Here is a 133,671-nt window from a genome sequence, read left to right as displayed (position 1 = left end):
ATAGCCCTCCTGGCATTTTCTTAGTTACTTTGCCAAGACATTTACATTGCACATTTGCCAAGGCTCACATGTACCCTTGTAAGATGCACCACAGGTCTCTTCAGAGCCCTCACTGTCTGCAACATTGCTCCTCTCCAGCCCGTGTTCCACAGTGTAATCCAAGTGATTTCCCAAAAATGCAAAGCTGAGTTCTTTGTAGATTCTGGTGATGAGTCCAATGGCCAACTAACACATGAAAAGATGCTTAACTTTTCTAATCATTGGGGAAATGCAAATCTAAACCACACTGAGATAGCACCTAACCCCAGTGAGAATGACTCAGGTCACAGCGCCCCATGTGCAGGTGTAGACTCAGAGAAAGGCGTGCTCATGCAGTGTCGTGGGACTGCAACCTGGTGCCGCCTCTATGGACAGTCATGGGAAGACTCCTCAATGAACTCAAAGTACAAGTACCTTTTGATCCAGGAATCCCACTGCTGGGTCTTTACCCAAAGGAAAAAAAAAAAAGACATTTTACAAAAAAGACACCTGCATTCAAATGTTTATAGCAGCACAATTCACAATTTCAGGGACATGGAAACAACCCAAGTGCCCATTAATACATGGATGGATCAGTAAAATGTGGCATACATGTACCATCAAGAACTATACAGCCATTAAAAAAATACTAATTTTGTATCTTTTGTAACAACTTGGTGGAAATGGACACCCTTCTCCTAAATGAAGTGTGGCGAGAATGGAAAAACAGACAGCACATACATGTCTCAATACTAAATGGAAGCTAATCAGTCAACACTTGTGTACACTTATGGAAGTAAACTCAACAGGAATCAGGTAGGTGGGGCCGAGGGGCTGGGCAAATTTAGACGCAACTAGTGCAATGCAGCAGTGCATGTGTTCTGGGTGAAGGGCACACTTACAACTTTGACTTAAAATGTACAAAAGCAAATTATGTAACCAAATTGTATGTGCTTTGTAGTATTCTGAAATTTAAAAAAAAGTAGAGCTGATAGTGCTGTTTTCTTAAAGCGTGTTTCCCCATTGGCCTCCCATTGCTGTGGGCAATACTAAGACACCTGACTCGCTGTACAGCCCTGGTGGTGGGAGTCTCCTCACTGCCTCAGCCTCACCTCTCACTGCCCACCGCACCTGACCCTGCTCAAGGACTCAATTACAAGGGATGTCTTCAGTTTGAAGACTCCCAGAGGGTCTTTCTCTGGAGCCCTGTAGACAAACCATTCCCTTCTCTTGGAATGATCCTGTTTACTCTTCCTCCAGCTGTCCCAGTGGGGCCTGCCCTGGTCCTTTCTCACTGCCCCCCTTTTTTCGTGTTCAGTGACCCTTTTCTGAGATCCCTTGGGAGGCATTTAACTTCCACAAGTATCAGTGTTGTATTTATCAACGTTGTATTTTAATTGCCTATTTACATACTTTCTCTTTCTTTATAAAAGCTTTGAGGGCAAGTAGAAGTATCACGGCGTCATCAGAAACTTGTGGTACTTGAAACATACTTGGCCACAAATTAATAATTCTTAACTGAATCGAAATTGAACTAGATATTCATCCCTAACCTAATACCTGTGACACAAATTCAAAGAATATGATTGTAGGTAACAAGTTTCTCTATGAATCTCGATAACCAGTATCTGATGAGTTTAAATGTCTAGGACATGATTCAATGACAACAGAAATGTGTAGGCAAATGAAATTAGCAACATTTCCTTTCCAATAAGCATAAAATAATTCAAATGCTAAAGTCATATTTTTAACTGTAGAATTTGCAACTGAAAGATTTATTATGATTTTAGCAATTGGTAAGTTATGGTTCAGGAAACTCCATTTAAAAAACTACATGATATTATTTTATTCCGATATAGAGTCTTTGTTGTCTAATTAATAAAAGATGATTTATTGCAGGACCTATTTAGTTTTTCTTTTTTACTTTGCATTTATTCATTTGAGTTTATGTTGCTCTTTGATGCCACCTAATGATGAAAGCTGATAATCCTTCCCGAAAAGACAGGGATCAACATGAAGAATTGTCTCTTTCCTCTAAAAATCTCTTATATTGCCACTTCTGTGGTTATGTAACTCCCTTTGTTCATCTTGTTTCTTGATATTCTTTTTCTTTCTTTTTTTTTAGAGACAGAGTCTTACTTTGTTGCCCTGGGGAGAGTGCCATGGAGGCACAGCTCACAGCAACTTCCAGCTCTTGGGTTTAGGCAATTTTCTTGCTTCAAGTAGCTGGGACTACAGGCGCCCATCACAATGCCTGGATATTTCGGGGGCCACGTTCAAACCTGCCACTCATGGTATATGGGGCCAGTGCCCTACTTACTAAGCCATAGGCACCACCCTTGTTTCTTAATATTCTAAATAGCAACTCATTTTACATTTCTTAAAAATAGGGACAGTGGATATTCCATTTAGCTTCCTTGGGAAATGTTTCAATGGACCTAAATGTAGTGTTTTATTTTTAATATATTGGCAAAGAGACAACCTTCAGAATGGAAGAAGATATCTGTCTCTGCTATGAATCTGAAACAAGGGCTAATAGGCAGAATCTACAAAAATGCAAACAAATTAGCAAGAAAAGAGCAAATAACCTCATTAAAACCTGGGCAAGACGCATGAACAGACTGTTTTCCCTTGAGGACAGGCAAATGGCCAACGAACAATTGAAAAAATGCCCATTGTCTCTAATTATCAGACAAATGCAAATCAAAACCACTTTGAGATAACATCTTAACCCTTTCCCCCCAACATCCCTGTGAGAATGGCCCACATCACAAGGTCCCAAAGCAAGAGACATTGGTGAGTGTGTGGAGAAAAAGGAACACTTTCCCATTGTTGGTGCGACTGCAAACTAGTACAGCCGTTTTGGAAGGAAGTGGAGAGTTCTCAACTAAAAATAGACCTTCCACTTGATCCTAAAGTCCCATTACTAGGCATCTACCCAGGAGAAAACAAATCATTTTATCATAGGACGTATGCACGTGTATGTTTATAGCAGCTTAATTCACAATCACAAAGATATGGGAACAACCCAACTACCCTCAACACGTGAATAAATTAATAAACTGTGGTGTATGCACTACATGGAATACTATTCAGCCATAAAAGATGGAGATTTTGCATCTTTTGTAACAACTTGGATGGATTTGGAGAACACTCTCTTAAGTAAAGTATCGTAAGAATAGAAAAATGATCATCACATGTGCTTAGTACTAAACTGAAACTAGTACATTAACAATGATGTGAAGTTTCAGTTTAGTACCAAGAAGTGGGGAGGGAAAGAGGCGCTTTGGTAAGTTCCTGCCCAACTAGAACAATGCACAGATATGGGGTGCATCCCCGGTGAAGGTAACACTGTGACTCAGACTTGACTTTACAACTGCAAACAACGTAACTGTAACCTAGTCGTAGATACCCTCATATTAATGTGAAATTGAAAAAAAAAAATAAAAAGTATGTCTATTACCCAGCAAACCTTCTCAGTCAAGAGGATCTCTTGAGCCCAGGAGTTTGAGGTTGCTGTGAGCTATGATGATGCCACTGCACGCTACCCAAGGTGATAGAGCAAGACCTGTCTCAAAAAACAAAACAAAACAAAAAAACCCCAAAAAACAAAACTCTCGGTACAAAGGAGATTATTAACTCCCCCCCTGGTTTCATGTGTTGGGGTGTGTGTGTGTGTGTGTGTCTGAGAGAGAGAGAGAAGGTGGGAGCTGGATGTCACTCACAGCTTCCCTCAGCCAATCACTGACATTGTCTGACCACTACAACTCTTCTCCAAATACAAAATCTCAAAGATTTCCATTAGAAATGGCCAGAAAACATCTAGTCCAGACAGCAAACTTGCATTCCTTAAAACTCGAAGTGTGCCTCACAAGGGTATGTGGAGTTGAAACACATTCTGAAGTCTGGGTTTCCTCTTTGCCTTTAAGTGGGAGCTGCTTCCTTTGGAACTGTTGGGTTTTGCTTCCTCCTGCTGGAGGTAAATGGAATGTCACTTTCAAAACTGTCAAATTTAAATTGATTTTTCTTTGAATATTTACTAGCTATCATCTGCAACACCATCTTGATCTAATCCTCATTTTCTATAAAATAGTAAATTGTTTATTTAATATCTTTAGAGGCTCTAGTGTTACTTAATCACTTATTAAATTATTGAATTACTTAACAGTAGAACATTATGGCATTAAAAAATCACTAAAGAAATGTAATCAAACATAATATTTGCTCTTTTGTACCTATTTATTATTTTATTTATTTATTTATTTTTGCGATAAGTTCTCATTCTGCTGCCTGGGCAGGCAGTAGCATCATCATAGCTCACTACAACCTCAAACTCCTGGGCCCAAGTAATTCTGCCTCAGCCTCCTGAGTACTTTGGGCTACAGTCACCTGTCCCCAAGCCTGGCTAATTTTGGTATTTTTTCATAGAGACAGGGTCTGGCCACTTTTCTCAGGCTGGTGTTGAACTTCTATCTCAGGTAATCCTACTGCCTTGGTCTCCCAAAGAACTAGGATCATAGGCATGCGCCACCTCACTTGACTTGTGTATTCTGTTGATTTGAGTTATATTTTTTTGTTGCTGTGATTGCCAGTGAAGTCTTCATAAATTTCTGCCTAGGAAAATATCTATCATAGAAGAGCCTTTCCTACACATTTCTCTAGAATTTGTATGCTATTATGCCTTACATTTAAATGATTTACTCATCTTGAATTGATTTTTGTGTGTGGTGAGAGCTATGGATCTTGTTTCACTCTTCTGTATGTGGATGTATGATTTTCCCAGCACCGTTAATTGAATAAGGTTTATTTTCCTCAGTTTATTGTATATGGACTGTTTTATATCAGGGTTTTCTGTTCTGTTCCATTGTTTTATGTCTCTGTTTTTGTGCCAATATCATGCTGTTTTGGCTACTATAGCTTTGTGGTGTAGTTTGAATTCTGATAATACGAAGCCTGTAGATTTGTTCTTACTTGATTAAGTTTAAAAACTTCTGCACAGCAAAGGAAATAATCAGTACGGTAAACAGCCCACAGAAATGGACTATATATCTGATAAAGGGCTAAAACCAGAACCTACAAAGATCTCAAGGAAATCAGCAAAAGAAAAACCAACAACCCCATTAAAAAAAAAGGACAAAAAACATTAATAGAAGCTTTTCAAAAGAAGAGAGACAAATGACCAAGAAATATGTGAAAAATGCTTAATGTCATCAATTATCAGGGACATGGGTGGTGCCTATGGCTCAAGGAGTAGGGCGCTGGTCCCATATGCCAGAGGTGGCAGGTTCAAACCTAGCCCCGGCCAAAAACCAAAAAAAAAAAAACCCCAAAAAAACCACAGTGAGACTCTGGCTTGGCACCCGTAGCACAGTGGTTACAGCGCCAGCCATATACACCAAGGGTGGTGGGTTCAAACCTGTCCCAGGCCAGCTAAACAACAATGACAACTGCAACCAAAAAATAGTTGGGTGTTGTGGCAGTGTCTGTAGTCCCAGCCACTTGGGAGGCTGAGGCAAGAGAATTGTTAAGCACAAGAGTTTGAGGTTGCTGTGAGCTGTGATGGCACAGCACTCTACCAAGAGAAACATAGTGAGAGTCTGTCTCCAAAAAAGAAAAAACAAAAACAAAAAACACAGTGAGACTCAACTTGGACTTTGGATTTTCCCTTACAAATGTAAGTGATGTAACCTAATTGTATGTATCCTCGTATTAACTCCCCCAATAAAACCCACAATGAGATATTATTACCTTATCCCAGTTAGAATGCCTTTTATTAAAATGTCCAAAAGGATGCAGAGAGAAAGGAGTGCTCATACACTGTTGGTGGCACTGTGAATTAGCACAACTTGTGTGGAGAACAATGTGGTGATTCCTCAAGGAAATAGAAGTAGACCTACTATTCAATCCAGCAGTCTACCAAAAGGAAAAGAAGCCTTCTGTCAAAAAGTCACTTGCACTAGCACAATACACAATTGCAAAGATGTGGAATCAACTCAAGTGCTCATCCCATGAATGGATTAACAATACTACTTGGCCATAAAAAAATGTTTAATTAATGCCTTTTGCACCAATTTTGATGGAACCAGAGACCATTCTCCTGAGTGCAGTATCTCAAGAATAGAAAAGCAAACACCACATGTAATCACTATTAAATTAGCACTTTCTGATGAGCATACATGTGCACAGAGGGAAAGAAAACTCAGTGGAAATCAACAGGGGGAAGGGTGTGGAGGACAGGAGGGAGGGGCAAAATTCTCCTTAACGGTTACAATGAACATTATTTGGATGATGAACACACCTATAGCTGTGACTCAGGCATTACAGAAGTGATCCATGTAACCAAAAACAATTGTATTCCTTTAATATTTTGAAATAAAAAACCTCTGCTTTCCAAATTATGAACCTTATTTTATTTTAATTTTTTTAGCTAACAACTTTAGGAGGGGCTTTGTAAGAAAAGCTACAGACTTCTGTAGACACCTGCAGACACCACGTGGCCTGGCCCCACTGACTCTCCGTCCAGATATCCTTCCACTCCCCTCTTCCTCTCCTCCACTCAGATTAACCTCCCTGTTCTTCCCAAACACCCTGGGGACATCTTCAACTTGGGCCATTCACTACTCCTGTGCCCTCTTTTCTCAAATGCTCTTCCTCAAAATATTGCTATGGTTCACTCATGGATCTTACTAAGATTTCTGTTCACATTGCCCCCCCGCCCCCCAGGAATGGCTTCCTGAACACAGTACTTAAAACAAACCCCTCCACACCCTTTTAAAGAAATTAGCACTGATATTATTTGAAGTTTTTAAACATTATACTTGTTAAGTTTATTAATTGTCTGTCTCCTCCCAACAGATTGTGAAGATTTGGGCCTGGTTTGGTTCACTGCTGTACTTGGGTGCCCTCAGGCCCTCAATAAATATGTGTGAAATAAATAAAGTAAAACCAATGTCATTCAATTCTGGAAATAATGATGTTAAAAAAATATTGGTGGCTCGGTGTCCCTAGCTCAGTGGTTAGGGTGCCAGCCACATGCACTGAGGCTGTTGGGTTCAAACTCAGCCAGGGCCTGCTAAACAACAATGACAACAGTAACAAAAAAAATAGCTGGGTGCTGTGGCAGGCACCTGTAGTCCCAGCTACTTGGGAGGCTGAGGCAAGAGAATCACTTGAGCCCATGAGTTTGAGGTTGCTGTGAGCTGTGACACCACAGTACTCTACCAAGGGAGACATAGTAAATCAATCTCTCTCTTTCTCTCTAGAGAGAGGTTGGGGTTGTGGTACATTTTTAACATCCATATTTCTTTGCCAATGTATGGCCTGTCCCGTTGAGATTTTAGTGCCCTAGCAGATTTAATGACTGAAATAATGTAAAATTGGATGAAGCCTGTAGTTGTTTGCACATGGTAATTGCTTGCTTCCCGACAAGCACCCCTTGTTCTCACAACAGTTATTAAATCCTGATTCATTATCTTCATCTGGCAGGGAAATAACTCCAGGGTCACAAGGAGAACCTACAAGCTTGTTGGGCAGAAGAAATAAATTTCCCTGAAATAGTTGCAACTAGCTGTGGACTTCTAGAAGTCTGGTCACTGAGGGTGTTTATCAGAGAGTGAGAACCATGCAGACATCCCAGTCTTTCCCTCATTCTCATAAAATTCATTGCCTCATCTTTGTAACAAGGCAGATTGGAGAAACTTGCTCTCAGTCCCCTTGCTTTAGCCAAAGCCAATTAATCTTTATCTCTAAGCACTGATGTCACAGTGTCTAGCTTTAGAAGCACACTGGGTGCATGAGCCCAAATTTAGAGACTTACCACATTATCCCAAAGTAAACAGGAGACTCCTCCTGCAGAGATCAGAGACATTCCTACTTAGAATGATAACCGCACCAGTCACCTTTGCCCTGACTCTTCTTCTGAAGCAACATGACAAGAACCAAATGGGCAGCCCCTCAAGGACAAAGTTAATTATAGCAGAGGAATTTAAGAAAAAAGTAATTTGAGAGTTTATAGATGAATATCTCTGATTCTGAGAGAGAGAAACCTGATTGATCTCTCTAATCTAAACAAATCATAACAGGAAAGAGAATAAGAGGGTCCTGGGTGCTTATCTTTTAAAATGTACATGAACATCTCCAGTTGAGTGATTCCAGACCTGCAAGCCCAGGAGTTCCTGGGGTTCCAGATTTTATTACTCTTTGAGATGTAAATGCCTGGTTCCGGGGGAGCAAATCTCTGTTCTCACAATTGATTCACCATTTAACTGCCCAGTCCTGTTTGTTAACCTAGGTCACAGGTTTTTTGCTTAGAAAGCCACAGCCATGCATAATACAGAACTTTTTCTGTATAGTTCTACCATTAGGCTATCTTTTACCTATGCCCTTTTCTTCTATCTGATATTTTTAGTCTTTCTTTTTACAAGCTGTTTTAATTCCCCAAGAAATACAACACAAATGCTGAGACACACACAGAGCAGTCACCTAATGGTGCCGCCTAATTTTACATCCTTGTTCTGAAATCTTTCTAGCCTAAATTGTAAGCATTTGCCTATGTGTATATATACACATATATTAAGAAATAAAAATAATAATGTTTTTATATACTGATAGAAAATTATTTCTAAGTGATAAAAAATTATCTCTCAAGTGATAAAAACTGGGGGGAAACAATTTAAGAGTGTGGACTACTTCATGTAAAATACACAAAATAAAGTTATATGAGATCTGACAATAAACTTGCCATAGTTTGACAGCACCATACAAACAACTCAGTAAGGTTTCATAACCTTGGTGTATATCAGTGTCCCATAGCTGTGTTCATGTGAATGTTTGGCAGTGTGTCTTGCTGAGCGCTGTTCATTACTGTTATTGTTTGTTTTTGTGTGCCATCCATCTTGAGAATGCTGGAGTTGAATTCGAGCAATGAACAAACATTAAATTTCTTGATAAACTTGGCAAAAATGGCAGTGAAATCCAGAACATGTTAGTCCAAGTTTATGGGGGTAATGTCATGAAGAAAACAGCAGTGCACAAATGAATTAAATGTTTTTCTGAGGATACAGAAAGCATCACTGATGAAGAGAGGTCAGGACAGCTGGTAATGAACAGAACTTAAAAAATTGCACACTTTAGATCCCTACATCCGAAAAACAGAAAGATGGTGCATCAACTCACTTATGGAATTGGGAAAAGAAGAACAAACTAAGCCTAAACCCAGTAGAAGAAAAGAAATATCCAAAATTAAATCCGAGATTAATGAAATTGAAAACAAAAGAATCATTCAGAAAATTAACAAAATGGGAGTTGGTTTTTTGAAAATAAATAAATAAATAAAGTAGATGAAACTTTGGCCAGACTAACTAGAAATAGAAAAGTAAAATCTCTAGTAACCGTGATCAGAAATGATAAAGGGGAAATAATAACAGATGCCACAGGGACACAAGAGATTATCTCTGAATACTACAAGAAGTTCTATGCCCAGAAATTTGACAATGTGAAGGAAATGGATCAATATTTAGAATCACACCCTCTCCCTAGACTTAGACAGGAAGAAATTGATCTCCTGAACAGACCAATTTTAAGCACTAAGATCAAAGAAACAATAAAAAAATCTCCCAACAAAAAAATGCCCTGGTTCGGATGGCTTCACACCAGAATGCTATCAAACCTTCAAAGAGGAGCTTATTCCCGTACTGCAGAAATTATTCCAAAAAATTGAGGAGGAGGGAATCTTCCCCAAAATGTTCTACAACACAAACATCACCCTGATACCAAAACCAGGAGAAGTCCCAACTAAAAAGAAGAACTTGAGACCAATTTTACTAATGAATATAGATGCAAAAATTCTCAACAAAATCCTAGGCAAAAGATTAAAGCTATGCATTAAAAAAAAATCATCCATCACAATCACATAGGTTTCATCCCAGGGATGCAAGGCTTGTTTAACATACACAAACCCATAAACCTGTAATCCACCATATCAACAGATGCAAAACCAAAGATCAGATGATCCTCTCAATAGAGGCAGAAAAAAGCATTTGATAAAAATCCAGCATCCTTTTCTAATTAGAACACTGAAGAGTATAGGCATAGGTGACACATTCCTTAAACTGATCAAAGCTATCTGTGACAAATTCACAGCCAATATTATACTGAATGGAGTACAATATTTGCTGTAGGTTTATTCATTTATTCTACCAGGAAAAAGGAAAGCTTCTACTCTTAGAACTGGAACCAGACAAGGTTGTCCTCTGTCACCTTTACTATTCAACATAGTGTGGGATGTTCTAGCCAATACCATCAGGCAAGACAAGGAAATAAAGGGCATCCAAATGGGAGCAGAGGAGGTCAAACTCTCCCTCTTTGCTGACAATATGATCTTATACTTACAGAACCTCAAAGACTCAACCATAAGACTCCTGGAAGTCATCAAAAAATACAGTAATGTCTCAGGATATAAAATCAATGTCCATAAGTCAGTACCCTTTGTATACACCAACAACAGCCAAAATGAGAGGCTAATTAAGGACACAACCCCTTCACCATAGTCTCAAAGACAATAAAATACCTAGGAATATACCTAGCAAAAGAGGTGAAGGGCCTCTATAAAGAAAATTATGAAACCCTAAGAAAAGAAATAGTAGAGGTTATTAATAAGTGGAAGATTATACCATGCTCATGGCTGGGAATAATCAACATTGTTAAAATGTCTATCCTTCCCAAAGCAATCTACAGATTCAATACCATCCCTATTAAAATACCAACATCACACTTTCCACACTTGGCAAAAATAATTCTTCATTTTGTATGGAATCAGAAAAAACCTGGTATAGCTAAGGCAGTTCTTAGTAATAAAAACAAAGCTGGGAGCATCAGCATACCAGACTTCAGGCTGTACTACAAGGCCATAATGGTCAAAATAGCATAGTACTGGCACAAAAATAGTGACATAGACATTTGGAATTGAACAGAAACCAGGAAATGAAATTAACATGTTACAGCCACCTAATCTTCAATAAACCAAATAAGAACATACACTGGGGGAAAAAAAGTCCCTATTCAATAAACAATGATGAGAATCCACATGTAAAAGACTGAAACTGGACCTGCACCTTTCACCACTCACAAAAATTGATTCAAGATGGATAAAAGACCTAAATTTAAGACATGATATTATAAAAATCCTCAAAGAAAGCATAGGAATAACAATTTAAGACATCAGCCAGGGGAGAGACTTCATGAAGAAGACTGCCATGGCAATTGCAACAACAAAATAAACAAATGGGACTTCATTAAACTGAAAAGCTTCTGTACAGCTAAGCAGACAACAACCAAAGCAAATGGCCAACCTACACAATGGGAAAGGATATTTGCATATTTTCAATCAGACAAAAGCTTGATAAGTAGGATCTATAGAGAATTCAAATTAATCCACATGAAAAAGCCAACAATCCCATATATCAATGGGCAAGAGAGATGAAGAGAAATGCAAATCAAAACCACCCTGAGATCTCATTTAACCCCAATGAGAATGACCTACATCACAAAATCTCAAATCTGCAGATGCTGGTGTGGATGTGGAGAGAAGGGAACACTTTTACACTGCTGGTGGGACTGCAAACTAATACAACTTTCTTGGAAGGAAATATGGAGAACCCTCAAAGAACTCAAGCTAGACCTCCCATTTAATCCTGCGATCCGATTACTGGGCATCTACCCAGAAGGAAAAAAAAATCCTTTTACCATAAGGACACTTGCACTAGACTGTTTATCACAGCTCAATTTACAATTGCCAAAATGTGGAAACAGCTTAAATGCCCACCAACTCAGGAATGGATTAACAAGCTATGGTGTATGTATACCATGGAATACTATTTGGCCATTAAAAAGATGGAGACTTTACAAGCTTTGGATTAATCTGGATGGAAGTGGAACACATTATTCTTAGTAAAGCATCACGATAATGGAGATGCAAGAATTCTGTGTACTCAATTCTGATATGAAGACAATTAATGACCTAGTACATGGCGGGGGGTGGGGGAAGGGGACAGCAGAGAAAGGGAAGGAGGGAGGGAGAGGGTGGGGAAGGGATGAGCAGAGAGAGGGAAGGAGGGAGGTGGGTGGAGGATCGCAGTGTGTGACCCACCTTTTGGGGATGGGACACAATTATAAGAAGGACTTTATCTAATAAATGCAATCAATGTAACCTGGTTCTTTGTACCCTCAATGAATCCCCAGCAATAAAAATAAATAAATAAAATAATTTTGAAAGAAAACAAACAAACAAAAACATTGCAAAAATTCATTGAAATGTGTGGAAAAATTGTTGGCTGACTGTGAGAAGCATAGCAGACCAAGAAACACTGATAGAAAATAGTAAAAGCTCAACTCTCGACTGAAACTCTTGGCCAACAACCCATGGCTTGCATCACAGCAATGCCCCAGCTCACATAGTAGCACTGTCTGTGAGGGAGTTTTTAGCCAGGGAGTAAGTGTATTGGAACAACACCCTTACTCACCTGATCTGACCCCCCTCCCCCCCATGGCTTTTCTTTATCTGAAGACAAATCTGAAGAAAATATTGAATGGAGGACATTTTGATGACATCCAGGACATCAAGGGTAATATGATGACAGTTTGATGGCCATTCCAGGAAAAACAGTTCCGAAGTTGCTTTAAATGGTGGACTGGGGCTGTTTTTGCTGCATAGCCTCCTGAGGGAAGCACGTCAGTGAGGTGTGTAGCACTTTTTCTAGGAAGAGTTTGTGAATTTAATTGTCAGACCTCATGTAACTTTAAAACTCAGCTCAAATGCTGTCTTTTACAGAGCCATCCCTCCACTCAACACAGGTCAACTTCCTGCAGTAATGGCCTGGGAGGCCAGAGAGGCAAAGAAGTGAGGACAGAGACTGAACCATTTGCTGCGTTTGTCCCTGCAGGAGTGTTTGTGAACCACAGCACGAAGTCCAGTGGAGCATAACAATCCCGAGGGAGGTGGTGGGTGACATCCATGCCCAGGAAAGGCTGTGAGTGGGGTCTGCTGCAGGGGTGATCGTTGTTAACTGACAGAGAGGAGGGCCAAGCTCTGTGGGCTCCTTTTTGAATCATATTTCTTCTAGTAATTGCAATGACCAGGAGAAGCATCTGACCTAAAGGAGATGAAATCAGAGTAGGTATCAAGACCTCTTCCAGTTAGGGTGAAGGCCAGCACAGAATTCCAGCCCAGGACAGGCCGGTGGGAGAAGTTGCTCCTCAGGGGGTAGCATACTTTTGAGGCTAATGGAAAAGGCTAGAGCACCGTGGATAGTGTGAGTTTCCTAAGGGATGGTTTTAAAATGAGAAAACTAGTTTAAAAATCTCTTCCCTCTACCACTCTCTGTCAAACACTGGAAAAAATAACACCATTGCAGATGAAAATCTTCCCTCTGACATTGATCCAGGGTGGGGAATGCAGAAACACCTGCTGTCCCCATGTGCAGCCTGTGCACGTCTCTCTCCCAGGCCCCACAAGGCAGGGCCCACCGCGAACGCAGGGGCTCAGTTACCAGCACAGTGTCTGGAGGTTGGCTGAAAATATATTTTGAATTAATTTTAAGTAATCTTAAATTTAAAGTCTTAAAATTTTAAATAGTCTTAAAGTTAAACTTAAAAATTAATTATTTGAATTGAATCAAAAAATGAAACTTTGAGGCATTCAGTCTCTTATAACTTAAGACAACACCAGGAAATGAACAGAATTTACTCTCTCTAAACTTGTAACCATCCTTGAGCTCAACTGTGGGGAGGCTGCCAGCCCCACCTGCTCGCTAGGAAGCTGGTGTCTCTGCCAGAAAGCAGCAGGGGGGCAGCAGGGAGGAGCAAGGGAGGGCAGCAGAGGGCAGCAGGAGGGAAGTCGGGGGCAGCAGGGTGGCAGGGGAGGGCAGCAGAGGGCGGCAGGAGGGAAGTCGGGGGCAGCAGGGGGCAGGGGAGGGCAGCAGAGGGCGGCAGGAGGGAAGTCGGGGGCAGCAGGGGGGCAGGGGAGGGCAGCAGAGGGCGGCAGGAGGGAAGTCGGGGGCAGCAGGGGGGCAGGGGAGGGCAGCAGAGGGCGGCAGGAGGGAAGTCGGGGGCAGCAGGGGGGCAGGGGAGGGCAGCAGAGGGCGGCAGGAGGGAAGTCGGGGGCAGCAGGGGGGCAGGGGAGGGCAGCAGAGGGCGGCAGGAGGGAAGTCGGGGGCAGCAGGGGGGCAGGGGAGGGCAGCAGAGGGCGGCAGGAGGGAAGTCGGGGGCAGCAGGGGGGCAGGGGAGGGCAGCAGAGGGCGGCAGGAGGGAAGTCGGGGGCAGCAGGGGGGCAGGGGAGGGCAGCAGAGGGCGGCAGGAGGGAAGTCGGGGGCAGCAGGGGGGCAGGGGAGGGCAGCAGAGGGCGGCAGGAGGGAAGTCGGGGGCAGCAGGGGGGCAGGGGAGGGCAGCAGGAGGGCATTAGAGGGCAGCAGGGGGGAAATGGGAGCAGCAGGGTGGCAGGGGAGGGCAGCAGACGGCCACAGGAGAGAAGTGGAGGGAGGCAGCAAGGGGAAGCGGGGGTGAGGGAGGGCGTCAAACAGCAGCAAGAAGGAAATATGGGAGTAGCAGGGGGCAGCCGCCAGGGGAGGGCAGCAGGGGGCAGCAGAGGGACAAAGGAGGGCAGCAGGGGGCAGCAGGGGAGGGCAGAGAGGGTAGCAGGAAGCAGCAAGGGGCATGGGAAGGCAACAGGGAGCAGCAGGGGTCAGGAGAGGGCAGCAGGGGACAGCAATTCTAAGGGCAATTCTGGTTCTACCAGGAGGCTCCAGTGTGTCAGCAGAGTTGTTCTGTTGGTTTATGTAGATTGTGCCCTGTAAAAAAACAAATAATTAAAATAAATAAAAAATACAGTTTTTGTCTTCAAGGAGCTGAAATTTACATAATAAATAAGTAGGGTTTTTAAAATTGTCATAGCATCTATTTTGTTCAAATTCTTCTCAGATAGTGAGTAGAGCCTCAATATGCAAAAATTATTAATTTATTCATGGCTTCTTTTTATACAATAAGCTGGAGGATTTAAAATGATACCTAAGCCATGAGAGCATAGAAATTAAGTAAGCAATTATCTATGATGTGGAAAAGATGTTTACTTTTCATTTCACACATTGTAGTAATAGTTTTGGTTTTTCCATGTTTTTTTAACTATGACTAAATAAAATAGAATGTGAATATTGAGCAAAAGAATTAAGAGCTTTAGATGTCATCTTGCTTGCATTAATTGAGATTGGCCCAATGTGGTAACAAGAAAGGGAAGAGAAGGGCAGAAATACTGCCCTGAGCTGCAGGTGGAGGTCTGCCCTGTTAGTACAGGTGCAAGAGAAATCCAACCATCTGTAAAAGCAGTACAATTATAATAACAGCATCAGGAAAAAAAACAACAAAACACCCTTTCCCGTATTATTGGAATCATGTGAGACTTAACCTGAAAACTAATCATGAAACAGACAGAAGGATGAAAACTGAGACTCCAGCCACGGGAAGATCTGACATTTACGCAGCAGGACACAAACTCACACAGCTGATGACCCTTCCTAAGTCAGTTAATAAAACAGAAGCTATAAAAATAGGAGCTTTGTTGTATATTTTAATTAGACCTGCTGATTCTAAGATCAGACAGAAAAGTGAACAAGAAGAGCCACACTTCAGCTCCTTCGAAGCAGCCCGTTCCCTCTCCCTGGATTGCTGTGGTACCTTTTCCCCTTTCCCTTCAGGCCAAGAGTGGAGATGGCTTTCTACCAAGGTCAATCCCTGGATGATTCAGTGCTTCTCATCAGTTTCCTTATTCTTGTCTTTATCTCAGTAAATAGTTCCTTCTTTAAATTATCTTCATGGTATACATATACCCCATTTATATTACTCTATTCCTGGGTTGGTGGGCATTTAGGCTATTTCCACATTTTGGCACTTATAAATTGAGCTGCAATAAACAATCTTGGACGGAGGACTCTACCTAACAAATACAAACATCGTAACCTAATTCTTTGCATCCTCAAATTAACTAGAAACAATTAAAAAAATTATTTTCAGTGAAACATTGTTGAGTGAAATTATATTCCTGCTTGGAGTCAGATATTGCTGCTCAAACCTGTAACCCCAGAACTTTGGGAGGCCATGGGAGGAGGATTGTTTGAGCCCAGGAGTTTGAGACCAACCTGGGGAACATACCTAGATCCCATCCCTAAAAACAGAACAGCAACAAAAAACAGGCCAGGCATGGTGGCTCATGCCTGTAATCCCAGCACTCTGGCAGGCTGAGCTGGATGAATGCCTTGACTTCACAAGTTCAAGACAAGCATGAGAAAAAAGTGAGACCCTGTCTCTGTTGTTCATAATCTTTACGACCGGGGTCTGGAGGGTTTGGAGAAAGAGACTGATACCCATAGGTATCATTGGCACAAATTATATAGATACTATATTCTTATTTTATGGCTATTCCCACTAGAAGGAATGCACTCCCAATAACTCTCTCAATGAGAAGGTAGACTCACCACTATCTTTAAGAGATGCTCCCGAGGGGGCTGTAGCAAAGGCTACTTCTTGCCACTGTGACAGGCAATACTTATGCATATGTGAAATTTTTCTGGGAGTATTTCATCTTTCCATTGGGAAAACCCCATGAATCTCTAGGCAGGGTTTAGTGACATTGGTTTAAAAGCATTGGTAGGTCCCATGGTAGCCTAACTCACCTGCTAAAATTATTTAATTGTTTTTCTGAAACTGCTCAGTCCTGTCTCATATATTATTTACAACTTTCATAGAGGCTTTTGTTTCTTTTTCCATGAGTTGTAAGTTCAAAGCCTTAAGCTACTCTTTCTTCTTGATTTATGAGTTTTCCAACCAAAAAGTGCTCATTTCCTTTCAAAACTTCCATTACTATCATATTGAAGAAGTACTAAAATTTATCTCACAATAATAAATACTTCATAACACATCACAATCAATTATAATTTGAAGAATCATAACTGTTGCAAGAAACACATTGCCAGTGTTTCATTTACTTCTGCCAAGAAAAGTATGCATATATGTTGGGGTTCCCATGGATCCCAACCTGGGACAGTGGTTGACAAGGGAGACAGTGCTGGAAAAATCTAGGAACTTCACATCAAACTTACAGCAAAAAGCCTGGAATCCTAAAGAGGCAGGCACTGTCTCACATGCCATGTGGCCACCTGAATCAATGCAGCCACAGTCCTGCTTCTCAGGGGTCTTTTATTGAGTACAGCAAAAGAATAAACATGCAAGAATGCACAGCAGCTAAGGTTAAAAAATGACAAAGGGGAGATTATGGGTCCCAGGAATGTTGGGTAAATGGTAATGGTTAGATAAACAGGGAAATAGGGTAATGGAACATCTGAAGTGGCCAGATAAAGCATGCAAGGAAGAGACGGGGGAGTAAAGCAAGTTTCTTATCTTCAAGCAGACATCTTAGCTTCCCTAATCTAAACTGATAATTGAAGGTTTCAGCCCACTGGAACTGCTGATTCTTTCATGCAAGAATAGTCATGAAGACATTCTCCTGACTGGGCAGCCTCCAGACTCCTTTCTTCTTGATAAGGAGTACAGGGATGGCCCGCCTTCAAGCTTTACCCTAAGTTAGAGGTCCCTTGGGGACTCAGCCTATCTAGCTACCACACATACATGAACCAAATATGATACCAGCCAGACTTAGAAAGGGCCTGAGCCATTTGAAACCTGTGACTTACAGATGCAGAACAAGATGTCAGACTAGAGACATCTCTTTAGCAGCCCCTCCTGGTGAGAATAGGAAGAGAGGACTCTAGCTACCTCTGGCTGGGATGTCCTGCCAAGAAACATTACTCCAGGGCCACAGAGAAGCAGTGGGGGACTTCAGGAGCCAATGAGGAGGTCAGGAGCAGTGCAAGACTAGCACAGAAAGAAAGTGCCGGGGGGCAGGCAGAGGCCATCCAGCCCTCGGATTGAGGGCTAGGGTCAGGGATGGCCTGTCCTGTAGTTTTTTTGTTTGTTTGTTTTAAAATTTGGGTGCTCACTTAAATTGTCTTGTAAGGGCTTAAGTGAGGAAGTGAACTTGAATGCTGCCTGACATCCAGGAATGAGCCACCAGAACGGGTGGAGCTCTCATCAGTTCTGCTACTAGCGGGGTGACGCCACTGTGGGAGGACTTCCTGGGAGGAATACTTGCAGGGTCCAAGTGTGCGGCCAGCTCTGGCATACCTGCTGAGATTGGGCAACTGCCTTGGGGGAAATTGAATGGCCCCAGCACTCCCAGTAAAGCCAATTTGTTGTCAGGGGTCACTGTTGGGGGGTTCATGGAATACCTCCTAAGAAATCTGGCAAAAGCTTCTGGATCCCAACATTGAAGGAATTGAAGGCTAGCGAAGTGACCAAGCTTTGACTGAGGGCAAATAAATCAGGAAGATGAGACTAGGTCTCTTTGGCAACTAGACAGTGGTTTCCAGCCCCCATCTTATACAGCAAAACCAGTGAGTGTTCCCCATCTTCAAACAACATAGTGCCAACTGGTTTCCAGGCAATATATTACATTATAGACCTTTTTTTCTCTTTTGTCCTGTCTTCTTGCAGCACCAACAGATGTCTAGGAAATGTATTGCTATATATCTATATGAATTGAAAAAATTATACATATATATAAATTTTTGTTTTGTTTTGTTGTATTTTTATTTTTTTAGTTTTACTTTTCTCAATACCAAGGGCTCCATTTCTGCTATGTTTTTTCTGCTCCTTTTATTATTTTTCTTTCTTTTCTTTTCTATTTCTCTCCTTTTTTATCTCCTCTGGCAAAGATTTTTTTTACTTTTCTCAAATTTCCATATAAATTTCTCAAAAAAACCAAATAAGGTATCCCCTTTTTATATCTTATACAATTTTCTTTTTAATTTTAAATTTCTTTTTATTATTATATTTTGTTTTTTCTGATCTATTTTATTCTATTTCACTCTATATTATATTTATGGGACAGAACCTCACTCTGAGGCTTGGGCTTGGATGCCATGACATTGGCTTGGCTCAAGGAGGCCTTGAGTTGCTGTTCTAGGTATCATTTCAGCTTTGGCTTTGGAAAGATTGTACTGGTAGATCCCCACTGTGACATATTGCTATTTTTTTCTATATTTGGTGAAGGTGAGGTCTTGCTTTTGCTCAGACAGGTAAGGAGCTCCTGACTTCAAAGACCTAACCAGCCCAATCCACCATAGTCCTGAAATTTTGGGTATGGGTCAAAGCACCTTGTAAAAGACCACTATTACTCCTGTATCTGTCTTTCTCTCTTCTTCTCTCTCTTTTTTATTTTTTTAACTCTTTTTTTCTCTATTTTTTTTCTTTATTTTCTCCCAATTCACTCTGTACCCATCTCTCCCTTTCGGCCTTATCCAAAAAGGACACTTTAAACCTAAGCACAGAGAAAAGCTAATTTAAGGTGAAGTAGAAAGTGAAAGAAAAAACTAGGGGAAGGAAGTGAACAAGAAGAAAACATTCATGAGGAGGCACCAACAGAAAACTCTGGCAACATGAAAAACCAGAACAGATTAGCCACCCCCATGCCCCCAAGGGATCATAAGGTAGTTACCACAGAGAATTCCACCTATAAAGACATTATAGAATAGACAGAAAGAAAATTTAAAATAAAGATGGCAAAAACTGCAGGCAGAATGGGAACCGAAGACCCCATTATTGGCAAGGAAAAACACCCCCAGAAAAAGGAAAATAAACAGAGGAATAAACTAAGCAAAGTGGAATAAAAGCAATTTAGCTAGTTTACTTTTAAACCAGCAGCTAAATTACTTATCTGAGCAGTTCTTGCTTGTACCAGACCTCTAGTAAGGGATACAGCCCACAAACACCCCTGTTGGGTCTGTAAATAATCTGAAGAAAAGAACGGCCATAGAGGAGGCTACATGCTAGTCCTGACAAGAAACATCAACCAGGCCAGCCCCTGCCCAGTCCACAGTCAAAGCAAATATCCATTGTACGGATTTGTATCATGGCCAGTGTAGATATCAAGGGAATAGCTCAAGCTCTGAAATACGGGCAGGAGGGCTTGTACCTTAATCAACAGAGGAAGATGCCTCCGGGATGATCAGAGGAAAATTCTTCTGTTCCACTGATTCTTCAGAGGAGCCTGATGCCATCGTGTCTGCTTCACAGTGAACCAGTGGGGATTAATCTCCCCCAAGGAATCTTTGTTTGTGACCACAGACAGGAGGCTGCCCCTACACAAAGCTCATATTTTGATTTCTCAAGGCTGCTCAGACCCTTAAAGTTAATAATTATAGATAGAATAAGAACTAACATGGTTATTCAGAGAAACTGCTGATATTTTTGTTCCCTTCCTCAGTTTACCCTCTGGACTAAATGAGATAATACCCTTCAATGAAAGCTGAGTGAAAGAAACGCTCAGGGCTATGTGGTGGAACTCCACAAACTAGCAGTGGTCCCCTGTGTTCCCAGCTTTGAAAACTCTGTTCTGTGTGTCCTGTCGTTTTATCTCTCAATACTTTTTTTTTTTTTTTTTTGAGACAGAGTATCACTACATCACCCTTGTTAGAGTGCTGTGGTGTCACATCAACCTCAAACTCCTGGGCTTAAGTGATTCTCTTACATCAGCTTCCCAAGTAGCTGGGACTACAGGTGCCTGCCACAATGCCCAGCTATTTTTTGTTGGACTTGTCATTGTTGTTTAGCTGGCCTGGGCTGGATTTAAACCTGCCAGCCTTGGTGTATGTGGCTGGCACCGTAACCACTGTGCCACGGGCACCAAGCCACTTACAACACTTTTAATTTTATTTTTCTTAAGTTGATCACCATTAAACACTTTTAATTTTATTTTTCTTCAGTTCCACAGGTCTTAAAGGACTCTGCCTCTGGGAGGGGGAGGGGAGGGACCTGGAAAAAGATAATGAAGGGAATCAAAGGCAAAGTGGAAAACAACCAAAAGGAAATCCAAAAACCAAGCCAAATAATGAATGAAATACATCAAGAAATTAGAAGGGATATACCAGAGCTTAAGAAATTGAAGCTCCAGGAGGCGGAGCAAGATGGCAGCCGAGTAACAGCTTCCTTGCATCTGGGCACCGTGAGTCTGGGGATATAGGACTCCAGGCATCTCTGGCTGGTGGGATATGCCTATCATCACCCCTGAGAGGATACAGGGAGTCAGCGAGAGACTTCTGGACCCCAAGAGGAGGACTAAAACAGTGGAAAACTGGCAAGGGATCAAGTGTGTTCAATCCATCTAAACCCGCCTGCAACTGTAAGTTCGGTAGCAGCGAGACTGCAAACCAAGAAAGGCCTTACCTGTAAACTGTTTTGGTGTCTTTGGACTTGGCACTCAGCTGAACTGCCATGGGGAGAGCCTGAGCGGGAGTGCGGAGAACTTTGGCCTTTGTCTAGGGCCCCAGTCTGAGCCGCTGAGCCAGATGGAGCTAATAGTATTTGGCTCTGGGTCACAGGCAGACATTGTGAGTGATCTGCCCCGGCAAGCTCTGCCCTCAGGGTCGCAGAGCTGGAACTGGGTGGGAGCTGGTAACCCAGCGACCAAGTAGCCTAAGGGTCTGAGCCACCTTGCAGCCCTAACCCTCGGGGGCAGAGGGAGACCAGTTTTGATACACAGGGTAAGTGGATAGCTACTTCAGCAGTGATTCTAGCGACAAGCACTTCCCTGAGAAAACTTCTGCTCAGTAAATGAACAAGTTCAAAGTGCCTTTTAAGTGGGCTGAAGAGAGATTTAGGGTGTCTACCTGCTGGGGTTTGAGAAACTAGCAGCCACCAGTTGTATCAGAACTGTGATTAACATCTCATACCCCAGAAGACCACGTGTTGCCCAGACAATATTCAAAAACATATACATACTGCTTTGTTTTTGGTTGTGTTTTTTTTTTTGTTTTTTTGGTTTGGTTGTTTTTTTTTTTGTTTATTTTGATGTTGTGGATTGTGGTTTTGTCTTTTAAGTTCAACCTTTTCCATACAGATCCTTTTTCTTTCTCAATTTTTCTAGTTTAATTATAATTTCCCATTGCTGCCTATTTCAATAATTAGAATTTCATTTTTGTTAGTGTTTCTACCGCTATTATTTGGTTTGTCCAGCCAATTTTATCCCATAAAGTTTTCTGTTTGCTTGTTTTGGTTTGATTTATAGCATTTTTGTCTTTCCTCTCTACTTGGTGGAAGTGGGGTACTGTGTCTGCTCAGGTTAGCAAAGAGCTGCTGACCTCAAGGGAACCACCAAACTGGGGACCCCCAGAAGGTGGTTTTTTTTTAAGGTTGTATTAAAGTACCCTACTGTACACCTATATTGCTCTGTCTCCCTCTTTCTGTGCCTCTCTTCTTTTTGTCAATATTCTTTTTACACACCCCCTCTCCTTTCTCTATTTTTCTTTTGTTTTCCTTATCACTCGGTCCTCTTTTCTTTCATCCCTTTTTTGCTCTTCAACCTTCTCACACTTCTGGTCCTGTAACCCTTAGTCCACAGGCACAAGAACTTAAAGAGCAAGAGGAAGTGAAAGGAAAATTAGGGCAAGGAAACAGATAAAAAAAATCACCCATGAGGAAGAATCAGCAGAAAACTCCAGGCAACATGAAGAACCAGTCCAGAACAACCCTGCCAAGGGACCATGAGGTAGCTACTGCAGAGGATTCCACCTATACAGAAATGTTAGGAATGACAGAAAGGGAATTTAGAATACACATGTTGAAAACAATGAAAGAAATGATGGAAACAATGAAGGAAACTGCTAATAAAGTGGAAAATAACAAAAAGGAAATCAAAAACAGAATCAAATAAGAGATGAACGATATGAAGAATATAAAAAGGATATAGCAGAGCTGAAGGAAATGAAACAGTCAATCAGGGAACTTAAGGATGCAATGGAAAGTATCAGCAATAGGTTAGACCATGCAGAAGAAAGAATTTCAGAGGTAGAGGACAAAGTTTTTGAGATAACTCAGATAGTAAAAGAGGCAGAAAAGAAGAGAGAGAAAGCAGAACGTTCACTGTCAGAATTATGGGACTTTATGAAGCGTTCCAACATACGAGTTATAGGAATTCCAGAAGGGGAAGAAGAATGCCCCAGAGGAATGGAAGCCATACTAGAGAATATTATAAAAGAAAATTTCCCAAATATCACCAAAGATTCTGACACACTGCTTTCAGAGGGATATCGGACCCCAGGTCGCCTCAACTCTAACCGAGCTTCTCCAAGACACATTGTGATGAACCTGTCCAAAGTCAAGACAAAAGAAAAGATTCTGCAAGCTGCCAGGAGTAAGCGCCAGTTGACCTACAGGGGCAAATCCATCAGATTGACCGCAGACTTCTCTAATGAAACTTTTCAAGCAAGAAGACAATGGTCATCTACCTTTAATCTACTTAAACAGAACAATTTCCAGCCCAGAATTCTGTACCCTGCTAAGCTAAGCTTCAAAATTGATGGAGAAATCAAATCATTTATGGATATACAAACATTGAGGAAATTCGCCACAACAAGACCAGCTCTACAGGAAATACTTCAACCTGTTCTGCACACTGACCACCACAATGGATCAGCAGCAAAGTAAGAACTCAGAAATTAAAGGACAGAACCAAACCTCCACACCGACGCAAAAGATAAAACTAAGCAATGGACTCTCAACAAATAAGACGAATAGAATACTACCACACTTATCACTTATCTCAATAAATGTTAATGGCTTGAATTCCCCACTGAAGAGACATAGATTGGTTGACTGGATTAAAAAACACAAGCCATCCATTTGCTGTCTGCAAGAAACACACCTGGCTTCAAAAGACAAATTAAAGCTCCGAGTCAAGGGTTGGAAGACAATTTTCAGGCAAATGGAATTCAGAAGAAAAGAGGAGTTGCAATCTTATTTTCAGATACATGTGGATTGAAAGCAACTAAAGACAAAAAAGACAAAGATGGTCACTTTATATTGGTCAAGGGAAAAATACAACAAGAAGACATTTCAATTCTAAATATCTATGCACCCAATTTAAATGCTCCCAGATTCTTGAAACAGACCTTACTCAGTCTGAGCAATATGATATCTGATAATACCATAATAACAGGGGACCTTAACACTCCTCTTACAGAGCTGGACAGATCCTCTAAACAGAAATTAAACAAGGATATAAGAGACTTAAATGAGACCCTAGAACAACTGTGCTTGATAGACGCATATAGAACACTCCATCCCAAAGATAAAGAATATACATTCTTCTCATCACCCCATGGAACATTCTCCAAAATTGATCATATCCTGGGACACAAAACAAATATCAACAGAATCAAAAGAATTGAAATTTTACCTTGTATCTTCGCAGACCATAAGGCACTAAAGGTGGAACTCAACTCTAACAAAAATGCTCGGCCCCACCCAAAGGCATGGAAACTAAACAAAATTCTGTTGAATAACAGATGGGTGAAGGAAGAAATAAAACAGTAATTCATTAACTTCCTTGAGCATAACAACAATGAAGACACAAGCTACCAAAACCTGTGGGATACTGCAAAAGCAGTTTTGAGAGGAAAATTCATTGCTTTAGATGCCTACATTCGAAAAACAGAAAGAGAGCACATCAACAATCTCACAAGAGATTTTATGGAACTGGAAAAAGAAGAACAATCTAAGCCTAAACTCAGTAGAAGAAAAGAAATATCCAAAATCAAATCAGAAATCAATGAAATTGAAAACAAAAGAATCATTCAGAAAATTAATGAAACAAGGAGTTGGTTTTTTGAATAAATAAATAAAATAGATAAACCATTGGCCAGACTAACGAGGAATAGAAAAGTAAAATCTCTAGTAACCTCAATCAGAAATGATAAAGGGGAAATAACAACTGATCCCACAGAGATACAAGAGATCATCTCTCAATACTACCAGAAACTCTATGCCCAGAAATTTGACAATGTGAAAGAAATGGATCAATATTTGGAATCACACCCTCTCCCTAGACTCAGCCAGGAAGAAATAGAGCTCCTGAACAGACCATTTTCAAGCACTGAGATCAAAGAAACAATAAAAAATCTTCCAACCAAAAAATGCCCTGGTCCAGACGGCTTCACTCCAGAATTCTATCAAACCTTCAAGGAAGAGCTTATTCCTGTATTGCAGAAATTATTCCAAAAATTTGAGGAAGAAGGAATCTTCGCCAACACATTCTATGAAGCAAAAATCACCCTGATACCAAAACCAGGAAAAGACCCAAACAAAAAGGAGAATTTCAGACCAATCTCACTCATGAACATAGACGCAAAAATTCTCAACAAAATCCTAGCCAATAGATTACAGCTTATCATCAAAAAAGTCATTCATCATGATCAATCCCAGGGATGCAAGGCTGGTTTAACATACGCAAGTCCATAAACGTTATCCACCATATTAACAGATGCAAAAATAAAGATCACATGATCCTCTCAATAGATGCAGAAAAAGCATTTGATAAAATCCAGCATCCTTTTCTAATTAGAACACTGAAGAGTATAGGCATAGGTGGCACATTTCTAAAACTGATTGAAGCTATCTATGACAAACCCACAGCCAATATTTTACTGAATGGAGTAAAACTGAAAGCTTTTCCTCTTAGAACTGGAACCAGACAAGGTTGTCCTCTGTCACCTTTACTATTCAACATAGTGCTGGAAGTTCTAGCCAATACAATTAGGCAAGACAAGGAAATAAAGGGAATCCAAATGGGAGCAGAGGAGGTCAAACTCTCCCTCTTTGCTGACGACATGATCTTATACTTAGAGAACCCCAAAGACTCAACCACAAGACTCCTAGAAGTCATCAAAAAATACAGTAATGTTTCAGGATATAAAATCAATGTCCACAAGTCAGTAGCCTTTGTGTACACCAATAACAGTCAAGATACCTAACGAAGGAGGTGAAGGACCTCTATAAAGAAAACTATGAAATCCTCAGAAAGGAAATAGCAGAGGATATTAACAAATGGAAGAACATACCATGCTCATGGATGGGAAGAATCAACATTGTTAAAATGTCTATACTTCCCAAAGCAATCTACCTATTCAATGCCATTCCTATCAAAATACCAACATTGTACTTTCTTTTTTTTTTTTTTTTGTAGACACAGAGTCTCATTGTACCGCCCTCGGTAGAGTGCCGTGGCGTCACACGGCTCACAGCAACCTTTAACTCTTGGGCTTACGTGATTCTCTTGTCTCAGCCTCCCGAGTAGCTGGGACTACAGGCACCCGCCACAGCGCCCGGCTATTTTTTTGTTGCAGTTTGGCCAGGGCTGGGTTTGAACCCGCCACCCTCGGCATATGGGGCCGGTGCCCTACTCACTGAGCCACAGGCGCCACTCAACATTGTACTTTCAAGATTTGGAAAAAATGATTCTGCGTTTTGTATGGAACCGGAAAAAACCCCGTATAGCTAAGACAGTTCTCTGTAACAAAAATAAAGCTGGGGGCATCAGCATACCAGATTTTAGTCTGTACTACAAAGCTATAGTGCTCAAGACAGCATGGTACTGGCACAAAAACAGAGACATAGACACTTGGAATCGAATTGAAAACCAAGAAATGAAACTAACATTTTACAACCACCTAATCTTTGATAAACCAAACAAGAACATACCTTGGGGGAAAGACTCCCTATTCAATAAATGGTGTTGGGAGAACTGGATATCCACATGTAAAAGACTGAAACTGGGCCCACACCTTTCCCCACTCACAAAAATTGATTCAAGATGGATAAAGGACTTAAATTGAAGGCATGAAACAATAAAAATCCTCCAAGAAAGCATAGGAAAAACACTGGAAGATATTGGCCTGGGGAAAGACTTCATGAAGAAGACTGCCATGGCAATTGCAACAACAACAAAAATGAACAAATGGGACTTCATTAAACTGAAAAGCTTCTGTACAGCTCAGGAGACAATAACCAAAGCAAAGAGACAACCTACACAATGGGAAAGGATATTTGCATATTTTCAATCAGACAAAAGCTTGATAACTAGGATCTATAGAGAACTCAAATTAATCCACATGAGAAAAGCCAACAATCCCTTATATCAATGGGCAAGAGACATGAATAGAACTTTCTCTAAAGACGACAGACGAATGGCTAACAAACACATGAAAAAATGTTCATCATCTCTATACATTAGAGAAATGCAAATCAAAACAACCCTGAGATATCATCTAACCCCAGTGAGAATGGCCCACATCACAAAATCTCAAAACTGCAGTTGCTGGCGTGGATGTGGAGAGAAGGGAACACTTTCACACTGCTGGTGGGACTGCAAACTAGTACAACCTTTCTGGAAGGAAGTATGGAGAATCCTCAAAGTACTCAAGATAGACCTCCCATTTGATCCTGCAATCCCATTACTGGGCATCTACCCAGAAGGAAAGAAATCCTTTTATCATAAGGACACTTGTACTAGACTGTTTATTGCAGCTCAATTTACAATCACCAAAATGTGGAAACAGCTTAAATGCCCACCAACCCAGGAATGGATTAACAAGCTGTGGTATATGTATACCATGGAATACTATTCAGCCATTAAAAAAAATGGAGACTTTACATCCTTCGTATTAACCTAGATGGATGTGGAAGACATTATTCTTAGTAAAGCATCACAAGAATGGAGAAGCATGAATCCTATGTACTCAATTTTGATATGAGGACAATTAATGACAATTATGGTTATGGGGGGGGAAACAGAAAGAGGGAAGGAGGGAGGTGGGTGGGGCTTTGGTGTGTGTCACAGTTTATGGGGGCAAGACATGATTGCAAGAGGGACTTTACCTAACAATTGCAATCAGTGTAACCTGGCTTATTGTACCCTCAATGAATCCCCAACAATAAAAAAAAAAAAAGAGAGAAAAAAAAAAAGAAATTGAAGCTCCAATGTATCAGAAGGAAATAAATCAGGGAACTTAGAGATGCAATAGAAGGTATCAATAACAGGTTAGACCATGAAGAAGAATGAATCTCAAAGCTAGAGGATAAGGTTTTTGAGGTAACCCAAGCATTTAAAGAGGCAGAAATAAGACAGAAACAGCAGAGTGATTACTTTGAGAATGATGGACTACACAAAGCATTCAAACATACAAATTACAGGAATCCATTAAGAGGAAGAATAACTCCCCAGAAGAATGAAGCCCTACTGGAGGATACCACAAATGAAAAATTTTTAAGCCCCACCAAAGATTCTCACATGCTCCTTTTAGAGGGATATTGAATCCTGGGTTATCTCAACAAAAACAGAACATCTCCAGGACACATTGTAATGAATCTATTCAAAGTCAAGACAAAAGAGAAAATTCTGCAAACAGCCAGGAGGAAGTGCCAATTGACTGACAGGGGAAGATTCATCAGAATGACAGCAGACTTTTCAGTTGACACTTTTCAAGACAAAAAAAAAGTTTAACTTTCTTAAAGAAAACAATTTGTTAGCCTAGAATTCTGTATTCTGCTAAACTAAACTTCAATTTCAGAGGAGAAATTAAATATTCTACTGGTATTGAAACATTAAGTAAATTCACCAGAATAAGACCACCTCTCAAGGAAATATTCTGACTTGGTCTCTACATTGATGATCACAAAACACCACCAGCAAAGTGGTCAGAAACTAAAGGACAAAATACAGTTTCCACAAGAGCACATAGGATAAAACTAAGCAATGGACTTTGACAAAGTAAGTTGAATGGAATCTGCACCATACTTATCAGTTCTCCCAATAAATGTAAATTGCTTGAATTCCCCACTGAAGACGCATAGACTGGTGGATTGTATAAAAAAAAGCACAAGTCATCCATATGTTGTTTCCAGGAAATGCACCGGCCTTGAAGGACAAATCAAGACTCAGGGTTAAGGGATGGAAAACGGTAGTGTTAACTCAAGATGGATAAAAGATTTAAATCTAAGACATGAAATAATAAGAATCCCAGAAAAAAAACATGGTGAAAACTCTGAAGAATGTAGACCTGAGGAAAGATTTTTATGAAGAAAACTTCTGTGGCAATTGCAGCAACAACAAAAATAAACAAATGGGACTTAATTAAGCTGAAAATCCTCTTCATGGCTAAGGACACAACAATTAAAGCAAGTAGACAACCTTCAGAATAGGAACAGATATTTGGATGTTATGAATCTGACAAAGGGTTGATAACTAGAATCTACAGAAATATCAAAGTAATCAAGAAAAAAGAGTAAATAATCCCATCTATCACTGGGCAAGAGACATGAACAGAACCTTCTCTGAGGAAGACAGATGAATGGCAAACAAATATAAGAAAACATGCTCATTGTTTTTAATCATAAGAGAAATTCAAACCAAAACCACCCTGAGAAATCGCCTGACCACAGGGAGGATATCCCACATAATTAAGTTGCAAAGTGGCAGATACTGGCATGGATGTGGAGAGAAGGGAACACTTTTACCCTGTTGATGAGACTGCAAACTAATTCAGCATCTTTGGAAAGAAGTATGAAGAATCCTCAAATAACTTAAAATAGACCTTCCTTTTGATCCCACAATCCCATTACCAGGCATCTACCCTGAAGAAAAAATAATTATTTTATCTTAAGTATATTCATAGTAAATTGTTTATTGCAGCTTAATTTATAATCACCAAGATGTGGAAGCAACCAAATGCCCATTAATCCAGGAATGGGCTAATAAACTGTGGCATATATATACCATGGAATACTATTCACTTATAAAAAGATGGAGAGTTTACATCCTTTGTATTATCCTCGATAGTGTTAAAATACATTCTGGTAAAATATCACAAGAATGGAAAAGCAACTATCCAACGTACTCAATACTAATATGAAACCTGTAGGCGATCTAGTCACACCCTCATAAGAGAAAAATTCCATTCAATTGAAGTTGGGGGGAAAGAAAGGTGGAGGGAGGGGGAGGGAGGGAACTGGTGTGCTCCCAGCTAATGGGCACAATGTGGGGGTGTATGGCACACACCTTCTGGGTGAGGAGCACAATTAGAAAAAGGACTCCATATAATAAATGCAAAAATTGTAACCTAATTGTTTATACCCGCATATTAATCTGAAATTTAAAAAAACAGAAAAAGAAAATGCTGTATGATATATTTACAAATGTAATACATTTTGGCTAAGCATTGATTAAATCTATTGCTTACAATATAAAAAAAGAAACCCTGTAACTTTTACCATTGTGACAGCCAGCAGTTAAATATTAATCTTTGTTTTCCCCAGTCCAGGTAGCCCAATATCAGGTGATCACTCTGTGACTCTTCTCATTTCCATGGTAAATAAACACTTTCTTTTATTAATCTGTCTTAACTGTGATTCGATCTCACAACTAACTTTTGTGGGACAAGGCAAGTTTCCCCTCCCCATAAGGTGTCCAGTGTGTTATCATTAAGGCAGCAGGTGGTCCATGTGGGTGTGGGGTAGGGAATGAGTATTCTCCTAACCCTTATGGCACTTTGCACTTAGTGTAGACTGGATATATGTTTCTGTGTGTGAAATATTAACTATAATTTTTAAAATTCTTTCATTGCCTATCTAGATAATAAATTTGACTCAACTCTGTGTGTTTTGTTACTAAGTTCTAGAATGCTGAAGCAACACTTTACTGAGACATTATATTTGTTTGATTCCATTCAATGAATATTTAACTAGAGAAAAATCTATGTTAATCTTAAAAATTAATTTTTTCTTTTTAAATTTTATTTTTTAATTAAATCATAGCTGTGTACATTAATGCAATCATGGGGTACCATGTACTGGTTTTATATACAATTTGAAATATTTTCATCACACCGGTTAACATAGCCTTTCTGGCTTTTTCTTAGTTATTGTGTTAAGACATTATATTCTACATTTAGTAAGTTTCACATGCACCCTTGTAAGATGCACAGTAGGTGTGGTCCCACCAATTACCCTCTCCTAGATAATTAATCCAGGAATGGGCTAATAAACTGTGGCATATATGTATACCATGGAATACTATTCAGTTATAAACAGATGGAGAGTTTCTGGATCCAGGATTATGATTTTCAGTTTGGAAACAGTTTCACAGTGAGGTATGAGGTAAGTGACTCTTCCTTTCATTTAATCTAAGTTTGAAAAGAAATATTGAAAAAAATCATAACATATAGGACATTGCATATGAGTCCACTACAATCAGATCTCATGATAGAAAATGTTGTAGCTCCTCTTGCTTAAGAGAGTAAAATACTTGCTGTAAGAATAATACAACCTACTTTCCTAATGCCAGTAATATCTGAAATATGATTAGCACCAGTAAAGATTAGTTCAAATCTGTAGTACAAATTTTAGGGAATCACTGATTGTTAGTCTCATTTTTATAAAATTTCTATTGGAAAAGGTATCAATTATTTTATCTCTCTCAGATACTTTAGAGAATCTTCAGAAATCCTCTGTAGACCATCTCAGCATGGCTGCTGACATCGAAACATTTCCTGAGATGTTTTGTCTTTTTGCAGGATTACTATGAAATCCTGACATAACTTCAAACACTAGAGTAACTCTGAAAGGAGGCTTTCCACCCAGGGTATATAGCACCACCAGCTTTTACTAGAAATCTAAAGAGAAAAGAATTCTCATTTGATACTTTCCTTTTCTATCGTTCGCCTAGTAAGTTTTGGGGTTTTTTGTAAATAGAAATAATTGACTTGGTATTTGCAATTAGTTCTTCTTAGATTAAAAAACTAAGATCAATACTTAGGATGTGTTTTGAAGGAAAACACTGATGTATGTGTGTAATATTCCTAATATGCTCATGTGATAGCCACAACCTAAACAGGGCTCTTTATGGGTAAAAATTAGTCATGACTTTGTTACTAATAAATGTGGCCCATTGGTTTCAGTGACAAAACAAAATACAGGAGGCTTTATTTACAGAAGAGGGCAGATCTTGGCGGTAACTTTCAAAGACCCCTGACTGGAAATTAGGGACCACAGAGTTGTGATGTGCTGAAGATGCTATGGAGCTAATCTATCATCTGCAATTAATGTGAAAAAATATGAGTAATAAATTTCTTTGTAGTTTAGAGTTGTGGTCAATTTGCTTTTTACCTTGTGAAAATACAGTTACCTATAATTGTCTTTCTTTACCTTCCTTTCTTCTTCCTTTCATCCTTATCTTCTTTTTTCTCTTTATTCTTATATTCTTTTATCCCTTCTTGTTGCATTAATTCTACTTTCTATGTGTCATCTAAGAGTCATATTGTTCCATAAGACATAAACTTGTTTTTCCCTTGATAGTTTTTTGATAATTAGTGGGGCAATTTTATTCATTTGAATTACATGCTAACTCTACTTACCAACTCTAATGTGTGGTGGCCTTGCCAATCATCCTAGATGCTCAGAAGACTCCAGCGGGGGATCATTTGAACACAGGAGTTTGAGGTTGCAGTGAACCATGATGATACCTCTGCACACTTGCCTCAGCATCAGAGCAAGACTCTGCCTCCTCAAAAGGGGAAAAAAGATATGCTAATTCCTCCCACCCAACTGTTATTTATCGCCTTTAGGAAGATCTACTACATTTTCTGAGACCCTGGGAAAAGCTGAAATGTGGCTAATACGAACATACTAGGATTTTGAATTTTCTCAACGGTACTTACCTAATTTTGAGTTTGTTGGAGGACTGCACTGCAAACCCATCAGACCACTCCCGAAGGTGGGCACACACGTGTTTTGTATTTTATGATAACAATAACTGCTTTTCCTTTGAAGATTATGGTCTTTAATTCTGAAGCATGAGCTGAATGTTGTTTTTTACTCTATACTCACTTTCCATGTCAGGGCTTCTTGTTGGTACTAAGGAGGCCTTTTGAGCATTATCCTGAGGAATTAGGCAGAAGAACGACAAGAAAACAAGTTCGTCCTAAAACGTCAGTGTTACTATACTGTGGGTACTGACTCTAACAGGAAGTTAGAACCACCACAGAGGTTGTTAAGCTACTACACTAGCCTTCCTTTCAATTATTTTATGATAAATGCCCTCATTCATAACAAACATACTTTAATGAGACCCTTTGTAATGTATTTCACAGCACTTAGTGAATGAGAAGAAGTCAGTGCTGAGGGAAGAGAAGGCATTGAGGATAACTCCTAGATTTTCCTTTTCAGTATTTTACAGTAGTTATGGCTTCTACTGCGATGGGACACACTTAAACTGTGTCTGTAATCATATAATGAGTTGTGATTTGTGACTAACCCTTGAGAAGAGCCAGTGGGAATTTTAGCTGAAATTTTATAGAAATCACTTGAGTAAAACAAGATCTCAACCTCTGCAGACAGCTACAGAAATGCCAAACCATCAGCATGAAGTAGTAATGCTCATGGAAATGAGAAATCAAGGTTTGCGTTAGTGTTTCTCCATCCTGATGGCATGTTCTTTTGTAGTAAAAAAGAAAATTGTGTGAGTCTTCAGAGAAAAAAGAATGTGTGGTTATAACGATGTTGGAGGAACCATAGTGAGGAGCAAGATGAGTGATGGGTAATTATTGTATTTTTTTTAATGATTTAGTGTTCAGCTTTCTGTCCTAAAAGTGACCAACTCTAGTCCTGCCCTGACAGGAATCCTGGGTGCCTGGTTCTGAGTTCTTAAAATACGCCTTCCAGAGGATACTTTTCTGTGCTGTTGGAAGGCTAAGTGTCCAACCTGTGACCAGGTGTCCCTCTCACAGGACACTTGTCTGTACTGGCAGACACCCTGTGGCTCTTGTATGATCTGTCTCTTTTTTCTCCTACCAAGATATTAAGTGTCTGTGAGAACTTGAAAAGAACAGATGTTATGTTTGTGTGTTGGTCAAATGCGATGTGAAGTACAGGAAATACCAGATGCGGTGCTTTACTCACAGCCTCCAGAGAAGGGTGTTTCACGCTCACTAGGGATCAGGGGAAGGGGGAGGCTCTCTGGGGGATACACAATGAACCACTGAGAGGCACCAAGGAGAAGAGTGAGGAGCCTGTGGACCAAAGTCTCTGCTGGGTCCGTGGTGTTACCTTGTTGGGCTTGAGGGGGGCATTCATGGCCTGGAGATTGACAATTGGTGGGATCACAACCAGCAGGTCCAAGTTCATGGGGTCACGCTGTGGGTAGGAGGTGGTCACTGTGTGTATCTGCACAGCCCTGGTGAGGCACGGGGACTCAGTGGTGGGAGTCCTGTAGGTTACACCTACTTGTCCCACAGGAGCAGGGTCACCAGGTGGTGTGGAAAGCAGGGACTCGCATGCACCACCTGCTTAAGAGGAATGAGGTGGAGGACTTTAAACTGTGTACTGGTGCTGATCCTCCTTCCAGCGTGAGAAAGTCTATCTTATGTTTAAAACTGATAGCAAGACATCATAAAACTATGTACATTTACAGAAATAGCAATAGTAAGAACACTGTTTAATTATCATAAGGAATGAAGAGAACACTCTAATCTCTTGTATTGAGTAAAATTCATTTAGAAAGTTTGAAGGGTCAATGGTACTAGAAGTATTGATTTATTTTTTATATACGATGTATACTGAAGAACGAAATTTCATTTCTGAATGTGAATATCATTTTATTACACGACAAATTATAGCTGAAAAGCATGCTCTATTGAGCCCTGATATAATGAAATTCTATTTAATTAGGGGTTCAGAAAGAGACAGGGCAATTTCCCTGGCTCTCTAGGTGATCATCTATGTAAAATTACAGATATAAAGATATCCTCACACAACAATGGTTACACACACAAACACACAAATGAAAGAAAATTATTATAGAATCCATATCAAAAAGGTCAGTGGATCTACACATTGATAATTCATGAGACAGGAAGTTGTGTGCTAGTAATTACAGAGGTCTATTCCAGATAACATTTTGTGGCTTCCTTTCAAGGAATAGTTATTTTAACTTTGTTTATAAATGGCATATAATAATATATGTAATATATATAATAAGTCTGTGACATTTTGTCCCATCTTGCAGGCTGCCCCTTCACTTTGTTGATTTTTTATTGCTCTGCAGATGGTTAATACTTTAATGTAATTCCGTGTGTCTATTTTTCTTTCCTTGGCTGTGCTTTTGACATCCTATTCACAAAATCCTTGTCCAGACCAATGTCTGAGTTAGCAAATTCTGTTTTCAGAATTTGATGTCAACCAAACATGAGAATAACTGTACTCTTATCACGTTTAGTACAAGGACTCTACTGTGTGCATTTCTGAGTAATTAATTAATGTGTATGTAAGCCTACATTTCACACACAGACTTCTTCTTAAAGAGACTAGGTGGTGATATATGTCGGAATGTACGAACAATGTAACTCCCCAGAACTTTATTTTACAAGTGTAAGTAAACTCTTTTTTACTCTTCGTGATATTGTACCTCTGTAATACCAATTTTTTTTTTTTTCTCTGCAGGAAATGGAAGAATTGGTCCAGAGCTCAAGTGAAGATGGCATTGTGGTGTTTTCTCTGGGATCGATTGTCCAAAATCTTAAAGAAGAAAAAGTAATCTCATTGCTTCAGCCTTGGCCCAGGATTCCACAGAAGGTCAGTATAACCTCCACTCCTGACAGGTGGCTATTCAAACTCTGGAAGAAGTGTGAATTCTATCTGAACTTGAATCTCCTTTTCCACTTAGCATGACAGGCATTAATTTGTATTATGTAAAAATTTTACAAAACATTATAACAGGGTATTTGGGTGCAATTTATCATTAGCCTACTGAGCCTTGCTGTTGCTATGAAAACAAACTTACCTTTTCCCCTTTTGTCTGTAATAGAAATGAAACACAGAATTTTTACCTCATATTTTAGGATTTGAAATTTTATAGCCTGTGCTGACTACTCCAGAAATAGTCCTGAACTGTCTTAGCTCCAAGATCCCCCCATCCCCCTAAAACGGGGAAACTGATACAGCAAAATAGAGAGGAATTGTGTTCAAGAACATTCTCCACATGTTCATTTGTATCAGAAATTTATCCAGTAGGGTTTGGTATAGGAGTAGAAGCTTAGATTGATGTACTCTTTCTAATCAATTACAGTTTTCCAGAGTTAAAAGCCTATTACAATTTTAATATTTTCATGTAACAATCTGCATGTTATAATTTATAATACTCAATTAATTTCAACTTTGTTTTTACTACAACTATATGTTTCCACTCCTCAGATAGTTGTATTATGAAATATCTAAAGGATATTTCTAATTTTTATTTGATTACATTACTCAAAATTTACTAATGCTATTATTCTGTTGTTTAAGTTGTGAAATACATAATTTTCTTCCACAGGTTTTGTGGTGACACAAAGGGAAGAAGCCAGCCACAGTGGGAGCCAATACTCAGCTCTATGATTGGGTATCCCCAGAAAATGACCTTCTTGATAACACTATAAGAAAGTGACAACAATTATTTGGAAGAGGGACAAACCGAATCACTGTCTGACATGTAGTGTATTCAATAAACATTTAAATATTATAGACATATTTCCTTTTACTTCCAATTTCATACTAGATACAATTAAAGAACTGGTCACTTATTTTATAGATTTCACATTTTCTATTGTTAAGGCAAAATTTTCAGACAATTCAGTGAGGACTGAGTCTTTGGTAGCAGTGACCTATGTGCTCATCTTTACAGAGAATGCTGAATGCTGCCACCTTGCCTGACTCATCTCAGTGTCTTCCCCTTAGGTCTTGAATTTCTTTTAACACTTTATAATAAGAATCTCCAATTTCTCATCCAATTCTCAACTAGGTCATCCAAAAACCAAAGCTTTTATCACCATGGTGGAATGAACGGGGTCTATGAAGCTATTTATCACAGAGTTCCCATGGTCAGAATTCCACTATGTGCTGATGAGCCTGATAACATTGCTCACATGAAGGCCAAAGGCATAGCCGTGGAGGTGAACTTGAACACACTGACAAGTACCGATTTGCTCAGGGCTTTGCGAACAGTCATTAATGACCCTTCGTAATCCAGCAATTATATTCATGGGAATTATCTTATGGATATTCCTCGAATCATGTAAAACAATACATTTACAAGATTATTCATATCAGCAGTGTTTGTTAATAAAAGATAGAAAATAATCTAAAATCAGTTAGTAAAGTCCAATAAATGCTTCATAGTACAAATATTTTTAAAAATGAAGAAGCTTAAATGTATAGCCATAGAAACCCTGAAACACTGTCAGACATAAAGAGTAATGTACAAAAAAGGCATTATTGTATTATTTGTATAAAACGCACTAACAAGAGCAGTTATTTAACAGGGATGAAAAATGGGAATTACTTGGATAGATGGAGGGTAGAAATGGGAGAGAGACATTTCAGTACCTACTTCTATGTGTTTTTTGTTTTGTTTTCCTGTTTTAGGAGGCAGATCCTTCCGTTGCCCAGCTGCAGGGCAGTGTCTGTCCCCAGGAGTGACAGTGATCACTACAGCCTGGAGCTCCCAAGTGGGGGCTGTGGGCACCTGCAACCTTGCTTGCTTCCCTTCTATGTTTAATCTTATTCTGATGCAACTAGCCACTGTTCCATAAAAATTTAAAAATAATAAATGATGTTTATGTCATCAAAACATACATCTCTAAAACGAGACATACGGTTGTCCAATGAGGGCAGTCAGGAATCTAAGTGTGCAGCAGAAAAGAACTAAAGTCCCAAGTAAAAAGCTGTGAGGAACTTGTGTTCTCCCCACACTGCTCTTTCCCTCTCTCCCTGTCTGCCTCCCTCCAGTCCCTAGTTCACAGGGCCAGTGGAGTTGGGTGACTCTACCTCCATTGACTTGCATGTCCAATAGACCAACCCCAATAGTCTCACACCTCTGGGTACAGATTCCTGTCCATTTCTGAGAGCCCTCATTGGGGCAATGTCAACTTGCTTTTTGATCCTCCATGGCCAAAGGAAAAGATTACTTTTACAGACTTGGCTGTGGAGGTTCTAAGGCTATAGAGTTCAGAACGTATTTTTTAGCTGGAAACAAACCCTAAAAGAGGTTTATTGCCTCCAGAAGTTGTGATAAACATTTCAATTTATAATTTTATATAATCTTCCAGGAACTCTATGAGAAAGTGCCCAAGTGAAACCCTTTTATAGATAGTGCCTAAGGAGGTGAAATAAATTGTTCAAGGTCACAGGGATTAAGAGCTAGCACAGGGTTCAAAGGCAGGTTTGCCCTAGGTCTTGGGCCAGAGCTCTGACTCACTCCATTTTCCTCCGGCATGAGGCTCATCTTGCTGGAGGTTAGTCACTTCATGAGAGACAAGTGGTTCACAGCTCTTTGACAGACTGGCTGATCCAAAGGCAGCAACTTAAATATCCAGAGGGACAGATTGAATTTACTCCTTTCGAACACTTCTCCATAAATATTGCTTACCACAATCAGGCTTTTGGTAAGTAATTAGACGAGGGGTGGTAACTTTCTGTCTCTGGCAAGTTAAGCCTGCCTTGTTCTTTCCTACTTGGGCAAGATGCGTAGGTCAGGGTGGGCCAGAGGACAGCTGTGCGCTCTGACCAGGAGCAAGGAGAGAGCAGGGAGCGCCCTGTCCCCTCCTTGTCTGCCTCACTCACTGTTCAGCCAACATTTATTTCACACAAATAACAGCAATCCTGTGTGCTGTTTTGCAATACACAAAGTGTGCTTACAGGCATTTTAATGCTTGGCCTGTGCCACTCAGTGAGAGAGAGAAGCGTTGTTATCTTTTATAGTAAAAATGATATTTAAAATAATTGCCCTTTACTAGGATTCACATGGAATGTAAAGGGCTTAGCAAAATAACTAAGAAAATACTACAAAAGCTATGTTAACTAATGTGATGAAAATGTGTCAAACGATCTATGAACCAAGTGTATGGTACTCCACGATCATACTAATGTACACAGCTATGGTTTAATAAAAAATAAATAAATAAAAATGTTAGCATAAAATAATTGCCCTGTATTGCTCAATTTGTGATTAGCAGACAAGACAGGCCCACTGCCTGGTCTGCACTCATGCTGTGTGGCTCAGCATGCTGTGGAGGTCACCTTGAACTTTAAGGAGGACAGATGATTGACATCTGACTTTTCATCGTTACTGATAATACGAGTTTCACTTGAACCTTGTGCTCTGGAAAGGTTGAAGAAACCTCTTTATGCTTTCCTGTTGCAGAAGATGACTCAGTGCAGATATGCCCTTCCCATGTGACTGAGACAAGGCTTCCTCACCTACAGGAGCAGTCACAGACCCTGCGAGGCCTGTCCTTTGCCCCATAAATGATTAGCTGAACTGTTTATCCCCAGGGAACAATAGGAAAGAAATGTTTGTTATCTATACTTTGGTTAAAATTCTCTCTTTCTGCAGGATCATGACCTTGGATTCACCTTCAGCTTGAACCTGCAATCACTCTTCCTATGTGTTTGCCTCCTGCGGACAGTCAGCCTCAGGTAAAATGTCCTCTGATCTACTCTTCTGTCAGAGCCCCCCCTCCCCCACTTCATCCTGCTTCTTTCTAGTTTAGGTGGCACTTATGGGTGGAAGAAAAGCCCTTTGTGCCTGACTCTGAACGCACGTGCTGATCTCTTGGTCAGAACCTTCCCCTGCGGTAGCCCACCTTCTGCTATTACAGTGGTGCATGTCCACCCCAGCCTCAGCCCCTTGAGATAATCCTTTCAAAGAAGTCCTTCTTAAATCCAGATTTGTTTTATATTTGATATTATAATACCACAATCTAGAAAGGATATCCTCCATATCAGTGCTGGAGTAAAGTGCCCTTTTGAAAAACTAATCTGAATTATGTCCATGTTATAAGCTCTAAGTATGGAAGTAATTGGCTTGGTCAGTTCCGACTCATGAGACCAGCCCTAAACCTTTCCAGACTTGTTTTTCACATATAATTATGGATAGCTTATGTCCTAGACAAGCAAAGGAATTTTTGTTGTCATATAGAACCATTTGTCTTTCTTAAATATGTTCAAAAGCACAGCCCTCCTAAATTACTTTAGTGTTCCATGTAATATGCCTTTAAAGTGCAGCGTTCTTTCCTTTAACAAGAATCCATATGACATATATCATAACACTGAGGGGCTCAGGGACAGAGTGAACTGAGGATCTGTAGGAAGATGAGGAGGCCAGCCCAGCAATGTGGGGAGGCTTTTACTGAGAAAAGAGCAGAGTGAAATCTGCCAGGAGCAGCTGGGCTCCCACAGTCTGAGGAAGCTTTTATCAACCCCTGACCCCATCAGTGTAGCTGGAATGTGGGGTGGGGGTAGGGGGTCAGTCTCTTCTGCAGAAAGTTTGCTGATCTTCCCACCAGGGGTTATCTCCAATACTGGCAGGGACAGGGGTAGGAAGTTTCCCAGGAACGCTGGCCTAGAAGACTCCAGCAGTCTGGGGAGGGGGGGTTGCCCTTTTGCTTTCTGATCTGGTTTCTTTCACTAACTGTCTTCTGGAGATGGCTGGAATCTTATCAGGTGGTGAGAATTCCTTCCCCAAAAGCACAAGTCACTGGGACCATGATTTATTTAACGCCACTCTGCACCACAGTTCAGAGACTCTCTAAGGCCCACCTCTGTGTATCTTATTTGCTGTTGATAGGCCGGCAACTTGGAACACATTTATCGGGGTCGATACTGAATAAGTGTTTATTCCACTTTCTAAGTGACTATATACAAGTAATACTATGCAATGTAGATACATTCCATGCGATAACTGTACAATGTATGTGAGGGGTTTTTTTGTTTGTTTTGGGGGTTTTTTGCAGTTTTTGGCCGGGGCTGGGTTTGAACCCGCCATCTCCGGCATATGGGGCTGGTGCCTTACTCCTTTGAGCCACAGGTGCCATCCCATGTCTGTGAGCTTTAAAAGGAAGAAATTATTTCCTAACAAAGTTTGGAGTAGAATGTACCTAGAAGATGACCTTGAATGACAGATAGGATTTGGAAATACAGGATTTGATATTACAGATGGAAAGAACAGTAGAAAAGTGGAGATAAGAAATGGTTTAGAAAAGCCATTTTTTTGCAAAAGTGTGAGATACATGTATTAGAATAATAGAAGACAAATTGGTAATTGTGTTATAGAGCAAGATTTTAAAGAGACTTGAAAGCTTATGTAAGCAGCTTGAATGTAATTTGAAGACTTAAAAAAAATGCTTGGAGTGTTTGGGAAGTGAAGTGAATTAACAACGTTCTGTAGGAAAGCGGGAGCTAGGGAGTGAGTGACAGAGATGTGTGCTCTGAGTGTAGTTTAGAGGTTATTATAGAGACTTGGTGGAGCAGAAGAAGAGAGTGAGCTGTGATGTTAACACAGACAAAACGAATTGGAGTTCAGGCCAAAAGTTACTTTGATAAAACTTTTCAATGATTAAACATGCAGGATGCTTGTTGAAATAGCGACCTTGATTAGACCTTGAATAGCAGTTATGCTTGATTAGAAATAGTGACCTTAAGCCAGATAAGCTGGCATTGCCTATAGTTCCAGCAGCTCAGGAGGCTGTGGAGGGAGGATCCCTTGAGTCTGAGAGTTTCAGACCAGCATAGACAACATAGTGAGACCCTCATCTCAATTAAAAAGAAATAGTTCATTAAAATTAGGGAACTTGAACATCTCATTAGAATGTGGGTATAGATTTTCCCCTTGCTTCCACTTGTAGAAATTGTTAGAAAAGGTTACCATATTTTTTCACTGGTGGAACCTGCTATAATTACTCTTTTTGTCCACTGTGGACTGTGAGCCAGAAATTCTGTCCACTGTAGACTGTGAGCCAGAAAGGAAGGAAAGGTCACAGCCAGTGAGGCAGCAGGCCCCAGCCTATGCTCATGTTGATGACCATTTCTAGTCTGTTCATAAAATGCTTTCATAACAAAAGGTCCCACCTCTCTGACTGCCTTCTAGCTACTGCTTCTGCCCCTGTGTGGCTTAAACACTCAAAAAACCTGGCTGGGTGAAAGAGCTCCCTGGTTCTGGGAAGTCTGTCTTGAGTTTTGAAATAAAAAAGCAAAGGAGCAGCCTGTAAAGCAATAAAGTCCACAAAGCTCAAAACAAAGGCTCAGCCTCTTTATCTACAGTGAAAGGAAAAGTTACTTTTTCCCTCCTTCTGACAAGAAGATTTTATGCCGTAATAAAGCAGTAAACTTCATTGTGAGTAGCTGGCAATTTTCTTACAAAAGGAAGTATACACTAACCAGTGTTTCCCGAGCCCAGAAAAAGAAGACACAAGAGGATCCTTGGTGGGGTCTCTGGGCCGAGGCCTGTTATAGCCAGTTGCTCTGGGGTCACCCCTGCTGCTGCAGCAGGCCCTGGAGGTCCCTCTGCTTCTCTGGGGAGCTCTGATGTCAGATGCTATTGTGACATGAGAACTAAACTTGCTCTCTGTTGGGTGACTCAGTAACATTGGTTTGATTATTTGCTTCTTTGCGTCTGGTGTTAAAAAGGAGTGTCATTTTTAACACTCCATGGACCCACTGGCTCATGCCTATAATCCCAACACTTGGGAGGCTGAGGCAGGCAGATCACCTGAGCTCACGAGTTGGATATCAGCTTGAGACAGAGAAAGACCTTGTCTCTAAAAATAGTCGGGCATTGTGGTGGGCACCTATAATCCCAGCTACTTGGGAGGTGGAGGCAAGAGGATCGCTTGAGCCCAAGAGTTTGAGGTTGCTGTGAGCTGTGACACCATAGCACTCAACCCAGGTGACAAAAGTGAGACTCTGTCTCAAAAAAAGTGGGGGGGAGGTAATTGCTTGAATTATCATCACTTGAATCATCTACTTGCAGGTCCTAGAGAGTTGTCTCCTCCCTTATCAGCTTTCTACAAATGTGCTGGAAAAGAAAGGAGAGGATGTAAAATGTGGAGTCAGACTGACTTTAACATTTGCTTGTTTTAGTAGTTTATTACCACAAGAATGGAAAAGCAAGTCTCCAAAGTACTCAATACTAATACAAAGTCAGTACACCATCTGATACACACCCACTCAAGAGAAAAACTCAATTCAATTTCAGTTGGGGGGAGGTGGAGGAGGGGGAGGGAGAGACACTGGAGTGCTGCCACCCAATGGGCACAATGAGAAGACGCACGGCACACCTCCTGGGGGGACACAACTGCACAGGGACTCTACTTTTTGTACCCTGAAATTAAAAAAAAAAACATAAAATAAAATAGTGTATTATCAGAAAATTAGAGGTATAGACAGGCCAATAGATCTAAACATGACCGCCATTGAAGAGATAATTCTATTGCTCACAATTCCCAAGAGCAGGAAGTGAAAGAACTCAGGAAACTAAACCCTAAAATACCACTCCCCGGTGTAAAGAATGTTTTGAATTAGAGGTTCTTCTGATCAAAACACACTGGACCATCAAGATGAACAATTTCTGTCTCGCTTCCCCTTCCTGTTTTCTCAATATATTGCAGGAAAGAGGATCCAGAATGCAAGAAGCTCTGGCCCAACTATGTGAAACACAATACCTGTCTCTCGGGTTACTTTACAAGTCGATCTGTTCCCCCTCCCTGGAAACCCTCTCTGGCCCCCAAACATAATCGCCTGTGCCTCCCCAAGGTGTGGAAAGTGTCTGAACTCCAGAGAGAGGAGCTGACCACTGATTCTATCATGTGCATGGTATTGGCCAGTGAACAGTTCTCTTACCAATCTGCTTTAACTATGAGTTGATCTTTCAGCCAACTTTTGGGGGAAAGGGCACAATTTCCCTCCCTCCTACAGTTTGGGGCATCAGTGTGGTCTCAAAGCCATGGTGAGGATCATCTGAACTCTGACTAGTCAGCCATGTGGTATGATAATTTATGATAACTTCTGATGTGGTGTGATAATTTATGATAACTTTCTTGCCAGTCTGACTCTTGGTTTTCCTCCTCTCTGTGGGGTCCAGTTGAGCAGATGGTAAAAGACCATTGTCCTTTCCAAATTTAAGATTAATGAGAGAAAAATTTTTGTGGGTGATTAGTCTTGTGAATGACTCTTGTATTGCTTTTTCTTTCTTTTTGATACTTTGTGGTAGGAATATTCCTAATTTTGTTGTTGTTGTTGTTGTTGTTGAGACAGACTTTCACTCTGTTATCTAGGCTAGAGTGCCCTGGTGTCATCCTGGTTCTCAGCAACCTCAAACTCTGGGGCTCAAGTGACCCTCCTGCCTCAGCCTCCAAAGTATGACAGTTCCAAGATTGATTCCATGTCCTCGGATTTAGCCTTTATTGGGGTTTGAGGATCCTCGTTCCCCAAACCCAGTTGACCTGGTTTGATTACTTTTCTGAACAAGAAAGTTCAACTGAGGCACAGCAGTACTCAAAAGCAAATAAAACTGGAGTGGTTGAATAGAAAGCAAAAGTAAACTGCACAAGTTTCAATGTAACAAAGAGAAATTTAAGAACAAATAGAAAGCTTAGAGTACTCCCAAAGTTGGAAGAGGTCCCTCTCATGAAGAATTGGTGAGAGAGATGGAGACACAAGGGTGGTGCAGAGAAACAAACACCCTCTTTCCCTCTGTTTGAAATTGGCTGCAACTCTTTCACTGGCCTGTGCCTCCTGGCATTATTGCCTTTTTCTATTGGTCATTGATTATTGGCTCTTTCTCTTGGTGATTGGTTACCCAGGTTACCTCACACCCACGTTCTTCTCCCTTTTTTGGTGAGTATCGTCGAGTGGGGATGTCCCATGGGCCCTGCACACTTCCCTGTCCTGCAGCCCAGGCTTGCTTCCACCCCTCACCTCAAGCCCCTTTCTTTACATCCCTTCTCAGCCTTTATTGTTGTTATTGTTTGTTGTTGCTCTTTTGCCAGTTGTCTTTCTGGGTGGTTTTTGACCACAGAGTAGAACTCAAACCTAGCACCCCATGAGCCTGCACCCCAGGTGGCCCTGCAGATCAGCCAGTGACACATTCTGGCCTGACTGGCATCTATGAAGGTAAAAGTTACTGTAGGTCCCCAAAACAAAACCCGTCTACAGTGTCCCTCTCATCCTGTGACTGAGTGGGAATGCTCCTTAGTCTCTGCCATTCAGGGTGTGTTTTTTCAGGAAAAGACTGCAGGTCTGACACATGTAAGTTCTGAGCAGTGCAGTTTGTACTGAACATGACCAGATTTTGGGGAGTCTTTGTCCTACATCTTGTTTATTTCTCAAAGTGAATTTTGGGGAATCTTGGAACTGTCTTCCCTGTGCCCTCTCTAGGATAACCCTGGAAAATTTCCACTTGGGCTTTCTATAAAGAGGCACTGGATTGAGTCACTTTTGAAATGCATACTGCATTGAGATTAATGGTCAAAAGATGGGTCCTTTAAATTAAAATACTTCTAAATTTTCTTAAACAGACAAAAAAATTTAGAGTTCTCTTATTCAAAACAGCTTGCCTAATTTGAAGAAATTAGATTAGAAGGAAGATACATAGCATTGTGGCTAGCCTTAAAAATTACCATGACAAAATTCAAGAACAAATATCTTATCTAAAACAAATATCTAGTCTACGTATTTGAAGAACAAATATCTAATCTAAAATATCTGAACATTGGCCCTGTGGAAATAATGGCGAGGCCAATCTCTCTCGTATCTTGTCATGCTTGAGGTCCAGATATCAGGTCGCCATGTTTTCTGATTCTTGGTTCCCAATGCCAAAGAATGGTTCCCGGTACCAAGATGATGGAGTGGGTAATCAAAGCAAGTAGGTGCAAACAGGTAAAGTGCCAAAGTTTGTCACGGTGTAGAATGTCCTGAAGGTAGGACTGGTCCACCCCATGAGTGGAGGAGTCTCTGCCTTTGATAAGATTTCTATCCTTGATGCTGTTTCCCTAATTATGTGTGAAGTTGGGGGGGGGCAAAATAGTCATGGTTTCTCTTGGGAAAAGGAGAATTCTTGGAATGACAAACCCTCCCCCTTTCTATCCTTGTAAGTCAATTTCTGCGGGTTGCCTTGGTATTTATAAACTGTCAAGGTGCCAGTGGGTATGATTTTTACTATGCTATTAAGGGGTGTTCAGCTGTGCTTCAAATACTCACCTCCAGTCCTTCTTCATATCTCTACCTCTTTCTGATTGGTCAACCCCTGGAGACCGCCATCTTGGACTAAATACCTGCTCTGCCTTTGGGGACCCCCTTCACGTGTCGTCTGTTTTTTCTTGGGAGCCCTGTCTTGTTCCTGCTAGTAGACAAAGCATCTTCTGGCACCATCTGTTTCTCAGGGGACACCCCCTACACGAAACATTTGTTCCCTTTCCTCCTTGTCCCAACCTAATGTGTCCTACTGGCTAAAGTTCTGTGCTTTCACTCAGTAGACTAAGTTTGGTTCCTGAGCAGGGATGAACCTGTTCTGGTTTGATATGTGTATATTTTGCCATTCGCTGATTCTTTTCCCTTCTGGCTCAGCTGTTACTTTCCTGTCTTCTGTTGAGACATGAGAGGCTTTTAGATATTCATGTATGAATAGTTCGCTGAAAAGCTGGGACTCTAGGAAATACGGCTGGATAAGATTATAGGTTAAATCTTTTTTATAACTAGTAAAAACTTTTCTTTCTCTGAGTTGCTTTTGTGACGTTTGTAGAGCTTATAAAAACTGTTCTACACTTCTTTAAAAACACCTCTTGCTTCCTCAATTAAGTTATAGCCATGGTTAAGGCTTATTGGTTTCACTTAAAGGGATATCTTTGGGTTTAAAGTTCAAAAGCAAAATGCTGGCTGGCTGTCCTTTCTACAGTCTGCTCCGTCATCTTCTCTCCTGCTACCCTGTTATTTTCACTAATCATAGAGTTTTTGCCAATCAGAGGGAATCAACTGTTCAAACTGTATTTAAGTAAGATAAACACTGTATTAAGTTCAAGGGGTCTCCAGGAGCTGACCAGCTGTTTCTTGCCTCACTTCCTTTCTCTGTATGTCACTTTCTCATTTCTGTCCCTGAATCTTCTCAGCACTAGAGTCTCTGAATCTTTTCCAGTTCAACTGCCCAATTTGTGAATTGCTCAATTAAACTCTGCTACATTTGATTTGTATCAAAAGTGAGTTCCAAGATAGAGTCCTGAGGTCCAAGTGGACGGTCTCGCTGGGCCAGCTGCCCTCTGCTCTCTCACAGCCGCTGAGGCTTGTGGTTAAGTTCTCGCTCAGATTCCAAAGTACCTCACATTTGTGTGTTGAGCTCTTTGGGATTGTTTGAGCTCATTTTTAACCCTAACCACGTTCAGAAGTTCCTACAGAAACTGAACCAAGTTTGAGATCAGATTGAACCTGATCAAATGACTGATTGGATGAGGCAGAAACTTTACAGTAAACGGAAGCACTGGAGGAGGTGCGGACTCCAGCTTTTGGAAATTTGCAGAAATTTCTGTGTTCTAGCCATTTGTTCCTTCTTGTGTTCTGAGATAAGAACAAATACTGCCTGAGCTAATCATGGAGATCTGAGAAACAAAGCCAACATTTAAGGTAAAAGCTGGATCCCTAATTTCTGAAAAACTGAGCACTCTACTTTCCAGCTCTGCGCACCTGTATGTTTGTAAATATTGGCCCCTGAACACTTCCAGAAATGACAAAATCTTACTAATGGCAAATTGTTGCCTAGCTAGTAATTACTTAGAACAATAAAATCAGAAATTAAAGGATTGATAGTCTGAATAAAAGAATAGTGATATTTAAGATCCTGCAAATAAAAATTCTTTCCATAAGAGCTATTAAAAGCTCTGTGTCTCTACGTGATTGGTATATGATATTTTATAACCTATTTATATAAATTAGCTCTAATTATTTAGTTTAAAATAATAAGCACTGAAATCAAATATTTTATCAAGAAGACGGAAACTAACTTAAATGATGTCTACTTCCTGTGACTTTAAGAACAGAGTAATTGATCTCCACTTTCTTTTCAATTCTGTTACACTCTGATTCACATTTTGTTTTTGTTTACCTTCAGAGGAGATAGTTAACATGGATCTGAATACCATAGAGATAACGATCAGTCCCCTTAAAACTTCTCTTAAATTCTTGAAGCTGTTTTGGACTTCATACCCTTTACCCAGGGGTCCACTCTTGCTCAGCGTGTAGATGATCTTTCACTGTATAAACAGAGTGCTCTCTTAGACTCACTCATTCTTTTGACGTCTTTGGCCAAATGAGGCCATGAAGCTTCTAGGTCTGAACTCCAGTGAGTATAGGCAAATGTTGGTTAAGACAAAATATCTAGAAGTATGCTAAGGCTTACTCCCAAATACTTTGAATCAAACTTGTTACAGCTCTCAGTAGAACCCATACATTGGCAAAAGGAAAAACTGCCACTATTTATGCAGACTTCAAATAGGCCTTTGGAGTCTGCCACACAGTTGGCACAATTAAAAAAATCTCAATTTTAAATTTTTGTTGACACTTTTATTGCCAATAGAGCTATAATATCATTGTGCTGTATGTTGATTCCCTGTGGCCCCTTTTCACTTTTTGTCTTGCACTTATCTCCCATCATATGGGACATGTGGGCAAATGGAGGCTAATTAAGAAAAATAGATATAGTTGGTTCTGCCCCAGCTGTACAGTATCTCTGACCAAATTGTTTTCCAGTGTACTGTTTGTAAATGTCAACAAATCTCTGGAGAAAACTGATCCCCAAAGGCCCAGACTTTCCCTTTTTGACACTCCATATTTGCTTTTCTTAATTTACCTCCAGCCATAGTCTCTTCTCACTGTTTGGTTATTATTCACATAATTAGTGAATAGACTGAATGATATCCAGCTAAGCATGCAGATGCCACAACAGTGGTAAAGAAATGAGTAACTGAGATTACTCCTCACTTTGGTATTCCTTTATAGATTGAGTCAAATAAATGCACTCATTTTAAGCCACTTGCTTGCAAAGATTCTAGGATACTTATTTAAATTTTATACCTCATGTCATCCTCAATCCTCAGTGCAAGTTGAATGTAAAACTCTAGAAATAGAAAGGAGATAAGGAAAAGACTGTCAAGACACTAGACTTAAATGGCCAGAAGTATTACCTTTGGCCTCCGTAAAAATTCAGACTCCTTCAATTAGGAGCCATGGTTCAACCCTTTTTGCAATAGTGTAGTCACCACATGCCTACTGGCCCTATCAACCTTCTATCCTTGGACTGACTGAATTCTGTAAGGATTTATGTGAACAATTTGATGCCATGACTAACTACACACAGAAGCTGACTGTGCTTGGCGCATGCCATCAGCAGTAAAAGGGGCCTAGCCTCTGCCAACTGACAGGCCTTGCCGTGTTTGACCAAGGAACTGTGTGTACGTCAAAGTTTTAGAGACATGTACTATCACTCACTGGGAAGGCCCTTATAAAGGCCTATCAACTACCAGTGCTGCCATAAAAATAAAAGAAAAATCCTCCTCAATTCATGTGAGCCACACCAGATGACACCAAGACAATCGCAGGATGACCCTGACAGGGAATCTGAAAGTAAGGATTTCCAGGGTCAGTTCAAAGGCCCGAGCAAAGGTCTGGACTGACTTGGTCAAGTGACAAAACCAAGCTTATAACTGAACTAAAGGCATTTTGTACCCTGTTCTGTTCCTGTAGACTGACAAGGACACATGGACACTGGGGATGTGGACTTGCTAAGGAGGAAGAAGAGGCGCAGGAAACTCCAGACTGGGAGGTCACAACTTCCAACTTGACCCCATCTATAAATTATGCTGGTCTTTTTCTTATGTGTGGCAATCAAGTATACAAGTGTTTTCCACCTAGATGGTCAGAATGCTGTGGACTTGGTTATCTGACACCCTTTGTTACCAGGTACTCTACTTAATGCTAGCCAAATTACAAACTTTGGCTCTTTCCTTCATGAAGTCATACCAAACAATATACTGTTATTGTTATGATATGATATTATAAAAATGCACTTGTATATCACAATTCTAGGTTCTTTTGGGTGGTCACCACTTTTTGCCTGGCATTTGGAACTCATGAGATTTGCAAGATTTGTATCACCATGAACTGTTGGGAACACTAGCCCAGCCTCTGTTGTATTTGAAAACTGCTGCCCCCTGATGCCCTGACAGCCCATTAAGGAGGAGCTTGTGTGATTGATGAAAATGCCACTCAGGGTGAGTAACTGTGATCTACATTTCTTAAAAGACAAAGTAAACATTCTCCATGAGTTTAAGAAAGACCTACTCCCAAGAATAGGAAACTGGTTTAATGGAGTATAGGGAAATATGCCTAGCTCTGTTCTTTTCTACTTATTTATGTTCATTCTTATCTGTATTTTTGTCTCTCTCTTTATATCTCTTGTTACTTGACTACTAACCTGATCTCTCTCCACAGCTACCAGCTCAAATTTTCCTGTGTGAAACTTCTGGGAAGTTTCAGAATGGGGAATGAAGGAGGTCAGGAAACTTTACCCCAAAATATAACTCCCTGGTAGAAAGAATGTTTGGAATTACATTGATTGGAATGTTTGGCCATTCCAATCAAGGAACATTGGAGGGGCTCTCCCTCTATCTGCATAAAACTAGATGGACCCATAAAAAGGAACAGTTGTATTTCCACTTTCTTTCTTTCCCCTTCCTGTTTTCTCAATATATTGCAGGAAAGAAGATTAAGGATGCAAGCACACCTGGCCCAGTCTATTTGAAACATAACATATATCTCTGGTTAATTTACAGGTTGATCTGTTCTCCCCATTCATTCATCCTCCCTAGCAACCCTCTATGGCCCCTAAAGAGAATCACCTCTGCCTTTTCTCCTCCCTTCTGAAAGGTGTATATAAACTGTCTGAACTCCAGTGACATGCAATAATCACTCCGTGATTCTCCCCATGTGCATGGTATTGGCAAATAAACAGTTCTTTTGATAATCTGCCTTAATTGAGAATTGATCTTTCAACCAACTTTTGTGGAAAAGGACATGATTTACATCCCATCTTCTGAGGTACACCATAGCAGAGGGTACCATGCAAAGAATTATTTGGGTCCATCAGAAGATAAAGGAGGAGGGGTAATGGAGGAAAAGGGTCTTTACTGTCACTTTCCCAGGAAAAATAGGTGAAGCAGTGAAAGCAGACCTTTGTGAATATAATGAATAATTTCAGTGGGCTCTGGAGTACAGGAGCTATCTCTGGTTGCCTGGCATCTAGCCTTAGGGTGATTAGAGCAGGTATGTAATGAACCTGGAGCTTAAGAACAAGAGTCAGATAAGAAGGCTAGGATTGGCTGGTTCACGTTTGAAAAGCCTATCACCAAGTGGAGGACTCTTCCTTAGGAGGTGGGGACTCTGCTTGAGTCAAGGTGAGGTGGCTCAGGTGTATTAGCAAGGATATTCAAAGCAAAGTACATTTGGACCAGTGCCCTTCAGGCAGAAGCCAAAACATCACATATGCACAAGATAGAAACATTGTTACTGTACTGGGTCTTTAGAACTGTTTGCCTCCAAGGCTCAAATTCTTTGCTCAAACCTCAAATTCAAGGAATTAATGTTATCATGAAAGGAGACACTGCCAGACCTTATATTGTGTTGTCTGAGATTCTTTGCAAAAAATACTTCTCATATTCCAAAAACTCCACATTTCTTTTAGCTCTTAAACTAGAGTTACCTGATATAACAAACAAAAACATAGAATGTCTAGTTAAATTTGAATTTCAGGTGAACAACAAATAAATTTTTAAATATGAGTATGCCCTGTGCAATGTTTGGAAAATATTTATACTTAATTTTTTATTGTGTATATGAAATTCAAATGTAATTGGGTGTCCTCTGTTTTACTCAAAAGCATTAGTTTGGACCCCTTTTCTTATTTCTCCCCATAAATCAGATGACTGATTACTGTCCAACAAGGACAAATATTAATTTAAATTGTCTAAATTTTTTGATCTAGCGAGAAGAGCTAGACATGAGTTAGTGAAACTACACAAAGCCAAGCCCAGCACTGATACACAGGACACCTGTGTGCAATGTGAGAAAGGCACTCTGGGGGCGAGGGATGAAAGATTACCTATGAAATACAGAATGTACACTACTTGGGTGATGGCTACACTAAAAACCCCAAGTCTACTACTATATGATATACATGCATATGTAATTGAATTCAACTTGTTCTCTCTAAATCTATTAAAATGAAAAAGTATTTAAAATGGTAACCCTTAAAACAATTTACTTCTATCTCTTGGAACATTGCAGTAATATACTGATTTTTTTAAAAAATAACAAGGCATTTTACTTATCCACAAAGTTGGTGCAGTAAATTGTATAGTCAATGTACAAACCTGGGATATGTGTGGTAGGAATGATGCCCTATTAAATTCTTGTACTCAACATGCACAGCAGTACTAAGAACCCCAAGGGATCACAAAATATTTGGTCTGTAAATATTCGAGGAAGTCCTCTAGTTTAACGTTTTGCCTAAGGGGGTGTGGTAGCTAATCTCCAAAGGTGGCTTCCCCATGAAATCCACCTCTGGGTAGCTGTGCTGGCCTGTGATTCACTCTTGACAAATAAATAAAGAAATGACACTGTATGTCTTCAGAGGTTGGTCCTAAGTGTGACCTTCTGTGTGGGACTCTTTTATTCTGGGAGAAGTCAATATTTCTTTTTTTTTTTATTTTTATTTTTTTGTAGAGACAGAGTCTCACTTTATGGCCCTCAGTAGAGTGCCGTGGCCTCACACAGCTCATAGCAACCTCTAACTCTTGAGCTTAAGCGATTCTCCTGCCTCAGCCTCCCGAGTAGCTGGGACTACAGGCACCCGCCACAATGCCCGGCTATTTTTTTGTTGTTGCAAACTTGGCCGGGGCTGGGCCTGAACCCGCCACCCTCGGCATATGGGGCCGGCGCCCTACTCACTGAGCCACAGGCGCCGCCCAGAGAAGTCAATATTTCTTATATTTAGGTCTGGCTACTTGAGGCCACCATGCTCTGAGAAACTCAGGCAAGCCAGCCACACAGAGAGGCTGAATAGGCAGAGAGTGACACTGGAATCTCTCCGCTGTCTCAACAATGAGAGGTTTTTTTTCCAGTTCTAGGAGAACTAAGGTCCCTGCTACATGGCACCTGTCAAGTGCTGGCATTGCCAGCCACTTAGCAGTAGCCTCAAATGCCTTGTTCCTATTCTACCCTGAACACACTAGTAACTCTCAACATTTGTGAGCATAATGAAATACTTCTTTTATTCTAATAAATTTTAGAGTTGTTTAATAAAGGTTGACAGCCGGGCACTGCTATTATATCCTAATAATCACATCACATTAAATCTTCGCTTTTAGAAAGTATTAAGATGTAATTAGCATGCTTCTAAATTTTGTATTTTTCTCCTCATTATATCCTCTGAATAATATGGAATAATTCTGTGTACTCATCACCTGAGACAAAAACAGGTGATGGGGCTAAGGACCCGGGGCAAGGTTGATGGGGTCAAGAACCCAAGGCAAGCTCGACTGGCCTGAGGAGAGCAGTCCAATTGGTCACCAGGTGCTGCACGGCACAGCAGTCAGCTATCTAGATAAGCTGAGTCATGATTCGGGGAATCAGGAGATCTATGTGGCTTCTTGGAACTCTGCAAGGGATTCTGAGCTAGTTTCAATTTGGAAATTGGGTAGATTAGTTTAAGAGCTATAAGCATATCCCTTTCTGCTGTAGTCAGCATTTGCTGAAAGCAGACAACTGCAAAACATTAGAGGCTTACAACAGGAGACTTTTATCTCGCTCACACCACTAGGCTTAGCTAGGCTCTGCTCAATTGCATGTGCCTTCTTATTTGGGGATCAAACGGGAAGTAGTAGCTACTATCTGGGGAATTTTGTTCTCATGGTGGAGGGCAGAAACGGGAGTGACAGAACCAAACCATACAGAAGCCTTCCAGACTTCTGCTCAGATGTGGCCTGTGTTGAGTCTGCTCACATTCCATCAGACAAAGCAAGTTACAATTGGGGAGTAGAGAATTATACTCTATTTACAGGTAGCGAAGTCAATATGTTAGTTTCCTAAGATTGTTATGTTTTTGTCACTTGGCTTCTCCAATCTCCCCACCTTGACGGTGGTGGGTAGACTTGACCACATTCCACAAAGGCACGGAAAGAAGGCTCCTACCTTCTAGCTGCTTTGGAGCTGAAGCTGTCTCTCAGCAGTGCGAATAGCCAAAGTACCTACTGGCTTCTGTGCAGTAGCCTGTGATTGACTTGCCTAGTATAATTCTCAGAATAAAGGAGTATTTGAAAATGCAAATGTGTTTGTAATTTAAAAGTAGAGAAGAAAGGGCAGATAATTCAGAGACTGCATCTGTTGAAATTCTGAGCCAGACAAGTCGGATGGCTACTTGTACACCACAGCAGCCAAGCAGCCCTCAGGGCAGCCATGTGTGCCCACGTGTTTACGTCTGCCTCTCTCTCTCTTCTTCACTCCCAGGTGTTGTTGCCGCTTATGTGCTCATTCTCACCTTCAGCGTGAGGGTTCTTGAGGGCTGGTCCCAGTAATCAGAAGCAGATTGTTGTTGCAGTGCAGTTGCTGTGTGCTCTTTATTTGCAGCAGAGCAAGGGTGGGTTTTGTGCATCTTACTATTTGAGCATACACAGCTGCTTGTCCTGTTCTCTTTGGGAGGCTGTGATGGCAGTTAGCTTTGTCAGAGAGCTCCTGAGTAATCCAGATCCCATGTCACACCCGTGATGTGTCAAGTGGCCTCATCTTCTCTCTAGCCCCAGAGCTGGTTTGCCTCGAGCACAGTTTATACTGTAGTTCTTTTTGATATGGCAACAATTCAAAAATGAACCAGATGGATGTAAAGCATTTTAATCCTCACCATTTGATTTTAAACTCTTTTTAAGGAGCTACAATAGAAAAGATCAGGGCTTTTCTCAGGAATATCCCAAATTTTGGGAAACAAGTTATTTTCTTCACTCCCAATAACCAATGCTAAGAAATGTTAAAAAATCAGAGTGAAAAATAAAAGCTCATGACACCAGAAACTCCTTTTGCTGTCTTTCTCTAAATATGGTTATAAAAAATTAGTCTACGCCTCTATGGAAAGTTCATTTTTTTAATTTAATTTTTTTATTAATATTAAATCATAGCTGTGTACATTAATGCGATCGTGGGGCACCATATACTGGTTTTATAAACAGTTTGACACATTTTCATCACACTGGTTAAAATAGCCTTCCTGGCATTTTCTTAGTTATTGCGTTAAGACATTTATATTCTACATTTAGTAAGTTTCACATGTATCCTTGTAAGATGCACCGCAGGTGTAATCCCACCAATCACCCTCCCTCCGCCCATCCTCTCCCCTCCCTCCCCTTCCTCTCCCCCTTCCCCATATTGTTAGGTTATAACTGGGTTATAGCTTTCATATGAAAGCCATAAATTAGTTTCATAGTAGGACTCAGTAGATTGGATACTTTTTCTTCCATTCTTGAGATACTTTACTAAGAAGAATATGTTCCAGCTCCATCCATGTAAACATGAAAGAGGTAAAGTCTCTATCTTTCTTTAAGGCTGCATAATATTCCATGGTGTACATATACCACGATTTATTAATCCATTCATGGATCGATGGGCACTTGGGCTTTTTCCATGACTTAGCAATTGTGAATTGGGCTGCAATAAACATTCTGGTACAAATATCTTTGTTATAAGGTGATTTTTGGTCTTCTGGGTATATACCTAGTAGAGGAGTTATAGGATTGAATGGCAGATCTATTTTTAGATCTCTGGGTGTTCTCCAAACATCTTTCCAAAAGGAATGTATTAATTTGCATTCCCACCAGCAGTGTAGAAGTGTTCCCTATTCTCCACATCAACGCCAAAATCTCTGGTCTTGGGATTTTGTGATATGGGCTAATCTTACTGAAGTTAGATGGTATATCAAGGTAGTTTTGATTTGCATTTCTCTGATGATTAAAGATGATGAGCATTTTTTCATATGTCTGTAGGCTGTGCGCCTGTCTTCTTCACAGAAGTTTCTCTTCACGTCCCTTGCCCAGCCTGCGATGGGATCACTTGTTCTTTTCTTGCTTATACATTTGAGTTCTCTGTGGATTCTGGTTATTAAACCTTTGTCAGAGACATAATCTGCAAATATATTCTCCCATTCTGAGGGCTGTCTGCTTGCTTTACTTACTGTGTTCTTGGCTGTGCAGAAGCTTTTTAGTTTGATCAGGTCCCAGTAGTCTATTTTTGAAGCTTCTTCAATTGCCCGGGGAGTCCTCCTCATAAAGTACTCACCCAGACGGATTTCTTCAAGGGTTTTCCATGCACTCTCTTCTAGTATTTTTATAGTTTCCTGTCTTAAGTTTAAATCTTTAATCCAGTGAGAGTCTATCTTAGTTAATGGTGAAAGATGTGGGTCCAGTTTTAGTCTTCTACAGGTTGCCAGCCAGTTCACCCAGCACCATTTGTTAAATAGGGAATCTTTTCCCCACTGAATGTTTTTAATTGGCTTGTCAAAGATCAAATAACGGTAAGTAGCTGGATTCATCTCTTGGTTCTCTATTCTGTTCCAGACATCTACTTCTTTGTTTTTGTGTCAGTACCATGCTGTTTTGATCACTATCGATTTATAGCGTTGTCTGAGGTCTGCTAGCATGATTCCTCCTGCTTTGTTTTTATTTCTGAGTAATGTCTTGGCTATTTGAGGCTTTTTCTGATTCCATATAAAATGAAGTATTTTTTCAAGATCTTTAAAGTATGACAGTGGAGCTTTAATAAGGATTGCATTAAAATTGTATATTGCTTTGGGTCGTATGGACATTTTAACAATGTTGTTTCTTCCCAGCCATGAGCATGGTATATTTTTCCATGTTAACGTTTTCAGCTATTTATTTTCTTAAAGTTTCATAGTTCTCTTTATAGAGATCCTTCACGTCCTTTGTTAAACTCCCAAATATTTCATCTTCTTTCGCACTACTGTGAACAGAATAGAGTCCTTAACTGTTTTTTCAGCTTAACTATTGTTGGTATATATAAAGGCTAATGATTTATGAGTGTTGATTTTGTAACCTGAGACTCTGCTGTATTCCTTCATCACTTCTAAGAGTTTTCTAGTAGAATCCCTGATGTTTTCCAGATATACAATCATATAATCTACGAAGAGCAAAAGTTTGATCTCTTCTGACCCTATATGGATACCCTTGATCCCTTTTATTCCTAATTGCAATGGCTAAAACTTACATTACAATGTTAAAGAGCAGTGGAGACAATGGGCAGCCTTGTCTGGTTCCTGATCTGTGTGGAAATGATTTCAATTTAACTCCAGTCAATACGATATTAGCTGTGAGTTTGCTGTAGATGGCCTCTATCAGTTTAAGAAATGTCCCTTCTAGACCAATTATCTTAAGTGTTCTGATCATGAAGGGATGCTGGATATTATCAAAAGCTTTTTCTGCATCAATTGAGAGAATCATATGGTCTTTGTTTTTTAATTTGTTTATGTGGTGAATTATACTTACAGATTTACATATAAAAAACCAGCCTTGAGAACCTGGGATAAAACCGACTTGGTCATGATGTATAATTTGTTTGATGTGTTCCTGGATTCTGTTTGTTAGGATGTTATTGAATATTTTTGCATCTATAGTCATTAGTGATATTGGTCTATAATTTTCTTTTCTTGTTGGGTCTTTTCCTGGTTTAGGGATCAGGGTGATGTTTGCTTCATAGAACATGTTGGGTAGTCTTCCTTCTTTTTCTACATTTTGGAACAGGTTGAGTAATATAGGTACTAGTTCCTCTTTAAAGGTTTGGTAGAATTGTGATGTGAAGCCATCTGGTGCCGGGCTTTTCTTTTGAGGGAGATTTCGTATGGTTGATGCTATTTCAGAACTTGATATGGGCCTCTTCAACATTTCCACTTGATTATGGCTAAGTCTTGGAAGGTGACTTGCTTCCAAAGAATTGGTCAGTTTCCTTCAAATTTTTATATTTCTGAGAGTAAAGTTTCTTGCAATATTCATTAAGGATACTTTTAATTTCTGAGGAGTCTGTTGTTATTTCGTCTTTGTCATTTCTGATTGATGAAATTAGAGATGTTACTCTTTTTTTTCCTGGTTAGGTTAGCCAAAGGTTTATCTATTTTATTGACCTTTTCAAAAAAACAACTTTTTGATTTATTGATCTGTTGTATAATTCATTTGTTTTCAATTTCATTTAATTCTGCTCTAATTTTGGGTATTTCTTTTTTTCTACTGGGTTTGGGGTTGGAATGTTCTTCCTTTTCCAGTTGCTTGAGATGTCCCATTAAGTTGTTAACTTCCTCTTTCCGTTTTCTTGAGGAAGGCTTGCAGTGCTATAAATTTCCCTCTTAGGACTGCCTTTGCAGTATCCCAGAGGTTCTGATAATTCGTGTCTTCATTGTTGTTTTGTTCCAAAAATTTGGCAATTTTCTTCTTGATCTCATCTCTGACCCAGCGATCACTCAGCATAAGGTTATTTAACTTCCATGTTTTTGAATGAGTGTGCAGGTTCCTATTGTTACTGAATTCAACTTTTATTCCATGGTGGTCTGAGAGGATGCAAGGAATAATTTCTATTCCTTTAAATTTACTGAGGTTAGACTTGTGACCTAAGATGTGATTGATTTTGGAGAATGTTCCGTGGGCTGATGAGAAGTATGTGTATACAGTTTTGTTGGGATGAAATGTTCTGTAGATGTCTGCTAAATCTAAATGTTGGATGGGTATGTTTAAATCTAAAATTTCTTTGCTCAACTTCTTATTGGAGGATCTATCCAACTCTGCCAAAGGAGTGTTGAAATCTCTGACTATTATGGAGCTAGAGGAAATCAAGTTGTTCATGTCTGTTAGAGTTTCTCTTATAAATTGAGGTACCTTCTGGTTGGGTGCATAAATATTCATAATTGAAATCTCATCATATTGAGTATTACCCTTAACAAATATGAAGTGACCATTCTTACCCTTCCTTACTTTTGTTGGTTTAAAGCCTATTGTGTCTGCAAAGAGAATTGCAACACCTTTTTTTTTCTGGCTACCATTTGCCTGAAGTATGGATGACCATCCTTTCACCCTGAGTCTATATTTATCTTTTAAGGTAAGATGCAACTCTTGTATGCAGCAAATATCTGGCCTAAGTTTTTGTATCCAGTCAGCTAATCTCTCTTTAGAGGACAGTTTAAGCCATTCACATTAATAAAGAATATTGATAAGTCTGGTAAAATTTTGGGTATTGAGTTTTTAGAAAGTCTAGTGGACATTTTTAATCCTTTTGCCGCTGTGGAAGTTGGAGTTTGATCAAAAGTTTCTGAGTGAGTTTATTTTTGTGGTAGAGGATTGCGCTGGTCATTATGGAGGATAGGTCTGAGAATATCCTGAAGAGCTGGTTTTGTTATGGCAAATTTCTTCAACATATGAATGTCATTAAAGTATTTAATTTCTCCATCATAAATGAAACTCAGTTTAGCTGGATAGAGGATCTGGGGTTGAAAGTTATTTTGTTTTTGGGGATTCAAAGTCGATGACCATCCTCTTCTGGCTTGAAAAATTTCAGCAGAGAGATCTGCAGTCATTCTAATATTCTTCCCTTTGTAGGTATTGGATTTCTTACACCTGGCTGCTTTCAGAATTTTCTCTTTCACATTAACTTTAGTGAAATTAATTATGACATGCCTGGGGGATGTCTTATTCGCATTGAGTCGTGCTGGGGTTCTTAAACTGTCTGCTATTTGAATTTCAGAATCTCTTGGCATGTCTGGAAAATTCTTTCATAATTTCATGGAGAAGGGCCTCTGTGCCTTTTGAGGCCACTTCATCACTTTCAGGGATTCCAATGAGTCAGGTATTAGCCTTCTTTGAATTATCCCAGAGCTCTCTGAGAGAATGATCTGTTTTTGCTCTCCATTTCTCTTCCTCTTTGAGAGTTTGGTAGCATTCAAAAGCTTTGTCTTCAATGTCAGAAATCCTGTCATCTGCTTGCTCCACTATGTTACTGAGGGATTCTCCTGAATTTTTTAGATCTTTGAGGGTTACAAATTCTTGTGCAGTGCATTGAAATCTTTGGTGGTTTTGTCTTTAAATTTGTTAAATTCTTGAGACAACTTTTGAATTTCTCCTCCAATTTCTAATTCTGACTTTTGAATTGCTCTTCGAATTTCTAATTCCAAATTTTCCTCCATTCTATTAATCTTGTTTGCAATCCAAATTCTGAATTTGATTTCTGACATTTTGGCTAGCTGTTTATGAATGGGATCTTCAGTTACATCTGCCATATCTTTCCTTGTGGGGGTTGATCTATTCAGATTATTCATGTTACCAGAGTTTTTCCACTGATTCCACCCCATGATTATTTTACATCATTTGACTTTTTCCCTGGAGCTTTGTTGAGGACCCGTACAATGCTACGGCCTGAGAAACTGGGGACCTATTTGGTGTGGTGGGGCTAAGTGGTTCTGTCTTGTTTTCAGCTGGTCTCTGTTTGACCCTGGGTTGAAGTCTCAGCTGTGGAGAAATACCAGCAATAAAGTCACCCTGCCCCCCATAGGCAACAATTGGAAAAGGAAAATTAACCCTTCCTACCACCACACACCCAAGGCACCACTTGGATAGTCCTCAGGCAATTGGCTCAGTTCAAAAGGTCCAAATCAATTGTCTCAGTCAGCACCTGTCTCAGGTGGGAGAATTTAAAAGGTCTGTGGCAACTGGATGGCAGGTGTGTCCTGACAACTCATATATGACTTGCTCTGGTGCTCTGTGAAGTCAGGAGGATCCACCCAACAATTAGAGTAGTCTGGAAAGGTTGATGCCTCCTTCCACACCTTGCACCTCTGTCACACACAGTCACTGATAGCCCCGCAGGGCTGTTACTCAGGTGCCTCCAGTGAGCAGATACTCCAGGGATTTGCACCTGTGTGAATTACAATGGAATCTGTATCTGCTCAGCCAGGCCATTGCTTTCTGCCTCTATTCAGCAGGGGATGGTGAGGCCTGAGAACTTCGGGCGCTTGATTGAGGCTGGGGGGTGTTCACTCAGTTCCAGCCCTGCCCCTGATTGATGTTACTGACAGAACAGAATAACTTTGTGGGAATTTGTTTATGTCCCTGCTAAATTCCTCTGCAGAAGAGAAGCTGTTTTGAGTTCCCAGAACCTGTTCCTAGGCCCTGTCTTTACTCCTGCAGGTTAGTATTCGTAGCATGATCAGCTCTAGCCTCCTGCCTTTCTTTGTCTATAGGCTGATGATCCCCTGAGGGCCAGGTGTGTCTTAAGCTCAGTAAAGCGGTCCTCTGGGTCAGCTCTGCCCTGGGAATTTCCTGGCTCTGTGTGTGCATTTTCTAGTCCCTGCGCCCCACCCAGGCTGGTACCACCACAGGTAGACCCTTTACTCACAGGGCCTGTGTTTCAGTCCCAGATCTGTTCCACGGTGGTTGCCATCTGAGAAGATGCCTGGCCTCCACTGGTTTCCCAGGGAAACAGGGGTTGTGGCTTCGGAATATGCGCGGTGGGCCCTATTGTTGCCAAAAACGGTTGCTGTTCTGTGCCTCAGGGCACTGCCGCTCCGGTGTGGTTCCCTCTCAGCCGACTGTCGTCTCCTCACTCCCGTTCTGTAGAGTCAGCACTGACCAGCTGCTGTCCAGGCCCTGTCCACACCCCTCGAGAAATCACCCAAGAATCTGGACTCCTGTGGGACAGGCCTCCAGACCTCAGTGTGAGAGTGGAGGGGATTGCTGGGAGCTCAGAATTGCAGGTTGAAACACCAAACTCATTGATACCAAATGAGCAAATAAACAGATAATAAGGCTACCAGACACACAAGCCCACAGATGCACAGTCAGAAACACATAGACATATAGACAACAACAACAACAACACAACAACAAAAAAACAACTACCATAAAAATGATGTTAATCATAAAATTGAGAAAAAGAAAAAAGGTAGAAAACATACAAACAAAACGAACAAAGAAACCCAAAAAACCCTGATGTTAGCACTCTCACAAACCATAGGAAGGGAAGAAGAGGAAGAGAGAAGGGAAAAATAAAAAGTGTTGTTCATAAAAATTTTAAAAAAGAAGAAAGAAAAAATTAAAAATAGAAAAAATTAAAATATATATATAAAAATAGTAAAAATTAATGATAGTTCCTCCTAGAAAATGATGAGAAAAGAAAAAAAAAAGGCACCAACCACAAAAATATTATTCTTGTATATATGTAGAAATATACATCTATATGTATGATGTAGAGATCAACTTTTGTAGGAACGTATTTATAATGCAATATACTTTCTGGACACCATTTATATTGTTAGCACGGTAACCACCCTACCTGGCTGATCGCCATTTTGGAGTTTCTGTAAAAGTTGTTTTTTTAACTAATTGTTGTGCAACCTCAGCTGCTCTGTTTCAGACAGCACTCCTATCCGACCTCCGAACTCAGTGCAGGAGTCCATGCTTCATGGATCTTTCCACTCTGCTCCCACGTTCTCCTGCAAACTGGCAACTGTAATCGGCTCTGGGGGAGGGTGCTGGCAGCAGCCGTGTCTCGCTGCTGCCAGCTACCGTGGCTGCTGCTGGGTCCCGCATGGTGGGCCGCGTCTCGCTGCCACGGTGGCTGCAATGCATGGAAACCTTATACTCAGTTTTTGTGGCTCTGGAATTTTGAGTCCTGCCAACAGCCAGTTCACCACACAGCCTGAACTGCCAGCCCACACCAATATTCCCCACCAGAAATGGTCCAGTTTATTTAATCACTCCTATTGTTCTGGGGGAAGGTGCCCGCCATTTCGGAGAATTCAAAATGTCTGTTTCCTGGGCAGGATCCCTTCCCTTCAATTTTCCATCAGGTTGCTTAGTTCCTTATGATTCTGAGTGGCTCCCCTTTTGGGTGCCAAACTCTGCTCAGGAATAAATTTTCATCAGTTGAGTTTTGCCAGGAATTGCAAGTTGCTGTCCTCTGTGAGGGAGGGGCCTGCCCAGCCAGCACGGCCAAGCAGAGAAAATCTCTACAACTCTCTTTCGAGTCCGTGGTTTTAAATTACACCTCATATACAGTAATCTGCCAATTCACTGCGTGTCTCCAGCTGTCTGTCCACACCAATAATCCATGCGGGGAAAAGGTCCAGACCCCCTTTCCTCTCGCCTGATGACTTGGGAGAGATGGGCTACATGTCCTTCCAGTCTGCCATCATGCTCTGCCTCCGGAAAGTTCATTTTTATAAATGATTTTGTTAGGAAAACCGGATACAGATACTTTGAGTGCCTATGGGAGCAGTACGTGCCAGAGACTTTATCTTACCCTTTAAAAATACAGTCATTGGTTTCCTTTTTTTTTATTTTTATTGAGACAGAGCCTCAAGTTGTTTCCCTGGGTAGAGTGCCATGGCATCACAGCTCACAACAACCTCCAACTCCTGGGCTTAAGCGATTCTCTTGCCTCAGCCTCCCCAGTAGCTGGGACTAAAGGGGCCCACCACAATGCCCAACTATTTTTTGGCGGTAGTTGTTGTTGTTTGGCAGGCCCAGCCTGGATTTGTACCCACCAGCTCTGGTGTATATGGCTGGCCCCTTAGCCGCTTGAGCTACAGGTGCCAAGCTGACTCATTGGTTTCCTTGAACTTAATCAGGTTAAAGAGCAGATGCCAGAAACCCAAAATCATTCAGAAAATTTATCCTCAAAACTATGTTCCCCTAGAACCACTTTTAGTATAAAATACTGAATTTATCAGGTTTCCTCAGGGAAACACAATCAATAGGGTATAATATATGTGCATAAAAGGGGAGATTTAATATGGGATTTGGCTCACAGGTTATGTAAACCAATAAGTCCCATATAGTCTGTTAGCATGAGAACCAAGACAACTGGTTGTATCCTCTAGTCTATATCGGTAGACTTGAGAACCCAGGGGATATGAGAGAGTGGTTGCTGATATAAGTCCTAGAGTTCACAGTTCTGAGAACCAGGAACTCTGATGTCCAAGAGCAACAGAAGAGGGAGTCCCAGCTCAAGAAGAGAGAGAGAATTCTCCATTTATGCACCACTTTGTTTTATCCAAGCCCTCAATGGATTGGTTGATGCCCATACACATTTGCGATAGAAGATCTTTACCATTCAGTTGATCAATTCACACACTAATCTCTTTCAGAAATACCTTCACAGAAACACCCATAAATAATGGCTTACTATCACTTATCCAAAATTCTTGTTCTCAGAAGTATTATGGATACTGAATTTTTCCTGAGATTTTTGAATATCTGCATTACATTTGAATGTCCTACATATAAAAATGAGCATTTCCTTTGAGCATCATGTTGACAATCAAAAAGTTTTAGGTTTTGAATCATTTTGTATTTTGCATTTTTTTTAATTTGTAATGCTCAGACTGTAACAGTAGCAGTCATTCCACCTTAAAGCTAATTAATAACTTTCTTTTATAATGCCTAAGCGTATGCTTGCTTAAGAATTCCAGGAACTGGCTTTGAGCAGTTAACTATAGAGAAGGAGATTGCAAGACCACTCCCTGGAGGAAAATGTTCAGCAGTTAATCTTCAATTCCATTGTAGTCCAGCTGACATCAACCAGACCACCAGATGGACCATTACTTAAGGTAACCATTACACATAAGACCAAAGGTGGCCAGTGCCTCCCAAGCCTCCTTCCCTTACTGCCCTTCCTCACACTGAGGAACTTGACATGACCCTTGTGACATGCTGTGCTTTGCTGGTATAATGTTGTCCTGTGTATAATGAGCAACTGTGTTTTGGGCCAAAGTTTTTAAGAACAAAATCATTCATTTTAATTTTTAATTCAAAAATTTGTTTATGTTTAGATCTATATCTATTTTGTATATTAAGGATTTTTAGCATTATGGTAAAATAAATTTTATGCAACAAATAATTACAAAACACGAGAACAGATATAAGGCAAAAGAAATTTTATGTACCCTTAACAAATTGATGACATTTATGCATCATAGAAGACCAAGAGCTCTGAATTATCATATCCTTTAAGTTCCACATTACTGGTGTCCTCTCTAGAGTGGCTTTCCTTATTCTAGTAAATTTCATTGTCCTCAGTTCCATCTATAGTGTTGCTGATGTCACATTTTTTATACAGTTTCACAACCACATTCTTCTTGACACCATTTCATGATCTTAGGATCCAATCACCAACCTGGGTGACGTAGGCTTTCTTGATTCTGCCTGTATGTGTTAAACCATCACCTGCTGACGGCACCCGCTAACAGCATCACCTGCTACAGGTCCATTCTTTCTTCATTAGGGCATCAAAGAGCTTGTTTACTGACACACCAAGAGGTTGCTCCTGGCTGGTGAGCCCACCAGGTTCACACCAAGATGGCAAGATGGGTTTTAAGCCTGCTGAGATTGCTCTTGAATTTTTATAACATGGATTTTGAAGTGATAAAAACCAAATAATTTTTTTTTAAGTAATCCTCTAGGTCTTCCTGACTAGATTTTTTAAAACCAGATTTCCCTGGCTTCTTTAGTCATCCATCCTTTATCATTGCCCATACATATGGGCAATAACTGCACTTGGAATCTTTTCTTTCAGAAATGTTTTTCTTTTAAAGATGATCATAGGTGGTAGCTTTGTCCCAGATTTGCGACATTCTAGAACAACAGCGAGATGTGTTTTCTCATGTCCACTGGTTGTAATAGTCAAAGTCTTTATTCCTTTGACATCCACAGTTCCGTTGGGTGGCACACAAAGTGTGAGTGGGATCTCACCCATAAAGGCTATTTGAGACAGCACAAAGTTGTGACTCTTCCATTCATAACATAAAAATGAAATTCCAAAACTTGATTCTCATAGGCTGCTGGAAGTTTTGGGGCAAGTTTTGTTCCTGTCTTCATGCTTAGACTTCTTCTCTTAATAAAGGTAAAGCACCATTTAGGTGTCCCTGAGGAATAACCAACGTTTTTCGTGCAATCCCTTTCAAATTATGCATGTATCATCTTGGTCAAAACCAAGACCTCAGTTTGACCCTGCTCCAGAATCCAGTTCTTCACCTTTGGAAGGTCCCTCAAACCACCTTCGGGTCTCAGCTTCTGAGGAAGCTCATCTTCCTGCCTCCCCACACCTGACAGCATCCTCGGTGGGACAAGGACTGCAGTCTCTCGGTCTCTGAGGAAGCTTCTCGTCTTCCCGCCACCCCATGCGGGAAGGCGCCCTCCGTGGTTGGAGGTCAGCAGCCTCTTGGTCCCTGAGGAAGCTTCTCCTTGTCCCACCACCCCACACCCGACCCGCCCTCCTTGGGAGGAGGTCCCGGTGTGTCACGGCCTCTGAGGAAGCTTCTCGTCCCGCCCCACACCCGACCCCACTCTCCATGGGAGGTGGCCACAGTGTCTCTCTGCAGCCTGCTCTTTACCATATTTAATGACTGTTAGCTTAAAGCCTGCACTGTAATAAAACCATTTCAGCATTTTCTAGGGGATATTATAATTATTTTTGTAAACATATCAGCTAGGTGGCTAGCTCCTGCCTAAGGTGTACAAAAAGAAATACGTCATCATGTGTTGGCTGAAAATGCTTTTGTTGAAAGTATGTTGTGAGTTGACAAACCTGATCACTGTATTCCAGGGTATTATTTTGCATATAGACAGTTACTGCTTTCTAGAATTACACTTCAAATTTGTAAGCATAAATAAAAGAATTAAAAACATCCATAGAGATAGAGAATTAGTACTACCCATGTATAATGTGCATTCTTATTTTTATCTTAAGATTGAGCCAAAAAAGTGTGCATTATACATGGAAAAACATAGGGTAATTCCACTATCACCTCAGGATGTAGGCTTTTGAAAAAAATCTGCTTGTCCTTTTACCATCCCCTCCTTCTCTTGAGTTTGGTTTTGGTTACAAGTCTGTTCTAGCTATGTGTTAACATGATTGGGTTGAGTATCCCTACTTAATCCAATCATGTTGACACATAGAATTAACCATCACAAAGAGGAAGGGAATCAAAACAAAAGTATGGTTGCACAATCTTCCCACCATTTCATACTAGCTTGAATTGACTGGGGAATCCCCAAAACTAAACTCACAAAGATATAGAACTATAAGATGAGGATTTTCAAAATATTTACCAAACTATCAGTCATTTTTTTTAAAGCATAACAATACTGCCCTAGTTATGTGATGACCTATGCAGTAAAAATATGAATTATAATCTACTTTACATTTAGTTTATTACTTGGAAATGTACAATCTTGTAAAATGATTGAATAAGGCCAACTTAACATTAATAGTACAATTTCAATCTCAATGACTACTGTTTTTGATTTTAAAGGTAACTCTAACAAATTGATGACAAAATATATCTGACAAGAGTGAAAAGGAAAAGATAAACTACTAAATTTAAAATTGACAAATCTGAATTTGCGATTTTCTTTTACTGAGATTAAACAAAGATTCTGGGTTTTGTAAATAATTTCATGAAATCTGACATTTAAAGTATCTCCTGGAATTTCCTAGTATGTGCTTAAACAAATAATATTTGTTTTGTAACACTTGAAAAAGTATTATATTGTTCTTTTCTGATAAGATCTCCAGGGACTTTCATGATGATAGATGAATTTGTAGTCACTTTCAATTTTTAGGCTCATAGAATACTAAAACTGAATCCATACATTTACATTAATGTACAATGAGACTTCCAGTCTCAGGGCTGACCTATACAGAGCATGTAAATAGTCACTCTCATCTCTACTAAGGCAACAACAGAAAAAGCTGAACAAACTGAAAATCCACAAGTCTTTTTTTAGATCCTTTAGAAAACTGAGATCACAAGGTGAACTACAGTCCCCCAAACCGTAAAGACAGTAAGATACATGGATAGGAAGCAGAAGCCCCTGGGCTGCAGCTGGTGGGAGCATCACATGGTGATCACAAGGCTCTGGAGGCTGCCTGTGGGTCAGCTGAAGAGGTGAAGCCTCCTAGTCTGTGAGCTTTACTCCAAGACTAACCACCAGGCTGTCACAGTGAAGAATGAAGGAAAAAAAAATCCCCTTGTGCTTCAAGCAGGTGTAAGAAACAACCACTCTGAAATAAACCTAAAGTGTTCTGCACAACACTGGCCTGCCCACTAAACAAAACAGGACAAGACTTTGCCAGAGGCTACTGGCCTGGGTGCTGGCCCAGCTGCAGACTCTGCCTCCTGCCTCCCCAGCCCCAACACCTCACCCTGATACACTAATAGGGCTTGCAGCTGAAAGGGCTACCAGAATTCGACTTTAGGAAGGAGTTTCTAGGGACACTTGAAGATAGTGTATCCTGGGACCCTCCAGCACAGCAAGATTTAAATGGTGTCGAAGAGATACACAAGAGCCACAGATCAGACACTGTCAGACGCTGGTGAGGCTGTGGGGCAGCAGCAGGTCTCCCTCTCAGCTGCTGGGAATGGAGAACAGAGAAGACACTGTGGAAGACAGCATGGTCCTTTCTCACAAAGCTGATCACCGTCATACCTCACCACCCAGCGACCACACACTAGGTGTTTACTCTGGCGAGGTAAGACCCGTGGCCACAGAGAGACCTGCACATCAGCATGTATGGCCAATTCATTCCTGACTGCCTAAAACTGCGGGTAACCAAGATGCCTCCTGAAGCTCGAATGATAAGCAGTCGTTCGTTGTGTGTCCAGATGATGGAGTAATGTTCAGCAGCTAGAGGAAATGAGGTCTAAAGTCACCAAACCCACAGAGGAATCACGAGTACACATGGTTATGTTGAAAAACCAGTCTGAAAAGGTGACATCATCTGACTCCAACTGCTGTTTGACACTGTGGAAAAGGTGAAGCTAAAACTATCTCTGCGTTTAGTTTAGCTAAAACTATCTCTGCTAAAACTAACTCTGCATATTGGCTGGACAGTGACAGGTGGCCAGAGCCTCTTTGTCCAGTACCCAAACTACGTAGAATAAATATATCAGTGATTTCTAGGGCTTGAGGGTAGAAGAGGTGAGTGAATAGGTTGAGCCTAAAGTATCTTGATGGCAGTGAAACTACGGGGTGTCCTGAAAGTTGTTCCTAAAGTCCCCTTATACTGGGAAAATTGTAGCTAAATGTACATTTACAAAATAGTGCAAAATTTTACTAAATATTTACACAATGTCCTCCGCATGTTGGCTACTTCTTTGTAAAATTTTGAAATTAATAATTTGTTAATAAAGGTATATTTTGGTACAGTTTCCAATTTTCCCTATGTATGGCAACTGTAGGGAAGACTACTGGGACACCCTGTGCTCCGTATGATACTGCAATGGCAAATGTATGACATTATGCATTTATCAACACTCACAAAAGTGTATATACTGAAGTGTGGACACTGATGTAAACTAATGATCTTAGTTAATACTAATATGTTTATACTGGTTCTTCAGTTTTAATAAAGGAACTATAGTAATGCAAGGTGTTAATAAATGGAAACTTATACAAGGGAGTAGGAATATAAAGACATTTCTGCTTTACCAGGTCAAATTTTTAAACTCATAATTGCTCTACAAAAATCTATTACTAATTTTGAAAACTCAGTTACCATGTTTCTTATTTTTATACTATTAATATTAAAATCTTGTCATTTGCAGACCAGACTGTATAGGACCATCAAACTCAAACCAAAGGACATGTGTGATACAGAAAGAAAAGAAAATGCCCAATGATCACAACCAGGAACAGTCACTGGCAACATTTTGTCACACAGACATGCAGGCTTCACATTTCTTTGCAGGGTTTTGGAGCATGACGGCTATATCAAGACATATCTGCCTCAATTATATTTTTACATTTTTGTTAGTACATCAGAGAATTACATATTTCAGGGGTATCTGCTTAAATTCTGAAGGTCAAGATAAACATTTAAAACCTGCTGCTTTTATGGAAAGGAAGGAGAAAGATCAGACTATTTGATCCAAATATTGTGTAACTCCTTCTGTACCCATTACTCACGGAGAAGAATGAAGTTTCAGGGCCATTTTGATTCAGATATTTTGTAAGGCATTCTGTACCCATTACTCACAGAGAAGAATGAAGTTTCAGGGCCACATTTATCAGCAGGTTAATCTTTATCATTTGGATTATTTTTCTAAGGCTAGATGTGTATTGACCTTCAGCATCACATGATTCAGAAATATTGTAACATCCCTGAAGCCAACTGTTTACAAGTGAGCAAAAGACAGACAGATGTTCTTCAAGATTAAATCTCTTCAGATTAGCTTGTACTCATTTTCTGCCTTTTGAATTAAAGAATAATTTTACTGAACAATAAGGGAAACTTCATAGATCTTTATCATTAAAAAATTAAAGTGAAGCTAAGTATGTATTCAGTTTGTATATTTAATGATTGTTTTAAGGCACATTTTATTTAACTCAAATAATATGACCGACTACATAAAACCAAGTGATATCAGAATCTAAATTGGATCCCTGGTTATTACTTTTCCTCTTCCCCTTCCTAACTACTCCTTACTTTGTAAAAGGCTAGATGCTATTGTCCTATGACAGCTATGCAACTCTGCTTATTTTTCTTAAATACACGTACATTGACCACTTTTGATGTAAATATATATCAAACCCTATTAGATGCCAGGCAGTGTGCTCATTACAAGGTCAGATTATGTTTTCAAAGAGTTTATAGTCTAATAATTGAACTGGACAAGTGACTCTCAAGAATGGCACAGCAGAGGAAGTGCTAGTAAGGAGAAAATGCAAGTTTGAAGGTCAGAGAGAGTGAGGTCTCTCTCTCCAAACAGGACAATGTAAGCAGAATTGAGGTGAAGAAGAGCTTGTCCTGGGGTTGGAACTGCTGTTGGAGGAATTGAGGAAGCAGAGAAGGGAGTTTTCCTGACCTGAGGAAGGGTTAAATACAAAGAAATGAATAGAAAAAAGATTGAGGATCTTTACATCTTACATCCACAGACCCTTGGCATCTACTTTTCTCATTCCCCCTCTAAACTCCAACAGTGTCAATACCACCTTTACCTGAGGTTCTACACTGCACTGCTATGTGGCTGGGAGCAGATGAAAGTGAGGTTTCCAAAAGATGCAACAATCCAAAGTGAACAGCGTTTACATGTTTGCTTTAGCTGGCTTTTTTTTTTTTTTTTTTTTTAATCAGGGCTCCTTAAGAGTTGAAGATAAAGATTTTAAACAGTTGCTTTCCAGATGACTTTTTAGGACACAACCAAGTACCCCAAAGCCTTCTTTGGTAGGTTTCAGTTGACTGACAGAGTCTTGCTGATCCAGGGTCCTCACTGCCCTCATAGTTCTCCCCTGTTTTTCGATCCTCTGCCTTCTTTCTCTAAGTTTGCTCTTTTTTTTTTTTTTTGCAGTTTTTGGCTGGGGCTGGGTTTGAACCCTCCACCTCCAGTATATGGGCCGGAGCCCTACTCCTTTGAGCCACAGGCACTGCCCCTAAGTTTGCTCTTTTCAAGTTCAAACCCATCTATGTTATTATTCATCAGAGCGAGTAGGGCTCTCCCTTCCTATCTTCATATGTTTCGCTCCAGGCCTCTTTTCTCTCACCTTCCCCTTCACTTTCTCTTCTTCCCTTTCCCTAATCCCTGAGGGCTATTGACAAATTTAAGAATTTGATTATGAGCCAAAAAAAAAAAAAAACAAGTTGGCAGAGACTCCCTCCATCTCTGTGAATGAGTGTGACTGGAGCTGCGTGTGGAGGTATGCATTCATATCTATGGCAATCATTGCCTCACAGGCTCCCAGAGCCAAGCTCCCCAGAGGAAGCCCCGCCCCTCTGGCATTCAGAATATAAACTCACCAGCAACATTCCAAATGCACAGTGGTTCTCATCTCTTTTTTTGCAGCTTAAGACCTGACTTGGTATTGGAAAAGAACTAAACCGGATTATTTAATTTCTTTTACAGGATCATCTGGACAGGTTGTATTTTTTTATTATTGATATTAATACTTAGATTTTTAGGTCTAGAAAATATGGCAGGCAAACGGTGTGTCACACATCTTTTAAAACAAAAATATAAGGAAAACAAAATAAGTCATATGTTAGTAAATTAAGAATACAAAGTAAAGACTTGTAAAGTTATATATTTATATTAAATATCTTGCATTTATACACTGTTTTGCGACTTAAAGAGTTTTAACACAAAATGACAGGAGTATGGCTCCCCTGTAAATCCTGTAAATCTGGGACGTATTTTCATTGTACTGTTGAGGAGATGAGACAAGTGGGGCAGGAAGCAAGAGTGATGTCACGTTTCATGGTCACAGCTGTGACTAGGGGCCTCGCAAGAAGCACTCTTATGTGAGAAATTTCAGGTAAATTTAGTAGACATTCATAGTCTGTGGTAAATCATTGACAAGTAGATTAAACAGTACCTCTGTTATCTATGAATTCTTAGAAGAAAGTACTTGATCAAATTTAACAAATGCTTATTTCTGACCACTTACTTTGCATTACAGTGGTGTGGGGTCTGGCATAGAAAGATGTACTTTCAGCCACTTTACCCCAATCCAGGTAAACCTAAGAGAATGTGTCGATACCTACCATAAGCAAAATATTCTAGAATTTACTACAATGCTAGGAAGAAGGTAAGTATTCGCTCTTCGATTATTTGCTGGCAGGTGGGAAGACGAAGAAAGGAGGAGACAGGAAGGAGAGAAGGAAAAAAGAGAAGGAGACAAACTTTCTGAATTTAATCAAGCTTATGAGTCATGTTTTTAACCATTTGCTGTTGAAGTTTCTGAACAACTGTGACCTACATACTCAGGACATGAAATTGACAGTTTCTAAACTGAAGTGTATCTTTTGAAAAAACAAGAGTCTGGCTAGGAAAGGAACCCATACATTGTGATATGAGACAACTTACCAAAAGAAGTGAAAAAAGGAAAGAGATTTTATTACACGCCTCCTACTTTACCTCTATTGACACGAAGGGGCAACTAGAAGTCAGCCAACAATTTAATGATAAATCCACCACTCCCAGTTAACTACAAGCCAATTCTCACAGACTTGGCTGAACACCAAGAAAGCATTCACATGAATAAACATATTAATGGGCAGGGCTCAAGCTGTGCCTTCACTACAGATTTCTTTGAGTGAAGTGTCTGTTTTCTGAGAGCAAGGAGAAGGTTTGGGAAACATGGGATTTACTGAAAAGACTGATTTCTATTTTGGGAAAAGAAATTTCATAATTTTGGAGAAATGACATCTAATGTGCCTGAGAGGAAAGCTTTTAAAAAGTTGCAATATGTGTGTGAAAATAACTTGCCAGTCAGCTTTCTGGGCAAAAGTGAACAAGAAGATCTAAGCAGGCGAACGGCAAGGAAGGGCAGCATTTGCTGGGATGCTACATCACAAATTCAAAATGGGGTGAGTTTGGCAGTTACAAAAAAAAAAAAAATGATATCAAAGGAAGTAAAAAGCCAACAAAGAAAGATTTGCTTAATTAAATATCTTATGACTAACCCAGAACATGAAATGGATTGCAATGGAATGAGGAGATGAATTAGTAAATAATCATCTTCCTTGACCTTATAACTTACAATGAAATCATTTCAGTGAAAGTACCCACCATGCTAATGGTCAAGTGAAAGACAAATAGTAGAAATAATGTCAGAGGCTACAAAAGGATTTTTTCCACCTTAAGATTCTGTGCCTAATGTAAATGTCACAGTGTCATTAATTTCATTTTCTATTAATTTTATTAATTTCATCAAGCATTTGAATTATTTTCATTAAATGACATATACTCAGAAACATTTAAAAATGCTCTGACTTAGGTATCTAGCAATAACAACCCAATGTGACCATCAATATTTCTTGTCATTTAATGCATAATTGAACCCTTTAAAGGGTTGTATTTCTGGGCCTATTTTTAATGCCCTATCAATTAAAGAAATTGAAGGGTCTGTTGCTTTTATTCGTTTTTGAACATCTGAATGAATATCTCACATTTTTACTAAGTCTTAAGCATGTAACATATAATCTCTGGTACTCTTCTATGTTAGACACCTTCCTAATAGTGTCAGAAACTCTTTAGGCCCCAGGACTGCCACACACAGCGTTAGTGTGTGTTTACCCAACACTCACAGCGGCTGAGGAGCACCAGCAGCCAGGGGACCTCCTTACACCTGCTTGTTAATGCTGTGCCCACAGAGTGTGAAACTCAACCTTTTTTTTCAGATGGAGTCTTCCAACTCTGACTATGGTAAATACTTTGAGGAAATCCATGGGATTCTGATGTACAAAGTTTTTGCTAAACATTGGGATGATGTGGAAGCCTTCCAGGCAAGACCAGATGACGTTGTCATCTCCACCTACCCTAAATCTGGTAACGCTCTCTGTTCAATTGTTTTTTTTTTTTTTTCATGCAAAAATGGTGAACTCAACCTGAATAGTGAATATTAAGCTTCTTCATACTCTTCATACACTTCTTACATACTCATTCTCTGTGTTAAAAAAGATGGATATAGTAGTTTTTATACAGGCATAGGAAAAGTAGCTCTATTTTGTAACTCTTATGTGAGCCTACAGCTTGAACAGTGCAGTGATGTGGATATTGTGGGTCACATTAGAAACTCCTGTAATATAGAGGGATGGATCTGTAGTTACCTCATAATGAAAATTTAAAGCCACCCACTGCTTACCTCGTGACATTACTGTCATTGTATATGCAGAGCATAAGCACTTTTCATAGATATTTCAAAACTCCTTTCCAGTTAACCAGCTTTTCTTCTTCTTTTTTTTTTTTTTTTTCCTTTTTTAGATAGTCTCTCAAGCTGTTGCTCTGGGTAGAGTGCTATAGCATCACAGCTCACAGCAACCTCAAACTCTTGGGCATAAGTGATTCTCTTGCCTCAGCCTCCCAAGTAGCTGGGACTACAGGTGCCTGCCACAACACCCGGCAACTTTTTTTGTTGCAGTTGCATTGTTGTTTTCAGTTGGCCGGGGCAGTTTGAACCTGTAATGCTCGGTGTATGTGTCCAGCGCCCTGCTGACTGAGCTATGGGCACTGCCCAACCAGCTCTTCTTTACAATTACCCACAACACTCCTTTTCTTTTAATTTATATTTTTAGTTTTTAGAGACAAGGTCTTGCTCTTTCTCAGGCTGGTCTTGAACTCCTGAGCTCAAGCAATCTACCTGCCTTGGCCTCCCAGAGTGAAAATTCCATTTTTAAGCAGTGCTTCTTTTTTGAGATTAGTTCAGCTTATGCGTAGTTCTGGAGTTCTGTAATCATAGACCTTTAGACATTAGAATAGTCCAATCCAGATTTCTCTGTCTAGTTGTTCTATTTTCCACTTAAAAATAAATATGTTAAACATCAATATGTCTTTGGCTACTTTCCCTTTAAATCTGTTCCTTTACTTTTCTTCCCTGTTGGGGTCAATGGCAGCACAATACCAGTGATTGGAATTGGAAGCCAACAGCTGCTCTGGTTCAGTCCTCTCCCTCAGGGGTCTCCCTGCCAAGCTCAGCTCATCTGCCCTTTCAGTCTGAGGGAATCTCAGCCTCACACAGGGCCCCCAATCTCCCTTCCTCTGATCCCTTACTCCTCAGTCTGACCCTGTCCTAGCCTCACGCAGGGCCTCTGATCTCCCGTCCTATGATCCCTCACTCCACGGCTGTGTTTATTGTGTCATCAGTGAAGTTCCTCTAAACACAGTCCTGATGAACTTGCTATCCTGGCTCACATCTGCTGATGCTGCTCCCTGACTCTGCACAGTGGGGCAGACCCTCTCATTTGCACACAGGCCCTTAGGCTTGCCTTCTGCTTGTCTCTGCGACCTAGGCCCCACTGCCCTCTTCAGGCAGACACTTAGATTTAGGACTTACAGACCACTTCCAATGATTTTCTTCATCACTATGCCATTCTTAAATATCTAACCTTAGATTTTTTAAAAAAACTTAATCTGATCTAATGTGATCTTTGACCTTGCAAATATAGGTTTTTTTTTTTTTTGGTAGAGATTTGTCCTCTTCCTATTTGAACCCTCCTTTCCCTCCCACAGCTTGTGAATTTATGCCAGCAGTGTATTAAGGGTGAGCTCAATTACCACTTCCTCTTGATGGCATTTCTTGCCAAAACATTATCCTGCAGCAGCTGCAGGAGCAGCAGCACTCTCCATCACACATTCCTCCTTTCAGTTACTCAGACCTCCCTCCTGTCTATGTTACAGCAGTTATTGGACAATGTTACTGACTCTTCAGTGGACCTTTGGCCACGATAAGACAAGGATTAGATGTTCTCTTTTTCATGCTGTCTGCACTAGGACACAGTCTAAGTCATAAACAAGTAAAGTTTGTGATTGAGGCATGCCCATGAGCCTTTTCTGCTACTCAAGCCACCTTACTTTTTAGACATAAAAATTGAAGTCCATACCTGATATCAGCTTGCACAATCCATCATGGGTAAACTTGAGCACATCTCACAGGTGTGCCTTACTATAATACTTGTCTTAATTTATTGAGGCTGTTTGAGGTCCTAATAACATATGAAATTAAGGAAAGTATTGCTTGAATCTTATGGCTATTCAGACTCCCTTCAAATAACATCACACTTGTACCTTCCTATTGTGTCAATACATAAATCCAGCATCATCAACCTATATGGTCAGCAGGAAAATAAGATTTTTAAAATTTTTACAGGCACAACCTGGGTTAGTGAAATCGTATACATGATCTATAAAGAAGGTGATTTGGAAAAGTGCAAAGAAGCGATTTTTGATCGAGTCCCTTACCTGGAATGCAGGGATGATGCTGCCACCATGAATGGTAATGCCCAAGGTGATTTACAAGTGAGGTGTGTGTGTGCCAAGGTGTGCATGTAGATGGTGCCAGCACAGAGCCATCAGCAAGAGCTTCAGTCAGGGTTAAGTCCTACACGTGAGAGAGCACAGACATTTCTATTTAAGTCTTTGGAGGGCTTATGGTTTAACATGGGTCTGGAAGACCCATCTTTATTCACTCTGTGAATAAAGACAGGTCTTATAAGCCTTCACCAGAGCCTCACTGTATGTGAACATTTATTTCTCTGTGGGCTGAATGTCATAATATTTAAAACACTGGGAAAATACCCATAAATATTTTAAGGATATATGCAAAAACATATTCATCACAGATTTTTTTAATATTATGAAAAATTAGAAATAGCCTGAATAGTAATCAATAAAAATAGTTAAAAAGTCTTATAATAACACAATGAAATTATTGTACATTTTTGGATGTTTCTTAACATTGCAGTTTGAATGTAATACATTGAGGGAAAAAGGTATTCAGAAGATGTCAAAAGTTTTACCTCTGCATGTGGTATTGGGGTGTCTGTGAAGTGGGGTGTATTTGTACAGAAGCTTACTTTCTAAAAAGTTAATAATTTTTCCCAGAAGGTGAAATTTCATTTCAGCTTATTTTTCTCTCTGTATTTTCTCCTATCTATACTTCTTTCATAGTCAGTATATATTATCATCATGAACACAATATATAATCTTAAAGTTACTTCTGTTTTTGAAATATCTTTGGAAATCCATATAAATATTTATAATTTTTAATGTTGTTTAACTTTTAATTTTTTGATATCAGGAGTAAAAAAACTAGACGAGATGGCATCTCCTAGACTAGTGAAGACCCATCTATCAGCTGAACTTCTTCCAGCCTCATTTTGGGAAAAGAACTGCAAGGTAACCCAGCCAGAGCCACCTGCTGTCAAAGCTTTGTCCACCCCGAGACAGTGTAGAGCGATCTGATCAGATGGCATCTGAATTACATCTCATGCATACTCATTTATTTTGTTATTTCACTGAGTCTGTAAACATTTAATAATTGTGGAATATAGTCAGAATAGTCAGTGTGTAGATTGTAATTCCATCTTGGCCATTTGCCCAATATGGCTCTGAGAAAACCAGTGAAACTCTCTAAGCCTTGGCCTTCACATCTGAGAAAGACAATAATATCATCTTCCTCATGGAATCTGTATTAGATGAAAAATGCTTGTACAGGGGGTGACACACCTCCCGGTATATAATGAACCAAAAAAAGTAGTTGATTTTGCAAAGGACAAGGGAACAAATAATACAGGAGGTTCTGTGGGTCCAATGAGAGAATTCAAACCCAGGCTCTGGGGCGAGGACAGTGTCCAGGAACAGGAAGCATCTGCACTGACATTTGCAGGTTGCCTAGGAGTTAGTCTGTGTAAAGGCAGAGTCAATACAAGGGGCGGGGGGGGGGGGAGATATGAAATCCATTCAGCTTGGCTGAAATGTTAACTATATGTATTTGCTGGATGAGTGAAGAGAGATAAGCTGACGCTTGACCATGTAAAACACTGGAAGCCAAATTAAGAAGGTTGGACTCTGCTCCAGGGGTAATGAGGAGTTGTAGGCATATAAAGTTGAAAATTTACATGATCAGGTTTGCTCTCCGGGAAGAATGTCATATAAAGCTCCAAAGCACAGGCAACATATAAAGTCTGAGACCATGAATGCCGTACCCCGTCCTCTCTGACTCTGTGGGTGCCCTGGGACCCACCCTCCAGACGTGAGGGCAGAAAGCACTGCACATAGCTCTCCCTGACAGAAAGATGATCTGCCACAGTCAGAAACATTCCTGTGTTGGACTCTGATGTGACATCACAGACTGGACATTTTTAGAGTTCAACAGCTTAAAATTCCAAAGATTCCAATGTTTGTTTTTATCATACGTAGTCCCAGACAGACCATATACATCCTGTTGGAATCATTCTGCTCATAAGGGCATCTTACTAGCACACACCAGTTACATGTGTGTCAGTTGGGAGAGGGGTCATTACCATTTTCTTTTTTTTTTTTTTGCAGTTTTTGGCCAGGGCTGGGTTTGAACCTGCCACCTCCGGTATAAGGGGCCAGTGCCCCACTCCTTTGAGCCACAGGTACCCCCTGGGTCATTACCATTTTTTAAAGACATTTTCCCAGGCCACTTTGTTCCTTTGGAGAATGGGTGCAGGCTTACTGTTAATTTTCTACTTTTCAAATGAAAGTAGGCACCATACATTTGTAAAAGCTAAGTCTTCATAAGACTCCTTACATCTCAGAGGTCAGGAAGGAGTAGGAGATGGTTGGATGGATTCATATTTGGAATATTTCCAGGGTTATTAATGGGGGAACAAGGAGACACATAGTTTAAAAATATTTGTAAAAGTGCATTTAGAATGGTGGACCAGAAACTATAAGTGAAAAAGGAAGAAAGTGACAAAAAGTAGCAGCTTAATAGATGAAAGGAGTAGCTGAGGCTGATGTGTTCAAGGCCTTTCTGAGATTGGAGAAGAGAGACATTAAATAACAAGACCAGAGGACAGCGCTGCCAACTGTCTGCAGACAGTTTGCTCTCCTGACTTAATCCCAGTGGTGTATTCTGGCTGCACATCAATTTAGTTTCTTCCCTGATAAACTGGGGCTAGGCCTGGTGATTCTCACCTGTACTCCCAGTGCTTTGGGAAACCAAAAGTTCAAGACCAGCCTGGGTAATGTAACCAGTCCTTGTCCCTACAGGAATACAGAAAAAAAAAAAAAAAAGATCCAGACTGTAGTTCCAGCTACTCAGGCAGCTCAGGTGGGAGAATCGGGACCCTGGAGCCTGGAAGGTCCAGACTGTAGTGAGCTATGACCCTGCCGCTGCACTCCAGCCTTCACCCTGGGCTGAGCAGGAGCCCCTTTCCAGAAAAAAAAAGAAAAAAAAAGTGATAATATCACTATTAGTGATAATCTAATGGACTCAATTTATATTTATAAATGTATAATATTCAAATGAGATAATATATGTAAAAAAAGGCATAAAAATAAAAAGAACAAACATTGAAGATTGAACAATGCTATAAAAGCGGCTGTCACCTCAGGTTCCTGAAGGATTTTTCTTTATAATCTTATATATTTTGCACACTGTGCACAATGGACATGTATTACCTTGATAATTGAAAACATAAATGCTTTGTTTTTAAATCTTGAGACTTTTTGAAACAATATGAAGTGGCTTAATACACGATTTCATCTTCTTAGATGATCTACCTTTGCCGGAATGCAAAGGATGTGGCCGTTTCTTTTTATTACTTTTTTCTAATGGCAAGAGGACACCCGAATCCTGGATCCTTTGAAGAGTTTGTGGAGAGATTCATGGAGGGACAAGGTAAGAGCAGCCTTTTATCTCAGATTTTTTTTCAAGGTAAGTGATATAAGACATCTCTGAGCAAAATTTTCATTTATTCTGGTTATGTTATCCTGATTTGTCATCAAAAGACAGAAGTCCTAAATGCTCTCAACGTTCAGAATAATCACAAGGTTTCCAGATGTAGATGGAAAATTGCATAACTTAGATGTTCCAGTGCGATACCTAAAAATAAAAATATGGGAGTATGGTGGAGTTTGAAATAGCAGTTTTCCTCTTCAAGACTCAGTGTCCAATTCTCTGCCTTGTCTATTTTTACTGGAAAAGCATTTTGCAACATGTCATTACAACCCTATTAAACAAAGAATGGGAGAGAGAATAGAGAACACAAAATGTCTGTTTGTTTCCCCAAAAATGCCATATGCAGCCAGCATTCGCAAAGAAGTTTGAGTATGTATAAAATCCTTGCTCTTCCTACCCAGAGATTTCAACCAGTTCTGTCAGAAACATTTTAAGAATTACTTGAGCAGATATTCCGGGAAGTTTTGACTCTTTAGCAACTGGGTGTTCAGATTTGAGGAATAGGGTGCGGGACACTGCAGTGTTCACTAAAGAATGGTCTTCTCACCCATAGTAGTGAATGCAAGGAAACATAATAATGCCGCTTTCATATTCACAGAAGGTAACATTGACTCAATACAAGTAAGGTATATGTGTTTGCTGCTACATTTCAGGAAAAATTATGCTGAAGAGTCATGCATAAAACACATGCCTCACATTGTCAAGCCTCACAGTGTAGGGCTGAGAAAAATAATATTGCATCTCTACAAAAATGATAAATAAGATCATTATAAATATCAGGGGAAGTGTTTTCTTAGGAGAATTGCCCACGAGGGTCAAAGAATCAAGGAAGTATCCAGTGAGTTAACACAGAGCAGAGCCCTTTGGCTCACGTGTCATTGTATTTTGTCAGCTTTTAATTGGATGAAATATTTTTGTGTGGGTGACAGAAGAGAAAGAAATAAAAGGGAAGAAAGAACATTTACTTGTATCGTATCATCTCCAAAATGTTCAAATTTTCTGGAGTCAGAATGACACCAAGGTCCCTAAGAAAACACCCTTGCCATCTGCAGCATGAAAAGCACTCATGGAGTCACAGGCCTCAGCTGCCACATTAGTCTTTAAAGGGAACATTTGAGAGCTAGACTTAGCTCTTCTGGCTGTAAGACCATTGATGGTTTCATTCACTCAACTCCATTCAGTAAAAACCTGATTTTGCACATGTGTGCACGCAGTACCCCCCCGCCCCCCCCCCACACACACCAGTTTAAAAAGTGTTCTCAGGAGCTCTGAGTCAAAATGATGAGAAGAGGACATTCCTTACTTTTCTTTGTCCAAAACCATATCATAATGGTACACTTTGACGTTGTGTTTCGGTATGTGCTTTAACAAACACACTTGGCTTTTCTTGCTGCAAAGAACTTTGCTTATGACCTGCAGCTGACCCATTAGTTCTCATTTCGTGATCGTTCATTTTCATTTGTTTGTTGTTGTTGTTTGAAAACCTGTTTTCAAGCTGTATAAAGACGATGTAATGCCTTTATGTTGTTTTTTTTTTCTCTAATTTTAGTTCCCTATGGCTCCTGGTATAAACATGCAAAGTCTTGGTGGGAAAAGAGAGGGAATCCACATGTGTTATTTCTTTTATACGAAGACATGAAAAAGGTAAGAGGCTGGAGACACGTAGGCAGTTGGTAGTTTCTAAGATGTGAGTGTCTGACAGTGCTCTGGATACAGAAATCTTCCTTTAAATAAAGGATGAAAACTACCTCCAAAAGACTGCAATAATCTCATTACTTTAGCACAGATTTGACACTAGCAAACACATTTTTTCTGTTAAAAAAAGTTTAAACCCAAGTCTTAAAAATTTCCCAAAATACAAATTTGAAAGAAATTTAGTTAATGAAATAACAACACACACACACCACGCACGTGCAAGGAATCACCAATAAATCAACTAGTCTTCAAATCTATACATGTCAGAATTATCAGATAGGAATTATAAAATAATTATGCTTAATATGTCTAAAGAAATAAAAGATGAAAATTTAACCATTTCAAATAAACAGTCAGCTATTAAAATTGACAGGGCAAATTGAAAAAAAAAATAGCCAAATAGAATTTCTAAAAATATAAAAAATTTTAAACATAGAACATTAAGAATAGGTTACATAATGAAGTAGACAGGGTTAAATGATGAATTGGCAAAGTGAAAGAGCTGAGTAAATTCTGCAGAATGTAGCATATTGAGATAAATAAAATACTTGATAAAGAGTAACATGTATGCAGGACAGAGTGGTAAGGTCTTATATCCGCTCAAACTTCCAGGAGAGAGTAAAGACAGTGCAGAAATGGTAGCTTGCAAAGTGTGATGGGATTAAAATTTCCTTATCACCTAGTTTTTCTTTAGCTTCATTAGTAATCAGAGGGATTCAAAATAAAAATCTCCATTGGGATGCTCATTTCACACTCACCAGATTCCTAATAAGCATTTACAAACATTAGTTCATTTAGTTCTTCTAAAGATCTTTGAAGTATCTTTTATATCCATTTTAAAAGGCTGGCCCCGGGGTCTCACACCTGTAATCTCAGCACTTTGGGAGGCTGAGATGGGAGGATTGCTTGAGGCTAGAAGTTTGAGACCAGCCTGGATAACACAGAAAGACACTGTCTCTATAAAAAGTTTTTAATAATTAGCTAAGCATGGTGGCATGCGCCTGTATTCCTAGCTACTCCAGAAATTGAGGCAGAAGGATTTCTTGGGTCCAAGAGTTCAAGACCACAGTGAACTACGACTGTGCCACTCCACTCCACTCCAGCCTTGGTGACAGAGCAAGACCAGGCCTGGGGGAAAAAACACACTTTCAGTGGAGGGGAGATTTTTTTTTTGTCTTTCATTTTTTATCCAAATAGCTATTTATTTAATTTTAACGATTTGATTCTCAAGGCTTATTTTTCTCCTTAGGATATCAGAAAAGAGGTGATGAAATTGTTTCAGTTCCTAGAGAGGAAGCCATCAGAGGAGCTTGTGAACAAAATTATACAACATACCTCATTCCAGGAGATGAAGAACAACAAATACACCAACTACACGATTCTGCCCTCGGAGGTGATGAACCATCAGGTGTCGCCCTTCATGAGAAAGGGTAAGAAAGTCTGTGGTGTGTGTCCTGTTCTAGGAAGGTGCAAGTTGACATTGTTGCAGGCAAAAATCCAGTGAGGCCCATCCATGCCTGTGGACCACTCCTTCTCTTCAGTCTCTCTGACGCGTGATTACCCTCTCTAGTGAGTTTCCAATTGTGCAGGATACACTGCTACTAAATTGTGAGCCTTTGTTGACCGGAAGACACCCTCACCCCCATACCAAAGGTAATGTCATACTCTGCAAACCGTTGTAACAAAGCCTCTGTGCCTTCTGTCTTCTTGACTTTTTAAGTTCTAACCAGAAACTTGAAAGAAAGGTTCTATCTTGAGATGAGGAAACAAGCTTAACGATTAGTCGGCATTTCCTTGAACAAGAGACAGACAACTTTTTAAGATCGAGTGGCAAAGGTAGGAATTCAAATACACCTTTGTTAACAAATTATCAAAACACAGGGAGGTGAAATTCTTTTTGGAAGAAGGCATGGCCTGAGGAGACGTGGAGTATAGTCAGTTTACAAATCTAAAGGAGTGTAGCAGAATACTGGGACATCTGCTGTACTGACTGATATGTGAGGCAGGGAAAACAGAATAGAGAAAATCTTGTTCCTCCAAACATATTGTCAGTGAAAGGGCAAGGCAATTTGTAAAATAACAGGATAGCAAACATGCCACTGGGTAAAAACAACGAGCCCCTGAGAAGAGTCAAGTGTTAGATTGTAATTTTATTATCTACCTTCAGGCTTTCTACATGCTTTTCCAAAATGTCTATATATATAGTTAAGGTAAAACAAAAGACTTAAAATAATCATTAGGCTTTCGAGGAAAGACTGCTAAACCCTCAAGCCCTATCTGATTTTCAGGGTACATATTTTCTATCTTTTGCTTTGGGGGTTATTTTAATGAGAACATTTAAGGGTCCTTGGGCCTGGGGGCAAATGAACTCCTGACTAGTTTAAAAAGGAGGGTGATATTCTTCTACAACAGGAGTGTTGGGTGTGTGATGGACAGCAAAAAGGCAGTACCTGCTAGGTCTGTAACAGCTGAAGTGGAAACACGCTCCACCTGGCGTTGGCAGAAGTGGGCGGGTGGCAGTGTGTGCAAAGGACGCCTGTGGGCACGGGTGCTCACACCTGTAATCCCAGCACTCCAGGAGGCTGAGGCAGGAGGATCACTTGAACCCCAGACTTTGAGGTTGCTGTGAGCTATGACATCACAGCCCTCTACCCAGGGCAACAAAGTGAGATTCTGTCTAAAAAAAGAAAAAAAGCCTGAATATAAATAATGAATTAGATGTTGTGGTTCAGGAAATAACTTCACATTTATGAGTTGAATACCTGGTGTTGCCATTAACCAGGTTATGAAAAAATACATAGAGAAAACACAGTTTTGTATGGAAGAAAATTATTATCATTTTTTTTTTCTGAAACAGAGTCTCACTTTGTCACCCTCAGTAGAGTGCTGTGGTGTCACAGCTCACATCAACCTCAAACTCTTGGACTTAAGCCATTCTCTTGCCTCAGCCTCCAGAGTAGCTGGGACTACAGGCGCCCACCACAACGCCCAGATATTTTTAGAGATGGGGTCTTGCTCTTGCTCAGGCTGGTCTCCAACCTGTGAGCTCAGGCAATCCACCTGCCTTGGCCTCCCAGAGTGCTAGGATTACAGGCGTGCGCCACCTTGCCTGGCCTAGAAAATTAGTTTTTTAACTAACTGAATTTATAACGCTTGGAAAGCATCCGGTGGCAATGTCACTTAGCCAGTTGGATATGGACCGTAAGACTGGATTTGAGTGTTATCAACTTAAAGTGATTTTTAATATTTCAGGAGTGGGAAAACATGGGCTTATGTGGAAACCCCAACATTTCAGGGGTAAATTCCAGAAGAAAAACTGAGTGAGGTAACATAAGAGGAAAGAATCAGAATTTTTTTTATTTGACAAATCAGGATAAATCCACTTTTGTAAGCTCAGGTATATTATTTACAGTATACATTGTCTTCTAAAAAAAGAATTGCAAGAATAATACTGAACTAAGTGTTAATGAAAGCGATGTATGTTAGAAAAACCTCAGGATTCTGTTTTAGAGCCTTATTATTTATTGTCCTTCCTCTTTTGTTACAGGGGTCATAGGAGACTGGAAGAATCACTTCACAGTAGCGCTGAATGAAAAGTTTGACAAACATTACGAACAGCAAATGAAGAAGTGCACACTGACGTTTCCAACTGAGATCTAAGCAGGGCTTTTTTTGCTCAACATATCTGGATTAAAGATGTCTTTTTATCATTCTTTACTTTTAAAATTTTAGATTGGTGGAGAAGGAACACGTGAAGGATCATAGGTCAGGTTCACATGTTTGCTGAGTTCATACGAAGGGGAACTGAGGTTCTCTCCTCCTTGTAATCATCTTTTAATATTGTTTCTTTTCTTTTGCTTCCTCTTCTTTTCTATTTTTTACAAGTGTTATACAAAGCTATAATCTATGGAAATAATGCAGTAACACAGTTGATTCACCACTTTAGAGTTTCACTAAAAATAAAAGCATTCCAAACCACGTTTTAATGACTCTTTTCCATTTAGTAGTGAATAAATGTAAGGTGTAAGTATACATGTATGTTAATAGTCTTACATGAACCTCAAAGACCATGAAAGAAAGAATCCAGGAATACACACACATGTAAATCCGGGAGCAAAACCATAGCTACGATTCCCTTCCTGATTTTCTTTGACTTTCTACAAATACAAAATGACTTTCACTGTAATTAGTAAACATTTCTTTTTTTCCTTTAGCCACATCCCCGCCCCACCACTTGACCGGAGGTGAGGTTAGGGCTGTCCAGGCACGGCCACACCCACAGCACCCACGGAGCTGTCCTTCTCCACTTGCTGGAGGGACCCACGCTCCAAGAGGAGATGTCACCAGCTGGCTCCTAACTGTCCTGAACCTACTGGTCCAAGTGGCGGCCCAGAGGCGGCTGGTGGGGGGTGCGCTTATACTCAGGGTGTTGGGGGAGGCGCAGCGGCACAGACTCCACCCCGTCTCCTCGCTCCAAAGCTAGTGGCAGATGTGGGTGGCTGAGTCCTCTGAACAGCTCTGGAAGAAGGTCAGGCCAGCCTGAGTCGTGGCTTCCTGCGGGTCAACGTGGCGGGAGGTTTGATGGACCAGCAGGGCAAGGTGCAAGTGTCATTGGGAGGTCCACTGGCCGGCAGGATGCCAAGGCGGCTGGAGCAGACTTGGGCAGCGAGGAGGAGAGGTGAGACAGGTCTCCTGTCACTTGGCCACCCTGTTGCCCGGATGTTCACCAGCCAGTGGCTGTACAGGCGTCTGTCTAAGCTGATCAGCAGCAGTGTCCTGTGATGCCCCCTCTGCCCCAGTCGGGGTCCCCTCATTGCACCAGCTCTTGCTCATACCATGGGGCAGGCCACGGGCAGGGACGCAGCAGAAGCAAGTGGCACCATGACCAGGCCTGGGTAGGGGCCATAGCACTGGGTGGACGCTGCTGGCGGTGGTGCCCACAAGTCCCCTGCCCGTTGGAGCGCGGCCTCCAGCCCATGTGGCATGCAGGAGGAAGCTCTGCTCCCACTCCGCCCCTGTGAGCAGCCTGAAGCTGCTGCAGAACCAGTTTCTTTTCAGTGGCTGTTGGATTTGGCCGACTCTGAGTCTACCTGTCTGTGGGACCTGTCTCCTCTCAGTAATGCTCAGTGTGGGTGGGCAACCAGGGAGGGAGTGGCGGGCAACCCGGCCTCTCCCGGCTCACACCAGCCTGGCGGCCTCTCACGGCTCAGCGACCTGGCTTCTCACAGCTCACACTCCCACAGTCACGGCAGGTGGCTGAGGTGACTAAGCCCCACCACCACCATCATCCACACAGCCTGGCTCAACACCAGGGTTTCCAGCCCTTCTTCACCCCCAAATATGAGTAAACCTGTACCAAAATAAATAAAGATTAATTATAAATTAATTAATTCATAATTAATTAATAAACCTGTACCAAAATAAACAAAGATGAAAAGATAAAGAAGGAAATCACTAAAATCAGCAATGAGAGCAGGGATGACACCATGCATTGTGTCCAGTAAAGGAAATGAGAAGCAGATATATGCTCATAAATCTGACAACTTGGGAAAAAAGGACCAGTTCCTCAAAACTACATACTACTTTATTTCTGACTGTGGTTATAAAAAAATAGATAACTAAATACACTAACAGACTCATACATGATGAAATAGATGACCTTAATAGTTTATAACCATTACACATATACTAAAAAATTCTTTCTCTTGAAAAAGAAATTCCTAGGCCTAGATGGCTTCAGTGGAGAATCTCCCCAACATCTGAAGAAAAGTAAGGGTAATTTTAGAATTTCTTTCAGAATTTTAAGGAAGAGAGAACACATTTCAACGTTATGAGTTGGATACTCTGATTTATACCCACACCAAAATTAGGAAAAGATAGCACAAGGAAAGAAAATCACAGAGTAATATCTGTCATAAGCTCAAACACAAATCCTCAACAAAAATATTTACAAACTGGATCTAACCATATCTACCTACAATTATACATTATGAACAATGAAAATTTATTTCAGCTCTGTAAGGCTGTTTCAAGATTTGAAAATCAATCAGTGTAACCCACTCTATCAACAGCCTGAGAAGAGTGATCATATAATATGAATTGATTTAGAAAATGGATTTTGTAATATCCCATGCTCACTGTTGATAAAAACTCTGAACAAGTTGGGAATAGAGCTGGGCTATATCAAACTTGATACACAACTAAGTTCATCCTTAACTGTGAAAGACTGAATCCTTTCCATGAAGATCAGGAACAAAGAAAGAATGTATGCTTTTATTACTCGTATTTGACCCAATACTGGAAGTTTTAGGCATGGAAATAAGTAAAAACATCATGAAGGAAGGAAGAAAGCTCCTGTGTCACACGGTTCCTGTGGGCCTGTGAGGAGACCTGGAGGCAAAGAATGAAGTCCTGTGGCAAATAAGAGCGAGGTCGTGTGGCAAATTAGAGTGAGGTTGTGTGGCAAGTTAGAGTGATGTCAGGTGACAAGTTAGCCCAAGCCAAGGACTCCCACAGTGGCTAGGCTGGAAGCATCTGGAGAGCAATGTCTCCACCCCAGTCAAGCCTGGTATGACTGGAGTCCCAGCAGCAATCTGCTTGAACCAGAACTCCCTGCTAAGTCACTGCCAGACTCCTTATCCTCAGAAACTGTGTGAAATAATAAATGCTTTTGCTGTAAGTGACTACATCCTAGAGTATTTTATGTTCTGATATAATATATTAATGCCAGGTGGCCATAAAGTTTGTGCACAGTTTAAAATGGTGTGGAATTTAAAATTACACATGAACTGTATGGCCACCGTGTTTAATTTATCCAATATGGAATAGAATATTTTCAGACTAGATATATCGCCTCAGAAAATACTAATAAATTGTGAAGAATAAAATGGTGACATTATGACATAAAAACCCACCAGACTGTAGTTTGACCAGATGATCAAGGAACAAAACTTCAGAATTTGAAGGACAGATATCATATCAAGTGAATTTGTTTCCTATCTTCAATCCAAATAAAATTAGGCTTCATAAAGGCAAGGAAATTGTTTTTATTCATTAATATAAGCCAAGTGAACAGAAAAGAAACTTGTACACAGTAGGTACTCATAAATATTTGATGAGTGAATGGATGAAGGAATGGATGAAAAAATAACTACCGGGAAGATATGTACATTTCTGTTATTCGCAAAACTTGTAGAAAGAAATTCATTAATTATTTACCAAAGAAAATGTGAATAATATTTTTCTAACTTAAATTACCTCTTGGAACAAATGAGCATTAATTGTAACTAGATAATCCATTCCTTTTCCCAAATCTCTGCCTTTCACTCTGGGACTGGATTGAAGTCGCATTCCGTCCGCAGGACACGCTTCTTCTCCAGGTAGAGGAAAGAGCAAAAGATGGAGCATAGAGTGCGATGTCTCTTAAAGCCTCGGTCTCATTGGCCCCAAATACACCCAAGTCCAGTGTCACTGGGGCAAGAATGTATGTTCCTCCCATGAGAAGCACAGGGAGCAGTGAGGATTTTCCAGCATGAATACAGTCAACTCTCCTGGCCTTCTCCTGCCTTGTTATAATCTTTTGTGTTCAGAACTATGGGCATCCATTACATTCGATACTCACAAATGAACTGGGCTATGAAGAGTTCAGATCATCCCCAGTGTCACTCTTAATCCGTGTCTCATCTGCAGCCCAGTCACTCATTTATTTATTTTTTTTCTGTTGAGATGCTAACTTATATCATGGTGTTCATAGCAAGGCTCCTGACCTTCCCAGTGTTTGTCCAAAAGTGTCAGAATCACTTGAGACTCCTGGACCATGGCAAAACCACAAAATTTCATCGCACTTTAAAGGCTATTCATAGTTCATATATTCTGCCAAAGCCTTTGTACTTAGAGGAAACCAGGGATCATGCCTGTCCTTAGGCTCAGTCTTGTCAGAGCCAAGGGAGTACAGAAAAAATTTACTATATGATATCTGTCCTTCAAATTCTGAAGTGTTGTTCCATATACAATTCAGCTTTAGATTAAGCACATCTTTCCCTTCTTTCAATATTTTTTATCTGTATATGTTGCACGTAAACGTGATGTTTCTGTAACATATATGTATATGTACACACATAAATATATGCATTATATAAAACAAGTTATGCAAATGTGTAAAATTTATCTGTGGAGAATATATAGAAAAAAATTTTAAATATTGTATTTTACCAGTGAAGTTGATAATGCTTTCAGAATTGCAATAATAATTAGGATTTGAAAGAGAAGACCCTCTAACACATCATTTGTAGGTGCTGTGCTGAGTATCGAAGTCTCATTCTGTGCCTCCTTGCATCCTGTCCTCTGTCCTAGAAGGACAAGGAATATGGCCCACATCCACAGAATCCTGGGTCTTCAGTTTCTACGTGGCAGATCTGAGGGACAGCGGAGAATGAAGCCAAGTGGACACTTCCTGGCACTTTCTTATGCAGTGAAATTTAGTGGGCTTCATCCCTCAGTCAAATTAACTAAAAGGACCTTATCACTTAATTCTCATGTTTTCATTGTGATAGTTCATCCTGAGCTATGTCTAGTGACTCTAAATCATGAATTCCTAATCGTGATTTTTACAGAACATAAATCTCTAGTCTCCTGCAAAGCAGAGGTGGGAGCTGAAGGAAGATCATGTTTCTGGCTGCAACTCATGTGGGGAGGCCAACTAGGAATCTTTATTGCATGCTTTTCAGACAATCTATAAAAGTATCTGTAAAAATTGCCTCCAGCTGTTTTCCCTTCCTATAGCTCTATCCTCAGCACAGCATTCAGGTCCTTTCTTGTTTTTGTTTTTCTTTTTCTCCCTGGAGCAGGAAAAACAAGAAAAAAAATTAATTAAGAACTTTCCCCTGGAGCCAAAGAAAATGTTTGTTTGGGATTTTAAGAGAGGTTGGTGATAAAGAATAATTATATCTTTATATTTTGTTAAATGAAAGGTTCAACTTCAAATTCCAGTATTGTACATATTGATAAACTTGCAAATTTAAAACCCACGACTCTTGTCAGAAGCATAATTTATAATTTAAGTGACAAAAAGAGACCATGTTATAGAAATTATTTTGGTTATATGAAAAATTACAAGAATCTCAAGCCAGTTCTTTTTATTTGAAGTAGGTATCATCACCATTACCACGAGACTGAGAAAGGCAGTTGACACATGCCTCCCTCTGAGGGGGCAGGCCTCAGTGAGAGCAGGACATGTTCTGGCTTTTCTTGGCTATTTCTCTCTCTTCTCACTATCTCAAGGAGCACGTCCTTACCTGTTCCACTTGCCCACACAGTTCTAGAGGTGCAGAAAATCATCGCTAAGTGAAGTTTCTACTAGGAGCACCATTGCCACGAAAACATTTGCTTGGCTTTTACAGTTGACATCAGACATACTTAAAAGTAAAGGGTCTTCATAATAATCTGAGAGCAGTAATTCCAGATGCCAGATTCAGCTTTCAATGAGCTCTTTGTTGCACTCAGACCCCACAAGCAGCAGCTGTGACGCACCAACTTCGGGTGTGGACCTTGTGCAGCTTTGTCAACGGATTTGTAGGGCTCTATATAGTCTTCCAGTGCCTTTCTGATCACCTGCAACAAATTAACCATGGCTGGCTGAAGCAGCACATCAAGTGTGACTCCAGCAGCCAGTAGCCTGGGGAAGCAGAATAACCTGGGCCTCTCATCCTTGCAGACAGGTGCTGGGTGAGTAATGTGTCAGCTCTGTCTTTAGGTGCATACATTTTGAATAATACTAAATTCAACACTTTAAAAAATCAGAGGAGGGAAAAATGAAAGGTTTTAGGATGGGTATTTCACCATAAAAGGAAAACACATGGAGATTCTTAGCTCCAGATTTTCTACTATGAAGACACAGTATTATTTTTTGTATTTAAAATTGTGTTGAGGTAGTCTGCTCCAATAATTTTTAGGTTGGTAACATTAAAAGTAATTTTAAAAGCTGTTTGTATTTGTCCACTTCCTTGGTATTTATATTTATTTCAGAAGAGTGTTCCTACAGTAGGAACTTAGAATTTTAAGGCTGAGTGCTGGTTGAGAAAGTCTGTACTTGGGAACAGGAAAGCCAGATCTAGGCAAGGATACAATTTTATCGAGTCTGCTCGTGTGCATGTCTCCAGAGTCCCCAAACAACGTGCTATGTAGATGTTCTGTAAAGCCTTTGCCGTTGATGGTTGTTTATTTTTCCTTTCTGAAATATTTTGACTGGTATGTTTTTCACTAAAATGCATGCACAATATTTTTAGCATTAAATCAAAACCATGGCAGTAAAGTGTTCTTCAAATTTCTGTAAATTTTTTACTTTCTAAAGGGTTTTGAAAGATTTGAGCTTTTTTATTTTTTTGTCCCACTTGCACTTCCCTGCTGTCACTATAAGGAGTAACCACCTGACAGTCTCCTCCACAGCCTCCTCTCCTGCCTTCACATTAACAGCAAAGCAATGCTCTAGGAAAGCCATGTGAGTACGAAAAGTCCCAGTAGATGGAGAGTCACACAATTCCATTGCTTATTGCAGCAATGTGCATGTTTAATGTCCTATTTTAATAACAAATGTAAAAGGCTAACTGAATATTGAATCCAAATGTTTTGAACAAAAACAGTTTTAGTAGGCTATCACCCGTGACAGTCATTACACTTTTTTTTCCAATGGAGAAATGTTTCATACTTACTATTTTTTTTTTTTTTAATTTTTTTGCTGTTTTTGGCCGGGGCGGGTTTGAACCCACCACCTCGGGTATATGGGGCCAGTGCCCTACTCCTTTGTGCCACAGGCGCTGCCCTCATACTTACTATTTTTAAAGAAAAGTCTAAATATTTTCCTCAGATACATGAAAATTTATATATTTGAAATTTATAAGCAATTGTTCTAAAAATTTTCTTAAATTACATTTTCATTTATTTTTATTATTTTAGTATTATTTTTTTTATTGTTGGGGATTCATTGAGGGTACAATAAGCCAGGTTACACTGATTGCATTTGTTAGGTAAAGTCCCTCTTGGAAGAGAAAGGGGTGGGGCCTTGGTGTGTGCTACATTTTCATTTTTAATGAAATCTAGATTTGTAAGCTATCAGCATTGTATAAAGCTATTCTGGGTTTTAAAATTACTGCATCATTAACTTAAAATGAGGATAATATCATTTTAGGTGAATCTACTTCGTACTGTTACATGATATTCAAGTTTCCAGAAATACCAGAAGAGGTTTCATGTGATAAAAAAAAGTCCTATTATTATTGTTTTTTCAGGGCACATGGCTCATTCAGCATCTATTGATGGCCTAGGGTCATTAGATATGGTTTTTCAATGTCAATGAGATTCTTCATTCTCTCTAGAGTATTAGCAAATTTATTTATGTTCACTGAACCTAAGGGCAGCTTTTTCTCGTGTTCTAAAACTTGATATAAATAATGTTAAAAGAGTCTTTGAAACGGAATGTCAAAAGTAGATAAAAGCAGCTTTCAAAAGCCTCTCATAATGTTGCCAAATACCGTCAGGGAGTTGTGAGCGGCCCCGGAGTAAGAAGTTTTGGTCTGTGTGAGCGAGTGGTGTGAGCAGGCAGCCAGTTACTCTCCACGGAGCTGAAGAGCAGCCTTGTTCATCTTCATGATGTACATGTCTTATCACGTCTTGTTTTGCCACATCCTGAGAATAGATTTTAGACAGGAAGAAAAGGAGTTACAATATTAATGTTTTCTAGTGATGGAAAATTTGTTGTTGGGGAAATGGTTTGGCTAGATGTGTCTGAAGATATACACAGCCTGGTTACTTTCTTTAGGCCTGACTCAGCCCACTGTGGATGACTTTGCCCTTTGAAATGTGAGTTTAAGTCTCATGATAACTCTCGATTTCTCATCTAAGGTAGCAGGAATTATTAATACTTTTGGCCTATCTTACACATTATTATATCTCAATGACACTAAATTTTCTCCCTATCCTCAAAAAACCCCACTATGCTATACAAGTTAAAGTACTCATAGACATTGTACATAGGCAAGGAAGAAAGAAATAAATTTTAAAGAATTATGAAAAACTTTTATTAGTGAAATGTATTCTCTGTGTCAGGCATGGTAATGCATACCCATAGTCCCAAGCCTCCCCGGCTGAGGCAGGAAGAGCAATCACTTATGCCTAGAGATCTAGTCCAGCCTGGGCAACACAGTGAGACCCTTTCTTTAAATTAATTAATTAATTAATAGCACCCTCATTTTTTTTTTTTTTTTGAGACAGAGTCTCACTATGTCACCCTCGGTAGAGTGTGTCACAGCTCACAGCGAGCTCAGACTCTTGGGCTTAAGTGATTCTATTGCCTCAGCCTCCCACAGGTGCCTGCCACAGTGCCTGACTATTTTTTTAATTGCAGTTGTCATTGTTATTTAGCAGGCCCAGGTTGGGCTCGAACCCACCAGCCTTAGTGTATGTGGCTGGTGCCCTATTCACTGAGCTACAGGCACCGCCTAGCACCCTCGTATTTTTTTTAAATAAAGATGTGTGTGCATATGTATATAAATACACACACATATATATACACACATAATAAATATAGGCTGCCCCCCAAAAGATAGCAACATTATTGTCTCAAAAGGTAAGATTCAAAATGAAAACATATTAAGAGATAGGAAGGTCGATATAGGCAACAAAATAGACATACTGTGTATGTAAAAAATTCTGAGAAAAATTGATAAACATGTAAACACAGGAGATGTATACTTAATATTTATCTAACAGGTTAGATTTTTAAAAAGACATTTAATATTTTAAATAAAATAATATTGAATTCATTTAAATGTGCAAATATATAAAGATACACATTTATTGGCTACTACCAATAGCTAATACAGCTAAAAACAAAATGATTGTTTATTGGAACAAGAAAATCACAAGCAAATCTAAATGTAGAAATTGTGATGTTTGCATTCTGTTGACCAGTAAATTCACATGGAGAATCTAGAAAATTAAAGCCAAAATCAAATGTATTTTATAAAATAATCTGTACGGTCAGCAAACCCATTATATAATCAAATATAAATTACTTAGTAAAAATTATACCTAGAAATGCTAAAATCTCCATCATTTGACTAAAGGTGTTATAAGTGGCTAATTCGTTCGTAGTGATTTAAAGAAAAAAAGAAAATGAACTGAACAGGATGATCTTCAGGGTCCTATAAAATTGGTTTTGGTTATTTTGCTTCACTATTCATAGTCTTTTTGACTTTGGGAAATGTTTATAACTTCTCCAAAATTCAGTTTTCCCTTCTGTAAAATAAGGATAAATAGTATCTCTCTCAAAAATTATTATAAAGGTGAATTATTATAATAATAATTATCATGGTCAATGTTCCATTGATCTTTGCCGTATGTCAGGGACAATTCTCAGTGCTTCATTCATTCTCATCTCACAAATGTTCATAGGACATGATATTATTCCCATTTTACAGATGAGCACATTACCACAAAGCATATCTACATAATCTCATGGATTATCTAAGATCACATCTTAGACACCTAGCGTGGCCCCAGATCCATACTAAGGTGCTCCATGAACAATTTCTGCACCTGTCTAGCTAGGACCTACTTTAGATCTTACAAAATAGGAAACCTCCAGCTAACTCTCTTATAACCAGCCTTGTAGAATAAGGTCTATTTTTTTTATCTCCTACTTAAAATAGCAGCTAAAATCAAATCATTATGATAAAAGCATGATGACAGGAAGACAAAATAATTAAAGAAACAAAGACAAAATAAATTAAAACATGCACGCACCCAAACACACAAGCATATAATTATATTTTAAATAAAGGTACATCTTTTTATCTTATTTTTAATAAGCATTTTATTTAGAATGAAATGTAAGAAAGTAGGTCTATTAAAAATCAGAGTTGTTTATGCTTTTCAGAACTGAGATACTGATGTAACCAGTCTCTTCCATGGCCATACTGCTGGGAGAGCTGTTTTAGAGACATTCTGAGGCCCTAAGGACTCCAAATGGAGAAGAGAATAATTAACTCTTCACCACCAAATGCCTACATTAGAAGACTCCAAGAATAAAATATTGCTTAGTAGCAAATAATTGTCTGGGTATATATCAAGGAGCAGGATATATTTTGCATTAGAATATCGTTCTAAGGTGGAAAAGACAGGTATGTACAATTATCTTCATTTAAAGGCTAAAATTGCCAAACACATACAGGATTTATCATTTTCTCAAGACTATAAGGAAGATATTCAATATGAAAAAGTCATAATCTTTTATTGCATGCGACTAAGAGAAGAATGGAGACTACTTCTCCAGGTGAGAGAAAAATGTGTTTTTTTTTTAATTATGGTGGTATACATGCTAATATTATTATAAATTTAGTAGTACTTAAGCTAGATTGGGCAATTATTACATGTGTGACAGCATACAACATATTTACACACATGAAATTGTTTCATTTATACAATTTTGACAATGACAATGATTCTAAGAGAACCTGCTGAGCTGAAGCGTCCTCTATTGAATAACAAGTTTCATTTGCCCAAAGCTGTGTAGTAGGTAACTCTGGCAATTTCTAATGATAATATGAATTTCAAAGGTACTGTTATTAGGTTGGAATGTAAATGTATGACATGGAAATCATAGCACCTATAAGTATTCAAGAAATAGTGTTCATTGTTCTTTTTCTTTAATATTGTACCTTGTCCACCATTTCTGTTTATTGCTACATCTTAAAAAAGAAAATCAGTAGATTTAGGAATACAGTTGTTTTTTGTTACATGGATAAATTGCAGAATGGTGGAGTCAGGGCTTTTAAGGTACCTGTCACCAGAACAGTACATGTTGCTCCTGATGAGTGATTTCTGATCTCTCACGCCATTCCCACCTCCCCTTTTCTTAGTTTCCAGTTCCCCTTGTGCCCCTCCACAGCATCTTCACTGCCGAGCCAGCCTTGCTAGCACAGCGACTGAGTGGGGTCCTCTGGCTCGCTGGTGAAGTGTGGGCCCTTCTCCCTCTGTTAGGTCAGGTTGGTCAGGTTGCTCTCCCTACTCCAGACTTGGGCACCAAAGTCTTGAGTGCTGGATACGTAAAGACAGTTTGGTACACAGCTCCACTTTCATTGAATGTATAATGTGATGTCACATAAATAAAACAGGAAACTCTAAGACGATAAATGTACTTTCAGATGGCGATGAAATGCTTTGGCAAAATATAAAGGACACATACTCCAATCAGAAGAGATTCCTTGAAAGAAGTGACATGGCAGGTGGAGGACAGTTAGCAGTCGGCTGGGGAGAAAACGGGGACTAAGGTTCCAGGTAGAGTGGATGACGCATGTGAAGCTATGGGTGAGCGAGTTCAGGGTAAAGAATTCAGAATATGAGGTGCAGGCAGTGGGAGGTAAGGTCACAGGCACATGTATGTCTGTGATTAGAGAAATGGGGGAGCATTCCTAAGGAGTATAGGCCTGTTCCTTTAGGATTAGGAAGGGTGAGCCCACTCTTCTGTAGCTCTGTAAAGAGCTGATTCAGTCTTGGCAGCCCTGAGTAGGTTCAGGAACAGGACTCAGGTCAGAGAATGAGAAGTGAACCAGAAATGAGGAAGGAGAGACAGTTTCTTTCCTGTGACAGAAGGATATTGAAGGGGCAGTTCATTCTGCGACCTTGCCACTAGGTGAGACTGACCATGGGGCATCTCTCCCTTCTCTTTCCCTCCACACCTCCTCCCAGTGCTGCAGCTGGACAGCCTTCCAAGCACTTCAGAGGAATCAGCTCACTGATCTCGCAAACTGATTGGCAATCTACCAACATCTCTCTGGATGAAGAGGGACCATCAATCAAGAGTGGCAAGCTAGAATGAACTTTTAAGACGTGCACTGTTAAGAAGGCACTGTTACCCAGTGAAAGAGATGGACTCTTGAGATGAATGGCGCCCATGAGAAGTGGGACATGAAGAGATGGCTCCACGGACAGATCAGGAAAGGGCACAGCTGGGACCAAAGCTTGTGAAGGACGTGAGAGCAGATGAGATGATGGTTTTGCAGCTGACAGAAATAACACAGCGGAAGTCTTTCCCCTACAAGGCATGAAGACAATGATAAATTTCATTTTGGATGTGTCAAATTTGAAATGTTAATGGATGTCCAATGAACATGCCCACTAACCAATTTAATACACAGACCTAGAGCTCAGGAGGTGGACTCTTTCTTAACTACAGAATTGGATATAGGAACTTTCTAGGGAAGAGTGTGCAGTGTTATTAGAAAAGAGGGCCTGGGTGAAAGCTTGATGCATACAAGTATTTAGGAAACGGGAAGAAGAAGATAAGATCACAGATAACCCCCCAGTAGAGTTTTAAGATATAAAACAAGAAAACCAGAAGAAACCAGTACAGCTGAAGCTAAGGTGCAAGGAACTTTCATAGCAGGGAGTGGTCAAATGGCCAAGTGCTGTAGAAAAGGCAGATGTGATTCAGAAGAAAGTCTCACCCTTTATAGGTATTTAACAGCAATGTGCTTATTCTTTGATGGCTTCATAAATAGCATTATTGTGGGTGAAGAGTGAAATAGTGAGCAGGTGGGAGAAGAACCCACATTTCCATGGGGTAGTGGAGTGAAAGAAATGAGACCACAAAGAGCAGGTGTCTAAGTTCCTCCAAGTAAGTTGGCTGAGAAGGAGCCAACAGAACATTTGTTGGTTGTTCATCAATGATTATTGAACAAATAACAAGAAATCCCATGTGCTATTTAAGTTTATAACTTATTTTGATTTTCTTCATTGTCAACACTTTTGATGTTGGCAGAACTTCTCAAAACTTAGCCCCTGGTGCTATGTAAATCGCAGGATAACCTTTTCAGAGCTTTGGATGGATTCTTGCTTTCACTTGTTTACAGAGGAACTGGACACTAAGTCCCTTTACACTTTCAATCACTCACAGGACTTCCGCCTGGGTTAACTGCACCTGTGTCTGTTATTGGGAAACTGCATTGTGTTCTAATACACGGCTTTCCTGGCCATTCCATTGTGTCACTGGAGACATTGCCTGGGCTTGAAAACAATATTTAGAGTAAGCTGCTGAACCCACACCATGAAGCAACATGAAACTGGGAATTTTACACTTATCTCATTAAATCCTCATATCGACAATGTGTTGATCAAATATCATATCCCATATTTACTGGATGAAGAAACCAAGTACCAAGATTAGAGGCTCCATGTTAATTATAAAACTGTAATTTGTACTCAGGCATCCGAAGCACTGAAGCCCCGTTTCCTTTCACCACATTCTGAATCTGACAAGGAAGCCTGGACCTGCTCACCTGGCGAGTGGTCAAATGGCCACTGCTGTAGAAAAGGCAGATGTGATTCAGAAGAAAGTTTTGCCCTTTATAGGTATTTAACAGCAATGTGCTTGTTCTTGTATTGTGTTCTAATGCACAGCTTTCCTGGCCATTCTGTTGTGTCACCGGTGACATTGCCTGGGCTCTGTCCTCTCAGGACTACTTTACATCAAGAAGTCAAATAAACTCTGTCTTCTACTCCATTTTAATTTTTCAAGATCATCTTTTCACTCTTTTCTTTGTTTAAGCAACACACATTCTTCTGAATATCTCTTCTATGTACCTCTGTTCTCTATCACAGATACAATGGTGGGAAAAAGATAAATCAGAAATAGATCCTACATTCAAATAACTTAGAGTCTAGAGAAAAGGCAAGCCATGTAATTAAATAAGTGTAAAACAAGACAAGGTGAATACTAGTCATCATAGACAGAGAGCACAGAGGTTAACAATCTGCAGGATGGAGCCTACAGTACATCTTGGCTCTTTTACTATTCCTGAAAACCAGGCAAATAATATAACATCTTAAAGCCTCAGTATCTTTATCTGTGAACTGGGGGTAGATTAAATTAATTACTCTTATATTCCATTCCTTTTTCTACCAACAATAGAATTGTTGAGGGGATTAGTTTCATAACAATAACTGCATGAGGCCACGCTGATACAAGTGTAATGACGTGTGACACACGGTATGTAAATATTAGCTCTTTTCTATTGTTATGGCCCGATCAATGTAGGTGTAGAAAACAGACTGACCAGCCTGGCATTTCCAATATTCAATCTGGGTAGTCCAAATATTACAACTTAAAGTGTAAAGTTATAATTTCTGATCACAGTTAAGTATCAGACCTCAATGTAATGGTTTGAGCTTTTCACATTTTTTCCATGCCTACCAAAGCTTGAAACTACCTTTCTTTGGCATGATAGAATGCAGACGTGGGGACTACGGAACCAGGAGTGGTGCCCACTCCATCCTTATAGCTCCAGCACAGTTCCTGGCTAACAAGTTTGACACACACTTGAAAGTAGCCAGGGACATCGGGGTGGCCTGAGGTTCCCCTGCTGGGACGTGGGAAGGAAGGCTCCTGCTGTGGTGGAAGGCCCCAGATCTTCACAGGTGGAGGAACTGCCCGCACTGCGAACTGGCGAAGAAGGACGGGGACAGTGAAGGTCGTGTGGATGAGGGATCATCTGGGGCCGCAGGGAGAAACAATGCTGCCTCAGGTCTAGCCCGACTCAGTGTTGCTCCCCGTTACTTTAGACCGATCAAAATTGATACTGTTAACTAAGATAGTTTATAAAGTACAATGTGTGGGAAAAGAGGATGGCCTGTTCTGAGGTAGACAGCAAACAGACCAAATCCAGTGGTTGAGCAGCACCACGGGGTCACTTAACACCGTAATAAATGCCAAAGGCTGCATGGAACATGCAGACTGGTATTTGTGTTGACTTTTCTTTTTCATAAGTTTGATTTTATAAATGTGATCCTTGAGCTTTTTGCCAGGAAAATGTTTCAGCTGGCAGTTTGCCTGGGACCCCAGGGAGGGTGTTTCAGCAGCTCCTGCCTTCCCTGGTCCTGCTTCTGTGACTCCTTACAACCTGCAGGGTGGTAACCAAAGAGCAGTACTTTACTTAGAAGTGTACAATGTTAGAGATGAAACAAACTGGAACGACCATTTTGTCCATCTCTCATCTTTTTTACACAAGTACAATAAGGCTCATAAATGTATATGCAGCCGAGGGTCACGCTGCTGGTGTGTGGAACAACTGGACCCCAACTCCCCTCTCCAGGTTCCCAATGTAATGCTTAGAAGAGCCCCACAAACACAATATCCCTATTATTAAAATATTTTAGCTTTTATATATGCAAAAAGGAGCTAATAAAATCTGTCCTGTCTGTGTGAAACATCTGTTGTATATCAAAATGTCACTTCCTAGGAGAATAATGTATAAATGATTATCAGTTTAATGTTTACTTTTATGGTTAAGGCACATACCTTTAGGTAATATATTTGTTTATTTTAACTCACTAATGTGTATGAAGTCAACATTTTTTTTTCAAGTTAACATGGATTCACATCAGCTATTGTCAATATGCAGACTATTAAACGGCGTCTAAGTTCTTATAATTATCCTCTAGAGAAGGTTATATTTCAAGGGACATTTTCAGAGGAGTAAACAGAAAAGAGGCCTCAGGGAAATGACCATCCTCTTTCAACATTTCCTGAGCTTTCAACAACTCAATACCTTTCACATATTAAGTTAAATACCACTCCAGGGCACCATCCTTAAATGATTTTTGGCTCTGATTCTTCATCTGAGGATATTCATTTACGGTTATCAAGAGTTTAAAGGTGAGTTAAATTTGACCACATTTTTTCCATGAACACTTTGGTTGTGGGATTTTTTTAGGAGTAATAATGTTAAAAATGTTAATCTAGAACATTGTACTCTTACAAAAAAATTGATTCAGATTCAGGAGATATTGAAATACACCGATGTGGTTTGTTTCCCTTCAATATATGTTTTAAAATCATCAGATATTGACAAAAACATAGATTTTTCAGGAGGTTCAAAATGCTGTAGATAAATCAAATTAAAACATTTCATTAAACAGTTTTCACATATGAAACAAGGCTCAAAATGTGCAATTTCTTCCTTAAGAGATGATTCCATAAAATTTTCCATAAAATCAGGTGAAATATGTGAGTACTGAAGGAAGACAAATACCACTAAAGCAAGTCGTTAGTATGAGTCAGCTTTCCTAAAACTCATTTCATGTGATCATTAATGTATTTATTCCCATATATTTATAAAGCATGATTATGTATAAGATACTAAGCAAAATGCAATACTGTTTCTCTATATTTTCAATCTAGAATATTCTCCTGTGTCTTTATTCAGGGTGGCTCTAAAGTCCGTGTGCAATTTAACTTTATGTCCACATTGGCAGTGTGGCCGAGGGCAATTCACTTACATTTTCTTTATGTTAATTTCCTCCTTAGTAAAATGTGATCTATTATCCTATAGATTTGGCCTAGAAGGTTTTTGCAGTAAGGATTAAAAACATAGTACCTGCGCTGCCAGCAGAGTTCTCTGTGTGTGCGCACTGGGTTCTCAGTTATCATTGAGAGTACAGAGTCCTGGTCCAGTGGAACTATGGCCTTTATTTATTTATTTATTTGTTTATTATTTTAGTTTGGTGTTGAGAGCTCTCTCAAGAGTGGGCTGTATGCTCTGCCCTGACAGAGTGTCAGTGGATATGGCTGGGAGTGTTTGCAATGGGCTTTTCAGGGGAAATATCTTATCCTAGCAGATAACCTACTGCTTACGTGTCCACCAGTGACCAGGGGTGTCTCTCACAGGAAACCCATTCAAGCTGGAAGCTGCTCTTGTGTCTCTAATTCATTCCGGACATGACAGCCATCTCTAGGAGAGCCCTGGAAAGAAGAGCTGGGAAAGAAGTTCAGGGTGGGGGTGTCAGTCAAGGGAGGCACAGACAGACAGCACAACAGAACACAAAGTAAGGAAGCAGTTTTCTGCTCACGGAGGCAGTGGGAAGGGGGCAGTTCTGTTATGCTCAGCCCATAGGTGGGGAGCAGAAAGGGGAGAGAGAGACTTGAGGGCCAAATCTTTTATTGGGGTTCGGGGCTGTGCCCTGACAGATTTGCTGCAGAAAATTCTAAATTGCAGGTTTGGAGCAAATAGCTATGAGTTCTATGGGTGCAGGCTGTGACTGAGGGGAGGTCCCTGCAGCATATCGGGGTGAGTCGAACAGGTTTATAGAGTGTCCCCAGAGGAGGGTGGTCCACCAGGATGGACTGATAAGGAACTGAGAAGAGGCAGAAAACTGTATCCAGGAGGACCAAGCCCTGCCTCTGATATGAGCAGGTCAACTTAGATTCACAATGGATGCCAAGACAACTGATTGTTCCTAGTCTATTCTAGAAATTTCATTGCACTTCACTATGCATTTATTTACCTTAAAAATGTATAGGCCTTAGGATTACATAGTCAAATATATGTCCCAATCCTAGGATAAGAAATCTGAATTCTAATCGGAGAAGCAGGTGTAAACAGATAATAACAACACAGTGGAACATGTAAAACCATAGCACTCTGTTCAAGATAGGAGAATGGAGCCAGGAGAGTAACTAATTTTGTCTGTAGACCACTAGAAAGACTTTTCAGAGGATGTGAATTTTGTACTGGATTTTAAGGGAGGAACAGTCTTCTAGACACATGTAAGAAAGAAAAGTAAGGGTATCAGTTCAAAGACAGAGAGACACGCAAGCACAGCGGCCTGGTGTGAGGCTTGTCTAAGCATCTTATCACCTTGTTAGAGGGTCAGACTCCTGGCCTTATGTGATCCTCCCACCTGGGCCTCCCAAAGTGCTGGGACTACAGGCGTGAGTCATAGCACCCAGCCGTGCTGTACTGGAGGCTAAATTATCAGTGTGATGGAGGTAAACACAGGAAGAGTCAGAGAAGTCTAAATGTGAAAGTCATGGTAAAGATCTTTAAAATTTATCCTTTAGACACGGTGTTAAGATCAGGTTTTAGAGACATACCATTGATACCGGGCATGTGGAAAGGGGAACTGATTTTGGAAATAGGAAAACCAATGTGAAGACAGACCATGGCCATAGTAAAGAGTAGATAATGATAAGGGCGTAAATTAAGGCAAATTATTTTTGGCAATAATGACAATGATAACATTCACAATGGCTACCATTCATCATGTTCTGCCAACACACACACTGCACCTACTCTCTTATTTCGCCCCAACAATAACTCTATGGAGCAAGGATAGTTAGGGTCTGATAAACATTATTGTACTGAATCCATATTAAAGAAATTTTCAGAAATTCTTCTGCCAGGACCATTTATTTTTTTTTCGGGGAGATTATATTAATTTTTTCTAGAATATCTTCATTAGCACACAAGTTATGACAATTATGTTCACAAACCTGACACCAAACCTCCCCCCAAATTTGACACCATGTGGTTATGTTGGCAATGCTGTACAAACAGCTCGGTGAAGTTTCATAACCTTGGTTTATCAGTGTCCCACGGCTGTGTTCATGTTGACCTGTGGTGGTGTCTTCCTGAGTGGTGTTCATTATTATTGTTCTGTGTTTTTTCATGCTGTCATGAGAATGTCATAGCTTGAATTAAAGCAGTGATTTTCAACTGGTGTGCCACAGCACATTGGCGCACCCTGAGAGGATCTTAGGTATGCTGTGAACATTTTTAAAGATCACTGATTAAATTATTTTCAAAAAAAGTTCAAAGCACAGTACATATATTCTTTTTTTTACTCTTTTTTTTTGATCAACACAATTTAAATGTGCCACAGAAGTTCAACTATAGGTTTAAGAGTGCCATGAGATTTTTAAGAAGTTGAAAAACACTGATATTAAACCAAGAACAAATGTTTATAAATTTATTTTTAAACTTGGCAAAGTGGAAATGAAATCAGGGACATGTTGGTACAAGGTTAGGGGAATATTTCTATGAAGAAAATGGCATGGTACAAATGGATTAATTGTTTTAGTGGGGAAAGAAAATGTCACCAGTGAAGAGAGGTCAGGGTGACCAGTAATGAGAAGAACTGACAAAAACATTGCAAAAAATTGTTCAGATTGTGCATCAAAATCATCAGCTGACTGTGAGAAGCATAGCAGACTTAGTAAACATTAACAGAGAAACAGCTAGGAACTGAAAATCTTGGCCAATAACTCACGGCTCTTGCATCATGACAATGCACCAGCTCATGCAGCATTGTCTGTGAGGGAGTTTTTAGCCAGTAAACAAATAACTGTTGGAACACTCTCCCTACTCACCTGCTCTGGCCCCCGCTGACTTTTGTATTTACCAAACTATAAAGGAAATATTGAAAGTAAGACATTTTGATGACATTCAGGACATCAAGGATGATACAATGACAGCTCTGATGGCCATTCCAGAAAAAGAGTTCCAAAATTGTTTTGAATGGTAGATTAGGCACTGGCATCAGTTCACAGCTTCCCAGGCAGAGCCCTTCAAAGGTGACCACAGTGACTCTTGGCAGTGAGGCATGTAAGACTTTTACTAGGATGAGTTTGTGAACTTTATTGTTAGACTCATAGGTAAGTTTAATATCAACAGTGATATTAAAGCACAAAGAGCCTGTAACTAATGGGGTAAATTGTAGCCACCTAAGTTTTATTGGGGCAATACTAGGATGGAGAAGGGATAATCCTTCTATATCACTATACTTATGATTATATTTCATAACCATGAATTAATACTCTGCAGCAGTAATATCCTAAGACATTTCTCATATTGATAGTTCTATTGAACTGGAAAAAAAAAGCACCAGAAAGCAAAAAATTCAAGAACTTGATTTAAAGTAAAGAAGTCTGAGTTTTAGTACCAGCCTGCCAATTATTTCTTATAGAATGAACCAGGTGTAGGCCAGTGGAAGGTATGAGAGAACCCAACCAGAAGGTTGAGGCTTTGCCTGCTAAGACTTGAGAGAAAAATGGCCATGTGCAAACTAAGGAGGGCATTACGTAGTTGAGCAAGTATTAGCTACTTTGGAAAGTTAATATATAGGGAAAACAGATCATAAATTAGAACTTAAAAATATTAAAATTATTTTTTCCTGTATAGTTACTACTCCTAGGTAAAGGCTTATTTGTGTGTGCAGAAAAAAAAAAGGAGTTTGGGAACCATGGAAGTATTTGAGAGATCCCCCCCAATTTATAAGCTTTCTATGTTCTGAGGCTGAGTTATACTGGATAGCTTTGTATCTTTTTCATGAAATGTGGTGAAATGAATTGGAATACAGAGCTGGGAGCATTCATTGTTGAATACAGTAAATAGAACTTGTAGAGCCAGATACAGTGGTACATGCCTGCAGCACCAGCTACTCTGGAGGCTGAGGTGGGAGGGTCACTTCAGGCCAGGGGTAAGTGGCAGGATGGTATGATTGCACCTTTGGGTGCCCCTGCACTCCTGCCTGGGCAATGCAGCAAAGCCTCCATCTCTTAAAGTAAATACATACTATGGAACAAACTCACAGTGTTATAATGGGATGCTGCTGGGTCTGAGCAATAACAATGTTACTTAATTATTAACTTATTTTTAAGTGTGATCAGTGCTACACTTTGTTTGAAATCTAGTCTCCCCAAAATGGACAACACACAGAATATCTTCAGGAGGGAGCTGGTGGATGTTCAGGGCATCCCTCTCTTCTGGAGCATAGCTGAGGAGTGGTCCACGGTAGAGTCATTTGAGGCCCGGCCAGATGACCTCCTCATCTCCACGTATCCCAAATCTGGTAAGCTCTCTGCACGTAGTGGTTCCTGATATTTAGGTAATGATCCATCTGTGTAAACCTGTCATGTCTGACCTGAGTCCATTAAACATCAGTCAAGGGAACCCTGGGAGAGTTGCAGGGAGAGCTTTGTCTTCAATTAGACAAATTCTCTTTCTATTCTGAAAGGGTAGCAATTGGAGGAAGCATATATCTAATGCAAAAATTAACAAGGTTGTCTTATTTTTCTCCTTAGATTCAAGTAAAAATTATGAGAATTGAGTATGTATGTGATTCGGGTGCATAAATACATTTGTTCTAGAAGCTACATAGGGTATATTAATATATATATAAAATCTTGTATACATTTTGATGTTTAAATATTGTTCTTATGCTTAAACAACTGCTGACCTCAGTACACAGACTCGGGAGATTTTAAGATGGCCTGATAAGAATCAGCAATGTTCATTGTTGAGTCTTTGATTTACACACAGGTAATGTACACACAGTGGGGGAGAAAAAAGGGCTTTCTTGCCTGTTATCCAGCTATATTACCTGGTCCCACCGTCAATCAACTGCTCTAATCACTAAACCCTTTGAAGTTAGCTGTCCTTGACATCCTTGCATCATTTCTTAAAGGAAGGAGTTTTTAGTAACTATATTGACTACTGATCTTTCTTTTAGATTATACATATCAAAATCATTTCAAAGTAATGTTCAACAAGTTCTGGATAACAGTCTTCAAGTGGGGAACCTAATCTACAAAAACCAGAAACACTGTGGGAGAACAAAGAGCTCCTACTGGGAAATAAGCAAAGTCACAATAAGCACCTTTATAGATACTGTTTTTTAAAGCATGTTTTGCCAAAACACCTTTTTTCCTTATTATTTACAGTGCTTTCCTAATAGTTCACCAAGCCCAAAGTGTTTCAGACCTAAGACCACTTTGCATTTCCTTGATAAGCGTGTGGAGAAGGCAGGGAGGCAGACACTGAGAATGTGCGTGCTCTGTTGTTTCTGCTATTTTTAGGGGCATTCAAAAGAAGAAAAGCATTTAGATAATCTTTGAGCCAGGTGTGGTGGCTTATGCACACAGCTGCAGCCAGCTACTAGGGAGGCTGAGGGGCTTTGTCTCTGGGAAGATCATTTAAGGCCACTAGTTTGAGACCAGCCTAGGTAACATAGCAAGACTTTGTCACAAAAAATAAAAATAAGTTACAGACATGGTGACTTCTGCCTGCAGTCCCAGCAACATGAGAGGGTGAGGAAGAAGGATTGCTTGAGCCCAGAAGTTTGAGGTTGAAATGAACTGATAAAAACATTGCAAAAATTCACTGAACTGTGTGTCAGAATCATCATTTGACTGTGAGAAGCACAGCGGACCAAGTAAACATCGATAGAGAAACAGTTAGGAAAATTTTACCTGAAAATTTTGACTAGCAACTCATGGCTCTTGCATCATGACAATGCACCAACTCACAGGACTCTGTCTGTGAGGGAGTTTTTAGCCAGGAAACAAACAGCTGTCTCAGACCCTCCCTACTCATACCGTTGTACTTCAGCCTGGGCAACAGAGCAGGACTCTGTCTCCATAAATAACTAGCTAAATTAATATTACAATTTTTTAAATATAATCATTGGAAGTTATCATTGTACAAATAGTTCATCTACAAATATGCTCCATGAAAGTGAATGTTCCTGACACAGTGCAAACTAGGTGACCACACAGGGCTCCATCAGGGCTCTTTGTTAGCTTTTGTTGTTGTTCCCTTTAAGAGATATTGCGAACATGTGTTAAAGTTATTAACCTATTAATTCCTTGTTAATTTTGTTATAAAGGATCCAAATTAACTATTAGTATCTCCTTAGGTGAGCCAAGCCTGTGCTCTTTTCCTTTTTCCAAAATTATGGAAAACAGGATTTTCTAATATGAAGCCTAGAGAAAAGCCAAAAGCAGCCTTGCCCTCAGTCAGACTCCATGGGCTGGAATTTTACCTATTCTCTGATAGGTGCTAAAAGGGTTGCATTGTACTTTGAACTTAAATTTACTTCTCTGTATTTTTAAATGAATTATTGTTTAAGCCTAAGCCAGATCAAGCAGCAAAATTTCAAGTATGTTGATACTGCTTTGGTTCACCATTTTTTTCATGCTATAATTGTCTATAACCAGACAGGGCCTATCGCCCAGTGTAGCTATTCATGATTCAGGAACAAGAAGAAGCATTGACCACAAGGAAGGACTGAAAAGGCACCTAGATGGGCGGCGCCTGTGGCTCAAGGAGTAGGGCGTCGGTCCCATATGCTGGAGGTGGCGGGTTCAAACCCAGCCCCAGCCAAAAACCACGAAAAAAAAAAAAAAAAAAAGAAAGAAAAGGTACCTAGAGTGCTCTGTGTCCAGGACCACTTGGAATGTGCAGCCACACACAGATCATTCTGCAGAAGTGTTGCTGTATGCATGGCTTAATTAACTGATTAATTAACTTAATTATTTCTTTTTTTAGTTACCACCCACTGTTATGTACTTTAGAGACTATCATTAAACCTTTGGTAAAGGGAAAGGGAATGGGAAGAGTTAAGAAGGTCTTTTCTTCCCAGGTCTTACAATTATTTTTAGCAGTACCTCTGTAACTCCATCCTGACTGCTATAGGTAAGTACTGCTTTTGGAGGCATTTAACAGAAGAAAAGCATTCAGATAACTGGTGGCTTGTGCATGTAATCCCAGCCAGCTACTTGGGAGGCTGAGGAGGGAGGATCATTTGAGGCCAGGAGTTTGAGACTATTTGCCTTTGATCTATTTCTCAAAAGACTGGTGAGACACAGTGTCTTACAGGACAGGGTGGCCAGAACCTCCACTCATGCAGAATCCATTGTCTCTTGTTTGTGAGTGGCACTGGGTCAGCACACACCAAATCTCAAAGTTCTTTTTGTTTTTCTTTTCCAGTCCTCTTTTTTGAGACTTATTTGTCTGATACTTTAATTGTATGTACACAATACATATGTATGTCTATGTTCAAGATAAGGATGCCTTGTAGGTGAGGGGGAAGGGAAGGAGGAGGTAAAGATAGGAGCCCGTTTTTGTTTTAGTTGTTGTTACACAGCCGTTCTCCCTCTGTTTACCCTCTTACATGCTCTGTGACGCATAAGTTTAGGGTTTCTTCCATTTCTGCTCCCCTCCTTAGGAACGACTTGGATCAGTGAAATTCTGGATTTGATCTATAACAATGGGGATGCAGAGAAATGTAAACGGGATGCAATATACAAGCGAGTTCCTTTCATGGAGCTAATCATTCCTGGAATCACAAATGGTATTTTTTTTCTGAATGTTTCTTTTCACTATAAGAGTACATCTTTTTGTGATGTCTGGAGGAATTATGATGGAAAACGGTTCAGATGAGACTTGGACAGTTAAATCGCAAGTGTCTGTAATAGAAGAGTCAGAATCTGGCTGCACAAATTACTGCAGTGTACTCTTTCTCTGGAGCATACCTCAGAGAAGATTTTATGTGGCATGAGTTTTCTTAAAAAGACTGCTGGAAGTCTTCAAGGCTTAAATGTTGAGTCATCATTATACAGGGAATATTCAGTGTTTGATTCAATATAGAGTTTATATGGTACTAGTTAGCTGAGTACTAGTTAGCAGAGTATTAGTTACCTGAGTCTTACAAAATAAAGGAAAAGCAACATGGGGATATATAAGCTTGCATTATTAAATTAAAAAAAAAGTCATCATGAGCCTCATGGCTTAATTTGGTCTTAGAATTTGAATATGGAAGACTGGAAAGGGATTTTGAAATCCTCTGGTATGATTTTGTCATATACAGGTAGCAAATGAGAAAAAGAGGAAGATACATGAAGGAAATAAATATCTGGACGTCCTGACTAGGGGCGTAATAGACTCTTGTGGAGACGGTGGTCCCCTTTGCTCACTGGACCAACAAATAAGAGTCTGCCACTGTTTTATCTCCCTGCAGATGTTAAGAGTGTATGAAGTGGCGTGACCACTTTGAGCCATATGCATATAAAGGGTTTACGAAGTTTAGATTATATTGTAAGTGATCTTTACAATTCCACATTTAGAATGCAGTTTTTAAAAATTTTTGTGATCGTAGGTGTTGAGCAGTTGAAAAACATGCTGTCTCCTCGTCTGGTGAAAACGCACCTGCCTGTTCAACTTCTCCCATCTTCATTTTGGAAGAATGACTGCAAGGTAGCAATTTTTTCTTTCAAGAGAATAATAGTTATTTGTGCTGTAAATTTACTTTTTTTAAAACCAATTATGCATAAATACAATATGAGGAATTATAACCCTGGCATAAGTCATTGCAAAAATAATTAGGTGGTCCCTCTATCCCAAGGATCAAATAATTAGGTAGCCCCCCTCTCTCCCAGTGGACACCAGCATTGTAGATGGCGACTAAACCAGTGCCCACATGCAAAGAGCCCATCGGGTTCTCAGAGATGCTGTCATTCTCTCCAAGTCCTGTGATTCATTGTCAACTACATTTAAGTGATAGAAATTCAAATAATCCTACAACTGCTTCTTAATAGTTTGACATAATTATAATTTACAAATATGAGCTTATTATTGGTTGTAGGTTATAAATATGTGTGTTATGTCATATATATTATATATATACACTTATGGACATATATACGTGTATGTGTGTATAGATATGTATTTATGGACTAATTTTAGGCTTTTTAAATAAATATTTTTATTCAAATCCATTATTTGGGAAGAAAATTCAATAAATCCCAAGTGTACAGCTTGGTGAATTTTCACAAGAACTAGAACATTCCTGGCACCTTGAAAGCCCCTTTACTGTGTACTTCCAGTTAGTGTCTCCAACCTTCAAAGATAACCACTATCTCAAATATTTTCATGAATTAGTTTACATGTTTTTTCTGTAACTGTAAGGTATATACCTCAAACATTTGACTTATTTCATTCAACATAATATTTGTGAGATCTGTTTCTATTGTGCTTGCTGTTTTATTTTGTTTTCATGTAAGTTTCTGGATCCTACAATGTAAGCCAAGCTGCTTATTAGATGTGTGAATTCTAAGGACCCATACAGACCTACTGAATCAAATAGGATGGGGCTGGGGTCTAGAATTTGGAGTTTTATGAGATCCCCATGTGAATTTGATTCATTCTAACATTTAAGAACAGATGATCTAAGGCATCCCATCGTGTGTATGTGAATATTCCCAGAGTTGCTTCTCTGTGGTGCTCTCGGTGGACCAAGAGTTGGGTTGTTGCCAGTTGCCAGTAATTCAAACAGAATTGCTATTCGCATTCTTTTTTTTTTTTTAATTTTTTTTATTAAATCATAACTGTATACAATGATATGATTATGGGGCATCATACACTCACTTCATAAACCATTTGACACATTTTTATCACAGTGGTTAACATAGCCTTTCCGGCGTTATCTCAGTTACTGTGCCAAAACATTTACATTCTACATTTACCAAGTTTCGCAAATACCCCTGTAATATGCACCACAGGTGTGATCCCACCGATTCCCCTCCCTCTACACACACCCCCCTTTCCCACTTCCCCCTATTGTTAAGTTGTAGCTGGGTTATAGCTTTCATGTGAGAGTCCCAAATTAGTTTCATAGTAGGGCTGTGTACATTGGGTATTTTTTCTTCCATTCTTGGGATACTTTACTAAGAAGAATATGTTCCAGCTCCATCCATGTAAACATGAAAGAGGTAAAGTCTCCATCTTTCTTTAAGGCTGCATAGTATTCCATGGTATACATATACCACAATTTATTAATCCATTCGTGGATCGATGGACACTTGGGCTTTTTCCATGACTTAGCTATTACGAATTGGGCTGCAATAAACATTCTGGTACAAATATCTTTGTTATGTTGTGATTTTTGGTCTTCTGGGTATATGCCCAGCAGAGGAATTACAGGATTGAATGGCAGATCTATTTTTAGATCTCTGAGTGTTCTCCATATATCTTTCCAAAAGGAATGTATTAATTTGCATTCCCACCAGCAGTGCAGAAGTGTTCCCTTTTCTCCGCATCCACGCCAGCATCTCTGGTCTTGAGATTTTGTGATATAGGCTAGTCTCATTGGAGTTAGATGATATCTCAAAGTAGTTTTGATTTGCATTTCTCTGATGATTAAAGATGATGAGCATTTTTTCATATGTCTGAAGGCCTTGCGCCTGTCTTCTTCAGAGAAGTTTCTCTTCAAATCCCTTGCCCAGCCTGCGATGGGATCCCTTGTTTTTTTCTTGCTGATGCGTTTGAGTTCTCTGTGGATTCTGGTTATTAAACCTTTGTCAGAGTTATACCCTGCAAATATCTTCTCCCATTCTGAGGGCTGTCTGCTTGCTCTGCTTACTGTGTTCTTAGCTGTGCAGAAGCTTTTTAGTTTGATCAAGTCCCAGTAGTGTATTTTTGAAGCTGCTTCAATTGCCCGGGGGGTTCTCCTCATGAAATACTCACCCAGACCAATTTCTTCAAGGGTTTTCCCTGCATTCTCCTCTAGTATTTTTATAGTTTCATGTCTTAAGTTTAAATCTTTAATCCAATGAGAGTCTATCTTAGTTAATGGTGAAAGGTGTGGGTCCAATTTCAGTCTTCTGCAGGTTGCCAGCCAGTTCACCCAGCACCATTTGTTAAATAGGGTATCTTTTCCCCACTGAATGTTTTTAATTGGCTTGTCAAAAATCAAATAGCGGTAAGTAGCTGGATTCATCTCTTGGTTCTCTATTCTGTTCCAGATATCTACTTCTCTGTTTTTGTGCCAATACCATGCTGTTTTGATCACTATCGATTTGTAGTAAAGTCTGAGGTCTGGTAGTGTGATTCCTCCTGTTTTGTTTTTATTTCTGAGTAATGTCTTGGCTATTCGAGGTTTTTTCTGATTCCATATAAAACGAAGTAATGTTTTTTCAAGATCTTTAAAATATGACAGTGGAGCTTTAATAGGGAGTGCGTTGAAATTATATATTGCTTTGGGTAGTATGGACATTTTGATAATGTTGATTCTTCCTAGCCATGAGCATGGTATGTTTTTCCATTTGTTAACATTTTCAGCTATTTCTTTTCTTAGAGTTTCATAGTTCTCTTTATAGAGATCTTTCACGTCTTTTGTTAGGTAAATTCCCAAATATTTCATCTTCTTTGGCACTACTGTGAATGGGATAGAGTCCTTAACTGCTTTTTCAATTTGACTGTTGTTGGTGTATATAAAGGCTACCGATTTATGAATGTTGATTTTGTAACCTGAGACGCTGCTGTATTCCTTGATCACTTCTAGGAGTTTTGTAGTAGAGTCCCTAGTGTTTTCCAGATACACAATCATATCGTCTGCGAAGAGCGAGAGTTTGATCTCTTCTGACCCTATATGGATACCCTTGATCGCCTTTTCTTCCCTAATTGCGGTGGCTAAAACTTCCATTACAATGTTGAAAAGCAATGGAGACAATGGGCAGCCTTGTCTGGTTCCTGATCTGAGTGGAAATGATTCCAATTTAACTCCCTTCAATATGATATTGGCTGTGGGTTTGCTGTAGATGGTCTCTATCAGTTTAAGAAATGTCCCCTATACCAATTTTCTTAAGTGTTCTGCTCATGAATGGATGTTGGATGTTATCAAAAGCTTTTTCTGCATCGATTGAGAGAATCATATGGTCTTTGTTTTTTAATTTGTTTATGTGCTGAATTACATTTATAGATTTACGTATATTGAACCAGCCTTGAGACCCTGGGATAAAACCAACTTGGTCATGATGTATAATTTGTTTGATGTGTTGTTGGATTCTGTTTGTTAGGATCTTGTTGAATATTTTTGCATCTATATTCATTAGTGATATTGGTCTATAATTTTCTTTTCTTGTTGGGTCTTTTCCTGGTTTGGGGATCAGGGTGATGTTTGCTTCATAGAACGTGTTGGGTAGTCTTCCTTCTTTTTCTACATTTTGGAACAGGTTGAGTAATATAGGTACTAATTCCTCTTTAAAGGTTTGGTAGAATTCTGACGTGAAACCATCTGGTCCCGGGCTTTTCTTTTTAGGGAGGTTTTGTATAGTTGATGCTATTTCTGAACTTGATATGGGTCTGTTCAACATTTCCACTTGATTCTGGTTAAGTCTTGGAAGGTGGCGTGCTTCCAAGTATTGGTCTATTTCCTTCAGATTTTCATATTTCTGAGAATAAAGTTTCTTGTAATATTCATTAAGGATTTTTTGGATTTCTGATGAGTCTGTGGTTATTTCGTCTTTGTTGTTTCTGATTGATGATATTAGAGATTTTACTCTTTTTTTCCTGATTAGGTTGGCCAGAGGTTTATCTATTTTATTGACCTTTTCAAAAAACCAGCTTTTTGATTTATTGATCTGTTGTATTATTCTTTTGTTTTCAATTTCATTTAATTCTGCTCTAATTTTGGTTATTTCTTTTCTTCTACTGGGTTTGGGGTTGGAATGTTCTTCCTTTTCCAGTTGCGTGAGATGTCCCATTAAGTTGTTAACTTCCTCTCTTTCCGTTCTCTTGAGGAAGGCTTGCAGTGCTATAAATTTCCCTCTTAGAACTGCCTTTGCAGTGTCCCAGAGGTTCTGATAGTTTGTGTCTTCATTGTCATTTTGTTCCAAAAAATTGGTGATTTCTTTCTTAATCTCATCTCTGACCCAGCTATCATTCAGCATAAGGTTATTTAACTTCCATGTTTTTGTATGGGTATGCAGATTCCTGATGTTACTCAATTCAAGTTTTATTCCATGATGGTCCGAGAAGATGCATGGAATAATTTCTATTCCTTTAAATTTACTGAGGTTAGACTTGTGACCTAAAATGTGATCAATTTTGGGGTAAGTTCCGTGGGCTGATGAGAAGTATGTGTATTCAGTTTTGTTGGGATGAAATGTTCTGTAGATGTCTGCTAAATCTAAATATTGGATGGTTAGGTTTAAATCTAAGATTTCTTTGCTCAGCTTCTTTCTGGAGGATCGATCCAACACTGCCAAGGGAGTGTTGAAATCTCCAACGATTATGGAGCTGGAGGAAATCAAGTTACTCATGTCTGTTAGAGTTTCTCTTATAAATTGAGGTGCATTCTGGTTGGGTGCATAGATATTAATAATTGAGATCTCGTCATATTGAGTATTACCCTTAACAAATATGAAGTGACCATTCTTGTCCTTCCTTACTTTTGATGGTTTAAAGCCTACTGTATCTGCAAATAAAATTGCAACACCTGCTTTTTTCTGATTACCATTTGCCTGAAATATGGATGACCATCCTTTCACCCTGAGTCTGTATTTGTCTTTTAAGTTGAGATGTGACTCTTGTATGCAACAAATATCTGGCTTGAGTTTTTGTATCCAGTCAGCTAACCTATGCCTCTTTAGAGGACAGTTTAAGCCATTCACATTGATGGAGAGTATTGATAAGTCTGGTGGAATTTTGGGTATCGAGTTTTTCAAAGGTCCAGTGGACATTTTTAATCCTTTCGCCAGTGTGGAAGTTGGAGTTTGATCCGAAGATTCTGAGTGAGTTTACTTTTGTGGTATAGGATTGGGTTGGTCATTGTGGAGGATAGGTCTGAGAACATCCTGAAGAGCTGGTTTACTTATGGCAAATATTTTCAACATATGAATGTCATTGAAGTATTTAATTTCTCCATCATAGATGAAACTCAGTTTAGCTGGATACAAGATCCTGGGTTGAAAGTTTTTTTGCTTTAGGAGATTAAAAGTTGATGACCAGCCTCTTCTTGCTTGAAAAGTTTCAGCAGAGAGATCTGCAGTTATTCTAATATTCTTACCTTTGTACGTTATAGTTTTCTTTCGCCGGGCTGCTTTGAGAATCTTCTCTTTCATGTTAACTTTAGTGAAGCTAATTATGATATGTCTGGGAGATGGCTTATTGGGGTTGAATCGTGCTGGGGTTCTGAAGCTGTCTGCTATCTGAATTTCAGATTCTCTAGGCATGTCTGGAAAATTTTCTTTCATAATTTCATGTAGAAGGGCCTCTGTGTCCTTGGCCGCTACTTCGTCAGTCTCCGAAATTCCTATAACCCTTATGTTGTTTTTTTTCGAATTATCTGAGAGCTCTCTGAGTGAGTGATCCGTTTTTGCTCTCCATTTCTCTTCCTCTTTGAGAGATTGGGAGCGTTCGAAGACTTTATCTTCAATGTCAGAAATCCTTTCTTCTGCTTGCTCCATTCTGTTACTGAGGGATTCTACTGTATTTTTCATATCTTTGAGGGCTGTAAGTTCTTGTTTCAGTGTGTCTAAGTCTTTGGTGGTTTTGTCTTTAAATTCGTTAAATTCTTGAGACAATTTTTGAATTTCTCCTCGAATTCCTAATTCCATTTTATTAATCTTGTCTGCAAACCAAATTCTGAATTCGACTTCTGACATCTCAGCCAGTTGTTTATGAATGGGATCTTCAATCACATCTGCCGTATCTTTTCTTGGGGGGGTTGATCTATTCTGGTTATTCATGTTACCAGAGTTTTTCCGCTGATTCCGCCCCATGGTTTACTCCCTTTGGTTTTTCCCCTGGGGTTTTATCGAGGGCCCGTACAGTGTTGTGGCCTGAGAAACTGGGGCCCTGTCTGGTGTGGTGGAGCAAAGTGGTTCTGTCTTGTTTTCAGCTGGTTTCTGTTCGATCCTATTGCAACTTCTACTCTGGCTTGAAGTCTCAGCTGTGTGGAAAAATCAGCAATTAAGTCACCCCGCCTGCCCACCTCTGGCCCCAGTTGGAAAAGGAGAATCAAACCTTCCTACAATCGCACACCCAGGGCACCGCCTGAAGAGTCCTCAGTCTATTAGCCCAGTTCAAAAGGTCCGAATCAACTGTCTCAATCGGCACTTGTCTCGGGTGGAAGGGTTCAAGAGGTCTCTGGGAACTGGATCACAGGGGCCTGGTGACTCCTCTGACACGGCTCACCCCAGTGCAGCGTGGAGTCAGGAGGAGCCACCCAGCAAACAGAGCAGTCTGGGAAGGTTGACGTCTCCTTCCCCACTTTGCCCCTCCGTCGGACCCAGTCACTGGTATCTCTGCAGATGGCTAACCCAGTTGCCTGCAGTGAACAGACACTCCAGGGGTTTGCACCTGCCTGAATCGCAAGGAAGTCTGCCAGGCCCCCGCAGACTGCCGCTATCTAGCAGGAGGAGATGGGGCCTGACATCTTTGAGTGTTTGATGCAGGTGATGGGAAGGAGGTGTTCACTCAGGCTTAGCCCCGTCCCTGATGCATGCTGCTAACAGAACAGAACAGAACAGACAACTTTGTGAGGTTCTGTCTCTGTTCTTGTCGTCGCCTACAGGAGACGGGCTGTTTTGAGTTCAAACGTCTTTGCTGCTGGAGAATTGCGTCTGAACACCTCTCTGGGTCGGCCCCGCCCTGGAGGCTTCCGGGTTTGTGAGCCGTGTCACCGGTGGCCTCCTCTGGTTGCCCAGGGAGACAGGGGGTGTGGCCTCAGAATATCCAGAAGTGAGCGTTCTGCCGTTAAAGAAAAAACGGCTGTTGATCTACCTCCAGGGAACTGCTGCTCTGGTGTGGGCACTCAGGCGACCCTTTTCTCCTCTGTCCCGCGCCCCAGAGTCAGCACTGAGCGGCCGCAGTTTGTGCTGGGTCCACACCCCTTAAGAGATCCCCCAAGAATCAGAACTCTTGGGGGATGGGCCCCCAGACCCCGATTGGGAGTGGGGGGGGGAAGCTAGAGTTTCATTCAGTTTCACGCAATACTACGGTCCGGGGAGGGCTCCTGCACTGCACCGCAGGGAAGTGCCGCCAAGGCTTGATTTCCCCTCAGCAGAGTGCCCTCTCCTCGCTCACGTGTCCCAGAGTCAGCGCTGACCTGACGCAGCTCAGGCACTGTGCTCTCCCCTCGAGAAATCACCCAAGGAGCCGAACTCCTGGGGGATAGGCCCTCAGACCCCGAGTGAGAGTAGGGGTTCTCAGCTCTCAGCGGGGAGGCCAGAGTCTGATTCAATCTTGGGCCCCGTATGCCTGGGGAGGGTTGCTGCACTGCACCGCAGGGAAGTGCCGCGAGTCGTGACTCAGCCCGGTGCCCTCTCCTCACTTGCGTGCCTCAGAGTCAATGCTGACCAGTCGCAACTCGGGGACTGTCCACTCCCCTTGAGAAATCACCCAAGGATCCGAACTCCTGGGGGATAGGCCCTCAGACCCCGAGTGAGAGTAGGGGCTCTCAGCTCTCAGCGGGGAGGCCAGAGTCTGATTCAGTCTTGGGCCCCGTATGCCCGGGGAGGGTTGCTGCACTGCACCGCAGGGAAGTGCCGCGAGGCGTGACTCCCCCTCAGCCCGGTGCCCTCTCCTCACTCGGCGCGCCTCAGAGTCAATGCTGACCAGTCGCACTCAAGGGGACTGTCCACTCCCCTTGAGAAATCACCCAAGGATCCGAAGTCCTGGGGGACAGGCCTCCAGACCTCAGTGGGCGGGAGGGAAGCACCGGGGATTCAGGGTTGCCGGCAGAGGATTCCCAAAGTTTTATTCAGCCCTATGTCCGGCAGGAGAACGCCACGGCACCCCAGTAGGGGAGGTAGGTCCAGTTTTTAGAAGGTCTCTCCCGTGGAGAGACCGTGGAAATTAAAGGGCTCTAATTTCTGCCCGCTTGTTCAATTTCTGCCCGCTTGTTCAATTATGGGGCTCTAGAGCCGGTCTCATGGGGGAGGGGGACTCCCGTCCGCTTGGTGGTGGATTTTGTACCTTTTGTTTGCGTCCTTGTGATCACAACTTGCCTCAGCGGTGTTGATGTGCGTTCTTCAGCCTTCTCTCTTGGTGAGGCTCAAGTCCACCAGGATACTTACTAAATTCCTGTCCCTTAACTCTCCTTCTGGACGGGAGCCTTTGTTGAAAGCTGGCTTCAGTCCGCCATCTTGTCTCCCCCTCGCTATTCACATTCTTATACAAATCTTCTGTGCTATATATGTACAGATTTCCCTTGGTTATTAATCCTGGGTTAAAATTATTGTATCCTAGAGTATTTATTTATAAAAATTTAGTAGATATTTTCAATTAGCTTTTCAAAACATATGCACCCACTTACACTTTGAATAACACTGTAACAGTTGGAGTTAATCAACATTATCAATATAAAATACAGCTAAAATATTTAATTTTAGCCAATTAATTTTAGCTACTAGAGACAACTGGTAGCATCTCACTGAGACTTTACTTTGTATTTCCTTATGACAAATTATGTAACGTGCCTTTACATGGCTTATCGACCATTTAGGTAGCTTTTGTTCTGAAGTACCTATTCAGATCTTTCAACTTTTTTCTTGTAGAAGTGTTCTTATTTTTATTATTAAGGGAAATTCTCTATATATTCCAGATATAAGTCCTTTGATGTATTAATTATATTTCTTTGCATTTTAACTTACCCTGTTCTTTTTCTTTTCATGTTTTTCAGAGTGTATTTTTTAAAAAATTCTTAATTTTATGTCAGTCAATACATTAGTTTTCTTTCTTTTTTTTTTTTTTTTTTCCGTTATGGCTGGTTAGGGATTTGTGTGCATGTGTGTGGATGGTTAATTCATCCCCCGAAGTCCTGAATATATTCTCCCTTATGTTTACTTGATGTTTCAATTATTACATGTACTTACATGTACATTTTAAATATCTATAACATAAGTAGCCATGCTCTAGTAAACATTTTCTTGTTGATTAATTTGAGATCTCTGTAGACTCTAGTTATGAATGGATTAATAAACTGTGTTACATGTACATCAGGGAGTACTATTCAGCCATTAAAAGATGGAGACTTCACATCTTTTGTATTAAGCTAGATGGAGTTGAAGCACATTCTCTTTAGAAAAGTATCACAAGAATGGAGAACTAAGTATCCCATGTACTCCATACTAATATGAAACCAATAGATGAACAACTACATGTCCACACGAAAGAATTACACAATTATATTCAAGTGGAAGGGGGAGGTGGATAGGAGAGGATGGAGGGGGACTGGCTAGCTCTCATCTGATGTGCACAGTGTGAGGATACACCACACACCCCCTGGGTGAAGGGCTCAGCCACAGCTGGAACTTTATCTTGGAAATGCAAACAGTATGACCTAATCATTTATACCCTCATATTAATCTGAAATAAAAAAGAGGCCAGAATAACAACAACAAAATCTAATAAAACAGTAACCGTTTCTCTCTTTCTGTTTCTCTCTCTCTCTCACACACACCCCTATTTTCTGAATGATTGTTGCTAGCATTATTGAGCAGAAGAAAGTTCATGAACTGAGTAGCATTCAGGATCAAAATAGCTTAGGGAGCTCCGTTCCATAATGTGTGCAGACAGTATTTATGCCCAGAGAAAGGAAAATGTTTTGCCTTATTTGGGGATGGTTTGAAGCTTTTAACTTTCTTTTCTTTCTTTTTTTTTTGAGACAGAGTCTCACTATGTCACCCTTGGTAGAGTGCTGTGGTGTCACAGCTCACAGCAACCTCAAACTCTTGGGCTTAAGTGATTCTCTTGCCTCAGCTTCCTAAGTAGCTGAGACTACAGCCCACCATAATGCCCAGCTATTTTTTGGTTGCAGTTGTCATTGTCCTTTAGCAGGCTGGGACTGGGCTCAAACCCATCAGCTTCAGTGTATGAGCTGAGCTATGGGCACTGGACCTCCATTCAACTTATAGACTTTGAATGTCTGTATAGAAAATATTTCACTTATTTTTTCTTAATATGATGCATTTTATTTCATTTTATTGATTGAATGAACTGAATATAACCTTTAATGCAGTACTGAATAGGAGTGGTAAGAGTAGACACTCTTTTCTTGCTTTTGACCGTAGGGAAAATGCATTTAGCATTCACTATTAAGTATGATGATGTTACCCGTTTATTTTATTTTATTTTTTTTTTTTTATTGTTGGGGATTCATTGAGGGTACAATAAGCCAGTTATACTGATTGCAATTGTTAGGTAAAGTCCCTCTTGCAATCATGTCTTGCCCCCATAAAGTGTGACACACACTAAGGCCCCACCCTCCTCCCTCCATCCCTCTTTCTGCTTCCCCCCCCATAAACTTAATTGTCATTAATTGTCCTCATATCAAGATTGAGTACATAGGATTCATGCTTCTCCATTTTTGTGATGCTTTACTAAGAATAATGTCTTCCACTTCCATCCAGGTTAATACGAAGGATGTAAAGTCTCCATTTTTTTTAATAGCTGAATAGTATTCCATGGTATACATATACCACAGCTTGTTAATCCATTCCTGGGTTGGTGGGCATTTAGGGTGTTTCCACATTTTGGCAATGGTAAATTGAGCTGCCATAAACAGTCTAGTACAAGTGTCCTTATGATAAAAGGATTTTTTTCCTTCTGGGTAGATGCCCAGTAATGGGATTGCAGGATCAAATGGGAGGTCTAGGTTGAGTGCTTTGAGGTTTCTCCATACTTCCTTCCAGAAAGGTTGTACTAGTTTGCAGTCCCACCAGCAGTGTAAAAGTGTTCCCTTCTCTCCACATCCACGCCAGCATCTGCAGTTTTGAGATCCGTTTATTTTTTGTTGTTGTTCTATATTAGGTTGAGGAAATTCTCTTCATTCCTGGTTTGCTGGGGTTTTATAAGAATGCATATTGGTTTTAGTTTAAAGCTTTTTAATATTGATTAAGATCCATCATTTGATTTTCTATTATTTAGAAATTTAGTTAATATGGTAAATTTCATCAATTGATTTTTAAATATTAAAATGATTTTGCAAACCTTGTGTTTAGTTATAATGTACTATTATCCTTTTTGGATTTAATTAGTTAATTAAAAATGTACATTAGATCATGAGAGATATTAGTGTGTAGTTTTATTGTTAACTCTTTGATATTATGGTATAGTGTCTTTGTTATTAGAATAATTCTGGCCTTAAGAGTTGGAAAATATTTAAGTATTCACTCATTTTCAATTTTCTGGAAGTGTTTATGTGGAATTGGTATTACTTTATTTTCAAATATTTTATATACTTCCCCAGTGAAGTCATCTGAGTGTGAATTTGCTTTGTCTGAAAAGGTGTTCTTTTTTTAATTATAGTTTTTACAACAATAAATTGTTTAACAATAATAGATGTTTAGTGTTAAACAATTGTTTAACAATAATAAATAAACAACAATAAATTGTTTAAAAATAATAAAAAATATTTTTACAACAATAAATGTGATTAACAGAATTAAGATTATTCGGGTTATGTACTTTTTCTAGCTTTATCTTTAGTAGCTTGTGTCTTTAAAAACTTGGGTCTATTTTGATTAAGTTGTTATTTTTTATAATACAATATTTATTATTTGATATCCTTTTAATATTTGGAAAATTTGAATGGATATCACCTTTTTCTTTCTTTTCTTTTCTTTCTACTTCTTCTTCTTCTTCTTTTTTTTTTTTTTTTTGAGATTCTGTCACCCTCAGTAGAGTCCTGGGGTTGTCACAGCTCACAGCAACCTCCAACTCCTGGGCTTAGGCGATTCTCATGCCTTAGCCTCCCAAGTAGCTGGGACTACAGGCACCCGCCAAAACTCTGGGCTATTTTTTGTAGCAGTTTGACCGGGGCCAGGTTCGATATATGGGGCCGGTGCCCTACTCACTGAGCCACAGGCACTGCACATTTTTTCTATTAGTTATTTGGAGAACAGTATTTAAATCTAACAATAATTTCTCTATAACTCCTTGTAATTCTGTTTCAGCTTCTTATCAGCAAAATCAGTCAACAAACATGTAATCAGTAAACATCTACAGAGGTGTTACCATGTATGTAGCAAATACTGTGACTGACATCACAAATACAAACATAAATACGGCATTAACTGTCCTCTAAAAGTGCGTTCTTTAATTTCTGAGATACCGCTGAGCTGCCTGCGTGAGCCAGCTGCCCCTTTGTCCTCTACTGGACAGTGGTCACTGAAGTTGGTGACTCTGGTCCTGCATAGCTCACAGCCCTGTGGGATTCCACTGGGAAGCAAAAGACAGATGTATTGTAAAGATAATTACATACCAGCAAGATAAGTGCTAATAAGTGAAGTAAAAAAGACTCCATGTGGCAAAGAAGTCCCATAGATGACAGAGATTAGACCAGCATCCTGAAGAAAGGGTGGGGGAATTTCAGGTCCAGGGACTGTCCGTGGAGAGGAACTGCGCATGCGTGGGCTCAGGAGCCAGCAGGTGCGCGGGAGCCCTGAGGCTCCCTAAGTGTGAAGTGTGAAATGTAATGCTGGGGGTGGAGGGTGGGATGGGGTGGGTGGGTAACGAATAAGGGAAATGGAGTCACAGAATCTCTAGATCTGAGAAGGGCTTTTAGAGCGTTTTTACCCCGAGCAGCTTTAATAGAAGGAGCAAAAGAGGTGGTGTTTCTCTTTTGTAAAATTGAGACTTTCATCCGTATTGTACAATGTTTTTGTACCTGTGTTGGTGTGTGATTTCCCTTTTACCTTTCAAAGTCTAATTAGAAACAAGAGCGATAAGGCAATAGGTAGTGATTTACTGCGTGAATTCCGGTGGTAATCTACAGAAGTCCGGGAGTTCGAGGCTGCAGTCAGAACTGAGCCCCCGGGACAGCCTGCCCTTCACACCGTGCTCAGACCTCGTGGGGTCCCAGCCGAGGGTTGTAGATGAATAAAAAACAAAAACGGTTATTACTTTGGTTTCTTCCCATTGCAGCCCCAGGTGACTGGGATGCCTACTGGGTTAGTATTCTCTCAGGAAGTTACGTCCGAAGAGTCTCAGGACTCTTCAAGGCGCTGAAAACCTCCCACTCCTTGTCTCTACCCGAATCCTTGTCGGGGAGAGCTACTTCAGGAATGTGAGAGGGAACAGTCCCTGCTCCCTTTCCCATGGGTTGGGGGGGAAGGAAGCTCTGATCCTAGTTGGGCTGAAGAAAGCTTTTTCCCGAAGGCATTTGCCCTTGGACATATGTACGTCTACTGCCCTGCGGGCCTCAGCATTGCTGTGCTCCATGGGGGACAGAGTCTTACGGATTTCACGGAACTGCCCCCAAAGCCTAACTACCTCTGTGACTTAACAAAGTCATTTCCATCGGGAAGCGTGTTCTCAATTTCTACCGTCAGGCAGACTTGACAGACAGACATAAAAGAATTCTACTCTGGGTGGCACATGTGGCTCAAAGGAGTAAGGCACTGGCCCTGTATGCCAGAGGTGGCGGGTTCAAACCCAGGCCCTGCCAGAAACTGCAAACAAAAAAAATGATAATAATAATAACTCTAATCTCATACCCAGTCACTACAAACAGAAATCACTGTTACCTGCGTACTGTACGTAGCCACGATCATGGGCACAACCAAGAAGGTTTAATATTTTCTTACCCTAAATTCACCCAAGTGATAATTTATTTTCAATAAAAAATTAAGGATTTTTTTATCCTTTAAAAAAGAGTTTCCGGGCGGCGCCTGTGGCTCAAGGAGTAGGGCGCTGGTCCCATATGCCGGAGGTGGCAGGTTCAAACCCAGCCCCGGCCAAAAAAAAAAGAGTTTCCTTCTCCCTTTCATATCATTAGTTTTAATAGGTGATACACAAATGTATTTCAAATTTAAAGGTAACATTTGTTAATTTTTATTAATTTAATACTTATAATTTTTAGGTTTTATTTTCCATGTTTTAAGAGATGTTCTTTCAGAGTGTATGGCACATACTTACAATCCCAAGTATTAGGGGGCTGAGGTGGAAAGATTGCTTGAGCCCCAGAGTTCCAGACCAGCCTGGGCAGAAGGCTGTGGAGACCCTGCCTCAAACCAAAAAATAAAAATAAAAAAAAAGAAAGATCTTCTTTTCTTCTTTGTGAGGGCTAAAGAGAATGCAGAGGTAGGAGAGATAAGAAATCTCTGTGTTGAAATCATATACAGTTGTAAATGTCCTATGCCAGGAAACAGATCTAAATGCCAAAATTAGAAAAGGGAAAGTAAATACTCTGTCAAAGTAAAGGGCAGTTTATAAACTACTAAGCAGGAGGCACAAAATGCCGATCCCTCCTCTCTCCACAGATGATCTACGTGGCAAGGAATGCCAAGGACGTGGCTGTATCTTACTATTATTTCTACCAGATGGCAAAGATGCATCCAGAGCCTGGACCTTGGGAGGAGTTTCTGGATAAATTCATGAATGGAAAGGGTGTGTCCAACGCTTCCTATAATCATGGAGTTCCATAATGAAAAGTCCTTTTTGTAAGACAATCTGAGTTTAAATGTCTTGTGAGGGTTATAAACCAGCTACGTGCCTAGCTTTCTACTGATTCTTTAGGAAGACGCAGAGTCCCGAGTGTCATCATTCGTTAGTGACCAGTGACTACAGCAGTTCATCTAAGCACTGTCCATGCCATTGCACTGTTTTAATTCCATACATATTCTTGAATTCTCTCTTACCTAACATTTCTTCAGATTCATTGTATGACTGAAAACTCTGTCCTCCAACCTGCATTCTGTCTTCATGGTGGTGACTCTACCTATGGTTCTCCCGTATTCTCCTATGGAAATTCTCCCTTTGAGACAAATGCATCGCAACGGTATCTTGCATAGACTCACCCCTGTCATTGCTTGGACTATTTTTTGCCCCTAGAATGTCATCTTTGTTTCTATCATTATTAAAGCCCAACTCTTCCTTTTAGATCCAAAATCACTCCACTACCTTCATAACCCTTTCTTAGTTTCTCTGTTCCTGTTATTCATTCTCTCTCTCTCTCTCTCGTCTTTCTCCCCCCAACCTCTGTGGGCCTATGAGCTTCCATATAACTTCTTGTCTGCATTTCTTAGTTTCTGAATCCTTGCTCTTGTAGTTTCAGTTTTATGCATTAAAAGTTGCATTAGTTTTACCAGGTTGTCATAACAAAATATCATAGACCACGTGCCTTAAGCAATAGCAGTATTATTTTCTGACAACTCTGGGCACTCTACATCCAAGATTAAGGCATCGTCAGGATTGGTTTCTTCTGAAGCCCTTCTTCTTAGCTCATTGATAACTGTCTTTTTTCTATATCTTTAAATGGCCTCTGTGCATATGACCTGGTTTCCTCTCCTTATAGAAATATCAATTGTGTTTTTTAGGGTCTACCCTAATGACCTATTTAAAGGCCCTATCTTCAAATATAGTCATAATCTGAAGTCTTGGAGGCTAAGACTTCAACATAGGAATTTGAGGAGAACAAGATTCAACTCACTGCAGAATTATTCTGTCTTTCCATGTGGATTTTAAATTCATTGAGAACAGGCGTAATCTCCTATACTTCTCTTATCCTTATCATCCCTCTGTCTTGAACTGATTGTTAATCAGTGTGTATGTCTTGACAATAGTCACTTGGTACAACATTTAGCCTTTCTTTATTTCTATAAATGGTTGTAATTTTCCAACATTTATGTTTCGATTTAGTGTCCTTTGGTTCTTGGTATGAGCACGTGAGAGGCTGGTGGGAGAAGAGGAAAGATTATCGTATTCTTTACCTATTTTACGAAGACATGAAAGAGGTAAGAGGAAACTACAATTTATTTTTTATTTTTGGGAAAAAAAAAAAAAAACAGATCTATCTCCCTGATGTCCCATTTTCCTTTTCTCCTGGTCTGTGATTGTGGCTGATCTACTGTTCCATCCACTGTGCTCATCTCCTCTGTCTTGGCACTGCCTGTGGCTTCTGCTCTAGCCAAGCTTCGGTCTTGACTGACCTGCTACATCATCTTCTTTCTATCACTCACCAGACACCGTGGTCCTTTAAAAATCTGAACCAGAATATGTTCATTTTTTCCTCAAATCTCTCAATGGCTTCTGGTTCTACACATGATATAAAATAATTAAGGTAATTTATAGAGCTTGTGATTATTTAGTCCTTGTCTACTTCTCCAACCTCTTGTGCAACCTTTATCCTTATCACTGAGCGAGTATACTTGGAAAAAAGTCTAACTTTATGTTAACCTTCTCCTTGAAATCTTCATCATCTGGATGTGTGAGCCACCCTGGCATTAAGAATTGAAGCCTGTAACAGGTGAAACCGTTACCCTGGTTTACCTGGTTCAATTTGGTTAGCATCCAGCAGCCTGACTTAGAAACATCTGTGTCCTTTAGTTTCCTCTAAATTCCTCAAGGATGGCCCTGACTCCTACTCATCTCTAATTTAGTAAATCTTTTCTATGTAGCAAGGAAAGCCATTCACTCAGCTGAGGTAACTACTTCTGGCAGGTTCCTTAGCCATAAACTCCTCCATACTTATTACTCTGAACTATGTGAGATATTACTCTAGATATGAGTCTAGAAACAAAAATAAGCTTTTAGCTATGAGTCTTTAAGAGGGTAAGCATTGTCATGAAAGAAAACATTTCTACCTTAGGTCATTATGAGGACTTAAAGCATAGGAAGCTTAGTTTCCTCAAATGTAGGAAGGAAATCTATATTTCTGGAAGGAAAGTCTGAAAATTCCTTACAGGTTCATAATTCATTGGGTTATCAGGTCTACCCCAATATTCTCATTCTTAGTTCCACCCTTTCTTCATTAGTCTTCCACTTAACTTTCACACCATAGACTTGGCACAGCTGTGAATTCAACTTCCATTGCCATTCCTCTACAAATTAAGACTTGTATATAATTTTCAACAAGTTCAGCTCTGAGACTACAAGAAATAGATTAGGGCCATCACAGTAACTCTCTAGTTCCATTGCCGTGATACGCAATGAGTCACTTAGAGAAGCTAAATCTCAGGTTGTCTTTCTGCCTGATCTGGCCAGGTCACTGAGATTGTGACTCCCTCAGTTTGGTATGGACCACCAAGAAGAACACCTCCCTGATGCTCAGCAGAGGACAAACTCTTTGGCTTTAATGCCATTATTACCTTGTACCTATTATGCCTTCCTGGTGCCTAGAGTGAAGCGTAGAGAAGATAAATCGTAAGAAATGCATCAAATTGCATGGGTGACATAGTGGTGAGCTCAGCTGCCTTCCAAGAAACACACCAAGTGAATCTCTCTTCATTGTTGCCTTTATCTTCCCCACCATTCCTTAGGTGGAAAAATTGACAAGATTTTACTTATTTGACTTTCCTGCTTAAACACTTTCACTGTTAAGAGGTAGGAAGAATCTTCTTTCTACTATAAGAGAACTCTTGCCATAGATAACTCATTCTTGATGTTAGATGTGCTAAACAAAGATAAGGAGATCAAGGGATCTTGAAAATTATACTTAATAATAATGCCAGGTTGCTCTTTTACCATCTGTTATTTCTGTAAGTTAATTCTATTTTTGAATGTGAAAGACTGAAATTAATCATTTTTTCTTTGCATTCTTTAAAACAAATTTTAATCTCCCTTCTAGAAGATGGTTGCCTAATATAATTAAGGATAGACTATGTACTTGAGAAAGCAAAATTAAAAATGCACATAAACATCTAAAATTATTTTTCCCATTACTTTAGCATGCGCAGCAGCTTGGTAAGTGTGTTCCTTACTTCATGACCAATTCAAGCTGAAATGACTATTTTTCTCTTTAATTTCTTTAGAACACAAAATATGAAATTCAGAAGCTGTTAAAGTTTCTAGACAAAGATATTCCAGAGGAAATTGTGAATAAAATTCTCTATCACAGTTCTTTTGACGTGATGAAGCAGAACCCCAGTGCAAATTATACCACTATGATGAAGGAGGAAATGGACCACTCTGTGTCTCCTTTCATGAGGAAAGGTGGGGACATCATGTGCAGTGTCTGTCCAGCTTGCTGCTTCCATCATGGAGAGTGTAGGTGGTCAGATAAGAGCAATATCATAGGAAATGGAAGGAAATAAAGTATGCTGGGGAGAGAAAAGTTAGAAAGTAAAGAAAACACAAAACCTTAGAGGAAATAATCTGTGCCAAAGAAACTGCACCTTTGCTGCAGATCTAAGATGTAAGACAAGCCTTCTAATGAAAAATGCTTATTCAATAGCTTTTGCATCAATAAGCATGAGTATTGGTACCCACGGTCATATCAGAAGAATGCCCTTCACTTCTCTGGATTATCTAGATCTTCTCCATGTACTGTAACATTTTACTGTGCTGGGTCGCTGGCTTGAATGATGTTGGGACACTAAATTAATGCAGGAGAGTGTCCACTTCTTGAAGTTGTTGGGATACCTATGGCAAATCATCGCTTCCTCATTACTGAACTCAACATAGAGCATATTGCAAAATATAGTCCTTTGTTAAATACATGTTAAATTGAATTGTTCGTGTGTGTGTCTCTGTGTGTGTGAGAGAGACAGAAGAGAGGAAATGTTGTGTACTATTAGCCAGCTTTGCTATAAAGCACACAACCCCCTAAATCCCTCAGTGGAATAAAACCACCAGATTTATTTCTCATGTTGTTGGGTACCAGTCACCTGTAGCTGATGAGGCTTTGTTGGGCATTTCTGGGCTCAGACCTTTGTGTCTTTGCTTTCTGAAATCCCAGCTGAGAGAGCTGCATGTGTGGGACGTGCCCAGAATCAGAGCAGAGAGGAAGGGCTTTGGAACTGGTGGGATGTGAACTTCCTTTCAGTTTCTCTTCAGAAGTGGTGTGTGTCACATGTATGTTCCAATAGAATTTCCAGAGCATATTAAAAAATCCAAACCTAAGATGAAGGGGACCAGGAGGAATTTCACAGCATGTGATGGTGGACGGAGCTATAAAACCTTCTTGTGCAAAAAAAGGGAGCAAATAAATTTTAGCAATAGCAAAAATTAAGGCAGATTGTCAGAGACAGGTGATTTGGTGTAAGGCTATAGAGGGATTTTTAATGGTAATTTTTAATTATAAATGTTTTTATAGATCCTATGGGTGTTGTTGTTATTGTTGTTGTTGTTAAGGAGTTAGGATGTGTGGCATGGGTAAGTTCTGCTGGGAACATCTGGATCTTGGCAGGTATAATTTTGTCTTCCAGCATACATTTGGCAACATCTGGGGACTTTATCATTATTACACGAGGGGAGGCTTTTGTCATCTCATAGGTAGAGGGTAAGCACGCCGCCAAACACCCACGATACACAGGACAGTCCTCCCTTCCTCTCACGAAGACCTGTTTGGCTCCCAAGGTCAGCAGTGGAGAAATAAGTGAAGTGTGAGCTCTGAGATACTCTGGGCTGATTGGCAGTTTCTTTGGCATGTTTCTTTCTTTCTCCAGAAACCAGTTTCCACATGTATCTTCTGTGTTACCTTGTAAGATATTCTACAAAAACAGGATTTTTAAAAAACAATATTCATTGTAAACGCTATGTCTTATATCCTCGCTTCAAGGTTTTTGATATGATTAATATTTTAAAGACCAGGAAATCCTAAAGAAATATGTTTACTTGCATTTAACCCAGTAGTTTTCAGTATTATTTGACAGAACTTTTGTTCATAAATTATCATTTAGCATGGGCAAACAGTTTTAAAATGACAAAAACAAAACAAACAAACAAAAAAACCCTCTATACCTTTTGTTAACAAAGCTCTTGTAGCCCAAGAGTCAAGATTTTGAGATGTTGGATTTTTCCCAGTGCCATTTCTCTAAGATATTTAAAGGATTATTCCTTTACATAAAATACTGGGGAAAAATCCAGGGGGGTTTTGGAAAACTAGGAAGGCCTACGAGTCTGGGAGTGGAAGTAGGATTTTAGGATTAGAGTTAGAGGTTAAAAATACAAAGTATAGTAATTCAAATTAAAGCTGGTTTCAGACGGGAAATTTTATAAAGGTCTCAAATTTGCCATTTTGTATTTTCCTTTCAGGTATTTCAGGAGACTGGAAGAATCTGTTCACGGTAGCCCAGTATGAGACATTTGAAGAAGATTATAAAGAGAAAATGAAAGGCTGTGCACTGCGTTTTCGTTCAGAGCTCTAAGATGCACCTGCCTTTCCACCATATGCTATAGCTAACACTTAAATTACGAAAAAAAAAATTCCTTCAAACATTTAGTGAAAATAAATTTGGCAGTGACTCTTCCTTATTTACTTAGATTTGTGGTAATAATAATCAAGGAATTTCAGAGTCTGTATAGGAATTGCCAGTGCTGTCCATATGATTTTAATTATGCTTCACAGTGATTTTACCTGTTTTTCAAGTGAAATTATTAGATAAAAATTAAAAATCTATAGAGTTATCTATTTTACTTTTAAAAATCAAGGTCTGAATTGTCAGACTGGCAAAAATAACATTTAGAGGAGTTTTTAAATCAATAGATTAGAAACAAAAAACTCCCTTAAAAAGGCCTTAATTTCTTTTTGTTATTTGTTTAGAAAAATACCAGTGTAATAGTAGACCAACAACATTTTTGTACAGTGAGGTCACTGAAATTCACTTCCCTAGAATGGTATGCTATAGATTAAATTTGGGGTAGTTTATTATTCATAGTTTCTTACTGTTATAGTTAATATGCTAATTATCTAAGACAATAACAAGAAAATGATCAGCGAATTTGAGTTACAGTATTCTTTCCATAGTTATGTATTAGCTATTGTCAGAGAGAAAGAACAAAGTTAACAGTTATCATAATGTCACACTTTATGAAACACCTTCTGAGTATAACGTGCCTTACGGATAACAAAAACAGAAATGTGGAATGCAAACAGCTTCAAGTCAGGTCAGAGATAAAAGGAAAGCACAGGGAAACTGTACCTTCTCCTCAATTTTTCTGTGAACCTAAAAGTACTCTGAAAATAAAGCCTACCAAAACTAAAACTAAATAAAAAAACAAAACAAACAAAAAAAAACATCGATTTGGAGGGATAATTATGAAAAAAACTTAAGAAACAGCCACACTACCAATACTGAAATTCGCACTGAGTTAAGCAAATTGCATAGCCTTACCTCAGCTAATAGTCATGCAAGTCTTCAAGACAGGTATTCTAATTTTTTGCAGTTTTACTAGTAAGTAAACTGACGGGAGAGTAATTATGTTATATTCAAGAGCATGTGTCAAATATTCAGCAGAAACATAAAGTACAGTGTGATGTTTCATTCTTTTGTAGTCTGGATCTCACTATATTATCCAGACCAGAGGTGGTGGCTATTCACAGGTATCATCATAAGTCACTGCAGCCTGGAGCTTTTGGCCTCAAGTGATCCTCCCAGCTCACTCTTTCACATACCTGGGACTATAATCTCAGGCTTCAGCCTCTCCCCACGTCTGCTCACTAGTATCTGGTGTTCACCTTCTTGCCTGTTCTTACCTACCTGCGACTGCGTGTTAATTGTGGCACTTAACTTACAGCTAATTCAGATGTCACATTTACAGAGATCACTGAAAACCTTCCCTCATGTGGAAATCTCATGTGTTGTTCCTGCTTGATGCTCTGATCTAGCAGTCTCCAAATCTTTTGAAACATTCACTATTATAATAAAAGGTTTTGAGTACTTCCCCAAAACATATATATGTACATCTTTGTAAATTGCACATATGTGTACTGTTTGCATATGTTATTCACACTGTGAAATGCACATGAATAGAAATTAGGAGATAAAAATGTAATAAATAATCTAGACTATATTGTATTCACTGAAATTATACAGCTATACAAAACATTCTTTCACTATAAAATATTTAATAGTTTAACATGAGAATGGTGTGATTGAAATTTCTTCATTATTATTTCTTTAATGTTATTTTTGTAGATGTGAAAATAACATTGTCCAGGGGGGGCGGAGCAAGATGGCAGCCGAGTAACAGCTTCCTTGCATCTGGGCACCGTGAGTTGGGGGAGATAGGACTCCAGGCATCTCTGGCTGGTGGGAACTGCCTATCATCACTCCTATGAGGATACAGGGAGTCAGCGAGAGTCTTCTGGACCCCAAGAGGAGGACTAAAACAGTGGAAAACCGGCAAGTGGTCGCGTGTGTTCAATCCGTCTAAACCCGCCCACAACTTCCACAGGAACAAGAACTTAAAGAGCAAGAGGAAGTGAAAGGAAAATTAGGGCAAGGAAACAGATAAAAGAAATCACCCATGAGTAAGAATCAGCAGAAAACTCCAGGCAACATGAAGAACCAGTCCAGAACAACCCCGCCAAGGGACCATGAGGTAGCTACTGCAGAGGATTCCACCTATACAGAAATGTTAGGAATGACAGAAAGGAATTTAGAATACACATGTTGAGAACAATGAAAGAAATGATGGAAACAATGAAGGAAACTGCTAATAAAGTGGAAAATAACCAAAAGGAAATCCAAAAACAGAATCAAATCAGAGATGAACGATATGAAGAATATAAAAAGGATATAGCAGAGCTGAAGGAAATGAAACAGTCAATCAGG

General features: G+C 39.9%; 3 protein-coding genes across 7 annotated transcripts; all 3 read left to right on the top strand.

The window, feature by feature from the left end:
• The first annotated feature begins 30,790 nt into the window (after nucleotides 1-30,790).
• On the top strand, nucleotides 30,791-51,562 carry LOC128588027 (endogenous retroviral envelope protein HEMO-like). 3 transcript variants are annotated; one of them, XM_053594619.1, is made up of 6 exons: nucleotides 30,791-31,101; nucleotides 32,568-32,716; nucleotides 35,440-35,571; nucleotides 39,368-39,450; nucleotides 49,537-49,752; nucleotides 49,879-51,562. In XM_053594619.1, exons 3-6 carry the CDS (start codon nucleotides 35,443-35,445, stop codon nucleotides 49,967-49,969), a joined length of 519 nt encoding a protein of 172 aa, XP_053450594.1. In that variant the 5' UTR covers nucleotides 30,791-31,101; nucleotides 32,568-32,716; nucleotides 35,440-35,442; the 3' UTR covers nucleotides 49,970-51,562. The 3 variants fall into 3 exon arrangements, 2 of the variants coding, with proteins under 2 accessions (XP_053450594.1, XP_053450588.1); XM_053594613.1 differs by having other exon boundaries at nucleotides 32,395-32,716; XR_008380673.1 differs by lacking the exons at nucleotides 39,368-39,450; nucleotides 49,537-49,752; nucleotides 49,879-51,562 and adding an exon at nucleotides 36,311-36,493 and having other exon boundaries at nucleotides 30,812-31,101; nucleotides 32,395-32,716.
• A 20,104-nt stretch (nucleotides 51,563-71,666) lies between these two features.
• Nucleotides 71,667-85,942, top strand: LOC128592457 (sulfotransferase 1E1-like). 3 transcript variants are annotated; one of them, XM_053602044.1, is made up of 8 exons: nucleotides 71,667-71,799; nucleotides 74,062-74,209; nucleotides 76,527-76,664; nucleotides 77,457-77,554; nucleotides 79,904-80,030; nucleotides 81,640-81,734; nucleotides 83,035-83,215; nucleotides 85,333-85,938. In XM_053602044.1, the coding sequence occupies exons 2-8, from the start codon at nucleotides 74,062-74,064 to the stop codon at nucleotides 85,443-85,445; spliced, it is 900 nt and encodes a 299-aa protein (XP_053458019.1). In that variant the 5' UTR covers nucleotides 71,667-71,799; the 3' UTR covers nucleotides 85,446-85,938. The 3 variants fall into 3 exon arrangements, with proteins under 3 accessions (XP_053458019.1, XP_053456706.1, XP_053457217.1); XM_053600731.1 differs by lacking the exon at nucleotides 71,667-71,799 and adding an exon at nucleotides 72,004-73,248 and having other exon boundaries at nucleotides 85,333-85,942; XM_053601242.1 differs by lacking the exon at nucleotides 71,667-71,799 and adding an exon at nucleotides 72,010-73,248 and having other exon boundaries at nucleotides 76,527-76,652; nucleotides 85,333-85,941.
• Nucleotides 85,943-106,315: 20,373 nt separating this feature from the next.
• Nucleotides 106,316-131,262, top strand: LOC128589663 (sulfotransferase 1 family member D1). The gene is made up of 7 exons (XM_053596435.1): nucleotides 106,316-106,463; nucleotides 109,620-109,745; nucleotides 110,550-110,647; nucleotides 125,437-125,563; nucleotides 126,815-126,909; nucleotides 128,926-129,106; nucleotides 131,150-131,262. Exons 1-7 carry the CDS (start codon nucleotides 106,316-106,318, stop codon nucleotides 131,260-131,262), a joined length of 888 nt encoding a protein of 295 aa, XP_053452410.1.
• Nucleotides 131,263-133,671: the final 2,409 nt, after the last annotated feature.

This window comes from Nycticebus coucang, chromosome 1, assembly GCF_027406575.1.
Source record: "Nycticebus coucang isolate mNycCou1 chromosome 1, mNycCou1.pri, whole genome shotgun sequence".
Lineage (NCBI taxonomy): Eukaryota > Metazoa > Chordata > Mammalia > Primates > Lorisidae > Nycticebus > Nycticebus coucang.
This window is presented reverse-complemented; position numbering and strand designations above follow the sequence as displayed.

Coding starts and splice junctions, on each gene's coding strand:
- LOC128588027 (XM_053594619.1), top strand. CDS start 35,443: ATGGAAGAATTGGTCCAGAGCTCAAGTGAAGATGGCATTGTGGTGTTT. Junction 35,572..39,367: donor GGCCCAGGATTCCACAGAAG/GTCAGTATAACC, acceptor CTCTTTCTGCAG/GATCATGACCTTGGATTCAC. Junction 49,753..49,878: donor CTGACACCCTTTGTTACCAG/GTACTCTACTTA, acceptor TCACAATTCTAG/GTTCTTTTGGGTGGTCACCA.
- LOC128592457 (XM_053600731.1), top strand. CDS start 73,081: ATGACATCTAATGTGCCTGAGAGGAAAGCTTTTAAAAAGTTGCAATAT. Junction 73,249..74,061: donor CATCACAAATTCAAAATGGG/GTGAGTTTGGCA, acceptor CTTTTTTTTCAG/ATGGAGTCTTCCAACTCTGA. Junction 74,210..76,526: donor CTCCACCTACCCTAAATCTG/GTAACGCTCTCT, acceptor AAATTTTTACAG/GCACAACCTGGGTTAGTGAA.
- LOC128589663 (XM_053596435.1), top strand. CDS start 106,316: ATGGACAACACACAGAATATCTTCAGGAGGGAGCTGGTGGATGTTCAG. Junction 126,910..128,925: donor TTTACGAAGACATGAAAGAG/GTAAGAGGAAAC, acceptor TAATTTCTTTAG/AACACAAAATATGAAATTCA. Junction 129,107..131,149: donor GTCTCCTTTCATGAGGAAAG/GTGGGGACATCA, acceptor TTTTCCTTTCAG/GTATTTCAGGAGACTGGAAG.